Source organism: Hyla sarda, chromosome 4 (assembly GCF_029499605.1).
Source record: "Hyla sarda isolate aHylSar1 chromosome 4, aHylSar1.hap1, whole genome shotgun sequence".
In the NCBI taxonomy this organism is placed as follows: domain Eukaryota; kingdom Metazoa; phylum Chordata; class Amphibia; order Anura; family Hylidae; genus Hyla; species Hyla sarda.
Genome location: NC_079192.1, coordinates 311606330 through 311750508, shown reverse-complemented (window position 1 = coordinate 311750508; position 144179 = coordinate 311606330). Strand labels below are relative to the sequence as shown.

General features: G+C 42.2%; 1 protein-coding gene across 1 annotated transcript; it reads right to left on the bottom strand.

Annotated features, from left to right (window-relative positions):
* Positions 1-35415: 35415 nt before the first annotated feature.
* Positions 35416-125130, bottom strand: NSG2 (neuronal vesicle trafficking associated 2). Its single transcript, XM_056574857.1, has 5 exons — positions 124974-125130; positions 124540-124691; positions 115887-116003; positions 44481-44591; positions 35416-37755 (listed from the first exon to the last, which is right to left on the bottom strand). Exons 2-5 carry the CDS (start codon positions 124666-124668, stop codon positions 37564-37566), a joined length of 549 nt encoding a protein of 182 aa, XP_056430832.1. The 5' UTR covers positions 124669-124691; positions 124974-125130; the 3' UTR covers positions 35416-37563.
* Between the last annotated feature and the right edge of the window lie 19049 nt (positions 125131-144179).

Sequence of the window (144179 nt, the reverse complement as noted above, 5' to 3'; positions counted from 1 at the left end):
TTGCATAATCATTTGGAACAGGATGTATACGCAGAAACCGATCCAACATAAAAAGTAATATACCTCTAGGTCTTCTATCTATATCTCACTGACTGTATAATGAAGCAATAATAAGCCACAGTCCTGGGTAGATCAACAGGTGCATAAACTATGCAAGGACATTTACATGTACAAAAACAGTACTCGGTATCCTACAATCTATCTATCCCAGGAGCAAGTAATACACTAAAAGAACTTCTTACCCTTATAAAATGCTGTTGTAGTGCCCCATACAAGTGGGGATCAAAAGTTTGGGCACCCCAGGTAAAAAATTTTATTAATGTGCATAAAGAAGCCAAGGAAACATGGAAAAATCTCCAAAAGGCATCAAATTACAGATTAGACATTCTTACAATATATCAACAAACGTTAGATTTTATTTCCATCATTTACACTTTCAAAATAAAAGAAAACAAAAAAATGGCAACTGCAAAAGTTTGGACACCCTGCAGAATTTATAGCATGCACTGCCCCCTTTGAAAAGCTGAGACCTTCCAGTGTCATGGATTGTTCTCAATCATCATCTGGGAAGACCATGTGATGTCAATCTCAAAGGTTTTAAATGCCCAGACTCATCTGACCTTGCCCCAACAATCAGCACCATGGGTTCTTCTAAGCAGTTGTCTAGAAATCTGAAACTGAAAATAGTTGACGCTCACAAAGCTGAAGAAGGCTATAAGAAGATAGCAAAACATTTTAAGATGTCAATATCCTCTGTTTGGAATGTAATTAAGAAATGTCAGTCATCAGGAACAGTGGAAGTGAAAGCAAGATCTGGAAGACCAAGAAAAATATCAGACAGACCAGCTCACAGGATTGTGAGAAAAACAATTCAAAACCCACTTTTGACTGCACAATCAATCCAGAAAGATCTGGCAGACACTGGAGTTGTAGTACACTATTCCACTATAAATAGATACTTGTACAAATATGGTCTTCATGGAAGAGTCATCAGAAGAAAACCTCTATGTCCTCACCACAAAAATCAGCGTTTGAACTTTGCAAATGAACATATAGACAAGCCTGATGCATTTTGGAAACAAGTTCTGTGGAACGATGAGGTTAAAATTTAACTTTTTGGCCGGAATGAGCAAAGGTACGTTTGGAGAAGGGGGACAGAATTTAATGAAAAGAACCTCTGTCCAACTGTTAAGCATGGGCCTGCATCAATCATGCTTTGGGGTTGTATTGCAGCCAGTGGCACAGGGAACATCTCACGAGTAGAAGGAAAAATCGATTCAATAAAATGTCAGCAAATTTTGGATGCTAACTTGATGCCATCTGTGAAAAATCTGAAGTTAAAGAGAGGATGGCTTCTACAATGGATAATGATCCTAAACACCCCTCGAAATTCACAGGGGATTACATCAAGATGCGTAAACTGAAGGTTTTGCCATGGCCTTCACAATCTCCTGACCTCAACATAATTGAAAATCTATGGATAGACCTTAAAAGAGCAGTGCGTGACAGACAGCCTAGAAATCTCAAAGAACTGGAAGACTTTTGTTAGGAAGAATGGGCAAAGATACCTCAAACAAGAATTGAAAGGCTCTTGGCTGGCTACAAAAAGCAATTACAAGCTGTGATACTTGCCAAAGGGGGCAGTACAAGATATTAACTCTGCAGGGTGCCCAAACTTTTGCAGATGCTATTTTTTTTTTCTGTTATTTTGAAAGTGTAAATGATGGAAATAAAATCTAACTTTTGTTGACATATTATAAGAATGTCTAATCTGTAATCTGATGCCTTTTGGAGATTTTTCCATCTTTCCTTGGCTTCTTTATGCACATTAATACAATTTTTTACCTGGGGTGCCCAAACTGTTGATCCCCACTGTACCCCTACATACATTTCATCAGTGCCTTTGTCAAGGGGCCGCTCTTGACAAAGGCACTAACAAAATCCTGGCTGGGATCATGCTGATGTCCACCATTAACTTTTAGATTTCGCAATCAATATTGATGACAGCATCTGCTGTAATGTGGCAGTTCCATTGGCTGATCTGATTGCCTGCTGCGCGGTCGCAGGGATCAGATCAGCTAAAACAGTAGCCAGAGGTCTCCTTACCTGCCTCCTGCCATCATCATAGGGTCATCTTTTCTGGTCTGTCTTCGAGCAGACCAGAGAAGTAGAACTCAGATAACACTGATTAGTGCTATGTCTATGCATAGCACTGATCAGTATTAGCAATCTGATTATTGCAATAAATAGTCGCCTGTAGGGACTCTAACAAGTGTAAAAAAAAAAGTAAGCAATAGTTTTAATAAAAGTGAATAAGCCCCTACCCCAATAAAAAATAAAATTCCCCTCTTTTCCCATTTTACAAAAAAACAAACAAAGATAAAGATAAAAATAAATCAACATACTTGATATTGTCACGTGCGGAAATTTCTAGTCTATTAAAATATTATGTTAATGTTCCCCAAATAGCAAAGTCCAAAAATACAGATTTTTAATCACAAAAAAACAATCAAAAAGAGCCACCAAAGTAAAATAGTATAGATAAAAATTTCAGATCACATCGCAAAAAACGAGCCCTAAACATACATGTAGATGGAAAATTAAAAAAGTTATAGGGGTCAGAAGAAGACAATTTTAAATATACTAATTTTATCCTATCAAGTTTGACTTCTTATAAAAGTAGTACAATAATAAAAAAAAAAATATTATATATATTTATAGTAAATTGTGTATTGTTTTGCAAAGATCTATGGAATAAAGAGAACATATAATTTTTTACCATAAAGAACTTTTTATATAAAGTAGATAATAACATTATTTGTATGTTTGTTACATACATTTGTTAAAAAATTTGTATGTTTTAAGGTGGAAAAATCATGTCTTTGCAGTTTGTCTGTGAGGGAACCACCCTGGTTGTCCTCAGTGTACAGAGCCCTGCTTGTCCTCAGTGTACAGGGCCCTGCTTGTCCTCAGTGAACAGAGCCCTGCTTGTCCTCACTACACAGAGCCCTGCTTGTCCTCAGTGCACAGAGCCCTGTTTGTCCTCAGTACACAGAGCCCTGCTTGTCCTCAGTGCACAGAGCCCTGCTTGTCCTCAGTGCACAGAGCCCTGCTTGTCCTCAGTGTACAGAGCCCTGCTTGTCCTCAGTGCGCAGAGCCCTGCTTGTCCTCAAAGTACAGAGCCCTGCTTGTCCTCACTGTACAGAGCCCTGCTTGTCCTCAGTGTACAGAACCCTGCTTGTCCTCAGTGTATAGAGCCCTGCTTGTCTTCAGTGTACAGAGACCTGCTTGTCCTCAGTGTTCAGGGCCCTGCTTGTCCTCAATGTACAGATCCCTGGTTGTCCTCAGTGCACAGAGCCCTGCTTGTCTTCAGTGTACAGAGCCCTGCTTGTCCTCAGTGTTCAGGGCCCTGCTTGTCCTCAATGTACAGATCCCTGGTTGTCCTCACTGCACAGAGCCCTGCTTATCCTCAGTGTACAGAACCCTGCTTGTCCTCACTGCACAGAACCCTGCTTGTCCTCACTACACAGAGCCCTGCTTGTCCTCACTGCACAGATCCCTGCTTGTCCTCAGTGCACAGAGCCCTGCTTGTCCTCAGTGTACAGAACCCTGCTTGTCCTCAGTGCACAGAACCCTGCTTGTCCTCACTACACAGAGCCCTGCTTGTCCTCACTGCACAGATCCCTGCTTGTCCTCAGTGCACAGAGCCCTGCTTGTCCTCAATGTTCAGGGACCTGCTTGTCCTCAATGTACAGATCCCTGGTTGTCCTCAGTGCACAGAGCCCTGCTTGTCTTCAGTGTACAGAGCCCTGCTTGTCCTCAGTGTTCAGAGCCCTGCTTATCCTTAATGTACAGATCCATGGTTGTCCTCACTGCACAGAGCCCTGCTTATCCTCAGTGTACAGAACCCTGCTTGTCTTCACTGCACAGAACCCTGCTTGTTCTCACTACACAGAGCCCTGCTTGTCCTCACTGCACAGATCCCTGCTTGTCCTCAGTGCACAGAGCCCTGCTTGTCCTCAATGTACAGAGCCCTTCTTGTCCTCAGTGCACAGAGCCCTGCTTGTCCTCAAAGTACAGAGCCCTGCTTGTCCTCACTGCACAGAGCCCTGCTTGTTCTCAGTGTACAGAACCCTGCTTGTCCTCAGTGTATAGAGCCCTGCTTGTCTTCAGTGTACAGAGACCTGCTTGTCCTCAGTGTTCAGGGCCCTGCTTGTCCTCAATGTACAGATCCCTGGTTGTCCTCAGTGCACAGAGCCCTGCTTGTCTTCAGTGTACAGAGCCCTGCTTGTCCTCAGTGTTCAGGGCCCTGCTTGTCCTCAATGTACAAATCCCTGGTTGTCCTCACTGCACAGAGCCCTGCTTGTCCTCAGTGTACAGAACCCTGCTTGTCCTCACTGCACAGAACCCAGCTTGTCCTCACTACACAGAGCCCTGCTTGTCCTCACTGCACAAATCCCTGCTTGTCCTCAGTGCACAGAGCCCTGCTTGTCCTCAGTGTACAGAGCCCTGCTTGTCCTCAGTGCACAGAGCCCTGCTTGTCCTCAGTGTACAGAGCCCTGCTTGTCCTCAGTGTACAGAACCCTGCTTGTCCTCAGTGTACAGAGCCCTGCTTGTCCTCAGTGCACAGAGCCCTGCTTGTCCTCAGTGTACAGAGCCCTGCTTGTCCTCAGTGTTCAGGGCCCTGCTTGTCCTCAATGTACAAATCCCTGGTTGTCCTCACTGCACAGAGCCCTGCTTGTCCTCAGTGTACAGAGCCCTGCTTGTCCTCAGTGTACAGAACCCTGCTTGTCCTCAGTGTATAGAGCCCTGCTTGTCTTCAGTGTACAGAGACCTGCTTGTCCTCAGTGTTCAGGGCCCTGCTTGTCCTCAATGTACAGATCCCTGGTTGTCCTCAGTGCACAGAGCCCTGCTTGTCTTCAGTGTACAGAGCCCTGCTTGTCCTCAGTGTTCAGGGCCCTGCTTGTCCTCAATGTACAGATCCCTGGTTGTCCTCACTGCACAGAGCCCTGCTTATCCTCAGTGTACAGAACCCTGCTTGTCCTCACTGCACAGAACCCTGCTTGTCCTCACTACACAGAGCCCTGCTTGTCCTCACTGCACAGATCCCTGCTTGTCCTCAGTGCACAGAGCCCTGCTTGTCCTCAGTGTACAGAGCCCTGCTTGTCCTCAGTGCACAGAGCCCTGCTTGTCCTCAGTGCACAGAGCCCTGCTTGTCCTCACTGCACAGAGCCCTGCTTGTCCTCAAAGTACAGAGCCCTGCTTGTCCTCACTGCACAGAGCCCTGCTTGTCCTCAAAGTACAGAGCCCTGCTTGTCCTCACTGCACAGAGCCCTGCTTGTCCTCAGTGTACAGAACCCTGCTTGTCCTCAGTGTATAGAGCCCTGCTTGTCTTCAGTGTACAGAGACCTGCTTGTCCTCAGTGTTCAGGGCCCTGCTTGTCCTCAATGTACAGATCCCCGGTTGTCCTCAGTGCACAGAGCCCTGCTTGTCTTCAGTGTACAGAGCCCTGCTTGTCCTCAGTGTTCAGGGCCCTGCTTGTCCTCAATGTACAGATCCCTGGTTGTCCTCACTGCACAGAGCCCTGCTTATCCTCAGTGTACAGAACCCTGCTTGTCCTCACTGCACAGAACCCTGCTTGTCCTCACTACACAGAGTCCTGCTTGTCCTCACTGCACAGATCCCTGCTTGTCCTCAGTGCACAGAGCCCTGCTTGTCCTCAGTGTACAGAGCCCTGCTTGTCCTCAGTGCACAGAGCCCTGCTTGTCCTCAGTGTACAGAGCCCTGCTTGTCCTCACTGCGCAGAGCCCTGCTTGTCCTCAAAGTACAGAGTCCTGCTTGTCCTCACTGCACAGAGCCCTGCTTGTCCTCAGTGTACAGAACCCTGCTTGTCCTCAGTGTATAGAGCCCTGCTTGTCTTCAGTGTACAGAGACCTGCTTGTCCTCAGTGTTCAGGGCCCTGCTTGTCCTCAATGTACAGATCCCTGGTTGTCCTCAGTGCACAGAGCCCTGCTTGTCTTAAGTGTACAGAGCCCTGCTTGTCCTCAGTGTTCAGGGCCCTGCTTGTCCTCAATGTACAGATCCCTGGTTGTCCTCACTGCACAGAGCCCTGCTTATCCTCAGTGTACAGAACCCTGCTTGTCCTCACTGCACAGAACCCTGTTGTCCTCACTACACAGAGCCCTGCTTGTCCTCACTGCACAGAGCCCTGCTTGTCCTCAGTGTACAGAGCCCTGCTTGTCCTCAGTGCACAGAGCCCTGCTTGTCCTCAAAGTACAGAGCCCTGCTTGTCCTCACTGCACAGAGCCCTGCTTGCCCTCAGTGTACAGAACCCTGCTTGTCCTCAATGTATAGAGCCCTGCTTGTCTTCAGTGTACAGAGACCTGCTTGTCCTCAGTGTTGAGGGCCCTGCTTGTCCTCAATGTACAGATCCCTGGTTGTCCTCAGTGCACAGAGCCCTGCTTGTCTTCAGTGTACAGAGCCCGGCTTGTCCTCAGTGTTCAGGGCCCTGCTTGTCCTCAATGTACAGATCCCTGGTTGTCCTCACTGCACAGAGCCCTGCTTGTCCTCAGTGTACAGAACCCTGCTTGTCCTCACTGCACAGAACCCTGCTTGTCCTCACTACACAGAGCCCTGCTTGTCTTCACTGCAAAGAGCCCTGCCTGTCCTCAGTGTACAGAGCCCTGCTTGTCCTCAGTGCACAGAGCCCTGCTTGTCCTCAGTGTACAGAGCCCTGCTTGTCCTCACTGCACAGAGCCCTGCTTGTCCTCAAAGTACAAAGCCCTGCTTGTTCTCACTGCACAGAGCCCTGCTTGTCCTCAGTGTACAGAACCCTGCTTGTCCTCAGTGTATAGAGCCCTGCTTGTCTTCAGTGTACAGAGACCTGCTTGTCCTGAGTGTTCAGGGCCCTGCTTGTCCTCAATGTACAGATCCCTGGTTGTCCTCAGTGCACAGAGCCCTGCTTGTCTTCAGTGTACAGAGCCCTGCTTGTCCTCAGTGTTCAGGGCCCTGCTTGTCCTCAATGTACAGATTCCTGGTGTCCTCACTGCACAGAGCCCTGCTTGTCCTCAGTGTACAGAACCCTGCTTGTCCTCACTGCACAGAGCCCTGCTTGTCCTCAGTGTACAGAACCCTGCTTGTCCTCACTGCACAGAACCCTGCTTGTCCTCACTACACAGAGCCCTGCTTGTCCTCACTGCACAGATCCCTGCTTGTCCTCAGTGCACAGAGCCCTGCTTGTCTTCACTACACAGAGCCCTGCTTGTCCTAAGTGCACAGAGCCATGCTGGTCCTCAGTGCACAGAGCCCTGCTTGTCCTCAGTGTACAGAGCCCTGCTTGTCCTCACTGCACAGAGCCCTGCTTGTCCTCACTGCACAGAGCCCTGCTTGTCCTCAGTATACAGAACCCTGCTTGTCCTCAGTGTATAGAGCCCTGCTTGTCTTCAGTGTACAGAGACCTGCTGGTCCTCAGTGTTCAGGGCCCTGCTTGTCCTCAATGTACAGATCCCTGGTTGTCCTCAGTGTACAGAGCCCTGCTTGTCTTCAGTGTACAGAGCCCTGCTTGTCCTCAGTGTTCAGGGCCCTGCTTGTTCTCAATGTACAGATCCCTGGTTGTCCTCACTGCACAGAGCCCTGCTTATCCTCAGTGTACAGAACCCTGCTTGTCCTCACTGCACAAAACCCTGCTTGTCCTCACTACACAGAGCCCTGCTTGTCCTCACTGCACAGATCACTGCTTGTCCTCAGTGCACAGCGCCCTGCTTGTCCTCAGTGTACAGAACCCTGCTTGTCCTCACTGCACAGAAGCCTGCTTGTCCTCACTACACAGAGCCCTGCTTGTCCTCACTGCACAGATCCCTGCTTGTCCTCAGTGCAAAGAGCCCTGCTTGTCCTCAGTGTACAGAGCACTGCTTGTCCTCACTGCACAGAGCCCTGCTTGTCCTCAGTGCACAGAGCCCTGCTTGTCCTCAGTGTACAGAGACCTGCTTGTCCTGAGTGCACAGAGCCCTGCTTGTCCTCAGTGCACAGAGCCCTGCTTGTCCTCAGTGCACAGAGCCCTGCTTGTCCTCACTGCACAGAGCCCTGCTTGTCCTCACTGCACAGAACCCTGCTTGTCCTCACTGCACAGAGCCCAGCTTGTCCTCAGTGCAAAGAGCCCTGCTTGTCCTCAAAGTACAGAGCCCTGCTTGTCCTCACTGCACAGAGTCCTGCTTGTCCTCAGTGTACAGAACCTTGCTTGTCCTCAGTGTATAGAGCCCTGCTTGTCTTCAGTGTACAGAGACCTGCTTGTCCTCAGTGTTCAGGGCCCTGCTTGTCCTCAATGTACAGAGCCCTGCTTGTCTTCAGTGTACAGAGCCCTGCTTGTCCTCAGTGTTCAGGACCCTGCTTGTCCTCAATGTACAGATCCCTGGTTGTCCTCACTGCACAGAGCCCTGCTTGTCCTCAGTGTACAGAACTCTGCTTGTCCTCACTACACAGAGCCCTGCTTGTCCTCACTGCACAGATCCCTGCTTGTCCTCAGTGCAAAGAGCCCTGCTTGTCCTCAGTGTACAGAGCACTGCTTGTCCTCAGTGCACAGAGCCCTGCTTGTCCTCAGTGCACAGAGCCCTGCTTGTCCTCAGTGTACAGAGACCTGCTTGTCCTGAGTGCACAGAGCCCTGCTTGTCCTCAGTGCACAGAGCCCTGCTTGTCCTCACTGCACAGAGCCCTGCTTGTCCTCACTGCACAGAGCCCTGCTTGTCCTCACTGCACAGAGCCCTGCTTGTCCTCACTGCAGAGAGCCCTGCTTGTCCTCACTGCACAGAGCCCTGCTTGTCCTCAGTGTACAGATCCTTGCTTGTCCTCACTGCACAGATCCCTGCTTGTTCACCCACACTTCCTGTATTTGAACAGACACAATGGCAATAGCTGCAGGGACAAGACAGTATTTTTTAACCAAAAATACACATTGCCTGTACACAACGTTTAACCATATCTACATTATATAAAAGGTTTTTGCAAATAACAGTGTCCAGAGTCCAGTGTCCAGTTATAGCATACCTCCAGTGTTTTTATAAAAAAAAATGACTATTATGCAGCACTGAGCCTGATAATTAGAGTTGAGCAAGCCGCAGAATGTTCGAACATTGCCAGGTTCAGCTCGGACGAATGTTGGATCTGGGCTGTGCCCACAGCTAAACAGCAGCGAGCACAGCTCATGCTTTAACCCCTTGCTGGGCTGAGTGCTGCGCGCTTAGCCCAGCAAGAAGTTAGGACTACTGAAATGAAAACAACTTTTGACATGTCAATCAGACATGTCAAAAGTTGTTTTGATCACTGCGATCCTGAATGACAGGCTGTGGAAGTAATATGATCCAGTCAAGTGATGAAAGGGTTAATTAGTGCTAATGAACCCTTGAGGAGGTTTCGATACAGTCTTAACTGTATACAGTAGAAGATCACTTACCAGCCTTGTTCTTGGTTAAACAATCTTTTATTGTAGCCCCACCTCTAATGATGTCATCATTAGAGGTGGAGCTACCGAAGATCATCGACGGTCTAAGAACAAGGCTGGTAAGTGTTAGCATTAGCCCAAAAATCAGTTGCCAGGGTTTGGTTGGTATTTTGCTGAGAATGGAAATTAGTGATGAGCTGGTAATTACTGGTAATTAGTGATGAGCCATATTCGAATTTGTGAAATTTAGTGAATATATGGACAAATATTTGTCCTATGTTCATGAAATTTGCATATTAGCTATGTTCATTCCCTTTTTTTCCCTGCAAAAACTTGTAATGAAATTTGCATAGTGCGCATGCGCGATTATATTTTTCACCTTAAAGAAGGGAGGGATCAGTGTCCTCTGGAAGTGCCGATATTCGTGAATATTTGCATATTCATATATAAGAAATATTCGCGCTCCACACCGACTCACACAGTAAATAATATTGGAGCTTTCTTTGGACCACAAGCTGGAAGCAGAGAGGGATGATCACTTTTTGTTTTTACACTACACAGTACACATCATTGTTGTTGTGATGTGTACTGTGAAGAAAAAAAACTATTCTCCATTAAGATTATATTTTGCTATATTTTAAATATTTGAGAAATCGCAAAATGCCAATATTCGCGAAAAAAATTTGCATTTTGAATATTCACGCTCAACACTAATGGAAATACAGAGAACCACACACTTTTTTAATATAATTATTTATTTATTAAAAAAATGTGTTGTTCACCGTATTTCTATTCTCAGCAAGATATCAACTAAATAGCAACATTCTGACATTACTAGAGTGGGCAAGGACAGTTGTTGCTGGCCCTTCCCAGCCTAAATAAATTCATCCTGTTACCGACTAGGCCAAGGAGCTCCATTTTTTATGCTCTAGGTCTGTTGGTGTGGGCTCATCCTGGCATTCCTGTGGCGGTGGGTACCAGGGTAATAATTGGGGGTTGGCGCTAGCTGTTATTGGTTCTAAGCCAGAGCTTAGTAATGGATTCCATCTATGAGATGGCTTCCACTACTAAGCCTGTAAAATCAATTTAAAAAAACATGATACATATTTTAAAAAATGTTATTACAAAAAAAAAATCACTCCATCACCCCAAGTCCTGGTTAACCATTTTATAAAAACAAGCAAAAGAAAAAAAACAAAAAAAAAACAATACAGTTCATTGACCTAGTCCACCGAATCCAAAATAGTCCACTGCATACATGCATCTGAAATGAGAAGAAAAGAAAAACACGAAAAATGGGTTATACCATTTAGGGCACTCTTCCTGGGGAAAGCACCAAAAAACCAGTGCGTTCTCAAACAGGGAGCCTCCAGCTGTTGTTAACTACAACTGCCATTATTCCCAGACAGCCTTTTGCTGTCTGCGAATGATGGGAGTTGTAGATAAGCAACAGTGAGCCTCGAGGAATGTAAAGAGCCTAGGCCCACCATCTCCCTGCTGCCCGGGCTCTGTACATGACATGCATTCAGCCTATCACCGGCCGAGGCGATAGGCTGAGCACATTATGACTCACCATCCCCAGAAGCAGGAAGAAGACCAGCACCGGAGGACCAGGACTCCAATACCTGGACAATGAAGGAACGGTGGAAGGTGAGTTAAAGTTAGTTTTTATTAGTTTTTGCAGCCCGGGCACAGAGATAGTGAAAGAATTCTCACTACAGTTCTCCTTTAAGCTTTATAATATTTCCTCAACTTACCTCAGCTAGTGCATGTTTCATCTGATCTAACTGTGTACATTGTGACTTTAAAATAAAGCAAAGCCAATAATATATTAAGTACACTGCAATGACTAGATTTTAAGAGTTATTATGGTTGTTTCCTGCATGCATGTAACAGTCACCTAAATGTTCTCTAACTCTGTTATAATGCTATTTTGCTTCTCTATGTTCAATTACACAATGTGGCTACATAGGATGTAAGTCATTATGTTGCTATTACTTCCTTCCAATGTTAGTGATTATGACAACTGTCTAAGGAAAACTGCATTAACCGTGACATATACTGTAAATCACGGCTAAAAGCACACCACTGTCGTCACAGTTCACATATAATAGGATACACTGCCATTGGGGTTGACATAGATGATGGGTGTATTTTTAACTTTAGGAAAAAATATCATTCTATACTCCTGACAGGAGGTTTACTTATGATTTATTACATGTTATAATGAGAAAAGCACAATTATATAGCACTCGTCCATGCCCAAAGCAGTAGTTAAGCTTTCTTCAACTTGGAGCAAAGGGGAAGTTTGTTTAACCCTGGCTGATAGTACCCCAACCACATGCCCTTCTTTCCTAAAAAAAAAAAAAAAAAAAAAGAAAAAGAAAGAAAGAAAAAAAAAAAAGTAAGGGCTCATGAACATGTTCATTCTTTCAGACAAATTCCAGGCAAAATCTACTGCAAAGTTGCTTAATTTTTGCATTTTAGATGACAAAAATTAGTTGCTGAGATATAAACAGCCTAGGGGACATGCAAACAAGTGCTTTTTGGTGACATATGTGAGTTCTGCTGCTCACTGACATATACTTCTCAGAAAAGGGCTTGTCCCAGGCAAGCACTAAGCCCACCCTCACTTACCATGCCTTTACTTCCTCCCTGAGAGTGCTGTGCTGGATCTCTTTATTCATTCACTTTAGGCTGCTCTGTAACCCCTTCCTCTCTGTTTTCATAACCAGACCATCAGGTTGTCTGTGAAGCAACTTAAGTCAAGGCAATTATAAGTGTAAAAGTATATTTTACTTACTCAAAACTTAACATTTAATAATCTTCAAAAAATATTGCCAACATAAATTTATAAGAAACATGCCACAATCAGCAGCCATAAGCAAAATGGTGCCACAATCAGCATCCACATAAACCCTGCATAGAGAGTAAACCTCGTACTGCCATATCTACAGTCTGGTTGAGGAACACATATAATTAGGGCAAAACATACACAAGTTCTTATTTGTGGCTCACTACAATGCCTCTAGAACCACCAAACGTGTTTCTGTCGCCAAGTCACTGGCGGCTTCCTCAGGAGAGAAACTGTTTAGGGATTGTGAGCAAATATGATAGGGTCAGAGTGTAAAGACACCGCCAAAAATATATAATCATTTAGAGATGCTGCAGTATTTTACAGAGAGCAGCCACGGCCATTCCCCGCTCTGCACTGGCAAATACCAGCCAATGCATGGCCGGTAGTTGTCAGAGAACTGGCGTACCCCCGCACAAACCGTGGCCTACCCCTAGGGGTACACGTACTACCGGTTGAGAGCCCCTGGTATAGGGGACCCCTAGTGGTCTTTTTTTATATATCATGATTTCTGTTAATAGGAGATATTTTTTTAAGAAGTGTATTAGAAAGCTAAATGTTCAGCCAAGATCATCTTATAAAAAGTTTTTGATTCTGACAGTGCATATTTAAAATCAACAAACATCTTTGAAATAAAATAAAAATATTGTGCTTAACTTGACTCTGGTACTGAACTTTTTATCCCCCACTTATCAATCACCACACAAAGCAGTGGTTGGCATGTCCCCTCCATGCATCTTTATGGTAGAGCCAGAGATACACGAGTGCTGTATCTCCAGCTATCCCATAGAGATGCATGGAGGGGGCTTGTCGACCACTGCTTTGTTACAGTCAGCAGTGGTCACTCTGTGCTTGAGGATAACCAGGACACCTCGGTCAGAAGATTGGTGATAAGAAGTTCAGTACTGGAGTTCCCCTTTAAATTGGAGTCTGCACTCTTTATCACTTCATTGATTTTCAGAGCCCCTAAAATGCAGTTTGCAGCCTACATCTAGGTTTTTCTCATACAGGTAGGTCCTCCCTTTAATACAGTTTGTGTTCTCTTCTTTACACTTGTAGAAAGACTGTGTGATTCTCCTCTGCAAACATTTGTGTGCTTTCCTTACTATCTACAGCCTGAGTGAGCTGCCTTCCATCTTCTCCCCTCTGTCCATTTCCTGCTGCTTTTTCTTATACTAAAAGCACAAAACCTGACAGAGTTATCTTATCTTTGAATAGCATTGAAATAAGAGAACATTTTAACCCCTTCCCTCCCCAGGACAAATGACTACGTCCTGGGAGGAGGGGTGAGCAGCTACGAAGCGGGATTGTGACATCTTCCCGCTCTGTACCGCACGGCCCTCAGCTGGAATCAACAACCAGGGGCCGCAGCTAATAGCCTGCAGCGGCAATCATCGCTGCAAGGCTATTAACCCCTTTAGATGCAGTGATCAAATCTATGGGGGATCGGGACCACTGCGGGGCAATCGTGCAATACCGATCACCTTAAATGATGGCCGGAGGGTCCATACTTTTCTCTGTGCCATCCAATCTTTTTTGTATTGCTCAAGCCTGCTTTGGCAGGTTAGAGCAACAGTGTGCAGATAACACTGATCAATGCTGTGTAATAGCCCTATGGGGACAAAAAAAAAAAAGTGTGTATAACCCCTACCCATAATATGTTTGAATCACCCTCCTTTTCCCATTTTATAATATATTGTAAAAATAACCATATGTGGTTTTGTCATGTGCGTAAATGTCTGAATTATTAAAATATAATGATAGTTAACTGCATGGTCAATGGCGTAAACAGGAAATCCAGAATTGCACATTTCTGTTTGCTTCATTTAACAGAAAGAAAATCATAAAAAGTGATCAAAAGTCTCTTAAAAACTAAAATGGTACCGTTAAAAACTACAGACTGCGGCGCAAAAAAATAACCCTCACACAGCCCCATATACAGAAAAATAAAAAAGTTAGAGGTCAGAAGAGGACAATTTTGAGCCAACTAATTTTCCTACAAAAAGTTATATATTTTTTTTACTAGCAAAATAAAACAAAACCTATATAAATTGTTGTATTGCTGTAATTATGTGGACCTAAAGAAAAAAGATAATATCATGTTTACTGAAAAGTGCACTGTGTAGAAATGCAATCCCCTAAAAGTTACAAAATGGCGTATTTTTTTTTTCTTTTCCAATTTTGTTCCATATATTTTGTATGGTAAAATGAGTGATGTCATTACAAAGTACAATAACTCCTGCAAAAACAAGCTTTATAGATGGAAAATTGATGAAAAATGATGGCGTTATGGATTTTAAAAGGTGAGGAAGAAAAAAATGAAACGGCAAAAAACTAAAAATTGCTGCGTCATTAACGGGTTAAATGAGGACTTTTTAGAAAGTTTTTGCATTCAGGAAACAAATAATTGAACTAATAATTTTACAATCTAACTGAGCCAGTACAGTAAGTTTTTGTGTATTCATATACACATAATATCATACTGTTAGAAGTAGCCGATAAATGTGTACCCTTACAAAGCAAAAATACAGCTAGACGTTGTGTTGAGCAGAGTGCAGATGGTATTACACGGACAGTATGGTGCAGAGTGAGAGGATGGGAGCCCTGTTGCCTTGCTGGGACTTGTGATGCTTTCACCCAATAGATTGATACTGACTTGAGAGAATTCAAGATTAATCCTGGCAGCTAGGGTTCTGTCAAGGTCTTGTAGCTTCCTCTGCCAGGGCATCAACTTGCACTGTGCAGGCGATCCATACAGAGTGACTGGATAAAGAAGATTTGATCTGGGCCTTCCCTTAGAGCTTTCCACACACAACACTCCTTTACCACACTTGAGCTCAGATTACACTGAACTTAACTGGGGAAACTCTTCCCCCACTACACTATATGGGCAAAAATTTATGGGTTCCCATTGGCAGGCAGGGTCACATGGGGTTTACACTGCTCTCTGCTTAACGGTACAGTAATACATTAATAACATACATAGGAATAAAAGCAACAAAATAATTATAAAAATATATTCATTCTTGGTAAAGTGCAAAACACATTTAATATGACAAGAAGTCTTTCAGTGGGCCCAACACCTGTGCCGCAGGTTTGCCCGAAGCAGTCTGAAGCCACAGGACAGCCTTTGGTGCTGGGACACCACAATATCATATCTCCAATCTTTCACAAAAAAAGAGGATACCTTGGCACCGCTATCACTATGCTAGCTGGGCGTTCACTACAGCTCCTACAGCAACATGTGACTGCAAGACCTCTTTGGTGCTCACATTAAATTCATATAACAATACTCCAGCACTTGTTAAGTAGAAGAAAAGGAGCACTCACCCAGTCAATTGCTTCAGTGAAATATCTTCTTTATTTCATATATAAAACTTACATGCAGGGAAGCGGACAGGAGCGGTGGTGTGGGGAAGTGGATGGGTGATGGTTCATATCGCACACTCAGCGTTTTGTCAGGCCCCTCTCATATCAGCATGCAGTGCATACTGTTTATACATTGCACTCAATAAGCTCACTTGCTCCATTTAGCGGCTGCTGCACAAAGCCAGCATGTTTTCTTTTAAAGTGTCAGTCATAGAGATGTTGCGATGTCGCGAATTTAGCATGTTCGCGTTCGCATCGCCGGGCTAGCATAAGTGAAGTTTGATCCGCCCCCTATACTTTAACATTGCAGTAAACTTTGACCCTGTGACTCCTAGTCAGCAGACACATTACAGCCAATCAGCAGCAGTCTCTCCCTTCCAGACCCTCATATCTCTTGCATGGATGCCATTTTAGCCTCATTCAGCATGCTGCAGGCTTCGGAAGTGGAGGGTCAGAGAAGCTGCTCCTGCTGTATAGGGAAAGCGATAGCTAGGTTGCTGCTAGGTGGTGTATTCAGGGTCCAGTTTACTTCTAAAGCACTAGTGTAACATCTGCTTTAAGGACAGCACCCAAAAAAGCCCTTTTTAGGGCTGAAAGATATCAGTCCTGGTTGGGAGGGAACCGCTGGTTAAAAGGGGTACTCCAGAATCAAACTTAAAGGGGTTGTTCGCTGCCCTGCAGTTCGGAGCTCCGCTCACAGCGTCCGGAAATTCATTACTCCGAACGTTGTGTGCGGGCTTCCGTGTTCGCAGCTGCCAGCGTCGTCACGCCTGGCCCCTTCGTGACGTCTCGCCCGCCCCATCATGACGTCACGCCCGCCCCCTCTCCCAAAGTCGCGCCCCCTTCCCATAGACTTTCGTTGAGGGGGCGGGCGTGACGTCACAAAGGGGCCAGGCGTGACGTCACGCCCAGCGGCTGCGAACACGAAAGCGTTCGGAGTAATGAACTTCTGGACGCTGTGAGCGGAGCTCCGAACTGCAGGGCAGCGCACAACCCCTTTAAGTTCCTTCAAGTAACTAACTACTACAGTATTCAAAGGGCTGAAAGATATCAGTCCGTGTGTCTTGCAACAGCTGGAGGCACCCTGGTTGGGAGGTTAAAAGGGGTACTCCAGTATAAAACTTAAGTTTCTTCAAGCAACTAACTACTACAGTATTCAAAGGGCTGAAATATATCAGTCCGTGTGTTTTGCAACAGCTGGAGGCACCCTGGTTGGGGACCACTGCTTAAAAAGGGATCTCCGCTGGCAAGCTTTATTGCTCATTGTCACACTAGTGCAAATCACATTAGGTGTGACAGTTGTGCAAATAAAAAAAATACCTTTTTTGGCTGTTAAATAAAATCACTTGTCACTGTCAGTTCACGTCACAGTTGCCATTTTTTTTGCCTGCAGGGCAAATTGTGTCACCCTAATGCAAATCACATTAGGTGTGACAGTTGTGCAAAAAAAAAATATATATATATATATTTTGGCTGTTAAATAAAATCAGTCGTCACTGTCAGTTCACGTCACAGTTGCCAGTTTTTTTTGCCTGCAGGGCAAATTGTGTCACCCTTGTGCAAATCCCATTAGGTGTGACAGTTGTGCAAATTAAAAAAAAAAAAACTTTTTTGGCTGTTAAATAAAATCAGTTGTCACTGTCAGTTCACGTCACAGTTGCCTTTTTTTTTTTTACCTGCAGGGCAAATTGTGTCACCCTAGTGCAAATCACCTTAGGTGTGACAGTTGTGCAAATTAAAAAAAATACCTTTTTGGCTATTAAATAAAATCAGTCGTCACTGTCAGTTCATATCACAGTTGCCAGTTTTTTTGCCTACAGGGCAAATTGTGTCACCCTAGTGCAAATCACATTAGGTGTGACAGTTGTGCAAGAAAAAAAAATACCTTTTTTGGCTGTTAAATAAAATCAGTCGTCACTGTCAGTTCACGTCACAGTGACCAGTTTTTTTTTTGCCTGCAGGGCAAATTGTGTCACCCTTGTGCAAATCACATTAGGTGTGACAGTTGTGCAAATTAAAAAAAAATACCTTTTTTGGCTGTTAAATAAAATCAGTTGTCACTGTCAGTTCACGTCACAGTTGCCATTTTTTTTTTGCCTGCAGGGCAAATTGTGTCACCCTAGTGCAAATCACATTAGGTGTGACAGTTGTGCAAATTAAAAAAAAAAACTTTTTGGGCTGTTAAATAAAATCAGTTGTCACTGTCATTTTACGTCACAGTTGCCAGTTTTTTTGCCTGCAGGGCAAATTGTGTCACCCTAGTGCTAATTACATTAGGTGTGACAGTTGTGCAAAAAAAAAAAAAAAAAAAAACTTTTTTGGCTGTTAAATAAAATCAGTCATCACTGTCAGTTCACGTCACAGTTGCTAGTTTTTTTGCCTGCAGGGAAAATTGTGTCACCCTAGTGCAAATCACATTAGGTGTGACAGTTGTGCAAATAAAAAACAAAAACCTTTTTTGGCTGTTAAATAAAATCAGTTGTCACTGTCAGTTCACGTCACAGTTGCCATTTTTTTTTTGCCTGCAGGGCAAATTGTGTCACCCTAGTGCAAATCACATTAGGTGTGACAGTTGTGCAAATAAAAAACAAAAACCTTTTTTGGCTGTTAAATAAAATCAGTTGTCATTGTCAGTTCACGTCACAGTTGCCAGTTTTTTTGCCTGCAGGGCAAATTGTGTCACCCTAGTGCAAATCACATTAGGTGTGACAGTTGTGCAAAAAAAAAAAAAAAACTTTTTTGGCTGTTAAATAAAATCAGTCATCACTGTCAGTTCACGTCACAGTTGCCAGTTTCTTTTGCCTGCAGGGCAAATTGTGTCACCCTAGTGCAAATCACATTAGGTGTGACAGTTGTGCAAATAAAAAACAAAAAACCTTTTATGGCTGCTAAATAAAATCAGTCGTCACTGTCAGTTCACGTCACAGTTGCCCTTTTTTTTTGCCTGCAGGGCAAATTGTGTCACCCTAGTGCAAATCACATTAGGTGTGACAATTGTGCAAATGAAAAAAAAAAAACTTTTTGGGCTGTTAAATAAAATCAGTCGTCACTGTCAGTTCACGTCACAGTTGCCAGTTTTTTTTTGCCTGCAGGGCAAATTGTATCACCCTAGTGCAAATCACATTAGGTGTGACAGTTGTGCAAATTAAAAAACAAAAAAATACCTTTTTTGGCTGTTAAATAAAATCAGTCGTCACTGTCAGTTCATGTCACAGTTGCCATTTTTTTTGCCTGCAGGGCAAATTGTGTCACCCTAGTGCAAATCACATTAGGTGTGACAGTTGTTCAAATAAAAAAAAAAAACTTTTTTGGCTGTTAAATAAAATCCGTTGTCACTGTCAGTTCACGTCACAGTTGCCATTTATTTTATTTGCCTGCAGGGCAAATTGTGTCACCCTAGTGCAAATCACATTAGGTGTGACAATTGTGAAAAAAAATATATATATTTTTTGGCTGTTAAATAAAATCAGTCGTCACTGTCAGTTCACGTCACAGTTGCCAGTTTTTTTGCCTGCAGGGCAAATTGTGTCACCCTAGTGCAAATCACATTAGGTGTGACAGTTGTGCAAATAAAGATAAAAAAAAATACCTTTTTTGGCTGTTAAATAAAATCAGTCGTCACTGTCAGTTCACGTCATGTTGCCAGTTTTTTTGCCTGCAGTGCAAATTGTGTCACCCTAGTGCAAATCACATTAGGTGTGACAGTTGTGCAAATTTAAAAAAAAAACTTTTTGGGCTGTTAAATAAAATCCGTTGTCACTGTCAGTTCACGTCACAGTTGCCATTTTTTTTGCCTGCAGGGCAAATTGTGTCACCCTAGTGCAAATCACATTAGGTGTGACAATTGTGCAAATGAAAAAAAAAAAATTTTTGGGCTGTTAAATATAATCAGTCGTCACTGTCAGTTCACGTCACAGTTGCCAGTTTTTTTTGCCTGCAGGGCAAATTGTATCACCCTAGTGCAAATCACATTAGGTGTGACAGTTGTGCAAATTAAAAAACAAAAAAATACCTTTTTTGGCTGTTAAATAAAATCAGTCGTCACTGTCAGTTCACGTCACAGTTGCCATTTTTTTTGCCTGCAGGGCAAATTGTGTCACCCTAGTGCAAATCACATTAGGTGTGACAGTTGTTCAAATAAAAAAAAAAAACTTTTTTGGCTGTTAAATAAAATCCGTTGTCACTGTCAGTTCACGTCACAGTTGCCATTTATTTTATTTGCCTGCAGGGCAAATTGTGTCACCCTAGTGCAAATCACATTAGGTGTGACAATTGTGAAAAAAAATATATATATTTTTTGGCTGTTAAATAAAATCAGTCGTCACTGTCAGTTCACGTCACAGTTGCCAGTTTTTTTGCCTGCAGGGCAAATTGTGTCACCCTAGTGCAAATCACATTAGGTGTGACAGTTGTGCAAATAAAGATAAAAAAAAATACCTTTTTTGGCTGTTAAATAAAATCAGTCGTCACTGTCAGTTCACGTCATGTTGCCAGTTTTTTTGCCTGCAGTGCAAATTGTGTCACCCTAGTGCAAATCACATTAGGTGTGACAGTTGTGCAAATTAAAAAAAAAAAACTTTTTGGGCTGTTAAAGAAAATCCGTTGTCACTGTCAGTTCACGTCACAGTTGCCATTTTTTTTGCCTGCAGGGCAAATTGTGTCACCCTAGTGCAAATCACATTAGGTGTGACAATTGTGAAAAAATATATATATATTTTTTGGCTGTTAAATAAAATCAGTCGTCACTGTCAGTTCACGTCACAGTTGCCAGTTTTTTTGCCTGCAGGGCAAATTGTGTCACCCTAGTGCAAATCACATTAGGTGTGACAGTTGTGCAAATAAAGATAAAAAAAATACCTTTTTTGGCTGTTAAATAAAATCAGTCGTCACTGTCAGTTCACGTCATGTTGCCAGTTTTTTTGCCTGCAGTGCAAATTGTGTCACCCTAGTGCAAATCACATTAGGTGTGACAGTTGTGCAAATTTAAAAAAAAAACTTTTTGGGCTGTTAAATAAAATCCGTTGTCACTGTCAATTCACGTCACAGTTGCCATTTTTTTTTGCCTGCAGGGCAAATTGTGTCACCCTAGTGCAAATCACATTAGGTGTGACAATTGTGAAAAAAAATATATATATTTTTTGGCTGTTAAATAAAATCAGTCGTCACTGTCAGTTCACGTCACAGTTGCCAGTTTTTTTGCCTGCAGGGCAAATTGTGTCACCCTAGTGCAAATCACATTAGGTGTGACAGTTGTGCAAATAAAGATAAAAAAAATACCTTTTTTGGCTGTTAAATAAAATCAGTCGTCACTGTCAGTTCACGTCATGTTGCCAGTTTTTTTGCCTGCAGTGCAAATTGTGTCACCCTAGTGCAAATCACATTAGGTGTGACAGTTGTGCAAATTTAAAAAAAAAACTTTTTGGGCTGTTAAATAAAATCCGTTGTCACTGTCAATTCACGTCACAGTTGCCATTTTTTTTTGCCTGCAGGGCAAATTGTGTCACCCTAGTGCAAATCACATTAGGTGTGACAATTGTGAAAAAAAATATATATTTTTTTTGGCTGTTAAATAAAATCAGTCGTCACTGTCAGTTCACGTCACAGTTGCCAGTTTTTTTGCCTGCAGGGCAAATTGTGTCACCCTAGTGCAAATCACATTAGGTGTGACAGTTGTGCAAATTTAAAAAAAAAAAACTTTTTTGGCTGTTAAATAAAATCAGTCGTCACTGTCAGTTCACGTCACAGTTGCCATTTTTTTTGCCTGCAGGGCAAATTGTGTCACCCTAGTGCAAATCACGTTAGGTGTGATAATTGTGCAAATAAAAATAAAAAACTTTTTTGGCTGTTAAATAAAATCAGTCGTCACTGTCAGTTCACGTCACAGTTGACAGTTTTTTTGCCTGCAGGGCAAATTGTGTCACCCTAGTGCAAATCACATTTGGTGTGACAGTTGTGCAACCTTGACGCACCGTCCTTCTCCTCTAGCTTAGCTTCGGGGCACCTCTCATTTTACCACTTGCCCGCCTGCCGCCACCACCAACACTAGCACCGCAGCACCTTTACTTGATCCGTCAGAGGAGTTATTTACACATCAGTTTGCAGACATGAGTGATGCGCAACCATTATTGCCAGAGGATGTAGTTAACAGGGATATGTGATGATGATGTTGTACCCGCTGCTGCTTCCTTTCTAGAGGTGTCAGATAGTGGTGAAGGTGTTGATGATGACGATGTGTCCGTGGATGCCACGTGGGTGCCCGCTAGAAGAGAAGAAGAGGGGGAAAGTTCAGATCGGGAGACAGAGAGGAAGAAGAGACGAGTTGGAAGCAGGGGGAGGTCGTCGCAAGGAGCTAGTGGCACAGTCAGACAGCATACATCGGCACCCGGGGTCAGCCAGACGGGACACCAATCAATGCATGCTGTTGCCACCACCAGAATGCAGTCATTGCAGAGCTCAGCAGTGTGGCATTTTTTTTTGTGTGTCTGTCTCTGACAGCCTCTAACAGCGAGGCCATTTGCAACCTGTGCCAGAAGAAACTGAGTTTTGGGAAGTCCAAAACCCACCTAGGCACAACTTCTTTGCGAAGGCACATGATGTCACATCACAAACGCCTATGGGATCAACACGTCAGTACAAGCAGCACACAAAGTCAAAGCCGCCATTATCCTCCTGGTCCAGCATCTTCAGCCAGATCAACCATTACTGCCCTCCTTGCCCCCTCTCAACCATCCGCTTCTCCGTCTCTCGCATTGAGCAGTTTCTGCTCATCTGCCCACAGTCAGGTGTCTGTCAAGGATATGTTTGAGTGCAAGAAGACAATGTCTCAAAGTCACCCCCTAGCCCGGCGTCTGACAGCTGGCTTGTCGGAACTGCTAGCCTGCCAGCTTTTACCATACAAGCTGGTGGAGTCTGAGGCCTTTAAAAAAATTTGTAGCCATTGGGACACCGCAGTGGAAGGTACCCGGCCGAAATTATGGCATGTCTGGCACACAGTGTAGGGGCAAGGGTCCATCTGACCACTGATACCTGGTCTGCAAAGCATAGTCAGGGCATGTATATCACCTACACTGCGCATTGGGTAAACCTGGTGACGGCTGCCAAGCATGGAATGCATGGCTCTGCAGAGGAGTTGGTGACACCGCCACGACTTGCAGCCAGGCCTGCTGCCACCTCCTCTACTCCTCCTACTCCATCCTCTTCCATAACCTCCTTGGCCGAGTCCTCTTCCACTGCAGCGTCTTGCTCCACATCACTGGCACCCCCCCCCCCCCCCCCGCCCAGCTCCCCAGGTGCTATTCCACATCCCGGATACGGCAGTGTCACGCCATCTTGGGGTTGACTTGCCTCAAAGTGGAGAGTCACACCGCACCAGCTTTATGATAATTTAAACTTGAATTTTCAAGAGTACTAACCATTACACAAAGGAACGTTTGTTGCGTGTTATTTTTTAACTTAAATTTTCAAAAGTAAAATACAGAGAGGGAAGAACTCTGTTTCTTTATTTGATGAAAAATTTTATTTAGAAAATAATTTCTTTGTCTGTTTCTCCGTCCTGCATTATAGAGTCTTCTAGACTCGCTTGTTCTTATATTTCAGCCACGTGTACATGTCTAATTATTCTGACCTCTGGTGCTGAACTTTTTCTGCTGCTGCAATTTTTCTGGCCACTGCTTTCATCTTGATTTGATGAAAATTTTTATTTTGAAAGGGATCTCTCTGTGATTTTCATCGTCCTGCATCATAGAGTCTTCTGGACTTTTGGATATGCGCTTGTTCTTATATTTCAGCCATGTGTACATGCCTAATTTTTCTGGCCTCTGGTGCCGCAATTTTTCTGGGCGCTGCTACAGCTGCGGCTGCAACAATACCAAATTTTTGAGCCATGTGTACATGCCTAATTTTTCTGGTACTCTCTGCTGACATCTCTGTCCATTTTAGCAACCGTGCATATTAGATGTGTGGTAAGGGTAGCATGGTGGCTCAGAGGTTAGCACTGCTGATTTGCAGCCATGGGTTCAAATCCCACTATGTGCTATAAGTCTTGAGGCTACAGCCAGTTTGACATAAAGTGAGGAGACAAGTCTTATACGTTCTTTGATTTTCACCAGTGGCCACCGAAAGGAAGATTGGATTGGACTGAAAATCCAGACTGTGGTCCTCAGAGTAGTCACCAGTTGCTAGTGGGAAGTTAGGACTTCATTGGCTGTATTTACAGATTGCTGTTCTCAGAATAGTCACAAGTTGTTAGTGGGATGCAACAGCAATGACAGGGTTGGAGGGTATTCAGACAGAGCAAACCAGAAGATCAATCAGGTGTGTTTATCCAGGAGGAGCAAGCAACAGCAGAATTAAAGGGGGTTGTGATGCCACAGCCATGCCCCTCTTGACATCACACCCCCTCAATGCAGCTGCCAAGCCCCCTCTTATAGACTTGCATTGAGGGGGGCATGGTGTGATGTCACAAGGGACATGGCAATGATGTCATGACCCCTGCCGCCGCACCCAGTGGTCTAAGCGGGATGGGGATAATTTGGATAGGGGATAAGATGTCTAGGGGTTGAGTGCCCCTTTAAAATTCAAGCCAGAAGTAAAAACCAGGAAAAACTCGGAAGAGCAAATTTCAAATGGGAAACCAATAGCCAAAACCCAGGGTCAAACACAAGTAGTCACTATAGATATAAACAGGCTACGGGCATTGGGGGAGAGTTATCAAAACCTGTGCAGAGGAAAAGTTGACCAGTTGCCCATAGCAACCAATTAGCTTCTTTTATTTTCCAGAGGCCTTGTTAAAAATGAAATGATAAGAAATGAATGAAAATAAATGATCTGATTCGTTGCTATGGGCAACTCATCAACTTTTCTTTCCACAGATTTGAATAGATGTCCCCCATTGTCTGTATAGAAACTAATACTCAGGCAATGAGTGAGAGACATGACTGTTTTTAAATAGTATGCCTGGATTACATTGTCAGAAGCAACCCAGGAGTAAGTATTAACTAGCATAGCAACAGAGCACAATAACCGGAAAAGAAGTAAAAATAAGGTATGTAGCATGGAGATATTTAACACACCTGTATGCCAAATGGTTCTAAATATTCTCTATTCTTTGTTAGCGCTCAGTTTGGTCAATGGGAGATGTTGTCAATGTGCTTATTAGTTCCTGTGGACTGTTCATGTTGTTCTCTTTGCCATGATTTATTTTAAGTTCTATTCTTGTTCTTAGTGCCAGGTCATGTTCATGCTCTGAATTCTAGTTCTGGCATTGTTTCAGAGTCCTGAGGCTTGGCATTGTGTCCTGGCTCTCTTATCTGTTTCTGTTTTGTGGTCCTGTCTCATCTAGCTTAGCTCTAGGATTCCAGTGGAGATGCTCATAGCCTGTTTTGTACTCATTTTAAGCACACACATAGATATAGAATGGATCTAGTAATCCTTAATACACATGCACACAGGGACAAACAATGCAACAAAAAGAATTAAAATATCACATAGTGGGAAGAAATAACACAAACAGGCCATGAGCCAAGAGCACTGCACTAAATACTGAAAGGTTTCACAGATTAAAATAATTTTTTAAAATATATATCTATACTACCAATCTCCACAAAAAGTGGATTTTAAGTTTTTATTCCTTTGGTCTAGATATATGTAGTGAACGTACAGTACGTGAGGAGGTTTAACCCCTTACGGACTGAGCAATTTCACGTTTTTGCATTTTCCTCCTTGCCTTTAAAAAATCATAACCCTTTAAATTTTGCAACTAAAAATCTGTATTATGGCTTATTTTTTGCTCCACCAATTCTACTTTACAGTCACATTAGTTATTTTACCGAAAAGATCCACGGCGAAACAAAAAAATATATAATTGTGTGACAAACTTGAAGAAAAACTGCCATTTTGTAAATTTTGGGGGCTTCTGTTTCTACGCAGTACATGTTTCGGTAAAAATGACACCTTATCTTTATTCTGTAGGTACAAACGGTTAAAATGATACCCTACTTGTATAGGTTTGATTTTGTATTACTTCAGAAAAAAATCCTAAATACATGCTGGAAAATTTATACGTTTAAAATTGTCATTTTCTGAGCTCTATAACTTTTTTATTTTTCTGTGTTCAGGGCGCTATGAGGGCTCATTTTTTGCACCGTGATCTGAAGTTTTTAGCGGTACCATTTTTGTTCTGATCAGACTTTTTGATCACTTTTCATTCCCTTTTTGTGGTATAAAAAGTGACCAAAAATGAGCTATTTTGGACTTTGGAATTTGTTTGCGCATACGCCATTGAACGTGTGGTTTTAAAAGTGGTATATTTTTATCATTCGGACATTTCCGCACACGGTGATACCACATATGTTTATTTTTACTTACACTGTTTTATTTTGTTACTAGGAAATGCCAGGTGATTTAAACTTTTAATTCAGAAGGGAATACCTGAAAGGGTTAACTTTTTTTTGACACTTTTTTTTTGCGAGCTCATAGCTCCTATAGGGACCTATGAGCTTGCAATGGCTGATTGCATACACAGATTGTTGCCTTGTCGTTGCATGGCAACAAGCTGTGTAATCGGCGGTTGATTGCTCCAGCCTGTAATTCAGGCATGGAGCAATCAATCAGAGCCGGGACGCCGACGAAAGAAGGTAGGGACTTTCTCCTCTCTGGGTAGCTGACCCCGATCAGCCCGACTGAGCAGCCGGGAAGCATTTACTTTCACTTTCAATACGGCGATCAGCTTTGAGCGCCGCATCGGAAGGGTTAATAGCGCGTGGCCGAACGATCGCGGCCGCGCGCTATTAGCCACAGGTCCCGGCTGTGAATAGGCGCCATGACCATCCCGCTGTGACGCCGGGACCCCGCGTTATAGACAGGGACCAGACTTAGGACGTACTCATACGTCCTAAGTCCTTAACCCCTTAAGGACCGGGTTTTTTCCGTTTTTGCATTTTCGTTTTTTGCTCCTTGCCTTTAAAAAATCCTAACTCTTTTAATTTTGCACCAAAAAATCCATATGATTGCTTATTCTTTGCGCCACCAATTCTACTTTGTAATGACTTCAGTCATTTTGCCCAAAAATCTACGGTGAAACGGAAAAAAAAAATCATTGTGCGACAAAATTGAAAAAAAAAACAGTTTTGTAACTTTTGGGGGCTTCCGTTTCTATGTAGTACATTTTTCGTTAAAAATGACACCTTATCTTTATTCTGTAGGTCCATACGATTAAAATGATACCCTACTTATATAGGTTTGATTTTGTCGTACTTCTGGAAAAAATCCTAACTACATGCAGGAAAATTAATACGTTTAAAATTGTCATCTTCTGACCCCTATAACTTTTTATTTTTCCGTGTATGGGGCGGTATGAGGGCTCATTTTTTGCGCTGTGATCTGAAGTTTTTAACGGTACCATTTTTGCATTGAAAGGACTTATTGATCGCTTTTTATTCATTTTTAAATTATATAAAAAGTGACCAAAAATGCACTATTTTGGACTTTGGAATTTTTTTGCGCGCACGCCATTGACCGAGCGGTTTAATTAATTATATATTTTTATAATTCGGACATTTCCGCACGCGGTGATACCATATATTTTTATTTACACTGTGTTTTTTTTTAATGGGAAAAGGGGGGTGATTCAAACTTTTAATAGGGGAGGAGTTAAATGATCTTTATTCACTTTTTTTTCCCACTTTTTTTTTGCAGTGTTATAGGTCCCATAGGGACCTATAACACTGCACACACTGATCTTCATCATTGATCACTGGTTTCTCATAGGAAACCAGTGATCGATGATTCTGCCACATGACTGCTCATGCCTGGATCTCAGGCACTGAGCAGTCATTCGGCGATCGGACAGCGAGGAGGCAGGTAGGGGCCCTCCCGCTGTCCTGTAAGCTGTTTGGGATGCCGGGATTTCGCCGCGGCTATCCCTAACAGCCCACTGAGTTAACCGGCAGCTTTCACTTTTTTTTAATAGAAGTAATTTACAAATATGTTTAACTTTCTTCCACCAGTTGATTTAAAAGAAAAAAGGTTTTCATCGGAGTACCCCTTTAACCCCTTAAGAACCAAGGACGTACTGGTACGTCCTTGGTCCTGCTCCCCTGATATAACGCAGGGTTACACGGTAACCCCGCATCATATCACGGCGGGCCTGGCGTCATAGTGATGCCGGGACCTGCCGCTAATAGCGCGCAGCGCCGATCACGGCGCCGCGCGCCATTAACCCTTTAGCCGCGCGTTCAGAGCTGAGCCGCGCGGCTAAAGGGTTAATGGCGCGCGGCGCCGTGATCGGCGCTGCGCGCTATTAGCGGCAGGTCCCGGCATCAATATGACGCCAGGCCCGCCGTGATATGATGCGGGGTTACCGTGTAACCCTGCGTTATATCAGGGGAGCAGGACCAAGGACGTACCAGTACGTCCTTGGTTCTTAAGGGGTTAAAGGGGTACTCCGATGAAAACCTTTTTTCTTTTAAATCAACTGGTGGAAGAAAGTTAAACATATTTGTAAATTACTTCTATTAAAAAAATCTTAATCCTTCCTGTACTTATTATCTGCTAAATACTACAGAGGAAATTCTTTTCTTTTTGGAATGCTGACTGATGACATCATGAGCACAGTTCTCTCTGCTGACGTTATTATAATAATAATAATGCTTTATTTATTGTTGTCCTCAGTGGGATTTGAACCCAAGTCCCCAGCACTGCAAGGCAGCAGTGCTAACCACTGAGCCACCATGCTGCCCTTAGCATACATCTACTATGCATGGTTGCTAAAATGGTCAGAGAAGTCAGCAGAGAGCACTGTGCCCGTGATGTCATCAGTGTTCCAAAAAGAAAGGATTTTCCTCTGTAACATTCAGCAGCTAATAAGTACTGTAAGGATTAAGATTTTTTTAATAGAAGTTATTTACAAATATGTTTAACTTTCTGCCACCAGTTGATTTAAAAGAAAAAAGGTTTTCACCGGAGTACCCCTTTAAGGAGTTAAAGGTTTTATTTTTATGTATGGCAACCTATTATGTCACACTTGTCTGAAATGGCAACAATTTAAGGAGACATATTGAAACTGCACGTTTTCACTTCTTTTTCAGTATTAGTAAGTGCAGTGTCACAGACACAAACCCTGCTGTCCCCTTTGGCATGTACAGTTTAATTAGGACAGATAACATCACTGTGTTTTATGCAAGTTGTAGTGCCTATGAAAATATCATCCTTACCATGCGCAGGTATTCCAAACAGCATCTTTAACCCCTTAAGGACCCAGCCATTTTACACCTCAGGACCCGGCCATTTTTTGCAATTCTGACCACTGTCACTTTAAACATTAATAACTCTGGAATGCTTTTAGTTATCATTCTGATTCCGAGATTGTTTTTTCGTGACATATTCTACTTTAACATAGTGGTAAAATTTTGTGGTATCTTGCATCCTTTCTTGGTGAAAAATCCCAAAATTTTATGAAAAATTTGAAAATTTGCATTTTTTTTACTTTGAAGCTCTCTGCTTGTAAGGAAAATGGATATTCCAAATAATTTTTTTTTATTCACATATACAATATGTCTATTTTATGTTTGCATCATAAAATTTACGTGTTTTTACTTTTGGAAGTCACCAGAGGGCTTCAAAGTTCAGCAGCAATTTTCCAATTTTTCACAACATTTCCAAACTCACAATTTTTCATGGACCAGTTCAGGTTTGAAGTGGATTTGAAGGGTCTTCATATTAGAAATACCCCACAAATGACCCCATTATAAAAACTGCACCCCCCAAAGTATTCAAAATGACATTCAGTCCGCGTTTTAACCCTTTAGGTGTTTCACAGGAATAACAGCAAAGTGAAGGAGAAAATTCACAATCTCCATTTTTTACACTCGCATGTTCTTGTAGACCCAATTTTTGAATTTTTAAAAGGGGAAAAAGGAGAAAATGTATACTTATATTTGTAGCCCAATTTCTCTTGAGTAAGCACATACCTCATATGTCTATGTAAAGTGTTCGGCGGGCGCAGTAGAGGGCTCAGAAGCGAAGGAGCGACAAGGGGATTTTGGAGAGTACGTTTTTTTTAAATGGTTTTTGGGAGGCATGTTGCATTTAGGAAGCCCCTATGGTGCCAGAACAGCAAAAATCCCCCACATGGCATACCATTTTGGAAACTAGACCCCTTGAGGTACGTAACAAGGAATAAAGTGAGCCTTAATACCCCACAGGGGTTTCACGACTTTTGCATATGTAAAAAAATAAAAATAAAATGTCACTAAAATGTGTGTTTCCCCCCAAATTTCACATTTTTGCAAGGGTTAATAGCAGAAAATACCCCCCAAACATTGTAACCCCATCTCTTCTGAGTATGAAGGTACCCCATAAGTTGACCTGAGGTGTACTATGGGTGAACTACAATGCTCAGAAGAGAAGGAGTCATATTTGGCTTTTTGAGAGCAAATTTTGCTCAGGGGCATGTCGCATTTAGGAAGCCCCTATGGTGCCAGGACAGCAAAAAAAAAAATACATGGCATACCATTTTGGAAACTAGACCCCTTGTGGAACGTAACAAGAAATAAAGTGAGCCTTAATACCCCACAGGGGTTTCACGACTTTTGTATACGTAAAAAAAAAAAAAAATCACTAAAATGTGTGTTTCCCCCGAAATTTCACATTTTTGCAAGGGTTAATAGCAGAAAATACCCCCCAAAATTTGTAACCACATCTCTTCTGAGTATGGAGGTACCCCATAAGTTCACCTGAAGTGCACTACGGGCGAACTACAATGCTCAGAAGAGAAGGAGTCATATTTGGCTTTTTGAGAGCAAATTTTGCTCGGGGGCATGTCGCATTTAGGAAGCCCATATGGTGCCAGGACAGCAAAATAACCCCCACATGGCATACCATTTTGGAAACTAGACCCCTTGAGGAACGTAACAAGGCATAAAATGAGCATTTACCCCCCACTGGTGTCTGTCATATCTTTGGAACAGTGGGCTGTACAACATTGTTAATTTCACAGCCAACTCTTCCAAAGATCTATCAGACACCTGTGGGGTGTAAATTCTCACTGCACCCCTCATTACATTCCGTGAGGGGTGTAGTTTCCGAAATGGGGTCACATGTGGGTTTTTTTTTTTTTTTGCGTTTGTCAAAACCGCTTTAACAATCAGCCACCCCTGTGCAAATCACCTCAAATGTACATGGCGCACTCTCCCTTCTGGGCCTTGTTGTGCGCCCCCAGAACACTTTACGCCTACATATGGGGTATCTCCGTACTCGGGAGAAATTGCGTTACAAATTTTGTGGGGCTTTTTCCCCCTTTACCTCTTGTCAAAATGAAAAGTATAGGGCAACACCAGCATGTTAGTGTAAAAAGTTTATTTTTTTACACTAACATGCTGGTGTAGACCCCATCTTCACCTTTTCATAAGGGGTGAAAGGAGAAAAAGACCCCCAAGATTTGTTAGTCAATTTCTCCCGAGTACGGTGATACCCCATATGTGGCCCTAAACTGTTGCCTTGAAATACGACAGGGCTCTGAAGTGAGAGCGCCATGCGCATTTGAGGCCTGAATTAGGGATTTGCATAGGGGTGGACATAGGGGTATTCTACGCCTGTGATTCCCAAACAGGGTGCCTCCAGCTGTTGCAAAACTCCCAGCATGCCTGGACAGTCAACGGCTGTCTGGCAATACTGGGAGTTGTTGTTTTGCAACAGCTGGAGGCTCCATTTTGGAAAGAGTGGCGTACCAGGCGTTTTTCATTTTTATTGGGGAGGGAGGGGGGCTGTGTAGGGGTATGTGTATATGTAGTGTTTTTTTACTTTTTATTTTATTTTGTGGTAGTGTAGTGTAGTGTAGTGTTTTTAGGGTACAGTCACATGGGCGGGGGGTTACAGCGAGTTTGAGCTGCTGCGCAAAATTTGCTGCATCTCAAACTTGCAGCCCGATACTCACTGTAAGCCCCCTGCCCATGTACATTCACAGGGGGGGGGACCTCCAGCTGTTGCAAAACTACTACTCCCAGCATGCCTGAGAATGTTTGGGAGTTGTGGTTTTGCAACAGCTGGAGGCACACAGGTTGGGAAACACTGAGTTAGGAAACAATGTTTCCCAACCAGTGTGCCTCCAGCTGTTGCAAAACCACAACTCCCAAACATTCTCAGGCATGCTGGGAGTAGTAGTTCGGCAACATCTTTAGAGCCAGATGTTGCCGAACTACAACTCCCAGCATGCTTGGAGTTGTAGTTTTGCAACATCTGGAGGACTACAGTTTGCAGACCACTAATACAGTGGTTCCCAATCTGTGCCCTTCCAGATGTTGCAAAACTACAACTCCCAGTATGCCAAAACTGTCCAGGCATGCTGGGAGTTGTAGTTTTGCAACATCTGAAGGGCCAGTAAGGGCATGCTGAGGATGTGTAGTTTTGCAACATCTGGAAGGGCACAGTGGTCTCCAAACTGTGGACCTCCAGATGTTGCAAAACTGCAATTCCCAGCATGCCCAGACGCCAAGGGCTGTCTGGGCATGCTGGGAGTTGTAGTTTACAGGGTCCTATTACAGCAATGCTTTACGGCGACGTGCATTGCTGTAAAGGGCCCGACCGCGGCTGAAGATCTACTCACCTGTCACCGCCGCCGCCATCTTCATCGTCTGGATCCGGGTCTTCAGGGACGAGGTAAGTACCGGGGCCGGTCCCCAGCACTCCCCCGTCCCCCGCCGCGTCCTCCGGTCTTCCTCCCGTCCTCTCCGGACTTTCAGGGGCAGGGCAGGACGGGAGGAAGTAACCGCCCTCCCCCCTGCGATTGGTCGGTTAACTAACCGACAGATCGCAGGGAATAGGAGGAGGGGGCAGGCTTGCCACCTCGCTCCTATTCGTTAGCATGGTCCTGGCTGTCTGTGACAGCCGGGATCATGCGAAATTACCGGGTGGTCGGGTCCCAGAGACCCGATCAGCCCGGTATCGCCGCAGATCGCAAGGGCGATTTCCCTACATGGCCCCCCTCGGCGTTTGCCCTGGATGCCTGCTGAAGGATTTCAGCAGGCATCCGGTTCCGATCTCTGCCCGGCGAGCGGCAGAGACTGGAAAACGCCATAACGTATGCATACGTCATGGGTCCTTAAGACCCAGGGTGTGATGACGTATGCATACGTCATGGGTCCTGAAGAGGTTAACAAAAATATTGAATCAGTATTTTAAACGGCATGTGATTGTTAGGGGCCCTGGTATAAATCTTGCTTTAGGCCTCCGGTATATGAACTTAGGCTGGGTTCACATATGTCTGGCATGAACTCAGCCTAAAACTCAACGCAACTGGTGCTACAACTGATGACAACATGCATCAATTGTCATCAGTTGTTTAGCATCCAGCGTCAATTATTTCTGAATGCCGGATAGGGGAACGCAGCAAGATGCATTCATCCAGTCCGGCATTTCTAACAATCCAGCGTCCAACTTGAGACGCCGGATAAATGGGAATTGTCCTATTCAAATGAATGGGATGAGTTCTAGCATCAGTTTCCCTCTGGTGCTTTTTAGCGAAGATGACTGATGCCGGACATATGTGGATGAGCCTTTACATCTCTGTATATAACTCTGAATATATACACAATACATATGAAATGAGAGAATACATTCATAATTTTCAATAGAAAAAGAATGTATTATCCACATATGTGAAGGAAAAAGACACTGGTCTGGAGCCAAAATGGCAAAATGTGGGTGAATAATTGGATCCATTTTCTAGTAAAAATTTAGAGTGATGTCCTTCTTTGCATTTGGATCGTGATCGTGAATCAGATCCAAGAGTAGAACACCAGCGCTAGTTTCCACTTTTTAGCATATATGTTTAGCAACCTATTCGTACCGACACTGAATCAGTTGGTGCCCATCCTTTATTTGGTTATTTAATGCAATGAATATATGAAAACTTATAATCTAAGAATTTCACTGCATCCTAATCCATATTTTGTTGCATTTATTGACTAGAATTTCTTATTGACATCGAGTCCCTCTAACAGCCTAATTGTAGTTCTGTCACCCTTGTCTATTTCCTTGTTGTGCTCCACTTTTGGTTGACCTTCTACTTCTGTCTTTGCCTTACAATAATGCTATCTCCTTGTCGTACTATGTGATGATGACAAGTGTGGTGTCCTTTGGCTTTCATGTCAGCATTTTTCATGAGTCTTTATTCTAGTTTTATTTCGCCAGAATGTAGTGAAGCCCATTCCATAAACATTAACCATAAAATAGAAAAGCTTATTTTCTGGTATACTGCTTCTGGTTCTGATTCATTCTGGTCCTGAAGTTCCCTCCTCGTTCTGGCCCTTGTTCTGGCATCTGATTGTTGTATTGTTACTGACTTTGTCGCTGACGTTCCCTCCTGGCTCTGACCTTCTCTCTTGTTACTGACTACAGTTCAGGTTTTAATTTATTTAATATATTTAAGACATGCCTATTTGGTTCTGAATCAGATAACTATCCTACCTTTTTCACTGCACTTAGGAAGGGACCATCGCTCAATTAGGGGCTCACACCTAGAAGGAATACTCCAAGTAGGTAGGGACAGGGGAGAGTGTAAAATTAAGGCTGCACTTTTCCTGCGGCACTGGCTTCCTGCTATGTGCATGATTCTGTGTGAGATCCCAGATTAAATCTTAGTATAAGCGCTTTAAGTTAATAAAGAAATTTTGTAAATTGATATGAATATTAGCTTTGCTAGCATCTAGTTACAGCAATTTTTCTATTATGGAGCTTTATTTTCTGTATACAAGTCAAAGGAGATTGCACTGCTGTATGTCAGTCTTTGTTATCAAATATGTGAACTATAACTAATAAGAAAATTGTCCCATAATAAGAATTTTCATTTAAAAAAATTATAATAATAATAATAGTAGAGCTGCAACTAAGAATAAATTGTAAACTCAATTAGTCGATTATTGGTACGATTAATCGGATAAAGAAACAAAAACGGGATTAGGGGACCAAGGAAAGGTTAACGGGAGGACGGGAGGAAGTGGGGAACGCATTGTGAGGAGTTAAAGGCAGAAAAGAGAGGGAACAGCACCAGAAGGGTTAACAGTGGGTAAGAGCAAAGGGAAATTACCTGAAAGGATAACAGGGGGTAAGAGCAAAGGGACAGCTGAAGGATTAACAGGAGAGAAAAGAGAGGGGACAGCACCTGAAGGATTAACCTTTGAGCCTCGCTGCAGGGAAGAAGGAGCAGTTCACAGTCCTTAGGAAGATCTGTCACTCCCTGGAGGATGGAGAACTGAGCTTCTGGCAGGACAGGGGAGCTCCCATGATGTCAGAACCATAGGCTTCTTGTCACTTGAGGTGCCATGGACAAGGAGTGGGCTCCGACTTCTGGACTGCACTCCAGGCCGTGGACTCATTGCTGGAGATCGGCTGCAGATGTTGCAAGCCTGCAGCATCTTCAAACAGGCAGTGGAGGGTATAGTGAGGCATGGGGGGTAAAGGGAGACAGAGGGCAAAATGGGGCAGATTGAGGCAGGGAAAATAGTAAACATTTTTAGAAATACTATGTTACTATGCCCACCCCCTAACGACTAAGGCCACACCATTGATTTTAGTCAATAATTTCGATACATTTTTGCAGCCCTAACTAACAGTAAATGATAATATTGCTAACTATCAAGATGGAAAAGCCAATGTCAAAATATATGTAAGAATGGAATTAATCTCTATTCGGTTACCTTTAGGTGGATTCTTGGCATTATTTTAAATTTACTGTTATTTATAAAGTATGAAACGTTAGTCACAATTCAGACACATCCAGCTTTATTTTCCTGTCAGAAAAGAGTGCAAGGATTACATCAAAATACTCCAGTCTCTGCTAGCTACTAACAAGAAACACACCACAAAATTAGAAACTATCGAGAGGGCAGATGATATAATACATAGTGATCATGGATATACAGGTGAGAAAAAGTAGTGTTGAGAATACCTTTAGAGAATTTGGCACTATAGTATGGGTACAGCACATACTACACCTTCAGCTCAGGTTTATGGGGTACATATGGCAGCATATCACAGTTCTGAAAAGCTCTACACAGTTCACGCTACAAAAGAAATGATTTGAATCCGAGAGATATATGAAATATCTCTGAACTAGACCCTTAAAAAGAGCAGGAATCCAGGTTAACAAACAACAATGTATGCAATGTAGTAAATTTCTAGAAATGGAATGCATGTAGTGCTAACCTATTGGTGATAACATGTTTGACTGTGTTAAATCTGAGTGTGGGGGTGAGGCTGCAATCCATTTACAAAAATACAATTATGGCTTATGAAAACGCAATGTACAAAGTCTATCAAGGCAGGTTGATGTTAACTCTGGTCTACGTCACAGTCAGTTGTAACCATTAAAGTGACTTTTAATAGAATACCGTAAGCTTAAGCAGGTTTAGCAAGAACAAAAACAATAGCGTTGCCTGGATAGACCCCCTGCAAAAATCACTGTCATTTCTATTCTACGCAAAAATGCTTGTAGGGAATGACATGGGAAAGCTTCCCCACCGAGCCAGGCCTACACCATGGTTTATGTACATTGTACTATGATGTAAGAGCGGAATAACGTAAGGACAACTTCAAGCTATATCATTATAATATCCTCATACTCAGCAATGTGTCGTAAAACAGAATCAGAAATTCTCATAGGAGGAAATTCTGCAAATCTGGTGCAAAAACAGAGAAAGCAGTGGCTCAAAATATCTGAGTAGATCCTGGCTCTTATTCCCTAGAGCAATGTTTCTCAACCTGGGTGCCACCAGCTGTTGGAACCCTGGTTGGGTAACACTGCCTTAAAGGTTCTCTGCCAAAGGAATTCAGCAACCCAATTGGTTATTATTAGCTTTTGCACTACTTTCTGCTTGCATTTCTGCACTTCCTTCCAGGTGGGCGTATTGTATCCAGCCCTATGGTGCTGGTTCATCCCTTAAACACGAACACAATACACTTGTCTGAATGCAGCCTTAGTGTTGGCAAATCTCCCACCTTGTGTTCTGATTACTCAGTTAGCTCTATAATATATTTTCCCATTCACTGATTTATATGCATCATTATCCTTTTTTATATATATAGCTTCGCTAAACGCTAGAGGAACCCCACATATATTACTCTAGGAAATGCTTTTCCAATAAAGCGTGACATACGGTATTCCTTTGGCAACAAGTGTACTGTTAAAAAGGCCCATTAAAGTGAATAATTATCCTATTGATAATTGAATCAATTGATAGATATGTCCATTTAGGTTTGCCTTCAGCTGTGCATATTATATTTATGTATTATATTTATTTTTTTTATTTTTTAAATTACCCAATACCAAAGTGGTAGCGGGAATCAACAGTAGATGTCATCCTATAACAATGTACTCAATTAGTGCTTCTGTATATTTCTAATAGCCTGTATCTGGTTCCTTCCATTACATAGCAGCTTTTTTTTATCTATTACTGTCTCAGACACATTGTATTTCGACACCACTGGTGACGGTAACTCATTTTACTCCTGTCCGAACTATAATGGGTCTAGCTTTCCCCATACACAGTAACACTGTGCCAGCTCACACAAAACAAGGACTATTATAAATGAGCAATAAGCAAGCCATTCAGTTGCATATGTCTGCATTTTCTATCAACGGATTATTGATTTGGCAATGTTTGGAAAACAAAAACTCTCTTTGCACTTTTTCCCCCTATTTTTACATTGCAGATTGACAAGAAACATTGAACATGCCTTTGTACAAAGTTGTGACTTGGTTACAAATTAACAATAACAATGCACAAAAAAGAAACATCTTGTTGTTCATTAAAGACTCCTGCAAGTTTTTAGCTTTGCATCTTTAATGCGGCACCTCTTCTAAGCCATCGCCCAGGGCTCTGGGAACGCTGATGTCCCTTGTCTACTTGATCTTCTAGTGTCCTTCAGTTTTACTAGCCTTGGTATCGTGATTAATGGATCCCGAAGAAAGCCATGGAGAGACAGATCTCGAGCTGGTCTGCTTAGCCATGCTGTAGTGGCTGATGACAGTGTAAAATCTTCCTCGTGAGTTGGAATCCTGTGCAGAGTAGTATGCATCCAGTGAGGAGGGTATGCATCTCTTATGCTGCAAATAAACAGGAGAAATATATATTTATAGTACCATGAATAGCTGGCTTAAATAGTAATTTCTATGCCAGTGGGTTAAAGGGGTACTCTGGTGAAAACCTTTTTTCTTTTAAATTAACTGGTGGCAGAAAGTTAAACATATTTGTAAATTACTTCTATTAAAAAATCTTAATCCTTCCTGTACTTATTAGCTGCTGAATACTACAGAGGAAATTCTTTTCTTTTCGGAATGCTCTCTGATGACATCACGAGCACAGTTCTCTCTGCTGACGTTATTATAATAATAATAATGCTTTATTTATTGTTGTCCTTAGTGGGATTTGAACCCAAGTCCCCAGCTCTGCAAGGCAGCAGTGCTAACCACTGAGCCACCATGCTGCCCTTAGCATATATTTGCTATGCATGGTTGCTAAAATGGACTGAGATGTCAGCAGAGAGCACTGTGTTCGTGATGTCATCAGTGTTCCAAAAAGAAAGGAATTTCTTCTGTAGCATTCAGCAGCTAATAAGTACTGGAAGGATTAAGATTTTTTAATAGAAGTAGTTTACAAATATGTTTAACTTTCTGTCGCCAGTTGATTTAAAAGAAAAAAGGTTTTCACCAGAGTACCCCTTTAATGTGTAGGTTATACAGGAATGTCTGTAGAATTGTAACATTTCAGTATTTAATCACTCGGTTCTTAGGGCTCTGGTTCTCAGCCACTGAATATTATGGGCCATCAATTCTGTTCAGCACCAGTACATCTCTGTAGGTGGGGGCTGCAGTGCACTGGTGAAAAGAGGCAAGAGCCAGGCCTCTTTTAGGAGATCCCAAAGGTCGGACTCCCTGCAATCGGACACCAATCCCCTATCCTTTGGACAGAGGATATGTTATTGTGAAGCGGAGTACCATTTAAAGAGAACCTGTCATTGGATTTTACCATATATAACATGTGCCAATATCTTATTCCTCCCCATGCTTGGGAGATGTTCCTGCCTGCAAGGATTGTGAGAATATGATTTCTCCTCCGTTGGCACCATAACTAGTCCCCTGGGCGGGGAGGTATACTTGCCTAGTCCCATCTGCTGTGCTGTAATCATGCCCCCACAGCATGATTGACAGCCCGGGCATGGCCCACATCACTGCTCTGCTCCATCTGCTTAGGGAGTAGAGTGGTGATGCAAGCTGTCAATCATGCTGAGGGAGCATTATTACAGTCGCAGCAGACGGGACTAGGTGAGTATAGCTCCCCGCCCAGGGGCCTGCAGGGGGCACTTTTACACTATATATCCCTACCATTCCTGTGGGCAGGAATGTTTCCCGGTGATGGTGAGGAAGATGATTTTACCATATATAAGGCATTGCCACATGTTATATGTGGTTACATCTGATGACAGGTTCTCTTTAAAGTTGTTTTTAGGAACAACTGATTGATGGCCTATCCACAGTATAAGCCATCAATAGTAGATTGTGAAGTTGGCAGCATCCGGTACCCCAGCTCAACAGCTATTTGGGTGAGCCATGGCTCCTGGATAAAAACAGTGGATGTAACAGTTTATAAAGCCAGAAGCCTATGCTCTGTACACTGTATAGTAACTGTGCTTGGTTACTGCAGCTTAGCTCCCATTAACTTCAATAGCAACTGAGCTGCAGTAACCAAGCACAGTCACTACACAGTGAATGGAGTCATCTGCTTTTGGCCCCATTCACAGCCCTTCAGAACAGCTGATCATGGGGGTGCCAGGTATCGGCATCCCACCAATGAGCTATTAATGGTCTATGCTGAGTATAAGCCATCGATCAATTGTCCCTAAAAAATGTTTAAAGGAGTACTCCGCTGCTCAGCGTTTGGAACAAAGGGAGCTCATGATGTCATAGCCTCACCCCTTCATTACATCACACCCTGCCCCCTCCCATAGACTTGCATTGAGGGGGTGGAGCGTGACGTCATGAAGGGGCTGGGTTATGACGTCACAAGCTCCCGGCGCCGGCTTCAGCGTTTGGAACAGCTTGTTCCAAACGCTGAGCAGCAGAGTACCCCTTTAACATTAGCCCTTTACGGACGTACATACTTTTTGTTTTTGCATTTTTATTTTGTCTTCCTCACTATAACTCTTATTTTGTCATCAAAGAAGTTTCTGGGGACCCATTGTACTTTGCATTACATTTTGTGGTAAAATGAAAGATGCCATTGCAAAGTCAAAATAAATATTTGTGGGATAAAACTTAATAAAAATATTTTTTAGTTTTGCATGTTAAAACTGACAAGATATATATATATATATATATATATATATATATATATATATATATATATATATACACACACACAAGATATCTTTCTTTTGTAGGCCAGTTTGATTACAGGGATACCTATATTTTATACAGTTTGTGTTATGTTTCACTGCTTTGCCTTGCCATATTACCACTGTTATTCTTTCTATTTTTATATATTTTTTATTTTCCTGTCAACGGAGCTGTAGATTTTATTGATAACATTTTGGGGTATATGGGACTTTTGGATAACTTTCTATCCCATATATACTTGTAAGCAAAGTGATCAAAAATTTCAGTTCTGGCATTTATTTTTTTTATTTACAGCATTCACTGTGCAGGATTTATAATAATATAGATTAATAGTTTGAATATTTCTGCACTCATACTAATTATAATTTTTTTTAAATGGATTTTGAAAAATGTATTTTTTCTTTTTCCAGTCTGCCTAAGACTATTGACTACACTTGACTTGAATGCTTTCAAAATGCGTTTCTCCTTTTAAAGAATGCTCCTGGCTGCCATGACAACTCATTGTTTTCAAGTGATTTTGTTGCAGGGGGGTTGATCGGATGCGGCTTTTAATCACTTAGATGTTGTGGTCACCTCTGACAGCAGCATCTAACTGGTTAAATGACCAGCAGATGCTGACCTATCTCCAATACCAATCACTAACTGCAGCTATAGGTGGCTGGTAGCAGCTGGCAGCTGGTGGGTATGGAGCAGCCATAGATCCAGAGCCTGTTCTATACAATCTTAATGCTCCCATTATGGATATATATGTCATTGTACAATAAGTGGTTATTTTACACATTAGGATTGACATTTTCAAAATCTAAATATGTTTTACATTTTACAATAATTCCTTATATATTACAGGGGCTTACAGGTCTGAGTGATTTTTTCCTATAGATGGCTGTAAAAAAAACTTTAAACTATAAACTTTTTTTTTTTTTTTGTGAACCCTTCAGAATTTTCTATATTTCTGAATAATTTGAATAAAACTCAAACAGAGGAGTCAAAATATTTGACTAGGTCATTTAGTTATTGATTTAGTAATGAGTGGTAAAAGTATGTAAACCTTTGCTTTAAGTATCTAATATGCCCCCCCTTGTGCATCTAAATGTACACTGTAATAATTGATTAGTTCTGCATATCGGCTTGGAGGAATTAACCCAAAGCAGCTTAATCTCTGTTATGAAATCCAGTAGAGAAACTTCACATCTGCACTCACCTGTTAAAAAACTGTACTTTATTTCATCATCTTCAATAAAAAGAAAGCCGGCCTGGTGGGATCAGGAATGGATCCCACCAGGCCAGCTTTCTTTTTATTGAAGATGATGGAATAAAGTACAGTTTTTTAACAGATGTGAAGTTTCTCTACTGGATTTCTACACAGATGTCTTCCTTTCTTAAAACATCTTGCACCCCTGTCCCCCGGATGTCATCTCTCCCTGCACGGGATGCTCCCAATTTATTTTGCATGAAAGGACTTTCAGTAGTGCCGTCTCATCCTTTTTTCTACTGTCTCAGTTAATCTCTGTAATTTTGGTGGTTCCTCTCATAAAGTGCTCTCTTCAGGTCCTTTCAAAACATTTCTATTGGATTACTGTCAGGATTCTGACCAGGGTGCATTCACACCACGTTTTTTTGTTACGGTCACCGGCTGGGAGATATAAAACCGGGCACTCCTGTACCCCAGCCGGACCTTATCTCATTCTTTTGAATGGGCCGACAGGAGTCAAATAGTGACTCTGGTTGGCTCATTTTTGCCCCGTATTTGTTTTTTGTCCAGACTGAAAACCGTTGCATATCATGGTTTTCACTTTCAATTCACCTGGATCAGAACTTCTGAAAATTTTACTTGCATATTTGCACCCCCAGCCGCTCATTACGTTGCGGATTTGTGATAGATTTCACCACGTTATGTGTATAGGTGTGAGATCCACAGTGAACCTGGATCAAAATTTGTGACAGTTCTATATGACAAAAAAATAATCCAACGCTTGTGAAAATGTGGTGTATTCATTCTCAGTGCAGGAGCTGTAAATATGGCCTTCCTGTGAGTTCATCTTTCTCCCACCCACACAGTGTTTTACAGCTCTCTCTGTATATACACTTGTGTCAGGGAAACAAGACTCATAGGTTTATTCTATCATTCCTAGCAGTATATAAAATGTTTTTACATGAAAATGCTGAATCAAATCCTCAAACTCTACATTTGCCACCTATCCTATGTTCCTGGGACATTGAGACATTAAGGCTTTGTTCCCAACATTTTAAAGCTCAAAAAACTACTAATTTTACTACCAATAAAAAGAACAAAAAAAAAAAAAAAAAAAACAGTTTAAATGCAAGAAAATAGGACTTAACATGTGTGACTTAACACATGTTATGTCCTATTTCCTTGCATTTAAACTGATTTGGTTATTTATTTATTTGTTTTTGGTTCTTTGCTCATTTTCTCAATTTAACTCCCCTAGGGAGGGGTTCCAGCAAAACCAGCCTTTTTTTTCCCTTTTTTTAAACTATTTTTTAAAGACCACAATGAGACCAAGAAAACAAGCCCTATGGTCTTAATTTTACAGCTATTAAAATTATGCACATAAAATTTAACTACACATTAACTGTTAGCAATTTTATAAATGTTTATGGAAACATTAAAAAAAAGTCCAAAAACTATATGTGAACATAGCTTTATACAGTAGTCTGCTGGAAGTGGCCAACAAGCTATGCTTGAATACTTCAGCCTAATGGAGTCTATTTAATATCATAGTAGTGTACTGAGTGAACTTGAGTTCTGCTGTTTGGTGCTTAGGACCAATTCTAAGGCCATGTTCACATGGCATAAAATGTGCAGAATGTCCACATGGAAAATATGTGCAAATATTCTGCACATTGGAATAATTACGGCGTGCGCAAGGACCGCTCGGAAATGCACCGTTTCATAGACGGTAATGCATCTCCAAGCGAAGTCCACAAAAAGAATAGACAAGTTTATTCTTTTTTTGGATGCCAGAAAAAGAATAAACTTGTCTATTCTTTTTGTGGACTTTGCTTGGAGATGCATTACCGTCTATGAAACGGTGCATTTCCGAGCGGTCCTTGCGCACGCCGGATTATTCCAATGTGCAGAATATTTGCACATATTTTCCGTGTGGACATTCTGCACATTTTATGCCATGTGAACATGGCCTTAGAATTGGATCCTAAGCCCCAAACAGCAGAACTCAAGTTCACTCACTCATTACGTACGGACATTCCCCTGCAGTCCCATTGATTCTGATGAGATTCTGCTACAATGTTAACATGGCGGAATTTCCACCGCAGATATTTCCATGGCAGAAATATCTGCGGTGGAAATTCCGCCCTGTTAACAGTGTAGCAGAATCTCATCAGAATCAATGGGACTGCAGGGGAATGTCCGTGCGTAATATTCCTGCAGAATTCCACATGAACACCGCTGTGTGAACATACCCTTACACTACTAAAGAGGAAAACAGGAAAAGCTCAGACAAGAATTAGGAAGTGAATGAAGATTATTAACCATCAATTCCATGGCAGTCAGTCTATCCTATGGATATTTACTTAAATAAATATTAAAGGGGTATTCGGGGCAAAAACATTTTATCCCCTATCCAAAGGATGCAGGAGCTGCATCTCCAGTTTTGGAAACTTCCGGGTTTCCGGGACTGGGGGCGTGACATCATGCCATGCACCCTCCATTCAGGTCTATGGGAGGGGGCATGGCGGCCATCATGCCCCCTCCCATAGACATAAATGGAGGGGGTGTGGCATGATGGCATGTCCCCAGTCCCGGAAACCCGGAGGCTTCCAAAACTGGAGACACAGCTCCTGCATAGAATGCGGGTGCTGCAGGGAGATTGCGGGGGGTCCCAGCGGTGGGCCCTCCGCGATCAGACATCTTATCCCCTATCCTTTGGATAGGGGATAAAATGTTTTTGCCCGGAATACCCCTTTAAACTCAGACTGACTGTTCTTATTGAAATTTTATAGAACTTTTCATGTCTACCGATGTCTTCAGTGTCACCTTGGGCAGCAGGCTAGGACTGCTTAGAAATGTGCCATCTACATAGATGGCAATGCATTTCCGAGTGGATTCTGAGAGTCTGGAACTTCCGCTGCTGAAAGTCTGTCAATGGTGCAGTAAAATCCTATAGGAGGCTGCTGCACCGGATTTTCTGCAGCGGAATTCCATTTAAAAAATATGTAGTGTGAATGTACCCTAATAGAACACTCAAAAGAGCTTTATTTATATAACAATCACTGGATATCCACACATAGACAAACACTGCATAGGCATCTCCTGACAGTGTCGCCAAATTATGTTGTTGTAAGAAGCAGCTAATCTCACACCATACATATATATTATATCAATTTATATGAGATGAATTCAAAAAAAGATCAGCACAATGTGGCATTGTCATTTTTACTATTTTTACGCATACCTTGTATACGAATCCATCTGGGCAGCTGTGATCATATGTGAAGGCTTTGTAGACCACGAGGAACACTATGCAAGCGAGAAAAGCCAGTGCCAGGCTTATAAGGATGGTGACCTGGAGGAAAAAGAATTTGCTTCATAAATAAAATTGTTCACTTTCAACCGAGTAAAAACCTTATCACTGCAATAAAGCCATCTGCGCTGTCACTATCTAAATGTAATTATTGGGGTCTCATTGATGTATTCATTAAAAAAAAAAAAGAAAGGAAAAGAAAAGATGTTGTTTTCAAGTGCATGTTTTACCTCTGGGGTACAAAAGGACACTACAGTACTGAAAGGATTACAGTCAATAGGAGGAAATTGACAGCTTCCCTTTTGCAATGCCTAGGAATGAAGACAAGTAGGCATCATTAGGACCTGAGAGCTCTTTCTCATCTTCCTGGAACCTGACATCGCATCTTTCTTTGCATGGCCTTTTGATAATACATCATGAATTAAATTACACAGTGCATCTCAAGGTTTTCAAAGAAATAAAAAAAGCTTTCCAAGGGGTTTGTACTTTCAGCACATCTGCTCAGCCATAGAAGATACTCTTTGAATCCCCTTTCCAAGAGATCACACATAACCTGGCAAGCACCCAAATGGCTGAATTCTACACAATATAATGCATTTCTTGAAATAGGTCGCCAGTAATAATGTTATGATATGTTGTAGGATGTCCAGAGAAATTGCCTAGTAGACAATCCATGATGTCCAGTTACATTATGGTGGCCTGATGGGCTATTTAGGTTTCAGATCGCTTCTTTCATTTTTCACAGACCTTTTCAAAAAGGAAAGAAGCAACCTGGTTGGTTGCTATGGGAAACTCAGCAACTTTTTCTCTAGACAGGTTTTGATAAATATCCCCCATTATGACTGTGCAGCAGTATCTAGCTGATTGGGGCAGTTACTGCAGCATCATCATGGATGGGCAGAGCCCAGGAGCATCAGTGCAGCAGCTGCCCCTTAACCTGTTAAGGACGGCGGGCGTATCCATACGCCCCCGTTTTAAAGTCCTTAAGGACTGAGGGCGTATGGATATGCCCATGGGAATTCCGGTCCCCGCCGCTAGCCGGTTGGGGACCGGATCAGGATGCCTGCTGAAATCATTCAGCAGGCATCCCGGCACATTGCCGAGGGGGGTCCTGAGACCCCCCATGTCGGCGATTGGAGAAAATTGCATGTCAATTCAGACAAATGCGATTTTCTCCAATTCCGGGCTGATCGGGTTTCTGGTGACCCAATCACCCGGAAAATAGGGATGATCGGAGTTGTCAGTGACAGCCCCGATCATCCTAAGGGATAGGAGTTAGGTCACAGTGCTGCGATCTCCTCCTATCCCCTGCCATTAATCAGAACTGAGTTCTGACCAATGGCAGCGCAGGACAGGGGGTTGCCATGGAAACTCCCCGTTCTGCCCACCCCTGGATGTCGGGCAGAACGGGGGGGGAGAAGATGGAGGCCTGTACCTGAGGAGAAGATGCGTAGGGCCCGGCGATCATCGCAGACATCCAGCGGAGATCACGGCTCAGGTAGGGAATCAACGGTGGGGAGGAGAAATGAAAGTGAAAGTAATGTGATCTTTACTGTGGCAACCACTAGGAAGGCCGGATTGCAACTCCCAGCATGCCCAGACAGCCAAAGGCTGTCTGGGCATGCTGGGAGTTGTAGTTTTGCAACATCTGGAGGGTCACAGTTTGGTGACCACTGTTACAGTGGTGCCCAAACAGTAGCCCTCCAGATGTTGCTGTGGTGTCCCGGTACCGCATCATACACAGTACCTATTTATGTATGGGTCCCCATAGCCAGAGTCCCTAGGGTGTAGGGATCCCTGTCATCCAGTCTACCCCTAGTCGCCTCTATTCTAGTGTATAAATCACTAAGTTATTCAAAGGTTAATGTAAATAGAATAACATATGTAAATGAATGGTTAATTACTTGTTTCCATAGCGTTGCAGGACCTGCGGGTCATGTGACTAGGTGAACTCTATGGTATTAAGCTTAAGGACCTTTGGAGGCCCTGTGACGTAAGCAATCCCATTACACCATGTAATGGTGAATAGCAGATGTGTGGACCAATCAGATTCGCCCTGCCCCCTGCGAATATAAGGGAGCGGCGGCCATCTTCTCGCTCTCTTGTTCCTGGGTTGCTAAGCTAGCAACAGCTTTCTTGTTCATGGGCAAGCAAGCAAGCAAGACCTGCGCAGCAACTAACGCAGTGAGTTAGGCCTGAGCCTTGCAGCGACGGCTGAACAATCTAATTATAGAGTGTATCAATTCCCAGACACTCTGCAGCATCACCGGACCTAATAATTTCCCTAAATCTGGACAGATCTGCAAATCTCTCCCTAAATTCAGAGACTGTATATCTAGCTCAAGGTCCACTACAACTGCCAGTCACTAAGCAACCTAAGGACTGTTTGTATGAGACTGTTACTGTGCCGTGGATATTGCAAGCACTTCAGTAAAAAGTTATTCAAGTTCAATCTCTTTGTGGACCTTCAGTTATTTTATGCACCTATCGTTACTGGGAAGGGCGAAGATAGGCCGGAACATTGATTCAGCATACCAGCCCTCAGCCTGGCGTCACGAACTCTAGGGTTAACATTAACCCCTTCTATACCTATACCATACCACTACTACCATACACCCCCCAAGGGCTACCACATTGCCAAACTACAACTCTCATCATGCCTAGACCACCCATGCATGCTGGGAGTTGTAGTTCTATATAGCCAAAAACAAAGAGACCCACAATACTAATATTATTTCAAAAAGTATAACAATCTTTATTAGACAATAAAAAACAGTTTTAAAAAATTAGAAAAAGGCAGAGGATGACCTTACACAGGAGACAACAGGTGCCAGTGGACCTGGTATGGGTAATGTAGGTATTCAGTCAAGAGTATACATAATATAAGGCTGGCGTAGCTGCATGTTTATAATATCGTAACAATAGATATAATATCTAACATACATTGAAGTAACATAGGAAGCAGCAATGCAATACAACAGACATAAATAGGAAATACCTAAAAAAGACTACCTGTCATATACCCAAAGGCCAGGAGCACCAAGCACCAACACCCCAACGCACGTTTCGCGTATGGGCTTCGTCAGGGGGCCCTTATATATGCCCTTTGTTGGCAATGACAGAGGTCAAACATTTTCTGTAAGTATTTTGTCCCATTCCTCCATGCAGATCTCCTCTAGAGTAGTGATGTTTTGGGGCTGTCATAGGCAACACTGACTTTCAACTCCCTCCAAAGGTTTTTCATGGGGTTGAGATCTGGAGACTGGCTAGGCCACTTTAGGACATGGAAATGCTTCTTACGAAGCCATTCCTTCATCTCCCAGGTGGTATGTTTGGGATCCTTGTCATGCTGAAAGACCCAACCACGTTTCATATTCAATGTCCTTGCTGACAGAAGGAGGTTTTCACTCAAAATCTCATGATGCATGTTCCCATTCATTCTTTCCTTTACACAGATCAGTCGTCCTGGTCCGTTAGCCTAAAAACAGCCTCAAAGCATGATGTTTCCACCCCCATGCTTCATTGTAGGTATGGTGTTCTTTAGATGCAACTCAGCATTCATTCTACTTTGGTTTCATATGACCATATGACATTCTCCCAGTACTCTTCTGGATCATCCAAATGCTTTCTAGCAAACTTCAGACTGGCCCAAACATGTACTGGCTTAAGCAGGGGGACATGTCTGGCCTGGCATGACTTGAGTCCCTGGCGGCGTAGTGTGTTACTGATGATAGCGTTTATTACTCTGGTCCCAGCTCTCTGCTGGTCAGTCAATAGGTTACCCCCCCCCCACCCCGTGTGGTTCTGGGATTTTTGCTCACTGTTCTTGTGATCATTTTGACACCACGGGGTGAGATCTTGCGTGGAAACCCAGATCAAGGGAGATTATCAGTGGTCTTGTTTGTTTTCCATTTTCTAATAATTGCTCCCACAGTTGATGTCTTCATACCAAGCTACTTGCCTATTGCAGATTCAGTCTTCCCAGCCTGGTACAAAACTACAATTTTGTTTCTGGTGTCCTTCAACAGCTCTTTGGTCTAGGCCATAGTGGAGTTTTGGAGTGTGACTGTTTGAGGTTGTGAACAGGTGACTTTTATAATGATAACAAGTTCAAACAGGTGCCATTAATACAGGTAACGAGTGGAGGAAAGACTAGGCTCTTAAAGAAGAGGTTACAGGTCTGTGAGATCCAGAAATCTTACTTGTTTATAGGTGACCAAATACTTATTTTCCGCCATGATTTGCAAATAAATTCTTTAAAAATCTGACAATATGATTTTATGGATTTTTTTTCTCTCATTATGTCTCTCATAGTTGAGGTATACCTATGATGAAAATTACAGGGCTCTCTCATCTTTTTAAGTGGGAGAACTTGCACAATTGGTGGCTGACTAAATACTTATTTGCCCCACTCTATCTGTTTAAAAAAATGCTTGCAGCTATTCTTAGAACATCCCTTTGAAAACATCTGAATAAACTGAAAATTAGGCATTAGTATTGACTTGTCAGTAAGGTGTGTTCCTAAACAGTAATGTTCAGCCATCTAGGTGAAACACACATTGGGATGAAGTAAGGGCCCTAATACACAGAGGGGGAAATTTATCAAAACCTGTCTAGAAGCTGAGTTACACATAGCAACCAATCAGATAGCTTCTTACATTTTTCAGAGGCATTTTCAAAAATAATAGAAGCGATCTGATTGGTTGCTATGGGCTACTCAGCAACTTTTCTTTGGGCAGGTTTTGATAAATCTCCCCCAGAGTGATTATGGATGAAATAGGCCTAAGTGGTTAATTCAGCATAGTGTGAGTTATGTCTTCGACATACTGTAGGGACATACCCTATTGATGGTTTGGCATTATTATTGATGTATTTGTGTTTTCGGAAGTGATAACATCCTAATGCAGAAAAGATGCACTAGAATTGTTGTCTCATGTATAATACAAGTTTTTCCCAAATATAAGAATACTTTTCATTTTAAATTTGGAACGAAAAAATTCACCCACACTATGGGGTCATTTATCAATGAGCAAAACAGTCTAAATTTTCCCATTGTTCGTTGCATTTACCATGCTTTAGCTTGCATAAATAGGATTTTTTGCCGTGCCGACACACAGTTTAAAGGGGTACTCCGCTGCAAGACGTCCTATTCCCTATCCAAAGGATAGGGGATAAAATATCCAACCGCAGGAGTCCTGCTGCTGCCCCCCCCCCCCCCCCCCCCCACAATCTCCTGCAGCACCCGACGTCCTAAACAAATGCCGGGTTCCTGCAGCAGTCTTGACGTCATGATCACGCCCCCCCTCGTGACGTTTCACCACACCCCCTCCATTCATGTCTATGGGAAGAGGAGATTGGTCGACAGGAGATTGGTTGTGAGGGCATCACTGTGATCCCAAAGCGGAGTTGCCCAGGCCATAGCCCTTCCAGTTAAAAGACTGAGGATGAAGGCCGCCTTTGCTCGTTCCGTAGGGAACTTATCCGCCTTGAGTTCAATGTGCATGAAACACTGAGTAACGAAATCTGACTCAAAGGGACTCCCTGCCACCATCTCCACTGTATACTGCCACGGTGTGTCTGGGTGTGTCTCTTCTTTCTCATAACCCTCTAGCTCCTCTGGCAGCTCCTGCTCCTCCTCTTCTGTCAGATGACTATACAAACTGCCCATTTCGTGAAACCTAAACTGTGCTCCACTGTGCCCCTCCCCCTCCTCCTACTTCTCCAGTTCAGCCCCCACAGGGCTCATGTGGGTGTGAGATGTAGGTGCCACGTCTCCAGTGCGCTGACCAGCCATCGTTTCCAACACGTGTTGTAAGAAATGAAGCAGTGGAATGAAGTTGTTCATCACATAATCCTGGCGACTGACTGATAATGTGGCTTCCTCAAAGGGCCTGAGCAAACGGCAGGTGTCACGTATGAGCTGCCAGTGGTTGACATTGAAGTTACACAGGGGAGTCCTCAGATCCGCTTGGATCATCAAGAAATTGGTGATGGCTTTTCTCTGTTCGTATAGTCGGTCCAACATATTGAGGGTGGAATTCCAACATGTGGAAACGTTGCAAATCAGACTATTTTGGGGGATCTGATGCTGCAGCTCAAGGAGGGTGTGCTTTGCGGTGTACGAGTGGCTGAAGTGCATGTACAGTTTCCTTCCCATTGTAAGGCTGTCTTGCAGATGGGGGAAACACTTCAGAAACCACTTGACATCCAGATTGAACACGTGTGCTATGCAGGGAGCATGGCTCAGGCTTCCTTGTTGCAGCGCAGACAAGATGTTCTTCCTGTTGTCTGTCACCATGGTTCCCATTTCCAGTTTTCATGGAGTAAGCCATGATTCGATTTCTTGATTAATGAATTTTAGCAGTTCCTCCCCTGTGTGACTCTGTTTGCCAAGGTAAACCATGTGAAAAACAGTGTGACACCGCCGTGCCCTGCATACATGGTATGCTGGAGGGGCACTGAGACTTGTCCATGCAGTGGAAGCTGAGGACACGGTGGAGGATGAGGAGGCAGAATCGCACACTGTTACAGGACCAACGGCCTGAGAGCATGGAGATGGAAGCGGCGTGACCTGTCCAAGTTGCTGTTGTGGCTGAGCAGGAACCACAATCACCCAGTGTGCTGTGAAGGACATGTATTGTTCCTGACTAGTGTTGAGCGGCATATTCGAAATATTCGCATTTTATTTTCGCATACGTGAAAATTTGCGTATGCGAAAACTAATATATGCGAAAATTAGCATATACAAAAATTAACATAAGTGAAAATTCGCATATGCGAAAATTAGCATATGCATATTTTCGCATATGCGAAAATTCGCGCACCAGTCTCACACAGTAGTATTAGAGCCTTCTTTACACCACACAAGCTGGAAGCAGAGAGGGATGATCACTGTGATGTGTACTGTGAAAAAAATAAAATAAAATAAAAAATATTCGTAATTACGAATATATAGTGCTATATTCGCGAATATTCGCGAATATGCGATATTCGCGAATAAAATTCGCATAGCCAATATTCGCGAGCAACACTATTCCTGACCGTAGTTACAGCTCCACACGTCAGCGCTGCTGTGCACACCGACAGGCTCAAGGACTCGTCCACCTTCTGTTCCACAAAATTGTGCAGGCTTGTACTGCCTCCACTTCTCCGCTGGGCAGTAGCTGCTGACTGTCCTCTAGTAGATCATCCTCACTAAATAGTGGAGCTGAACCCAGAGCATACGATACTTCTGTGAGGGAGGGAACAGCATAGGACAGAGGCAATGAGACGACAGAGACTGCTTCCGAGCCATGCCAACTGAGGGTTGTGTCTGAGAAACCCACCGACTGTTGACTGAGGGTGTCATATGTTACTTGTGATGAAGTGGATGACCGAGTTTACCAGTCGATGATGGCAGATGGGTTGCTAGACGAGACACGACTGCTAGCTGATACCAGGAGTGCAGACCTCTTGCTGCGACTCCTGCTGCCACTCACCCCTAGTCTGCTGTGACCTCTGCCTGATGAAACAAGTGTGTAGCTTTGGCTGGCCTTTCACAGTAACTAGGTCCAAAATAGTTTAACAGGAAAATATATAAAGGACACCACGTAGGTGTACATACAGTTTACACTTATGAGAGCTGGACAATATGCTCCACTACAAACTGTATAAGGCTACAAAAGCAAGTGTGTAGCTTTGGCTGGCCTTTCACAGCAACTAGGCCCAAATTAGTTTAACCCCTTGGGCAGGGCCGGATTAACGTAGGGGCGGATGGAGCTGCAGCTCCAGGCCCCAGCGTTAAAATAGGCCCGGCGGCCCGCACAAACGGCCGCACAGACCTAGGGCTGCAACATGCTGGGACCGGTGCTGGCACGGTCCCTGCATGCGCATAACCAAACCCTTCACCTGCGGGCCCCATCGTTCCCCCTGCGACTGGGCCAGCAGGTGAAGGAATCCGGGATGCCAGCGGATTCGGGACACCTGTCCCGAATCTCCGAGTGACCGCAGATTTTAACACTGAGTGCGCCTTTAAGACGCACACAGCGCTGAGCGTGCGCTTGGTGCGGCAGCTGACGTAACAGGAAGGAGCCGGCGGCTCCATCCTGTCACTCCAGCCCGGGCTTCCTATGCGGTAGCGGCTCTGCGGAGGCTGTCAGCACAGGAGAGAAGAGGAGAGAACAAGAGCTGCAGGGGAACGAGGCAAAGGTGAGTGGTGTTATTGTTTTTTTCTGGGGACATTATTATGTGAGGGGGCATTACTTATATGGGGGCAAAGTGACGGGGGCATTACTTATATGGGGGCAAAGTGACGGGGGCATTACTTATATGCGCACAAAGTGAGGGGGCATTACTTATATGGGGGCAAAGTAATAATAAGTAATGCCCCCCTCACTTTGCCCCCAATAAGCAATGCCCCCTCACATGCCTCCCATACATAATAATGCATTAATAATGCATTAATATGTTAGTGGGCATTAATATGTGAGGGGGCATTAATATGTGAGGGGGCCATGTGAGGGGGCATTAATATGTGAGGGGACCATGTGAGGGGGCATTAATATGTGTGAGGGCCATGTGAGGGGGCATTTATATGTGTGGGGGCCATGTGAGGGGGCATTAATATGTGTGGGGGCCATGTGAGGGGGCATTAACGTGTGGGGTCCATGTGAGGGGGCATTAATATGTGAGGGGGCATTAATATGTGAGGAGGCCATGTGAGGGGGCATTAATATGTGAAGGGGTGATGTGAGGGGGCATTAATATGTGAGGGGCCATGTGAGGGGGGCATTAATGTGTGTGGGGAGCATGTGAGGGGGCATTAATATGTGTGGGGGCCATGTGAGGGGGCATTATTATATGTGGGGGCCATGTGAGGGGGCATTAATATATGTGGGGGCCATGTGAAGGGGCATTAATATATGTGAGGGAAATGTGAGGGGGCATTATTATATGTGGGCTCCATGTGAGGGGGCATTATTATATATGAGGGACATGTGAGGGGGCATTATTATATGTGGGGGACATGTGAGGGGGGCATTATTATGTGTGGGGGCATGTGAGAGGGCATTATTATATGTGGGGGGCATTATTATGTGTGGGGGGCGTATGAGTGGGCATTACCATATATGGGTCAATGTGAGGGGGCATTATTATATATGGGGCAATGTGAGAGGGCATTACTATATATGGGGCTATGTGAGGGGGCATTATTATATATGGGGGCAATGTGAGTGGGCATTACTATATATGGGGCAATGTGAGGGGGCATATTATATATGGCGCAATGTGAGAGGGCATTACTATACGTGGGGCAATGTGAGGGGGCATTATTATATATGGGGGCAATGTGAGAGGGCATTACTATATATGGGTCAATGTGAGAGGGCATTACTCTATATGGGGGTCATTACTCTATATGGGGGCAATGTGAGGGGGCATTACTATATATGGGGACCATATGAGGGGACATTATAATATATGGGGGTAATGTAAGGAGGCATTAATATATATGGGGTCAATGTGAGGGGGCATTATGTATGGGGGATGTGTACGGGGACGTTACTATATATGGGGGCAATGTGAGAGGTCATGACTATATATGAGGGCAATGTACAGGGGCATTATATTATATGGGGGCAATGAGAGGGGGCATTATAATGTATGAGGACAATGTTGGGGCCTAATACTATACAGGGGCACAGAAGGGACTACTATATGGGCAGTGTAATACATATAGGGGGTTTGTATAGAGGTGAGGACTTTGCTGTGGCGAGGAGCCTAAAATGTTTGTCCGGCAGATTCGGTGAAGACGAGTTGTGATCAGGAGAAATCTTCATGATGACCCAGGACAGATGGAGAAGAAAGAGAAAAGTGAACGACTCCGAACAGAGTAGACGCCCCTGTGAGTATATAACTATAATAACCTATATGGTCTGCAGCCCCTGTGTACAGCTCAAATCTATTCCTGTGTAGGGTTATTGATCTTTTGTATACTGTTCTGGTTTTTATTCAATAACAATATAGCAGTGTTAGTCAGTGGTAAAGGTAGTGGTCATGGTGTGGCAGATTTATATGTCCCTTGTATTGTGGTGCTATTAGTGAAACTGGTCTGTGTATAGTGGCTTTTATTTCCTTACAGTATGGTGGTATTATTTAGTCATTGCAGAAATAATATGGAGTGGCAATATTATTTTATGTTTCTAAGCCCGATACTAAGATAAAATCTAGCGTGTGCCACAGTGTGTAAGGGGCCCCAAAATTTCTGATGGCAGCCCTGGTGATGTGGCTGTGTAACCTGCTGACCTGCATGCCCCACATGACATCAGGGTAAAGTATGAGACTCCTCCCACCGTTCGGCCAGCCCCCGCCAAGTTAAAAAAATTACTGTGTGTGCTGTAGCTGCCACCTGCATGAGGTCCCGCCGCCAGCACACATTACTCTCTGCCCCAGGAGTTCCCCCAAAGGTATCACTAGTCCACCAGATATGAACTGACTTGCCATTCAGGTGCACAGAAAAGCTAGGTGACAATGTCTCACCTAGCTTTTCCATGCTCCTTAATGGCAGGTCTGCTTATAGGAGCTGAGCTATTATAAGACGATATGCCACTCAGGAATATGAAAAAGCTAGGTGAAACTTTGTCACCTAGCTTTTCTGGGTTCGTGAATGGCATATCTGCTTATAATAGCTTAGCTATTATAGACAGATTTGCTTATAACATATAGTCAAAGCTGTCTATAATAGCTCAACTATGATAAGCAAATATGCCATTCAGGAGCCCAGAAAAGTTAGATGACAATTTCTCACTTAGCTTTTTAATACTCCTGAATGCCATATTTGCTTATCATAGTTCAGCTATTATAGACAGCTTTAACTGGTACAGGTAAAGAGTAGTACAGAACTTGTAGTACATTCCTGTACTGTAGGGGGCGCTACCAGACAGCAAGTCAGTGCATGCACTTCAGTAATACAGGGGTTTTACCAGTGAATGCCCATTCCGATTGGTCGGTTCTTCCAGCTATAGACACGTTTCACAGAGCTGGACTGTCCATAGCATTGTATGTTGAGTCTGGTTTCAAGTTACAATGGTCCAGAAAAGACCAGAAAAGACCATTGTACCATTTTACCCAAAAATCTACCGCGAAACGGAAAGTAAAATCATTGTGCGACAAAATTGAAGAAAACCTGCCGTTTTGTATCTTTTGGGAGCTTCCATTTCTACAAAGTACATTTTTCAGTAAAAATAACACCTTATCTTTATTTTGTAGGTCCATACGGTTAAAATGGTATCCTACTTACCGTATATACTCGAGTATAAGCCGACCCGAGTATAAGCCGAGACCCCTAATTTCAACCCAAAATCCCAGGAAAAGTTATTGACTCGAGTATAAGCCTAGGGTGGGAAATACCTCATCCCCCCCTGTCATCATCCAGACCCGTCATTAACATCCTCATCATCATCCCCTTGTCATCATCCCACACATCCCCCCTTCATCATCCCCTTGTCATCATCCCACACATCCCCCCTTCATCATCCCCTTGTCATCATCCCACACATCCCCCCTTCATCATCCCCTTATCATCCCGCACATCCCCCCTTCATCATTCCCTTATCATCCCGCACATCCCCCCTTCATCATCCCCTTATCATCCCGCACATCCCCCCTTCATCATCCCCTTATCATCATCCCACACATCCCCCCTTCATCATCCCCTTATCATCATCCCACACATCCCCCCTTCATCATCCCCTTATCATCCCGCACATCCCCCCTTCATCATCCCCTTATCATCCCGCACATCCCCCCTTCATCATCCCCTTATCATCCCCTTATCATCCCACACATCCCCCCTTCATCATCCCCTTGTAATCATCCCACACCCCCCCCCTTCATCATCCCCACCCCCCTTCATCATCCCCACACCCCCCCCCTTCATCATCCTCTTCTCATCATTCGCCCTCAGTGGTCTTCAACCTGCGGACCTCCAGAGGTTTCAAAACTACAACTCCCAGCAAGCCCGGGCAGCCATCGGCTGTCCGAGCTTGCTGGGAGTTGTAGTTTTGAAACCTCCGGAGGTCCGCAGGTTGAAGACCACTGCGGCCTTCAACTTCATCCAGCCCCCCTCTCACCCCCTTTAGTTCTGAGTACTCACCTCCGCTCGGCGCTGGTCCGGTCCTGCAGGACTGTCCGGTGAGTAGGTCGTCCGGTGAGGAGGTGGTCCGGGCTGCTATCTTCACCAGGGGCGCCTCTTCTCCGCGCTTCCGGCCCGGAATAGAGGCGTTGCCTTGACAATGACGCAGAAGTACGTTGACAATGAACGCACCTCTGCGTCGTTGTCACGGCAACGTGACTATTCTGAGGCCGGGCCCGAAGCGCTTAGAAGAGGCCTCCCCGGTGAAGATAGCAGCCCGGAACCACTATCCCACCGGACCACCTCCTCACCGGACAGCCCTGCAGGACCGGACCAGCGCCGAGCGGAGGTGAGTACTGTACAGAAGTAAAGGGGGTGAGAGGGGGCTGGATGATGTCGAAGGCCGCAGTGGTCTTCAACCTGCGGACCTCCGGAGGTTTCAAAACTACAACTCCCAGCAAGCCCGGACAGCCGATGGCTGCCCGGGCTTGCTGGGAGTTGTAGTTTTGAAACCTCTGGAGGTCCGCAGGTTGAAGACCACTGCGAGTGGGGGAGTTCACTCGAGTATAAGCCGAGGGGGGTGTTTTCAGCACGAAAAATCGTGCTGAAAAACTCGGCTTATACTCGAGTATATACGGTATATAGGTTTGATTTTGTCATACTTCTGGAAAAAATCATAACTACATGCAGGAAAATTTTAGCGTTTAAAATTGTCATTTTCTGACCCCTATAACTTTTTTACTTTTCTGCGTACGGGGCAGTATGAGGGCTCATTTTTTTGCCCCGTGATCTGAAGTTTTTAGCAGTACCATTTATGTATTGATCGGACTTTTTGATCACTTTTTATAAATTTTTTTATGATAGAAAAAGTGACCAAAAATACGCTATTTTGCACTTTGGAATTTTTTTTGCGCGTTTTTGCACGTACGCCATTTACCATGCAGTTTAATTAACAATATATTTTTACAATTCGGACATTTGCACACATGGCAATACCACATATGTTTATTTTTATATTTATTTACACAATTTATTTTTTAATTGGGAAAAGGGGGGTGATTCAAACTTTAATTAGGGAAGGGGTAAAATGATCTTTATTCACTTTTTTTTTGCAATGCAATGTTATAGCTCCCATAGGGAGTTAAATATTTTTCAATGGTTTCTCATAGGAAACCATTGATCAATGATTCTGCCACTTGACTGCTCATGCCTGGATCTCAGGCACTGAGCAGTCATTTGGCGATCGTACAGCGAGGAGGCAAGTAGGGACCCTCCAGCTGTCCTGTAAAGCTGTCCGGGATGCCGCGATTTCACCGGCACTGCTTTACTTTCACTTTAGACGTGGCGTTAAACAGTATGGCCCCGTGGTATAGACAGGGAGCTGGCTGAGGGCATATAGGTATGCCCTACGTCACCAAGGAGTTAACAAGGAAATATACACTGCTCAAAAAAATTTATGGAACTCTAAGATAACACATCCTAGATCTGAATGAATGAACTAATCATATGAAATACTTTAGCCTTTACATAGTTGAATGGGCTGACAACAAAATCACACAAAAATGGTCAATGGAAATCAAATTTATCAACCCATGGAGGTCTGGATATGGAGTCACACTCAAAATCAAAGTAGAAAACCACACTACAGGCTGATCCAACTTTGATGTAATGTCCATAAAACAAGTCAAAATGAGGCTCAGTAATGTGTGTGGCCTCCACGTGCTCGTATGACCTCCCTACAATGCCTGGGAATGCTCCTGATGAGGTGGCGGATGGTCTCCTGAGGGATGTCCTTCCAGACCTGGACTAAAGCATCCACCAACTCCTGGATAGTCTGTGTTGCAACATGGCATTGGTGGATGGAGCAAAACATGATGTCCCAGATATGCTCAGTCGGATTCAGGTCTGGGGAACTAGCCTTTCACAGTAACTAGGCCCAAATCAGTTTTTCAGGAGAAAAACGTACACCACGTAGGTGTACCTACAGTTTAAACTGTATAAGGCAAACAAGGGTGTAGCTTTGGCTGGCCTTTCACAGTAATTAGGCCAAAATTTATTTTTCAGGAAAAAAAAACGTACACCAAGTAGAGGTACCTACAGTTTACACTTATGAGAGCTGGACAATACGCTCAGCTTAAAACTGTATAAGGCTACAGAAACAAGGGTGTAGCTTTGGCTGGACTTTCACAGTAACTAGGCCCAAATTAGTTTTTCAGGAAAAAAAAAAACATACACCACGTAGGTGTACCTACAGTTTACACTTATGAGAGCTGGACCATACGCTCAGCTTAAAACTGTATATGGCTACAAAAACAAGGGTGTAGCTTTGGCTGGCCTTTCACAGTAACTAGGCCAAAATTAGTTTTTCAGGAAAAAAAAATGTACACCACCTATGTACCCACAGGTTACACTTATGAGAGGACAATAAGCTCCGCTATGCAACCTGTATTAGGCACTGTAATCAGGTGACTATGGCTTTTCTTGCTCACCCTAACTGGCAGGTGTACCTACATTTTACACTTATGATTGCTGGACAATACTCTCAGCTTAAAACTGTATAAGGCTTCAGAAACAAGGGTGTAGCTTTGGCTGACCTTTCACAGTAACTAGGCCCAAATTAGTTTTTCAGGAAAAAAAACACACACCACGTAGGTGTACCTACAGTTTAAACTGTATAAGGCAACAAAAACAGGGGTGTAGCTTTGGCTGGCCTTTCACAGTAATTAGGCCCAAAAAAAAAATTTCATGAAAAAAAAACGTACACCACATGAGTGTGTGAGTGTGTATGTAGCAGAGCTGAGTGTGTGAATGTGTGTATGTAGCAGAGCTGAGTGTGTGAATGTGTGTATGTAGCAGAGCTGAGTGTGTGTGTGAGTGTGTGAATGTAGCAGAGCTGAGTGTGTGAATGTGTGTGTATGTAGGAGAGCTGAGTGTGTGAATGTGTGTGTATGTAGCAGAGTTGTGTGTGAATGTGTATATGTAGCAGAGCTGAGTGTTTGAGTATGTTAATGTAGCAGAGCTGAGTGTGTGAGTGTGTGTGTAGCAGAGCTGAGTGTGTGATTATGTGTATGTAACAGAGCTGAGTGTGTGATCATGTGTATTTAGCAGAGTTGAGTGTGTGCATGGTCATGCTTACACATAATCACACATTCAGCACTGCTGAATACCCATGTTGCATACTAATTTCTGCTACCAGGGTGCCTCCAGCTTTTGCAAAACTGCAACTCCCAGCATGCCAAGTTTTGCAACACTTGGAAGCATTCTGGTTGGTAAACACTAATATAGAGGTAAGGGGACAGATTGTTCAGCAAAATTACATATTTTTTAAACCCAGACATTCTGGGGGAGATTCTCAATATTCACACCATTTTTTTTTTTCTGCTCACATTTTCAAAGGTCTCTTTGACAAAACTGACAAAACGCTCACTTTTACAAAACTGACATGAACAGTTTGTGGTCAATACTTTTTGGTGCCAAAATTATTATTATTTTTTTGGGTGCAAAATTCTTTTAGAATCTCCCCCTCTGTGTACTTTATAAAGATTTATGATATTACTATTGTGCAAAGTGTTGTTTGGCACACACTGCTGCTCCACCACTTCTAGCTATGTAAGCAGTGTACCGCGGAAAAATTCCACAGCTCTGTGAAGTGTGCGGAGAGAAGGAGTGCACAGTAGAGAGAGGGGGGGGGAGTTTCATTATTTGCACAAAATGTATCTAAGGAGTGCACAACTTTTGTAAATCTTGAGCAAGAGTGTAAATTAGACAAGCAGTGTAAAGGGGTAGATCTGTGTCTACAATACAAACCTAATGATACAATAGAAACCTAATGCCACTGTGTATTACACTTAAAAGTGTACTTTCTCTCTCTCTCTCTGTCAGTGCTTTTATGCAGTGATTTGGGCTGGTATGAATCGCTGCTGTAAAGCAGTTTTTCTGTGCAAAGTACACAATGCTCTATCTCTCCCTGCAATGAAACGCTCTCTCTGAAATAAAACACTGATGTGACTGGTCACAATATGGCTGCCGATTATATAGGGCTGTGACATCACAGGGGTGCCTGGCCTGATAGGCTGCATGCTGTATGTGATTCAGGGTCATCACGCCTACCCACCTTGCCGCGATCAGGCATCTTATGGCCTATTCTTTGGATAGGGGATAAGATGTCTAAGCGCCGGAGTATCCCTTTAAACCCTGTACTTTTTAGGTTAATAGTTTATGACGCACAGTTGGATATATCAAGGCTATACGTTCAGAGTATATACTGGGAAGTTTTCCTAATGTGAATACATACATGTAGTTTTAATACTCTAATGTATGTTAAAAAAAAAAAAAAGAGAAGCGATTTTATAAATGTCAAGAACACATAGAGGAAAGGTAAAATGAGAGCACTCACTGTTCTGTAGTCCTTGTTTCTTTATTGTGCAATTCTTCACTGTGGGGGATGTGGAGAGCTGTGAGGGTATAGCAGCAGCGGGTGACGGTCCGTATTGGATTTGCGCGGCATGCGCTTCGTCAGGCCCCTGAATACTGCCACATGAGACCGGATATATCTAGCAGCCCAACCTCCCTAACCATGTTTATTAATAAATAAAACTAATTGTTGGTTTTATTTATTAATAAACATAGTGCTACACAGCACCTTAACCAACCATTAGCATCTGGCTTGAATTTCGGAACTAGGAACAGCGCCTGCAAGAAGGTTTTTTTCCTGCTACTTTTTCGATGTTTATATGGGACAAGGTTATCCTTTTTCCCATTCACCTTTGGGCTTGGCAGTTCACTTCCACAAGAATACTGGTGCCCCTATTGGGGTTATGTGCACACTATCATTTTGACAAGGTGAGCGGCCACCTTTAGAGCCAACGAATCATGGTCCTCATTGGGACTTTGGTGTCTTGTGTAACGCACAAGGTGCTGTCCTCCATTTTTCTCTCTTTTTTCTACAGTTTCTCCCACCTCGTCCACCTGCTCCAGGTAAATCCCTTGATCATTATTTATCCTTTTAATTCTAACCATTTGGAATACTTTTTTTTAACTGTGTCAGGATGGGACGATTTATAATGGAGTATTGCATTTTTAGAGATTGCTTTTCTAAATGCTGAAGTGATTAATGTATCTTGTATCACTTGAATCTCAACATCTAAAAATTCAATCTCTGGTCACCAAAGACAGAAGTAAACTTCTTATTTGCGTCATTTATATCATTTAGGTATGTGACGACCTCCTAAAACTGAGATTTGGTTCTGTCTAACACCAGAAAAATATCATCCATAAATCTTAGATACAGCTTGATGTTCCGTGTCCGGATTGAGTGAGGTGAAGACATAGTTTCTCTCGAAAATCACCAGAAATATATTAGCGTATGAGCACGAGATAGGCGTGCTAATCGCGGTTCTGAATAATTGTCGTCGGAACCACTGTTCATCATACTGGAAACAATTATTCAAGAGGATGAACTCCACTGACTCACCCACAAATTCAATAAAATCTCGACTTTTATTGGAACACTCCAAGAATTCTTTTAGAGCCTCCACACCTGTATCTTGTGGGATGCGAGTGTAGAGGCTCTCTACATCAATGGACGCTAACTTGTACTCTTTTTTCCAAGAAAAATCTTCTAATGAGGTAATAATATCTTGGAGATATGATTGAATATTTTTAAGCTGGGGAGAACCAAGCCATTCTATGTAGCTGGATATATATTGTGTTGGATAACCTATTCCAGCTACAATGGGCCTATCAGGGGCTTGCATTGAGGGGGTGGAGCCGTGACGTCACAATACTCCGTACCTTGATCGGCAGTCATCAGACCCGGAGCGAACATGCTTCGGGAGCTGATGGTAACGGGGTGCTGAATGAAAGATCCGGGGGGTCCCCAGCGGCGGGACCTCCACGACAGGCATCTTAGGGGATAAGATGTCTTAGCGCCGGAGTACCCCTTTAATGTAATGTACACTTCACTGTTGCTGTTTTTCTGCTTCCTGTTTGAAATCCTGTACATACCACACTACCACTGACCCTCCTTTGTCTGCTTTTGATATGACAATGTCATCCCTTTTTGCTAGCCATTCAAGTGCCCCTCGCTCCTTCTCAGATATATTAGATTGGCACGTAGGATACACTAAAGCCTTAACCTCTCTGTATACTGCTTTCTGAAACAGATCAATGGAAATGCCTGGGCAATGAGCGGATTAAACTTGGAGTGGTTACCTCCTGCAAAAAATAACGGTTAATCTTCTCCAACTCCAAATGCTCCACTACTATCCACAACCAGCTCCATTAGATCTCTAACAACACTTTCTTCATCTGAATTGAACTCTTTTACCACTTTAAAGCCCATAGGGAAGATTTCACATGGAATCTCTCCCTCTTTAGTAGTCGGTGTGTCCAATTTTTTCTTTTTTTCAATATGCATAGTGGAAAATCATTTTTTTAAGGAGTGATATTTAAAAGTCTCAGTCAGTCCAAAATTAAGCCCCTTTTAAATATCACTACTTTGAAGAGGACTTGGTTAAAATGATTAGAAAAATCAATGAAAATGTTTTGTTTCCATATAAATGATATATGATATAAATGACGCAAAAATGAAGTTTACTTCTGTCTTTGGGGACAAAAGATCTGAATTTTAGGTGTTGAGATTCAAGTGATACAAGATACATTAATCACTTCAGCATTTAGAAAACCAATCTCTTAAAACGCAATACTCATTTATAAATCATCCCATCCTGACACAGTGAAAAAAAGTATTCCATACAGCCAAATGGTTAGATTTAAAAGGATAAATAATGATCAAGAGATTTACCGTGAGCAGGTGGACGAGTTGGGAGAAAGGCTGTCAAAATGTGGTTACCTCCCTAAAATTATAAGAGAAGCATGTGAAAAAATTGAAAACATCCGTAGAAAAGATGTATTAAAAACTAACCTAAAAAAACGCAGTAACCAGATAATTTTTTTTCATTTGAAAATATGAATATGAATGGAACCCTAAATAGAGTCATAAGGAACAACTGGTCTTTGCTCCAACAAGGCCCCACGTTAAAAGACGTAACCAGTGGACCCCCTATTGTCACCTTTAAGAGATATCTAACAGTAAGTTTTTTTTTAAAAAGACAACAATCTAAAAAGAAAAAGAAAAATTAATGGCTGTTGGACACGAGACCAATAGGACATTTTTGTTGCAATTGTTCCTTTTGTAAACATAATTTGAAAAAGTAACAATTTACATTGTGGATATAGGGTAAATGTAAAATAGTGTATCACTTGCATATTGTGCTATTGTTACGCCGAGCGCTCCGGGTCCCCGCTCCTCCCCGGAGCGCTCGCTTCTCTCTCGCTACCGCAGCGCTCCGGGCAGCTCCACTGACCCGGTGCGCTGCGATACCGTCTCCAGCCGGGATGCGATTCGCGATGCGGGTGGCGCCCGCTCGCGATGCGCATCCCGGCTCCCGTACCTGACTCGCTCTCCGTCTGTCCTGTCCCGGCGCGCGCGGCCCCGCTCCCTAGGGCGCGCGCGCGCCGGGTCTCTGCGATTTAAAGGGCCACTGCGCCGCTGATTGGCGCAGTGGTTCCAATTAGTGTGTTCACCTGTGCACTCCCTATTTATACCTCACTTCCCCTTCACTCCCTCGCCGGATCTTGTTGCCATTGTGCCAGTGAAAGCGTTTCCTTGTGTGTTCCTAGCCTGTGTTCCAGACCTCCTGCCGTTGCCCCCGACTACGATCCTTGCTGCCTGCCCCGACCTTCTGCTACGTCCGACCTTGCTTCTGTCTACTCCCTTGTACCGCGCCTATCTTCAGCAGTCAGAGAGGTTGAGCCGTTGCTAGTGGATACGACCTGGTCACTACCGCCGCAGCAAGACCATCCCGCTTTGCGGCGGGCTCTGGTGAAAACCAGTAGTGACTTAGAACCGATCCACTAGCACGGTCCACGCCAATCCCTCTCTGGCACAGAGGATCCACTACCTGCCAGCCGGCATCGTGACAGCTATATAGTCTATTGTATCATATGTAAATGTGGCATGTTCTATATAGGAAAGACCAAAAGATCCCTGTTTACAGAATCTGGGAGCACTTTTGGTCTTTCAACACAAAAATCGGATGTAATGAGCTGATAACCCATGTGAATGAGATCCACGGTTTCAAAATTTGCTGCGATTGAAAGAGTTGACCAGCCCTACAGAGGTAAAGACAAGCATCAAGTTCTATTAGTCAAGGAAGCAAGATGGATACTCAGATTGGATGCCACTGGCCCCTTGGGTCTCAATGATAAGTTAGAACTGAATGCTTTACTTTGATTAGCCAGTATCTATTTAGCGCTATTTTTCTCCCATGCATAGGCTATTGTTATTAGCTTACCTTCTTCTATGTTGTTTTGGCACACGAGGTGTTAACCACTTCGTTGTTTGTAATCACTATGGTTAAGGAGGTTGGGCTGCTAGATATATCCGGTCTCATGTGGCAGTATTCAGGGGCCTGATGAAGTGCACGCCATGCGATACGGTCCATCGCCCACTGCTGCTATACCCCCACAGCGAAGAATTGCACAATAAAGAAACAAGGACTACAGAACAGTGTGCGCTCTCATTTTTCCTTTCCTCTATGTGTTCTTTATATTGCCTGTAGCACTAGGAGAAGCACCCTGAAATCCAGTGCAGTTTCACCTGTGAGCTACCTGTTCCCATAACAGAGACAATGAAGTTAAGCAAGTGCTGAGTGCTCAGATGTGTTTGAATTTTATAAATGGTCTATTGTTATGGGTATACAGCTACTGTGCTAACCAGTATGTCATCATAGAATATAAAACTGTTTTTAGTTTGATCCACTTTATAGTATCTGTAGCCTTACTTTTTGAAATGTGGTTCTCTGTAATTCAATACCCAGTACAGACTTATTCTTAACACCCACAGTTTTAGGTGTGCCCTAAAGACACATCTATTTAGGCAGGCTGATAACATGCTAACATGCTAACATCTTTTACACACTACCCTATTTATAAAACATGGGTGGACCATTATACCAATAAAGCACTTTCTGTGTTTTGTCCCAGCCCTCATTCCTCAAAGGCTGTACGCTCTTCTGAGCAGGGCCCTCACTTCTCCTCTTGGAATTATTACGGTGTAATTCTGTAATGCCTAATTGTCTGTTTATCTACCACCAAAATTGTAAATCGCTGCAAAATATGTAGGTGCTATATAAATGAATGTTATTATTATTTTACTTTTATTATTATTCTTAACTAATCTTCAAAAAGAAGTAGAGGGGTCAAATGGGGTAACATCACGGTAGGATCTGACTACACTTGGTTTGTTTGTAGTCTGTAACTATGGAGGCACTTAAATCTTAAAAAAAGCGGCATTTCTGTCAACAGTTCCAGAAAACAACAGTAAAGGGTATGTTTTGGGGGTATTTTGGGGCATCCCAGGGGAGGGTTTAAATGTCCCTGGATTATGTTGTCAACTATGCAAGATAGTAAATTATTTTTAATCAGTAATTTGCAGTTACCTCATGTTTTTGGATCCAGTGAAGCAGAGGTAGATATCGACTTGAAACATGCAAACAAAATAATATAATAAAAACAGACTGTCTATCGTAAATACCTTAAACATGTTGAAATTTATTATTCTGTTAATGTTATAATCCTTGATATCTTTTGAAACCCAGGCACCAAATGTCAGTATGTGAATTTACCTTACCGGGTAAATGAACTCACCATGAACTTGAATCTAACATAAGAGACATGACAGATCAGCCTTTTGTATATCCCTGGAAGATATAGTATTTCTGTGTCATAGAAGAACACATTTCAAAATATAGAGTTTATTTATTTTTACAAGGTCTTGATAGGTTCTTGTTTATCCACATTGAGCTATCTTTATTTACTCGGAAAATACTTAAAATTCCCAATTGTTTCTGGCCTTGTCTCTAGAACAGACCTTTTCCAGTCAATTCAGCCTACTGTCCCATGAGCATAAGTTAATATTGATATTTGATTTAAAGATAGACATCAAATTACTGTACAATGAATTACATGTTACAAATTGTCATTGGAAGGAAGAGGCCATATTTATTCATACATTGACCAGACATAATAACAGTTCCCATTGAAATGCTGTAATACTAAGGCTATGTTCACCCCATGTCTCGTCTATATGGACCTTTGTCAGGACTACTTAAAATGGTCTGTTCAAAGTATGACCCTTACAGTATTTAACCATATGCCCATACAGATACATAAGTCTGCCAATTCACTCCTATTTAAAAAAAAAAAAAAAAAGTGTGTACTACACAGCCAAACATGTGGTAGAGTACAAGCCAAACATGTGGTAGAATACATACATTAAGCTACTGAAGTATTTCAGAACATAAGACACACACTGGGAACTCTTCGAAATGATACGCTAAAAGGTCATAAAGGAATCTGTATAGGGTGTCTATGAACCTAATATACGCAGCCACCCCTTCTTAAATGGTAGGCATCTGTGTGGCTGTTTTAGGGGTATAAGTAAAATGGGTAATTTTAAGGTTGAAACTGCCTCTTTGCTCCCCTTTCAACTGTATGTGCATCTTCAGAACAACATTGAGTTGAATACTATGAAAAAGCACAGAGAAACCAGCTCTCTGCTGTGCCATACTCTATTGTAGAAAGAAGGCACTTCAAGACTCTAATACATCTGTCCATACATCTGTTTGCCACCTTACCTGGGCTAAGCTTTCTGCCAATGATTTAGGTTTACCATATTCTATAATCCGAATCACTCACTCTTGTCTCAAAGATTCATGCTTTACTTACTCTGAAATGTGATACCGCAGACAATCGGAATAGTTCCTGATACTCTTTTTAAGTGTGCCCAAAAAGCACATCGCTTTAGGCAGGCCTGTGACATTCTCAAACTAGAATCCCCTTCCTTCCCATTCCCTTTAACTTCCATTTAGCCTCATGCTCCATGCACTTTGTACTGGTAGCTACAAAGACTGGCTGGTAACAGTCTCATCCGCTCTACCCTATATACATATGATGGCTGGACCATTAAACAAATAAAGCACTTTATGCTTTTAGGCTCAATCACATTCTTTATAGATTGTAAGCTCTTAAACAAGGCCCCCACTTCTCTTTTAAATAGATAATAAGTCTGTAAATCTCAAATTAAAAATATAAAAGAGAGCGCTCCATAGCGTAAAACCGACTGGGTAGGTATTGGTAGAAGGATTCTTTTTAAAACCTCTTACCCCAGGTGGTTGTGTGAGCTCACACACAACAATGGACAGCGTGTAAGGATTGTTAGAGCCCGCTCTGCAGCCTCCCAACCAATTAGATAGCGACAAATGGACTTCAAAGGTGCGGTGGGTCTTTTGCGGCGCTGACTTGGAACAGGCACATCAGGTGAGTATAAAAGGTTCATTAAAATGCAACGCGTTTCACCGCACATGGGCGGCTTCATCAGGCATGATGAAGCCGCCCATGTGCAGTGAAACACGTTGCATTTTAATAAACCTTTTATACTCACCTGATGTGCCTGTTCCGAGTCGGCGCCACAAAAGACCCACCGCACCTTTGAAGTCCATTTGTAAATCTCAAATGTCTGATTTGTATCTGTGTATGTGTCTTTAGAATTGTAAAGCGCTGCAAAATATGTTGGAACTATATAAATGCATTTGTGTGTATGTGAGCAACTTTAGCTGTGGGTGGGAAATTTGATGGCATTGGGGGAAGCAACATCAGAACATGGTTCTGTCACAGTGGCAGCAGAATGTAACATTTGTGCAAATAGTAGAGAATAGGTAGGGAAGGTACAGGAAAAGTGAGTAGCCAAATATTTATGTACATTAACCTCTGCAAGACAAGTTGTGGCTGCAAGAAGCCATCATGGCAGTTTGGGCCAGATATAGAAGAAAATGAAAGTTAATGACTCCAAACTGAGTGTAGTTCTGGTGTGAAGGTATTCATTTTGTTATTTTTTTAAACAACCTGTGGAAATCCATGGGCTGTTTTATTTTATTTTTAGCCTTTTTACATATTCATATATGCTTGAATAGGCCACATGGGTGGCTGAAACCTTGCCTGGAATAAAATTACTTGATTCACCACATTTGTGTGCTGCTGCAGCATTCATTTTTTGAATACCTGGGAGCTCCTGTATATTGCCGCCTGCACCAACTATTTTTATCTAGTGATGTGCTGCTCTACCTGGACTTTTGTTTACATATATATATATATATATATATATATATATATATATATATATATATATATAAATACAGGAAAGGCATAGCAGCACTCCCAAAAGGAAAAGTCCATGTATATGGGTGCAGGCGGTCTATTGGACCCTGGTCCTGGGTCCAATGATGCAGAAAAAGTATGAACAACTGCAGCACACCAGAAGTAGCAAAAAAAAAGTGAAGCTTTTGATCCAGCTAGAAAATGGACAACATTTCTGTGGTCTCACACCACCTTTTTCAAGTAAAAGTGCACGTGATCCATGGTAGTTTAAATAAACATAGTCATGTGTTGAAGTAATTAACATACATAATTCATAATTAAAGTGACAAGTGCATGATTATAATACAGTGTATCATAAGAGATACTGTATAATTATCAACCAGTGCCATTGAGATAAAACATAAGTGCAGAGTGACAGTAGTGATAAAAGCACCAAAACCAATGAGATAATTATAGCAGCTGACAGTAATCACACATTGCTGCAGAGGGTGGGAAGGAATCGTGGCATATTGTTCTTACCAGCCTGTGTTTATAAATAAAGATGCGTGCACTGTGTCTTCCACCTGGTGCCATGATCGGCACTTCTGTGTGGAACCGGCGAGCCAATCGTGAATCGTCATCTCCTGCATGTCACCAGTCACGGGACCCGCGGCCACATGATCGAGGCGGCAACGTCATCAACCATGTGACCAGTGGTCATGTGACCGGAGCAACACACAATGTATTGCAAGGAGCGTTAGTAACCCCAAGTGTGCGCATGCGCAGCGCACTTGGGAAACAGTGGCAACCATAGTATGTATGGTAAAAACAGGAACAAGAAAAGAGAAAAGAAGGGGATGAAAACAAGAGAATAAGGGGAAATTTATAAAAAGGAAATGCATAAAGGAAAATAAAAAATAATAAAAAGAAAAAAATTATATTTAATAAAAGAAAATAATAGTAATAAAAGTAATCAATAGGTGAAGAGCTATAATAAGTATGATGAAGCAACCTCTGGGGGAATTAAGAACATCATGAGATGAATCCACTAATATTAAGGTAAAGTATTGTTTACGAAACCCACCAGCAAACAGCATAAAACATGCCCGGCACTATATGTCCTGACCTTCCCAAGGTATCCACCCCCCTAAAAACCTAAACATAGGATATGGGTGAGGACCTGTCCACAGACCCCACCGGGTTCCCAATGGGATCTGTCCCAGGAGGATCTGAGGGTGTAAGGGTCAACTCCACCAGGGGATTACAGAGTACCACCCATACTTGCACACATCCAAACTGTGGGAAACGTATCAGAATTATATGATATATAATATAGAATTATATCATAGAATTCTGATACGTTTCCCACAGTATGGATGTGTGCATGTATGGGCGGTACTCCGTAATCCCCTGGTGGGGTTGACCCTCAGATCCTCCTGTGACAGATCCCACTGGGAGCCCGGTGGGGTCTGTGGAAAAGTCCTCGCCCATATCCTATGTTTAGGTTTTTGGGGCGGTGGATAGCTTGGGAGGATCAGGACATATAGTGTCGGGCATGTTTCATCCTTTTTGCTGGTGGGTTCCGTGCAAAATACTATACCTTAATATTTGTGGATTCATCTAATGACATACTTAATTCCCCTAGAGGTTGCTTCAACATACTTATTATAGCTCTTCACCTATTGGTTACCTTTATTACTATTTTTTCTTTTATTAAATATTATTACTTTTTCTTTTTATTATTTTTTTGTTTCCTTTCTGCATTTCTTTTTTATTAATTTATCCTTATTCTCTTGCTTTCATCCCCTTCTTTTCCCTTTTCTTGTTCCTGTTTTCCATTCATACTATGGTTGCGCAACTGTTTCCCAAGTGCACTGCGCATGCTCACACTTGGGGTTACATACGCTCCTTGCAATACATTGTGTGGTGCTCCGGTCACGTGACCACTGGTCCCATGGTTGATGACATTGCCGCCTCGATCATGTGGCCGCGGGTCCCGTGACTGGTGACGCGCAGGAGATGACAATTCACGATTGGCTCGCCAGTTACACACAGAAGCGCCGATCATGGCGCCAGGTTGAAGACACAGTGCAAGCGTCAGCTGCTATAATTATCTATATTCTCAATGGTTTTAGTGTTTCTATCACTACTGTCTCTCTGCACTTATGTTTTTTCTCAATGGCACTGGTTGATACTTGTACAGTATCTTTTATGATACACTTATGTATTATAATCATGCACTTGTCACTTTAATTATGTATTATGCATGTTAATTACTTTATCACATGACTATGTTTATTTAAAACTACCATGGATCACTTGCACTTTGACTTGAAAAAGGTGGTGTGAGACCACAGAAACGTCCTTTTTCTAGCTGGATAAAAAGCTTCACTTTTTTACTTTTTTTGCTACTTCTGGTGTCCTGCAGTTGTTCATACTTTATATACATATATATATATATATATATATATATATATGAGCACAAATGATTAAGGTTTCATGCATACAGCTGTTTTAAAGCTCTGGCAATGTTTCATACTCTATGGTACTGTACACAGCACCTATAAAACTCTGCAGCCCCATACTGTAATAAAGTAGAGTTATGTGAACATTTCTACAAATGGGTCTACAGTATATGAAGCAGTAAAGGAAAAAAATTTGCTATATTTCATCAGATGATTGCTTTAAGGAGAGTGATTTGGCGCAATATCCCACAAAGCAACAGCATATGGATAGCCTTTGGCTTCACAGTATAAAGCCATAGGTATTCTGAACACAATCACACAGTCACAACTTATATTAATAGCACAGATTCCATCTACATCTGACAACTTTTTCTGTAGTCAAAGTGAATCAGAAATGTCAGCACATATTAGGCAGACTAGGCAATGATCCATGTTATTAAATACATTTTAGTGAATATTTGCATAATAATATCATTTTACTAATTTCTTTTGTGCTAAATCAGACAGCTGAAGAAGGAAATGCTAATCCAGGCTTCTTTTTGTTCAGATTTCACTTGACAACTGGTGACAGCAAAATACAATATGTCAAGGAAAGGTGAGGAAAAACCTGTGAATAAAGCTTCCGCTTACTCTAATAAGTGTAAATTGACTTGTAGGGTGAAATTAACATTTTCATACAAGGCACTTGTTGTGAAGAGCTCTCCAACAATATCAATCATCAGAAAAATATTTGTATTTTTTTTTAACAATTTTGTTTCGAAGACACTACAATAAGCTACGTATTTGTGTACAAAACCAGCACAATAGGATAAATACATACAAAGGCAAAAATGTCAAGTTCAGCTAATCTCCACTCCTCAACTCTACATATGAATGGATTAAAATATAGTCTCCAGATACAGTACAGTCTGCAATAAATGTTATTTAAGATTGTTGATTTTCTAATATACAGCAGGGGGTAGCCTTGGGATAAACAAACTTTGAAAAACTAGGACTTACATCGCTAACCCCTGGATGGAGTTGAAGAGTAATTCTCATTAAATATCACAATACACATAACGCATTTCTAGGTAACCAAACTGCTTCCTCTGATGTATAGATGATTGTTTCCAGTCAACAAACAATCCAAAGCATGCCAACCGCGTGGAATCAAAGAGTAACAAATCAATTTATTGGAAATGCATAGTACAGCATGTTAGAGCTGTATAAAGCATATTCAGTATTCACTTCTGACATATAAGAAACCTTAGCTTTATAGTAACATATAGTTGTATAGTTGTCAATATTGACAAAAAATATGACCAGATTGTAGATACCATTTACAGCAGCCTGTAACCAGTAAATTCAATACCAATAAAGCAAGACCAGCATTTATAAATTATAGACTGTACTAAATTGCTACATGCAATACCAGTTATGTAGTGCTGTAGACTCTACCTATGCATCAAGCCATACCTTAAAGTAGTGTTCGCCTGTATATCATGCCATTGTGATACACCACTCATAACATGCAGCACCCTTTGCACTCTTCCCATTTGTACCTATAATTTAAATATGAATACACACTTTTGTTTGTGAATTTTGCCTTTAAAACTGTTTTTCCCCAGGACCACTCATAAACACATACCTACTGTGTCTAAAGTTAAATCTGACCCTAGCTACAAGGTATTCTGTAGTTCCCTGCAGCCAAATAAAATAATTTGAAATAGTTCCATGTTATAAAGGGAGCACATTTTTCTCTTATAGGGCTTGTGTCACATAGGCAATTCTTTTTCTAAGTAAAAGCTGATCTGTTGGTCACCTAAGTCATAAGGCCAGGTTCCAAAACTGCAAAGGTACAGCTGATATACATATTAGAACACATATCCCTTACAATACATACACACAGCTTTGGTGGGTTTTAATATCTGAACATAAATTAGCAATAAAAAGCTCAAATTGCTACAGGTTACAGCTCAAGAGTTCACGGAGGTTTAGTTAATACTTCTAACAATGGTTGGCTTCTAGATAGGATTAATCTATTTAGCAGATGATACATATTTTCTTAAATTTGTCTAAAAAGAGAGAATAATAAAAAAAAATAAACATATGTCCCTTTTTGTATTGGTTTGAAAGTATTGATTTTGATTGGAAATACATAAAAACACAAAAAAAGATGATGTTTGGTAATTATAGAAATATAAATCAAAACTCTTTTAGGATTTAGCATCTGATCATTCAATATATTGCTCTTTAGTAGTTTGATATTTCATTTAGAACATATTCATACTTATATTCATTCATAGTCACGTCATAGGTTTCATAAAGGAGAATGTCAGATAAGCAAAGAACAATAGAGAAGAATATACTGGTTTCACAATACTAAAGTCTTGTTGGGTCAAATGCCTTTTCCAAAAATGCAAAGCCTTAAAGGGGTTATCCAGGAAAAAACTTTTTTTTTTATATCAACTGGCTCCAGAAAGTTAAAGGACAACTGTAGTGGTACACGTTTATATATACCCGTGCCTCAAAAATAAACAAAATAAACTCATACATACCTTCCTACGAGCCCCCGTTGGTCCGGCACAGGCCTCACGGTCCGGCAGTGCTGACGTCATTCCACTTCCTGGGGACGGGGACGCCGCAGAGCCGTCGGCGTATCACCAGCCGTAGCGATGTCCCGCCACGGCCTGTGATAGGCTAAGCCCACTGTCATGTAAGAAGCCAGCCAGAGTTTTTTGATGCATAAAGTTGCAACATTTTACAATATGCCTCATTTTGTGCAAAAATGTGTTTCTTTTTGCACAACTCTCATAAAAAGTGACTGAGATTAGCCAGAGTGGTACAGCTTGCATATTATATAAATACTAGCAGAGTACCCAGCGTTGTCCTGTCTTCCTGCCTAAGCCTTGTGGGAGGGGAAAAGTTAGTGAAGCCTGTCCCCTTCGCTAACTTTTCTCTGCACCTGCCTGTCGGACAGTTGGCAGGATGTTTAAAAGTCCCGGCCAATCTCTGTAAGCTGAGAGTAACATGATCAGATGTACTAGAAGTCCTATAGACTTGCAATGGACTTCAGAAAAAAACTGCAACCTCAGAAGGGGTTGGGATAGGGTTAATTTACCTGTACTCTATTTTATGTTATGCAGGAACATAAGCACACACACACGTAGAGTTTAGTGGTCCCCCACCCGCCACCTTCAGTGGTTCCCCCCACTCAACTGGCCACGATTGATAGATCTTTCTCTATTTCCAAACAAGGTCGGAAGGGAACATATATGTGTTTATGTATTTGATGGAGAATGTTAGCATAGATGGACCAATTACTCATCTGCCAAATACTATAGATACAATTGTTTCCATTTAAAGTATAATGTCTAATCCAAAGAACCTCTTGTTTTTTAGGACCTCAGATTTATTCAGGACTGATATGGTTATTAACTATATTTGGAGTATTTGATGGAATTTGGATCAGTGTGATGATACTTGAAACAACAGTCCTTGTTTAGGATATTTCTTTTTTGTTATTTCCGATCTCTGTTCATTTAAACTGCAGTGAAGGGGTTACATTGTTCCCCCCTCATACTGCAGGAAACATGTACACTAACAAACAACATAGCATGACTGGCAATTTAGGTATTGGTTCAATGTAAACTCTTTGTTTTGTTAATTTAAAAGCGGCAACATTGCGTTTGATCATCTTCCAGCAGAGGCGATGATTTTGATGGCTTCCCATGAATGTATTCTCTATCTTTTAGACTGGAACGGCAGTGTGCCAATAAAACCCTCGCTGCACCCAGTGACAAGTGACAGCATTGAAGGGACAATCAGGCATCAGCCGCTAATTGCCCAGAATCAATTCATCCGTCTCTATTGCTTTTATCTGCCAACTTGAAACAAAATGAAGATGAAAGCCCAGTTTTCCACTGGCATCCCTGCACCTAGAGGAAGTCGAGTTCACATTGACTTTCTACATTACTGGCTCAGAGGACAGTGTTGTTATCTTCATAACATTGCTAGAGAGTCAAGGACGAGGCAAATGCAGTTGAGTCCAAGCATTCCTCCAACGGCCCGCTGTCCAAATACAGTGTGTAATACCACAAACAAGAAAGTCCTCAAATCTAATCTTTAAAAAATATGTATCCTTTACAAGTCTATGTATTAGGTACTATATTTTAAACACAGAAAACCTTTGTGAACATATTTATATAAGGCAATGAAGAAAATGCGTAAAGATAAAGTTGGCTGTTTTTACTGGCATATGAGGAACTGGGGTACTCCGGTGGAAAACTGTTTTTTTTTTTTTTTTTTAAATGAACTGGTGCTAGAAAGTTAAACAAATTTGTAAATGACTTCTAGTAAAAAAAATCTTAATCCTTTCAGTACTTTTTAGCAGCTGTTTGCTACAGAGGAAAATCTTTATTTTTTGAATTTCTTTTTTGTGTTGTCCACAGTGCTCTCTGCTGACACCTAATGCCCGTATCAAGAACTGTTTAGAGCAGGAGAAAATCCCCATAGCAAACCTGTGCTACTCTGGACAGTTCCTGACACGGACAGAGGTGTCAGCAGAGAGCACTGTGGACAAGACAAAATAGAAATTCAAAAAGTAAAGAATTTCCTTTGTAGCATACAGCTGCTAAAAAGTACTAAAAGGATTAAGATTTTTTAATAGAAGTCATTTACAAATCTGTTTAACTTTCTGGAACCAGTTCATTTAAAAAAAAAAAAAAAAAAAAGTTTTCCACCGGAGTACCCTAAGTTATCTACAGTAAACTCACCTATGTAAACTTTAACTACAAACACATAGGGGGACATTTAGGTATTTAGAGCCTTTTTTCTGCTTAGTGTGTCTTTCGTGGGTAAGCATAAAGTTACAAACAGCCTTATATAAGCAATTTTCAGTTTTTACTTTGCAGTGGTCACGCATTTATGATGTGCGAATGTCGCACGTAGGCAAAAAAAAAGTCTTTAATAGAGTCACTAGTCTACTCCAGGTCTGACCTGGAGTACAAAACTCCCGTAAGTGAGCAAATTTTAAAAGTCGCAAAAAAGTCTCACCTGAGACTTTTGTGTTTTGCTTATGTGCTCCAAATTTATCAACCCCCTGTGTTAGTATGATAAATATGCAGCACATGAGCAAAACTAAAGCAAAAAAATATATAAAAATGCCTTCAGAACTCGCTTACTTGTTTTCTGGCACACTGCACACGTAGGGTGTGTGACATTCAAAAAAAGAAGTGGTGTTGTGGACAGAGGTGTATTGGCTGAGCGCAGCTTCGGACCCTTTGCCCCCGCCTCCAGGACGCTCACATTGGATTTACAAAGTGTTTTTTTTTATTTTTTGCTTGTTTCAACTTAACTAAAGGTATGTAAGGAAATTCCACACTAACAAATGTGTTTATGGGGATAGTTTATATGAATGCGTTTAGAGGACAGATGCTCTTTAATGGTCTATTCACACATACAGTATTCTGCGCAGATTTGCACACAGGATTTTCTGCTGCAGATTTCAATGTAAACTGAATGACTGAACACACCTTGGAATCCTGCGCATCAAATCTGCCCAGAATACTGTACGTGTGAATAGACTCTAAAGAGGTACTTAACTGGCCAGTGTTCGGAACATTTAGTTCCCAACGCTGTGTGTGCGCTGCAGGGGTTAGCCACGCCCCATTGTGCCATCAGGCCATGCCCCTTCAATGCAAGTCTATAGAAGGGGGCATGGCATCTGCCACGCCCCCTCCCATAGACTTGCATTGAGGGGAGTGGCCTGACAGCACAAAGGGGTGCGGCAAGGCCCCCGCAGCGTGCACACAGCCTTCGGAACCAAATGTTCGGAACCAGTGGAACCACCTCTTTAAAATTAGATGTATTGCCACCTACAGGATTTTCTACAGATTTGACACTGTGGATTTGATGCTGTGTTCAATCATTTAGTTACACTGATGAGGAAAAGAACTAAAACAGGACAGAGAGTAAATTATAGACATAGGGAATTTAGACTCAGCCCAGTCATAGTTATGCTAGGTTCATACTGAGGAATTTCCATCTGGAATTCCGCTTTGGAATTCCAGGCAGAAATTCTACTGCATGAAGATAAAATGAGAATGAATGGATTTTCTGTTCACCCATTTACACTGTGGAATTTTAAAGATGGAATTTCTGCCTGGAAAATCCACTCGTTTTACATGATCTGGAGGATTTCCACTGCGGAATCCCATTGAAGTCAATGGGACTCTGATTTTGAGACATAATTTACTCTTGAGCAGAATGAAGGCGAATTTGCAGCGGCTTTTTCATCCGGATTCCGTGCTGAATTTAAACATTGTAAAGCCCACTGGTTTTGGTCAGGTGACCATTTGATCCAAAAGGAGCAGAACTTGTTCCCTCTGTGAACCCTCTGTGCAATTTTTGAGTGTAAAATCTGCACCAAATTCCATCTCAAAATTCCATGCGGACCAAACAAATTATTGTGCAGGCGGAAAATATGCCTTTCTGGCAGCATTTCAACATGGAAATTTTGCGAGGATGTGCCTAAGGTTACTTGTTTTCCATGGTTTTTACATTGAAAAGTAGAGGAAATTCAGTGAGGAAATTATGCCATGTGAACGCAGTCTTAGGGCCCATGCATGCTTAATAAATTCAGCTCAGGATTTTCAAACCACTTGCAGCAGATTCCCATTGACCTAAATGGAATTCTGTTGATTAGAGCCAACTATGGAGGCTTCATAGCTGTACTCCCCATGTGGCTCCGGATTCCACCGAAAGAATGAACATGGCTGTTGTTTCGGTGGAAAAGCCAATTAGTCAATGGGCTTTATGTTTCCAAGGCTTAGTACTGCAGTGAAATTTAGTCTGCATTTTTTTGTCATTATTGGGAAATAGGAACTTTCATAATTTTTGTTTTGCATGCAATTGTATTGAAAAGAAACATCAACTCTGCTTCTTAATAAAATCTAGACAAAGGTATACTTTTTGGATACTGCTTTGGCACAAGTCTCACTAATGCTTAATGTTTATGGGCACATTTAAAAGTGTACTCCACCCCTAGACATAGTAACATAGTTCATAAGGTTGAAAAAAGACCAGAGTCCTCAAGGTCAACCTATAACCTATAGTCCCTACTGAGTTGATCCAAGGCAAAAGGCAAAAAAAACCTAATACTAGGGGTAAAAATTCCTTCCCAACTCAAAATATGGCAGTCAGAATAAATCCCTGGATCAAGGTCCTGTCCCTATAAATCTAATATACATAACCAGCAATGTTCTTATTTTCCAAAAATGCATCCAGACCCCTTTTAAATTCTTTTACACAGTTCACCATGACCACCTCCTCCGTGAAAGAATTCTACAGTCTCACTGCTCTTATAGTAAAGAACCCCCGTCTGTGCTGGTGTAGAAACCTTCTTTCCTCTAGACGTAGAGGATGCCCCCTTGTTATAGATACAGTTCTGGGTATGAAAAAATCATGGGAAAGATCTCTGTACTGTCCCCTGATATATTTATACATAGTTATTAAGTCTCCCCTAAGCCTTCTTTTTTCTAAACTAAGAAAGCCCTAATTCTGATAATCTTTCTGGGTACTGTAGTCCTCCCATTCCCTGTATTACTCTGGTTGCCCATCTTTGAACCCTCTCCAGCTCCACTATATCTTTCTTGTACACTGGTGCCCAGTACTGTACACAGTATTCCATGTGTAGTCTGACTAGTGATTTGTACAGCTGTAGAATTATTTCCTTGTCGTGGGCATCTATGCCCCAATTGATGCACCCCATGATTTTATTTGCCTTGGCAGCAGCTGCCCGACACTGGTCACTACAGCTAAATTTACTGTTAACTAAGACTCCTAAGTCCTTTTCCATGTCAGTCATCCCAAGTGTGCTCCCATTTAATACATAATCCTAGCCCGGATTTTTCCTCCCCATGTGCATTACCTTACATTTATCAGTGTTGAGCCTCATCTGCCACGTCCCAGCCCAAACCTCCAACATATCCAGATCCATTTGTAACAGTGCCCTGTTCTCTATTGTGTTTACCGCTTTACAGAGTTTAGTATCATCTGCAAAGATTGCTACTTTACTATTCAAAGCCTCTACAAGGTCATTAATGAATATATTAAATAGGACAGGACCCAAGACGGACCCCTGTGGTACCCCACTAGTAACAGTCACCCAATCAGAATAAGTACCATTAGAACCACCCTCTGTTTCCTATCACTGAGCCAGTTACACACATTCTCCCCAGCTCAATCCTTCAAATTTTATGCACCAACCATTTATGTGGCACTGTATGAAATGTTTTGGAAAAATCCAGATATATGACATCCAGTGATTCCCCCTGGTCCAGTCTGGAGCTCACCTCCTCATAAAAGCTGATCAGGTTAGTTTGACAGGACCGATCCCTCATAAAGCCATGCTGATATGGAGTCATACATTTATTTTTATCAAGATATTCCAAAATAGCATCTCTTAGAAAACCCTCAAACAATTTACATACAACAGAGGTTAAACCAACAGGTAACCTTTTGTCCCCTTTTTAAATATTGGCACCACATTTGCCATGCGCTAGTCCTGGGGAACAGTCCCCTGTTACTATAGAGTCCCTGAATATTAAAAATAGGGGTCTGTCTCTTACATTACTTAATTCCTTTAGAACATGGGGTGAATGCCATCTGGACCTGGCGATTTGTCTATTTAGATTTTTTGCAGGCGGCACTGTACTTCTTCCGGGGTTAGACAGGTGACCTGTACTAGGGAGTTTACTTTATCTCGCTGTATTTCACCTGGCATTTCATTTTCCTCGGTGAATACAGTGGAGAAGAATTTGTTTAATATATTTGCTTTTTCCTGATCCCTGTTTATAATTTCTTTATTATCGTTTTTTAAAGGGCCCACACTTTCATTTTTGACCTTTTTGCTAATCATATAGTTAAAGAACATTTTGGGGTTAGTTTTACTCTCTTTAGCAATGAGTCTTTCTGTCTCTATTTTTGCTGCTTTTATCTGTTTTTTACATATTTTACATTTTTCTCTATAGCTTTTTGATGCTTCCTCAGTGCCGTCCTCTTTTAGTAGATGAAATGCTTTATTTTTGTCATTTATTGTCCCCTTAACGTTTTTATTCATCCATATTGGTTTTCTTTTATTTCTGACCCTTTTATCCCCATAAGGCATATACATCTTACAGTGAGAGTAAGATATTTTTAAAAGTCTCCCATTTAGTGTCAGTATTCTTGTTTTTGAGGATATTATCCCATTTTATGTTGCTAAGGGCTTCTCTGAGTTGATCAAACTTTGCCTTCCTAAAGTTCATTGTTTTTGTGGCCCCTCAAGAGATTCCCTTATTGAAGAAGAAGTTATAATATATTATATTATGATCACTATTTCCTAGGTGTCCTTCTACTTGGTAATTAATCTGTCAGGTACATTAATATTAATTCTAGTAGGGCGTCGCCTCTGGTTGGGCCCTGCACCATTTGGGACAGATAATTGTCTTTAGCTATAGTCAGAAACCTGTTTCCTTTATGAGATTCACAGGACGCAGTCTCCCAGTTTATATCAGGATAGATAAAGTCCCCCATTATTATCACCTTCTTCTGATTTGCTGCCATGTTTATTTGCCTCATTAATTGATCTTCTGCCTCTTCCATTATGTTTGGTGGCTTATAGCAAACCCCTATCAGAATTTTTTTTATTTTTATCTCCATATATTTCTACCCATAATGACTCCACATTATCATTTCCCTCCCGTATATCCTCCCACAGTACGGCCTTCAGACTGGACTTTACATAAAGAAAGACTCCTCCCCCTTTCTGTTTTGTCCGATCCTTCCTGAATAGACTATAACCTTGTATGTTGACTGCCCAGTCACAGCTATCGTCAAACCAAGTCTCTGTTATACCCACTATGTCATAATTCTCCTCAGACATCAACCCCACCAGTTCATCTGTTTTATTGATCAGACTTCTGGCATTAGTCAACCTATCCAAAGTATAGGGGATAAGATGTCTGATAAGATTTCTGACCCCCGCGATCTCGGCTGCAGCATTCCAGTCCTCCGGTGCATGGAGTGAACTTTACTCCATGCCAGATGACTGGTGATGCGGGGTGGAGGACCGTGACATCATGACCATGCCCCTCGTGATGTCACGGCCAAGCCCCTTCAATGTAAGCCCCCTCACATAGACTTGCATTAAAGGGGCCGGATGCAGAAGAGAGATCGCGGGGGGCCCCAGCAGCCTTTGGATAGGGGATAAGATGTCTAGGGGCGGAGTGCCCCTTTAATGTATTGGTCAGGAAAATTCCCAGATGTATCTGCCAAACATTGACCCCAATCATGGTGGAAACTTTACCAATATGTTTTATGCACATGTAATGCTCAATAGATTATAACAAGCTGTTATCAGTGAGTGCTGAGACCAATATATGACAAGTTTCCATTTTATCTGACCTTATGGCCTACTATTTAACTTTAGCTTGTTTCAGGGAACGTGACAAAAGCTATCAGATGTCTGTCTGTATCAGTTCCCTGCAATCGAATAGCCACATTAATGATACTTCAAATTACTGATACTGTGACTGATCATGCTGGGCATACACTAGGATAGGAACAGTAATACATGTGGCACTTCGACCGAACACTGCGTATTGTGAAGTTCTTAAAGTAATGACTTTGCAAGTCCCAGTTAACTATCTCTCACTTCACAAGGAACAATTTGAGTAATAGAGAATAGCCCCATTGGGAGATCGAAATCCACACACCTTCAGAAGAACAGAGGCCTTGTTACAGCATCCATGTAGAAGAGATGACCATCTATCAACAGCAGTCAATAACTGCATTACCCTTGCACTGGGACATGTGTTCATTAAACCTGCAGTGACATCATTAATCTTTAATTATTATTAGTGTAGGCTAAAAAAAAAAAAAGGAGAAAAGGGGGATTGGGCTATGGACTTTATCTATTTATGGGGCACCTCAAAGGGCTAATCAGGTGAGTGTTTAGGTGGGTTGCCCATATTAGGGTGACTGCCCCAGCTACATACCAATGGTCAGGGCATACAGGTGATAAGGGATCATTTTCTTGGGATTCATTTCCTATCTCCTTAGGGATATCTTCTTATAATCAGGGACAGATTTTCTGTGTCACTGCTTTTAATGTTTCAAAGAGAAAACCCATGCTCTAAGTTATGCTGTGTGACTGTTTCCCTTGTCCTAGTAATGCAAAATTAACAGTGATATTTATTATTGACTCTATTTTCTGTCTGTGTTCAGATAAAGGTTAAAGAGGACCTATGGCCAACCCCCCAAAATTTTATTAAATAACTTAGGGTGCCCTGATCAAACAACTTTTTACAGTTTTCGTATACACTCTTCTGTTCCTGAGATATGAAGGTTTATAGGATGGCTGACAATACACACCACCTAGCTGTATATTCCTGCCCATCACATTATATTTAATCCCATTATTCAAATAAAGTCCCCGTCCATCTGACTGATTCCCTGAATTGTCAGACAAACTATAAACCCTCATATCTCTGGAACAGAAGGGAGTATCAAGAAGTTGTAAGAAGTGTTTGATCAGGGCAGCCTAAGCTATTTAAATGGGCACTGTCAGATATAAAAACTTTTGATATGTTGTAAAGCATGCAATACCAATAGGTTTTGCAATTGGTTTCATAAAAAAATTTCAGTATTTCATACTAAAAAAGCCAGTCAAACAACTGCCTCTCTGCCTCCTGGGATACATACCAGCCTGGCTGTGTCCACTCGTCATCACCTAAGTCATGGACACACTTCATGATTGACAGGTCTACAGATCTTAAGCTGCTGTGATCGACTCCCTCACTTCAGTCTCCTGTGTGAGGAGAAAGGGGGAGGGGCGGGAGTACACTGCTGCCTGTGAGCAGATGATTAAATAAGCTGGTGACTGAAGATGGGGACTGAATAGAGGATTTTTTGTTTAAAAGGTAAGTGTCCCTGCATGTATATGTGTGTGTGGATATATATGTATGTGTGTAAATCTGTGTTGTCTAGGTAATGTGCATGTGTATGAATAAATGAAGTCTATGTGTGTGTGTGTGTGTGTGTGTGTGTATCTAATACAGGGGAACTACAATCATATGCCTCCAGCTGTTGCAAAACTACAACTCCAAGCATACCAGCACAGTCATGTAGTTTTCAACAGTAGTAGGAACACAGCCTGCAGCAACACTGCCGTAAATCTGAGTTTTACCAATTATATGCCTCCAGCTGTTGCAAAATTACAACTCAAAGGATGTGTGGGCATGCTGGGAGCTGTAGTTTTGCAAAAGCTGTAAGCACACAATGTGTGTATAGCATAAAACCAGAGAGGAAAGGGTTACAGATGCTCACTACCAAGTCCAGTGACTGAGGAGAGTGAGGGGGGGGGGGGGGGAGGAGGGGGAATAGCTATCACCTGAGGAGAAGAAAAGGACCCGCCCCCCTGCTTCTAGTCGACAACATTAATGTAATTCAGAAATCAATTCAGAGAGAAATATAGGTCATAGACAAATCAAAATGATATGTACATGATCAGGATGAGATACTGAGCAACATATAACAGTTTTTTTTTGGGGGGACAAGGGGACAAGTATGCTTTAATGATAATGCAATCTTGTTTTTTGGGGGGTTGACCACAGGTCCTCTATAAATGCATTTTGAGCCATTTTAAGTTTTGTGAATATTGGCATTGATATTTAAAAATGTTAAGGAGATTATTATGTTTTAAATAACACTAATAAAAGTTATGTTTTAACTATATCTTCTCATTGTAGTGAGCTGATAGTTTACTTGATAAGAAACTAAATACCTTATTACTTCTTCTTCATATGGAGCAAGAAAGGTAACACATTTTTTGGAACCCAAGTCAATTTCTTTTATATTAAATCTCTAAAACGGTATTGATGAAAATAATGAAAGCTATACCTCCAGAACTAACTATATTACTTTCCTGGTACATTCAGTTGGCACTGTTATATAATATTTGTGGACCTGATGAAAATGTATCATAGCCTACCATGAAGCCGATAATAGAAGTATTTTCAGTGGCATTTCTTTTCTTCATCGCGCAGCACAAAGAAGCCCCACAGACTAATAAATAAGTAAACCTTGGCTACATCATTTGCATGCAATGCTCACACTACCTTCAAATAGAGTACGCGCAGTTGCTTGGTAATATGCATGAAGGCGACGGAGGAGGAGGACAGACGGAAACTCGTGCCTGGAAGAATCTGCCTTTTAATTTTCTAATAAACTCGAGGGAAATCTGGACAGATGCAGACGGTATTTATAAGGGGCAAAAACACTTCAGATTCCTTATAGTCACAGAGCAATAAATAAAGTAAACAATTGCTGGGACATTAATTCTGTCACCATCATGAAGTGTTTAACTGCTTGTCACCCAGATTTGATCTTTATGCTGGGGGAACTTCTTTGGCATTTTTTCATTTAAAGGAGTAGTCCGGCACGCACTTTTCTTATTTTATCCGGTCCAGGCTGCAAAAAAAATAGAAAACAAACTTTCTCTTACCTGCCAACGCGCCCCCGGAGCTCCGGTGCAGGTGTTCGGTCGCCAGGCTGTTTGCTTCTTACTTCCTGTTAGCCCAGCACGTTACACGGAGCTTCAGCCTATCACCGGCCGAGGCGGGACATCGCTGCGGCCGGTGATAGGCTGAAGCTCCGTGTGACGTGCCGGGCTAAAAGGAAGTAAGAAGCAAACAGTTTTCTTATTTTATTTTTTTGCAGCCCGGACCGGATAAAATAAGAAAAGTGCGCACCGGACTACTCCTTTAAGGCTAGGCTAGTATGTTGAATATTGACCCCAATCATGGTGTGATCCTTGCCTACCCTGCCAGCATTTCATTACACAGCAGATTATTGCTCTGCTGTTAGTAATTCTGCAGCACATGCTGCTTCATTCTTTGTCTGCTATATATATATATGTGCATGTGACAGGAAGATGGTGATGTAGCCTATAGGGGCTGGTCAGAGATGGTGACATCACTCAGGGGGTGGGGCTAGAGCTCAGAGACAAGATCCAGCCAAACCTTCTGAGGCAGCAAAGGATGATGTGTCATTTTGGCAGAAAGGGGGAGTCGGGGAGCTGCAGAGACAACACCACACTAAAAATAAAAAGATTACACAACTTCATGTCAGGGGTATTTCCAGCTCTATTTCATGTTGACACCAGTACAATTAAAGATAACACGATATTAGTAACGTATACATCTTGAGGTGATTTTATTTTAATACAATTTTCTGACGCCAGAATGTCTATTTTAACTTCTACTTTAGTGGTTTCAGAGAAAGTGACAAAATGTACTGAATGTCTTTATTGGTTCCCTGCCGTAGAACAGTTACATGATGCTTCAAATGACTTCTGTGAATGGGCATGCTGGGCATATACCAGGATAATGGCAGCAATGCCACTTGGCAAGCAGACCTAACCTTACACATTGTAAATTCTTTAAGACAGAGGTTTAGCAAGTCTCTGTTTTACACCTATTTAAAAAATCTATCACTTCACTAGTGGAAGAAATTTGAGTTATAGAAAAAAGCATCTATAGGGAAATAAAATTCTCTGCACTGCCTGTACCTAGCACCTTCAGCAGAATAGAGGAGCACCTATTAATGAAAAAAGCAGAAGAGCTGACGTGATGACCATCTGTCAACTAACAGATTTCCTAAATTGGATTTCCTTTCGACTGCTCATCCCTATTACCTTAGTAGCTCTAGCTTGCAATATTTTGTGCAAAAAGGTGTGTATTAGGGAATAGCTGACAAGTCTAAGGCTGGGATTTACAGTTTTGCAACAGTAAGAGGCACACTGGTTGGAAACACGGACGCAGACTAATGCTATGTTCACACGATGGAATGTCCGCAAAGAGAATCTCTGTGCGGACATTCTGCAAACTGCCTGCGCTAGGGCCACACAGGAATGCGCTGTCTCATAAACGGCTATGCATTCCGTGCGGAGTCCGCACAAAGAATGAACATGTTCATTCTTTCTGTGGACATGGAAAACGGAGTTTCCATGATTGAAAAATCTGGCACGGAAATTCTGACGTGTACATAGCGCAGCAGAATCCCATTAAATTTAGTGCAGAATTCTAATGCAGAATCCAGAACAGAAATTCCAACGTGTGAACATGGTCTCTGGGTATGTCTGTGTAGAATTTCCAGAATATTCCGCATAGCCATTGCGCTGCATCAGAGTGCCATTGATTTCAACGAGATTCTGCTGCACTGTGCACACAGTGGAATTTCCTCTGCAGATGACTTGCCTATTCTTTTTGCAGATTTTGCTAGGAAATGCATTGCCGTTAATAGACGTCGCATTTCTGATCAGTCCTAGAACCTGCCGGATTATTCAAATGTGAAAAATGTCTGCCTAGGGGGGAGACTAAGGGGGCTTGCCCCTGAAACGTTGGACCATGACTGAAGGAAGCACGGAGCGTGTTTTCACCTATGCTGCTTTGATGTATTGCTGCTAACCTGATGTCCTGCGAGACAACTAATTACTTGAAAATACTTGAATAAACCGAAAAGAAATGTTCTACTAAACAGTGAGTCGCCAATGATAAGTGTACACTCACCTAAGTCGTAGTTGCCGGCGTGTCAGCTGGAATTGTGCCCTATACACGTGTGTCTTATCACAAATTGTTGAGCAGAGAGGCTGGAGCTCTGTTGTATGGGCAGTGTTCATACACCCAACGAATTGATATAACTCGGTTATATTGTATATATTGGATTTGCCTAGGGGGGACATTCTGCACTTTTTATGCCATGTGAACATGGCTTTAGGGTGGACTAACACACGACTTTGCCCCTCTGTATCATCAATACTTATCAATTCGACTAAAAGCACTTTCTGCAGTGGTAGTTCCTAAATAGGCTACAAAACCCCTCACACTTTGCAGTAATTCAAGTAATTATCTTCCAAAAATAAGAGAACGTAACATTTAAAGCAGCACTCCAGCCTTATTTTTTGTGCAGGTAATTCCCTTACAGATAGCTTTCTTTTCAATATACAATCTTGTTCCAGTCCTCCTCTGCCTCCACCTGACCACTAATCGGTTTTAACTTACCCCACAGGGTTCGCTCTGGGTGGACTGGAAATCTCTATTCATTTCAAGCCTCTCCCCGAAATAGAATGCAGAAAGGGACTTCCGGTTCACAAGTCAGATTGGCGATTATGTGGTGTCAGAGCAGGATTGTATATTGAAAAGGAAGCTGCCGGTAAGGTGCAGATATTTCCCAATATGCACAATACTAGCAGGCAGGAGGAACAAAAATCACCCGAGTGCTGTTCAATGCTATTTTCACATATTTGTAATGTGATGATGAATGTTGATGATAATAGTAAAGGAACAACAGAGTTGTACCATCAGGGACGGCTGTATACAAAAAAAAGCATTGACAATCACTTTTCAGCACAATGAGGTACACACAATGTAATAAAAGTACTACGAACTGCCTGCTGAGCTAAAGCTAGATGCCACAAAGCGGTTTTGCTGTAGTTTTGTTGTATTGTATCGGCTTAGATACAGTGGTCCCTCAAGTTACAATATTAACCCCTTAAGGACCAGGCCATTTTACACCTTAAGGATCAGAGCATTTTTTGCAATTCTGACCACTGTCACTGTAAACATTAATAACTCTGGAATGCTTTTAGTTATCATTCTGATTCCGAGATTGTTTTTTCGTGACATATTCTACTTTAACATAGTGGTAAAATTTTATGGTAACTTGCATCCTTTCTTGGTGAAAAATCCCAAAATTTGATGAAAAAAATTAAAATTTTGCATTTTTCTAACTTTGAAGCTCTCTGCTTGTAAGGAAAATGGATATTCAAAATAAAACATTTTTGGGTTCACATAAACAATATGTCTACTTTATGTTTGCATCATAAAATTTATGAGTTTTTACTTTTGGAAGACACCAGAGGGCTTCAAAGTTCAGCAGCAATTTGGAAATTTTTCACAAAATTTTCAAACTCGCTATTTTTCATGGACCAGTTCAGGTTGGAAGTGAATTTGAAGGGTCTTCATATTAGAAATACCCCATAAATGACCCCATTATAAAAACTACACCCCCAAAGTATTCAAAATGACATTCAATAAGTGTATTAACCCTTTAGGTGTTTCACAGGAATAGCAGAAAAGTGAAGGAGAAAATTCACAATCTTCATTTTTTACACTCGCATGTTCTTGTAGACCCAATTTTTGAATTTTTGCAAGGGGTAAAAAGGAGAAAATTTCTACTTGTATTTGAAACCCAATTTCTCTCGAGTAAGCACATACCTCATATGTCTATGTTAATTAATCGGCGGGCGCAGTAGAGGGCTCAGAAGGGAAGGAGCGTCAAATGGTTTTTGGGGGGCATGTCACCTTTAGGAAGCCCCTATGGTGCCAGGACAGCAAAAAAAAAAACACATGGCATACCATTTTGGAAACTAGACCCCTCAGGGAACGTAACAAGGGGTAAAGTGAACCTTAATACCCCACAGGTGATTCACGACTTTTGCATATGTAAAAAAAAAAAAAAAAATGTTTTACCTAAAATGCTTGGTTTCCCAAAAATGTTACATTTTTAAAAAGGGTAATAGCAGAAAATACCCCCCAAAATTTGAAGCCCAATTTCTCCTGATTCAGAAAACACCCCATATGGGGGTGAAAAGTGCTGGCGCACTACAGGTCTCAGAAGAGAAGGAGTCACATTTGGCTTTTTGAAAGCAAATTTTGCTCTGGGGGCATGCCACATTTAGGAAGCCCCTATGGTGCCAGAACCGCAAAAAAAAAAACACATGGCATACCATTTTGGAAACCAGACCCCTCGGGGAACGTAAAAAGGGGTAAAGTGAACCTTAATACCCTACAGGTGTTTCACGACTTTTGCATATGTTAAAAAAAAATTTTTTTTTACCTAAAATGCTTGGTTTCCCAAAATTTTTACATTTTTAAAAAGGGTAATAGCAGAAAATACCCCCCAAAATTTGAAGCCCAATTTCTCCCGATTCAGAAAACACCCCATATGGGGGTGAGAAGTGCTCTGCTGGCGCACTACAGGTCTCAGAAGAGAAGGAGTCACATTTGGCTTTTTGAAAGCAAATTTTGCTTTGGGGGCATGCCGCATTTAGGAAGCCCCTATGGTGCCAGAACAGCAAAAAAAAAAACACATGGCATACCATTTTGGAAACTAGACCCCTCGTGGAACGTAACAAGGGGTAATGTGAACCTTAATACCCCACAGGTGTTTCACGACTTTTGCATATGTAAAAAAAAACATTTTTTTTTACCTAAAATGGTGGGTTTCCCAAAATTTTTACATTTTTTAAAAGGGTAATAGCAGAAAATACCCCCCAAAATTTGAAGCTCAATTTCTCCCGATTCAGAAAACACCCCATATGGGGGTGAGAAGTGCTCTGCTGACGCACTACAGGTCTCAGAAGAGGAGGAGTCACATTTGGCTTTTTGAAAGCAAATTTTGCTCTGGGGGCATGCCGCATTTAGGAAGCCCCTATGGTGCCAGGACAGCAAAAAAAAAACACATGGCATACCATTTTGGAAACTAGACCCCTCGGGGAACGTAACAAGGGGTAATGTGAACCTTAATACCCTACAGGTGATTCACAACTTTTGCATATGTAAAAAAAAAAAAAAATTTTTACCTAAAATGTTGGTTTCCCAAAAATTTTTGATTTTTAAAAAGGGTAATAGCAGAAAATACCCCCCATAATTTGTAACACAATTTCTCCCGAGTACGGCGATACCCCATATGTGACCCTAAACTGTTGCCTTGAAATACGACAGGGCTCCAAAGTGAGAGCGCCATGCGCATTTGAGGCCTGAATTAGGGACTTGCATAGGGGTGGATATAGGGGTTTTCTACGCCAGTGATTCCCAAATAGGGTGCCTCCAGCTGTTGTAAAAGTCCCAGCATGCCTGGACAGTCAGTGGCTGTCTGGTAATACTGGGAGTAGTTGTTTTGCAACAGCTGGAGGCTCCGTTTTGGAAACAGTGGCGTACCAGACGTTTTTCATTTTTATTGGGGAGGGGAGGAGGGCTGTGTAGGGGTATGTGTATATGTAGTGTTTTTTACTTTTTATTTTATTTTGTGTTAGTGTAGTGTTTTTAGGGTACAGTCACACGGGCGGGGGGTTCACAGTAGTTTCTCGCTGGCAGTTTGAGCAGCGGCAGAAAATTTGCCTCAGCTCAAACTTGCAGCCGGATACTTACTGTAATCCTCCGCCCATGTGAGTGTACCCTGTACGTTCACATTGGGGGGGGGGGGGGAACATCCAGCTGTTGCAAAACTACAACTCCCAGCATGTAGGGTCTATAAGTACATGCTGGGAGTTGTAGTTTTGCAACAGCTGGAGGCTCCGTTTTGGAAACGGTGGCGTACCAGACGTTTTTCATTTTTATTGTAGGGGTATGTGTATATGTAGTGTTTTTTACTTTTTATTTTATTTTGTGTTAGTGTAGTGTAGTGTTTTTAGGGTACAGTCGCACGGGCGGGGGGTTCACAGTAGTTTCTCGCTGGCAGCTTGAGCTGCAGCAGAAAATTTGCTGCAGCTCAAACTTGCAGCCGGATACTTACTGTAATCCTCCGCCCATGTGAGTGTACCCTGTATATTCACATTGGGGGGGGGGAACATCCAGCTGTTGCAAAACTACAACTCCCAGCATGTACGGTCTATCTGTGCATGCTGGGAGTTGTAGTTTTGCAACAGCTGGAGACACACAGGTTGTGAAACACCGAGTTTGGCAACAAACTCAGTGTTTTGCAACCAGTGTGCCTTCAGCTGTTGCAAAAGCTACAACCCCCAGCATGTACGGACAGCGGAAGGGCATGCTGGGTGTTGTAGTTATGCAACAGCGGGAGGCATACTACTTTGGCTGGGGATGCTGGGGATTGTAGTTATGCAACAGCTGGAGACACACTGGTTTGCTACTTAACTCAGTGTGCCTTGAGTTGTTCTTTTCTGTCTAAGTCCTCTCTGATGACACGTGTCTCGGGAACCGCCCAGTTTAGCTCTGGGTAGACTGGAAATCTCTATTCATTTCAAGCCTCTCCCCGAAATAGAATGCAGAAAGGGACTTCCGGTTCACAAGTCAGATTGGCGATTATGTGGTGTCAGAGCAGGATTGTATATTGAAAAGGAAGCTGCCGGTAAGGTGCAGATATTTCCCAATATGCACAATACTAGCAGGCAGGAGGAACAAAAATCACCCGAGTGCTGTTCAATGCTATTTTCACATATTTGTAATGTGATGATGAATGTTGATGATAATAGTAAAGGAACAACAGAGTTGCACCATCAGGGACGGCTGTATACAAAAAAAAGCATTGACAATCACTTTTCAGCACAATGAGGTACACACAATGTAATAAAAGTACTACGAACTGCCTGCTGAGCTAAAGCTAGATGCCACAAAGCGGTTTTGCTGTAGTTTTGTTGTATTGTATCGGCTTAGATACAGTGGTCCCTCAAGTTACAATATTAACCCCTTAAGGACCAGGCCATTTTACACCTTAAGGATCAGAGCATTTTTTGCAATTCTGACCACTGTCACTGTAAACATTAATAACTCTGAAATGCTTTTAGTTATCATTCTGATTCCGAGATTGTTTTTTCGTGACATGTTCTACTTTAACATAGTGGTAAAATTTTATGGTAACTTGCATCCTTTCTTGGTGAAAAATCCCAAAATTTGATGAAAAAAATGAAAATTGACAATCACAGAAAATTTGCCTCAGCTCAAACTTGCAGCCGGATACTTACTGTAATCCTCCGCCCATGTGAGTGTACCCTGTACGTTCACATTGGGGGGGGGGGGGGGAACATCCAGCTGTTGCAAAACTACAACTCCCAGCATGTAGGGTCTATAAGTGCATGCTGGGAGTTGTAGTTTTGCAACAGCTGGAGGCTCCGTTTTGGAAACGGTGGCGTACCAGACGTTTTTCATTTTTATTGTAGGGGTATGTGTATATGTAGTGTTTTTTACTTTTTATTTTATTTTGTGTTAGTGTAGTGTAGTGTTTTTAGGGTACAGTCGCACGGGCGGGGGGTTCACAGTAGTTTCTCGCTGGCAGCTTGAGCTGCAGCAGAAAATTTGCTGCAGCTCAAACTTGCAGCCGGATACTTACTGTAATCCTCCGCCCATGTGAGTGTACCCTGTACATTCACATTGGGGGGGGGACATCCAGCTGTTGCAAAACTACAACTCCCAGCATGTACGGTCTATCAGTGCATGCTGGGAGTTGTAGTTTTGCAACAGCTGGAGACACACAGGTTGTGAAACACCGAGTTTGGCAACAAACTCAGTGTTTTGCAACCAGTGTGCCTTCAGCTGTTGCAAAAGCTACAACCCCCAGCATGTACGGACAGCGGAAGGGCATGCTGGGTGTTGTAGTTATGCAACAGCGGGAGGCATACTACTTTGGCTGGGGATGCTGGGGATTGTAGTTATGCAACAGCTGGAGACACACTGGTTTGCTACTTAACTCAGTGTGCCTTGAGTTGTTCTTTTCTGTCTAAGTCCTCTCTGATGACACGTGTCTCGGGAACCGCCCAGTTTAAAAGAGGTTTGCTATGGGGATTTGCTTCTAAACTGGGCGGTTCCTGAGACACGTGTCATCAGAGAGCACTTAGACAGAAAAGAACAACCTTAACTTCAGAAGCTCATAAGTACTGAAAGTATTAAGATTTTTTAATAGAAGTAATTTACAAATCTGTTTAACTTTCTGGAGCCAGTTGATATATATATATATATATATATATATATATATATATATATATATAAAAAAGTTTTTTCCTGGATAACCCCTTTAATTGGTTCCAGGACGACCATTGTATGTTGAGACCATAACTCTATGGAAACCTGGTAATTGGTTCTGAAGCCCCAAAATGTCATCCAAAAATAGGAAAAAGTGAGGATTAAAGAAAAATAAGTAGATAACTAAAATAGATAAAGCAAATCCTTCCATATAAAAGAAAGATCTGCTGGGAGCTGTAAATCACTGTCTATGCCAGTGTTTCCCAACCAGGGTGCCTCCAGTTGTTGCAAAACTACAACTCCCAGCATGCCCGGACAGCCAACAGCTGTCCGGGCATGCTGGGAGTTGTAGCTTTGCAACAGCTTGAAGCACCCTGGTGGGAAACAATGGTATATGTAGAGGACAGGAGCTTCTTCAGGGTCCTATACAGTACACACAATGTCCCAAATGGACCCACCCTTACTTGGTGTCCAAAGGAGTAGCTAACCCTGGCACAGGTAAGGAGTAGTACAGAACTTGTAGTTCCTTCCTGTACTGTAGTGGGCGCTACCAGACAGCCAGTCAGTGCATACACTTTAGTAATAGAGGTGATTTACCAGTAAATGCCCATTCTGATTGGTCAGTTCCTCCACTTGTGACGCGTTTCACAGATCTGGACTGTCTGTAGCATTGTATGTTGAGTCTGGTTTCAAGTTACAATGATCCAGAAAAGACCATTGTATGTTAAAACTATTGTATGTTGAGGCCATTGTAAGTTGAGGGATCACTGTATTCTGCTCATACCATAACACTATTATGTGACAACATTCTACTCTATCACAGCATTCTGCCCTCTGCCATAAAATGACCGAGGGGTAAGGCTAAGCCAAAGGGGCATGTTCTACTGCACACAGGGCCTATGGGGAAACTCCTCATGAAGCCAGATGTCCAGACAGAGGACAATAAGGAAGAGGAGGAGTGACATGCCTAATAAATAAATAATAACATGCCCAAATAAAATGAATAAGGTTATAATGCAATGGCATATCCTGAACATGGCATCCAGCCACCAAGATTATCAGCTAAATATCAGATTAAAAAGGCATAAAACTATTCTTGTTACTTGGAGAAATAAAACATTGCTAGGTGCTATATTAGTGTAATCTTACTATAGTATTAACAAACACCTAGAAATATAATTTAATATATAAACTAGATGTTGTTGCATTCTTTATTTATATTTTGGCTGGATAATATAGAATAGCTTGAAGTATAATATATAAAAAGGTATTTATCACCATGGGCAAGTGAATAGACAAAAAGCGATTGTTAGATCAGCACATACAGTAGGATGTATTTTATATAGGCAAACACGATATGATTTATAGATAACAATTATCTCCCAGCACGCTAGGAGTTTTAGTTTGCAATTGCTGGGACGCACAAGTTGGGAAAGACATTGGTTAAGATACATGGGGGGGTATAGTTACTAATTAGCCCTTTTATGTAGACGGTGTTGATTATAGTGAAAATGTATAGCAGCTCCCAGCTAGTGTACATTTCTAAGATTATATATAGAGATGAGCGAACTTACAGTAAATTCGATTTGTCACGAACTTCTCGGCTCGGCAGTTGATGCCTTATCCTGCATGAATTAGTTCAGCTTTCAGGTGCTCCGGTGGGCTGGAAAAGGTGGATACAGTCCTAGGAAAGAGTCTCCTAGGACTGTATCCACCTTTTCCAGCCCACCGGAGCACCTGAAAGCTGAACTAATTTATGCAGGATAAGTCATCAACTGCGGAGCCGAGAAGTTCGTGACGAATCGAATTTACTGTAAATTCGCTCATCTCTAGTTATATAGCATGTGTATGTTTTTTTTCAGAAATCAGGTTTCTGCTCTGGCTTCAGCTATAATTTACAGTTCTCCCCGTGCTGGTGGGTGGAGCTCCCTCCTTCCCCCTGCATAGACTTCTATTGCTTGTTCTGCAGACACAGAACAAAGCTGAGCTGTATTCAGAAAATATTTGAGATGGAGAAGAGGAGGGAGAAGCTTGATAACAAGGGAAAGAAACAATTTTGTCTAATAAGATATGTTACAAAGTTTCTTATACAGTGGTCCCTCGAGTTACAATATTAATTGGTTCCAGGACGACCATTGTATGTTAAAACCATTGTAATAACAAGCAACAAGAGGTGTAGTGCACTCACCGCTCAGTCTGTAGTCAGCTGCTAACAAAGCCGGTCCAGGGTAACGGGATCTCGCGATGTTGTACGGAGTGCTCGGAGGGGATGCCGACATTTCGCGCCAGAGGCCGGATGAAGCGCGTTTGCATGCGCGAAATGTTGGCATCGCCTCCGAGCACTCCGTACAACATTGCGTGATCCCGTTACCCTGGACCGGCTTTGTTAGCAGCTCACTACGGACCGAGCGGTGAGTGCACTACACCTCTTGTTGCTTGTTAGTTATATGATACTTCACCCTCGCATGTGCACCCCGCAGGTCCTGCCCGCACTCGTCCTAGGAGTCCTCCTTGGTGTATCCCGGCGGATAGTCAGATCAGGACAGTGCATTATAGGTGTGCCTTCCCACTTTTCTGTACTTTGCTTTTTAAAACCATTGTATGTTAAGACTATAACTCTATGGAAACCTTGTAATTAGTTCTGAAGCCACCAAAATGTCATCCAAAAATAGGAAAAAGTGAGAATTAAACAAAAAGTAGATAACTAACACAGATAAAGCAAGTCCTTACATATAAAAGTAACAAAGAGCTGCAGGGAGCTGTAAATCACTGTCTATGTCAGTGTTTTCCAACCAGGTTGCCTCCAGCTGTTGCAGAACTACCACTCCCAGGATGCCCGGACAGCCGAAGGCTGTCCGGGCATGCTGGGAGTTGTAGTTTTGCAACAGCAGGAGGCACCCTTGTTAGGAAACGCTGGTCTATGTAGAGGACAGGAGCTTCTACAGGGTCCTGTACAGTACATGCAATGTCGTAACAAAGTAACATGGAGCCGCCCTCACCTGGTGTCCAAAGAAGCAGCTAACTATGGCACAGGTAAAGAGTACAGAACATGTAATACCTCCCTGTACTGTAGGGAGGCGCTACCAGACACCAGTCAGTGCATACACTTCAGTAATACAGGTAAAGAGTAGTAGGACTGCACAATGAATAGATCACAGTGCTCCTGAGATGAAAAGGAGTGAGGTGGCTTTTGAGAAACTACATCGTGTGACACTGAAGTTGCTATAGCAACATTTTCCCAGCAGAAAAAGCAAGTGGAATAATTGAAGAAAGTGCATATAAACTACTCTTGCATAAGTTATGAGCACCCCGGAGAAGGAAAGTAATTAGGAATTACTTAGGAATTCACAATATATGTCACTACCTAATCAGAGGCTATTCAAATAAATATATCAATGTGTAAGAAACTGGACATAAATCTACTTTCCACCAGAATCACTGGCAAACACAGGACACTGCGTCAAGCGTTTGACTGATTGGGCAGGTCTTACTGCTTCATCTCGGGATCAGAGAGAAGACTAAAGCAGAATATAAGTATACATCGCTGCAATGAGAGCTAAAGGGGAGCCAAGGTGGGTAAGTATAATTTGTTTTCTATTTTTACCCTTCCCCCAGCAGAATACATAAAACAATCCCAGAATGCTCCTTTAATTAGTGGGGGCCTGCCATTTAGGACTAAACAATTAATAGGTCACAGTGCTCCTGTGACGAAAAGGAGTGAGGTGGCTTTTGAGAAACTACAGCTCACCCCAGGAGAAACCCAAAGAGAATCAACCAAAAGCCATAGGCTTTTCTTTTACCAGTTGTGCATATTAAAAGGGGAAGGGAAAGCAGGGTCACACACACTAGTCTGAATATGTAGGTACATAGTGTAGGTGACCCTGTTTCTAGCACCTCTTACTGGTTAGAAGTCCATGCAGCTGTTCTGGAGATATTTATCTTGTTGCTAGTATGGTATTCGCTTCTTAACTGCACTGAAGGCAGGCCATTGTTGTATGGGCAAAGTTTTCTCCTGCCCCTTCCAGTGATAACCCCAACCCTTATGACAATAAGCCCACCCCCTGAAGAAATATGAATCCCTTTCCACAGCAATTCAGTGAAAGGGGGTAGTTATCAGCAAGAGGGGCGATTTTATCCCTCGGAGCAGGCAGGAGAAGCTTTGCACATGCAACAGCAGCAGCCGCCTCCAGTGCAGTTAAGAAGAAATTACTATATAAGCAACAAAAGGAATATCTCCTGAACAGGTGCCCTGATTTTTACCCGGTAAGAAGCGCTAGAAAAAGGGTTACCTACACTATCTACCTGTACCTGTACTTTCAGGTTAGTGTTGGTGACCCTTTCCCTTTAACTGTCTCTTTCCAGCCTCCATCAATGCACATACAACCAGCTGGAGCTTAGGAAAAGACCAACTGACGTTATTGCTGGAGAATTTGTGGTCAGAAATTATCTAGTTTTATTATTAACCCCTTAAGGACCCAGGACGTACTAGAACGTCCTGGCACCCTGGGCTTTAAGGATCCAGGACGCACTAGTACATCGTGGTGTTTCTCCGGTCTCTGCCGTGCCCCGGGCAGAGATCGGAATGGCTGGCCGGCTGAAATCTTTCATATGCTGAGGGGGTCCCGGGACCCCCGCATGTCGGCGATCGCCGGAGATCGCTTGCGAATTCACGCAAGCGATCTTCGGCGATTCGGGTCATTCGGGTCACTTGTGACCTGATGACCGCAAAATACAGGGTGATCAGCAGTGAACGATACACCGCCAATCACCTGCCATTGCTGGGGAGTGGGACAATACTGTCACCGCCCCAGCAACGCTACTATTGGCCGGCAATCGTCCGGCCAATAGTAGCGCGGCAGAGGTTGGGGTTAACGGTCCTTCCCGCCACTGTACCCGCTCGCTGCATTGAGTCAGCGGGTACAGCAGCGCAGAGAGGACCGTGGATCCCCCTCAGAGCTCCGGAGCCCCCTCAGGAGCCGTTAGAATAGGGACAGACTCTTGCAGGGACAGGTAGGTGAATAAGTGTCAATAAAGTTAATAAAAGTAAAAAAAAAGAAAAAAGTAACCCCCCCCTCCCCCCTGACCCCCTAATAGGTCCCCAAGGGTCCTATTAGGGTCTGATCCCTGACCCCGGGCCCTATTAGGTGTTCAGGGAGCTGCGTGCGCCATCCATTTTTTTTTTTTTGGCGGCAGCTTTTTTTATTTTTTTTTTATAAAAAAAAATCCCCCCTGACCCCCAAATAGGTCCCCCAGGGTCCTATTAGGGTCTGATCTCTTACCCTGGGTCCTATTAGGGGTTCAGGGAGCTGCATTTGCCACCCCTTTTTTTTGGCTGCAGCTTTTTTTATGTGTGTGGTTGTAAATTACACACCGTTATTATATAAAGTTTACACCAAGCACCACATACACACTTCCCCGCCCACCCCCCACCTTTTTTACATATGCAAAAGTCGTGAAACCCCTGTGGGGTATTAAGGCTCACTTAATTCCTTGTTACGTTCCTCAAGGGGTCTAGTTTCCAAAATGGTATGCCATGTGGTTTTTTTTTTGCTGTCCTGACACCATAGGGGCTTCCTAAATGCAACATGCCCCCCGACCAAAATTTGCTCTCAAAAAGCCAAATATTACTCCTTCTCTTCTGAGCATTGTAGTTTGCCCGTAGTGCACTTCAGGTCCACTTATGGGCTACCGCCATACTCAGAAGAGAAGGGGTTACAAATCTTGTGGGGTCTTTTCTGCTATTAACCCTTGCAAATATGTGAAATTTGGGGGGAAACACACATTTTAGGGAAATTTTTTTTTTTTTTTTTACATATGCAAAAGTCATGAAACACCTGTGGGGTATTAAGGCTCACTTAATTCCTTTTTACGTTCCCTGAGTGGTCTAGTTTCCAAAATGGTAAGGCATGTGTTTTTTTTTGCCGTTCTGGCACCATAGGGGCTTCCTAAATGCAACATGCCCCCCGAGCAAAATTTGCTCTCAAAAAGCCAAATATTGCTCCTTCTCTTCTGAGCATTGTAGTTCGTCTGTAGTGCACTTCAGGTCAATTTATGGGGTACCACCATACTCAGAAGAGATGGGGTTACAAATTATGGGGGGTATTTTCTGCTATTAACCCTTGCAAAAATTTGAAATTTGGGGGGAAACACACATTTTAGTGAAATTTTTTTTTTTTACATATGCAAAAGTCGTGAAACACCTGTGGGGTATTAAGGCTCACTTAATTCCTTGTTACGTTCCCCGAGGGATCTAGTTTCCAAAATGGTATGGCATGTGTTTTTTTTTTTTTTTGCTGTTCTGGCACCATAGGGGCTTCCTAAATGCAACATGCCCCCCAAAAACCATTTCAAAAAAACGTACTCTCCAAAATCCTCTTGTTGCTCCTTCGCTTCTGAGCCCTCTACTGCACCCGCCGAACAATTTACATAGACATTTGAGGTGTGTGCTTACTCGAGAGAAATTGGGCTACAAATATAAGTATAAATTTTCTCCTTTTACCCCTTGTAAAAATAAAAAAATTGGATCTACAAGAACATGCGAGTGTAAAAAATGAAGATTGTGAATTTTCTCCTTCACTTTGCTGCTATTCCTGTGAAACACCTAAAGAGTTAAATGCTGACTGAATGCCATTTTAAATACTTTGGGGGATGCAGTTTTTATAATGGGGTCATTTGTGGGGTATTTCTAATATGAAGACCCTTCAAATCTACTTCAAACCTGAACTGGTCCCTGAAAAATAGTGAGTTTGAAAATTTTGTGAAAAATTGGAAAATTGCTGCTGAACTTTGAAGCCCTCTGGTGTCTTCCAAAAGTAAAAACACGTCAATTTTATGATGCAAACATAAAGTAGACATATTGTACATGTGAATAAAAAAAATGTATTTGGTGTATCCATTTTCCTTACAAGCAGAGAGCTTCAAAGTTAGAAAAATTCAAAATTTTCTAATTTTTCATCATGGATGCAAGTTACCACAAAATTTTACCACTATGTTAAAGTAGAATATGTCATGAAAAAACTATCTCGGAATCAGAATGATAAGTAAAAGCATCCCAGAGTTATTAATGTTTAAAGTGACAGTGGTCAGATGCTCAAAAAATGGCCGAGTCCTAAGGTGTAAAATAGCTGGGTCCTTAAGGGGTTAAGCAATAAACAATAAAATTTACTTATTCCAAGCTCACTTCTTCCCTCTTCCGGTGACCAATGCAAAAGTCACAGAGCATGCCCACAATTCAATTAGCCATCTCTAGACTACAGTTGCTATACGTAAAGCATATCACTAATGTTATGCTTGATTGAATTAGTAAAAACATATAGGTGATACCTTAAATTCAAAAGTGCAGGTAAAGCTATAACATTTATACTAAAGGGGATATGTATTTGGGTGGAGGAGACCTTTGAAAGAAATCTTTCAGCTGTATTTGCAGACACTGTGGAATTGATATTAGGGTATGAAGTATGAAGGCAAACTTACCTTTTTTGGAGTCAATGGTGTTTGCCAAACCTAAAAAATCTCCTTTTTTCTCAGCCAAGTGTTAAGGAGGTGGAACTAAGCTTCTTAAGTACCACACACCGGCTATTTTTTGCATATTAGGTGAGTTTTTTTTCCATTGGCCTCTTGTTCAAGTGATCAGCTAACAGTAATTTTTTGCTTTAGATATGCTAAATAATGTGTGCAAAAATAGATATCTTGTGATGGTGCACTGCCCAAACTGGTTTTAGAGGACTGCATCTTTATTCCAAAAAAAGGTCAAAATTTGAGATATGTCAAAACAGAAATGAAAAGGATGAAATTTATGAATACAGAAATACTACATTTACTTACATCTGTATGTCAATCTAAGTGTGACTGGGAGAAGAAGGCAAATGAGGCATACATTTGAGCAGCTAAGCTCCGCCTTCTTGGCACTTAGCTGAGAAATAAAAAGATGATGTTATCTGTTAAGCAGCCGCCATCAGCTCCAGGTAAGGTGTCAGTTACTTTTAGTCTTTAAACAATGATGTTTGCAGATCATAGCAGCAAATAGAGAGGATTGATTCCCTTTATTGCTTACTTTAGTTAGTATATTTTGTAACTGTAGAAATTTTAGGTTGTGAATGTTTCCTGCTAGTGTAAAAAATTGTACTTTGCTGACAAAACACTCTTGTTTCATTGTTCTCCTCCTCTTCCTCTGACCCAAAAAACATGTCAAAAACATTTACACTTGCATTGCATAATTCTCTTCCTGTGTGTTTTAAGTTATTATTATATTTTTATCAAATTTTTCACTGTAATTATGTTTTGGAAAAAATCCTACTGGGACTATACTAGTCATCACAGCTTTGGCCTCCTAAATCCAAAGAAAACAATGCCATTAATCCCCAGTGTTATATTCCTTTAGAGTTTTTTTTTTCTCCTGAAGGATGACTTTTCGCGAGTTGATGACTTGCCAAGCCCAGTGCTCTATTTATATAACAATTTTTAGTTTAAAGTCATACATTCAAGGTAACTGATCAATTTTCTCCAATGTCAGGTCATGGCCGCAGGATCTATTTTTATGTAATTTTAGTAATTTATCTTAAGAGTGAAGGCCTAATTCAAGTCTCATAATATAATAGTGGGGAATAAAGAAATAAATCAACATTCAATAGACAAGTAAGAACACTCTATTAGCAATATGAATTCGAGGTAAGGTTCTCAGGGGCCTAAAAGAGGGAATATTGAGAGTGAACGTTTATCTTCCTGGCTGATATTTTTTCATTGAGCCAAATGGACTTGAGTTTGCAGATTAACTACTGGAAGTTGATAGCATTTGTCAACCTATTCTTAAAGGGGGTATTCCGGCTTTATACATCTTATTTCCTATCCAAAGGATAGGGGATAAGATGTAGGATCTCAGGGGTACCACCACTGGGGACCCCCGCGATTTCGGTGGCATTACTAGGTGTATGGCCGTGATGTCACATCCCCATCTTGGAGGCAGGACCCAGCACAGAATGCACCGAGGGCTGCACCGAGATCGGGGGGGTCCCCAGCGGTGGGACCCCTGCGATCATATATCTTATGCCCCAACCTTTGGATAAATGTATAAAGCCAGAATACCCCTTTAATACACCATGTGACCACATTGTACGCTTAAATTAATGGATAGACCTGTGCCATATAGAAACATTAATCTAGGATATCATGCTCACTTTTATATGACTTAATAAATAGAGATTAGCAAATTTTGGAAAAATATTTGTTTCGGTCTGAATTTATTTGCGGCGAATCGCTATTAAAAATGGCTATTTCTGGCCTACAGAGAGCCTCAATAGTGGTGTAGAACACTTTGCCTTGCTATAACATGCATAGGGTGTGTGCTGGGTTAGTGAAATAATACTGTTATTCAGTATGACATGCAGATCAGAGGCGCCACTATTAGGATCGCTGTCGCAGAGCGGCACAATGACAGAGCCTGGAGGTGGCATCGGTATGAGGAGACCATATAGTGGCTGAAAGACCCAGCGTGAAGGTGGCGGCGGCATGAGGAGATCCTATAGTGGCTGAATGACACAGTGTGGAGGTGGTGGCAGCATGGGAGACCATATAGTGGCTGAATGACACAGCATGGAGGTGGCGGCAGCATAAGGAGACCATATAGTGGCTGAATAATACAGCGTGGAGTGGTGGCAGCATGAGGAGACCATATAGTGGCTGAATGACACAGTGTGGAGGTGGCAACCGCATGAGGAGAACATATAGTGGCTGAATGACACAGCCTGGAGTTGGCGGCAGCTTGAGGAGACCATATAGTGGCTGAATGACACAGCCTGGAGTTGGCGGCAGCATGAGGGGACCATATAGTAGCTGAATGACACAGCGTGGAGGTGGCGGCAGCATGGGGAGACCATATAGTGCCTGAATGATAGAGCATGGAGGTGGCGACAGCATGAGAAGACCATATAGTGGCTGAATGACACAGCATGGAGGCAGTGGCAGCATGAGGAGAACATGTAGTGGCTGAAGCACACAGCCTGGAGTTGGTGGCAGCATGAGGAGAATATATAGTGACTGAATGACATGGCCTGGAGGTGGCGGAAGCATGAGGAGACCATATAGCGCCTGAATAACACATTCAGCTTCTGCCTCGTTTGATGAGTGGGCGCATACTGTTGTCTTTGGACATGGCTTCGCAGGTGGATTGTTGGCGGAATGACTGACTCGAAGTAGGAGGAGCAGGAGCATCTGGAGCGACAGAAGGAGGGTATGACACACAGCTCCCTTCGGGTGAGGTGGTGGAGCCTTGGCTGGCTGAAACAGGGTGCGGCGTGCCACTGGGTGATGCAGCAGGCTGGACCACCACATCGGAGCCACGGTTCTCCCAGGCCACTTTATGGTGATGTTACATATGTTGTCACAAGGCCGTGGTGCCAACATTGGGACCCTGGCCACGCTTCACCTTCTGCCAACACATCTTGCATGTGGCCAGGTTAACATCCTCCGGATGCTGATTTTCCCAACAACAGTCTGCATTGATTGACTGCTACTGCCACCGACTCCAGGAACCCCTGTTCCACTACCTCCCGGGAAGGAAGGCTGCCGCGAAGCAGGTAGTCTACCCCAGGCACATTTGGCTCCAGATCTACCACCATGCTGACTGCCAACCATGCTACCACCTTGCTGGCTCAGCTGCTGCCTCACGGCAACCTGCAACCCTCTTCTCCTGATGATGATGAAGCCCCTTCTGCACCCGGCTGATGATGAAGCCCCTTCTGCACCCGGCTCCCTATGAAAAAGGGGTTGAAAGTTTGTATGGAGGTCCATCATTTTTGAAGCTAGAAGCATTAAACTTTGTTTTTAGGCTAACAATTAGAGATAAAGAAACACGTGTTTTAACATTTTCTAAAATTCCACCCCTGATGGGGTGAAAAGGAGGTTCAAAGTTTGTATGAATTAAGATTAGGTTGATTTTTGAATTAAGAAATTTGCACTATTACTCTTAAATAAAAACAATGTCTGTCTGTATCTGTATTTACATAATAATCCTCCAAAAAATTAATCAAAACCCCCAAAAAATATGCAGCGCGAGAAGGCGGGCCACCTCCTTATAAACGCTGCACCCGGACAGTATATAAGCAACGCTAGAAGGGCCTCATTACTATAGGATCATAAAAAGTAGATCTATATTACTCCAAATTTTACACGAGCGAAGCCGCTGGCAAAAGCTAGTCTCAATATAAGTGAGAAAGCGACCTATTATTCTTTTAAGCTGCTTATTATATTCTTATCGTTCTATCCTTACTAGTGAGATAATAGTTGGACTTGCCCTTATAAACAGCAACTAGTCTGAACAATAACAACTGCGGTGTCAAGAATGGGGAGCGGACCGATCAATAGCCCATATTTCTGATCAGACAGGAAATTGGTTTCAAATGATCTGCAACTCCATTTAGCTAATGCAGATACTTTGTAGTCAATAATCACAGCTAGATCCTAATGGGGCAGAACTAAACAGCCAAGGAGCAGACACTGGAGAAAATAAGCAGCTCATGAGCATTATGCCAAATTACTGACTACAACAAACAAGACTAGATGTCTGTAAGACTTGCTGGGATTTAGTCTTTGATTACAGACGTAGACAATTGTTAAACTGTCTAGCACAAATAACATTGCTCTACATGTAGGAGTCATGAAGGGCAGAGTTGTCATAGCATCTATACCTGTTTATCAATGAAAAGATGCAGCATTTTTATCTCTACTGGCAATGTCTTAGCGTAACTTGCATCTCCTGGGCCCCAATGCAAAATATGCAACAGGACCCCTTGTGTCATTTATAATATGGGGTAGATCTGCCTTGGGGCTTCTTGGGCACCAGGGCCCTGGTGCGACTGCTACCGCTGCCCCTATAGTTATGCCCCTGCTTGGACTACTACTCCATCATCACGCTGTCAGAGGTGCAATGGCAAAACACTAGGAGGGTAGTTACTATTAATTGTGAACAATATTTACACAAGCTGTAGATGTTGTGCCATTACTTATCTTTTTTGCCAGCACACACACTAGGGGTATAGCCTAGTGTAAAGAAGGGGTGATTACAGTCATGGGGGGGGGTGCCCATGTCCGCTTGCCAGATTTACTGCAGTTTACACTGGCAAAACAAGGTTAACTGCTGTTGAAATCTGTGCTTCTGCATATATCCAGCGAACCTGTGCACTGGTGGGGGAGCATGTGTGTCGGGAGAGCTAGGATAACTACATTCCTATGTGAATGATGTAGGAAAATTGTCCACAGTAAATTTGCAGCTTCATATTTTATCTTTATGTCAGTCCCTGCCTTTGGCACTGAAAGTGCCATTTGCTTGGTTAATATTACATTAAAGGAAATCTGTCACCAGGGTCACCTTCACTAACCTGTCGTTACAGGCAGGTAGTGCAGGTGACAATGATGACAACGGTACTCACCTTGTCCCAGTCCATGGCGGGAATCTCCTATAATCTCCTCCGTTTGCTCCAGCTCCATGCACCCGGCTTGGGGCACGAGTGGAGCTTAATGATGTCACCGCTGCTGTTCCCAGGATCCGAGACCCAGAAGAGAGCAGCAGCAGTGATGTCACTAAGCTCCACCCATGCCCCAAGCCACTGCCGCTTTCTGCTGGGTCCTGGGGCCTGGGAACAGCAGTGGGGACGTCATTAAGCTCTGTCCATGCCCAAGCTGGTGCCCAGAGCTGGAGCTAATGGAGGAGATTACAGGAGATCCCCGCCATGAACCAGGACAAGGTAAGTGCCGTTGTCATCAGTGTCACCTGCACTACCTGTCGCTACCGACAGGTTAGTGCAGGTGACACTGGTGACAGATTTTGTTTAAGCTTAAAAGAATGAAGCTTTAACTAATGTTAACGGGTTTCCTTTAATGTAGAGCCATAAAACACTTCTAACTGCTCCACAAGTCACCATACATTTTGATTGAGTACAGTAGCTGATATGGTCCATTTAAAGATATGATTGAGTATGTATACATTTTAGAGAACATTTCATGAAGAAATGGGCAATAAAATGTACTAAAACAGATTGAGTAGTACAGAACTAAATGAGCGATGCAGAACCGTATTGTCTTTCTTCTATGATTGCAAAATTCCTATTGCTGGAAAAAAACAAGAATGTTTCAAAGAAATGATTTTATATATTTTATGCTTTTGAGAACTGTAATTGCTCCAATTAGACTAAACTGGCTCTGTCATACAATGCTTCCCACTGCATTATTGATATCACTTCTTGTTACCTGCTCATACCAGCCCAGCATTGTGGACCTGTAGCCAACTTAAAAGTACTCCCTAAACTTGTGCCTATATTTGCACAGCTGCATATGAAAGCACCAGTTGCCATAGGTATAAACACATAAAATGTTGCAGAAGCATATAGCATTGCTTACCTGTCTGCTAAAAATCTATTTGTTTGGGGTGTCTTAATCCTGTACTTATAGGTTGTACTACAATCCCCAGAAAGCATTGCTTTCCCTCTAATTTTCATCACAGTCCTCCCTACACTGCATACTCCCCTCCCATATCACTCCTGCCAGTTTCCTTACCCAAAACTACAGCAGAACATATAATTTCACAACAGACTATTGCACAGTGAGGTTGCAAAACCTGCCATGCATTCCCTGTCTGCTCCTCTGTTTGTGCCATTATTTAGCACATGGAAGCATGCTATAAGCATGCATCATTCTTCCTAAACACCCCAATAAAGATCTTGAGCTTAGAGATAAGATCCAGCTACACCTACTCAGACAGTAGAAGATGAGATATTGTGTCGAGAGTTAGGGAGGAGCCAAGGAGCAGCTGAGACAAAATAACACAAAAAAATGATTTCATTACATAACTTTCTATCAAGGTAAAACTATGCAAAAGCATGCTAAAGCCGGTAAAATTATAGTTGTGGTGACACAGTACAAAATATAGCATACTGCCTATCCTGTGCGGCAGATGTTGCCTTCAGTGTCCCACCCTATTCAGGACTCTATATCTACTAATATTATGCTATGGTTAATGTATTGTCATTTATTGTATACCTGTTGCTTTAATCCCTGTTCTTAGAGACCTTGTTGTTAGGGGAGTGTGTATGAGGTGAACCATGTGACATATCTGCCCAATGGGAATGCTCCAAATCTGCCCCTTATATAGTGTGGTAGAAGTTCAGAGTTCAGTTCAGGAGAGGAGAGAGATGTAGCTGAGCTACAGTTTGGGGAATGTCTGAAGTGAGTCTGTGAGGTAATTCTGAGGAGGCTTCAAGTCTAATCCTGCAACCACACATCTGCTAAGTCATAACCCCAGCACCCAGGTAAATGTCAAGTCTAGCGGTAAGCACTTAAGTCTCAGGGATTCAATTCAAGTCAGTCAAATTAGTCATACAGTCAGTAAAGTCAAATGTGGGTTGCCATACAACAAGTCAGTCATACACAGCACAATCAACTATAAGTCCCAGCAAGCCGATAAGCTCCCAAGGTTCACCCTGTACCTCTCTTTATACCAATTCGAGTTGTAATGGATTTTATCATCTATCCTGCCTCAGTAAAGTCAGCTTTTCCGTAACCTTGCGTCGGAGTACTTATTGCCCCGTGCCTGGCCCAGGAGAAGCTGGCTTAACCTAGGGTAGTGTATAGGCTAACCACGCCCTGGCGTCACAAAAATGTTAATTTGCACATTACCTTCACCCGACACCACATAGTGACAACACTTTACTTGTATAATAAGTATACATATGTTATACAGTATAATATATATATATATATTTATATATATATATATATATATGTTTGTCTTGGGGAGATAGTCTTATTTAAATACAAATTTCTGATACCGGAATTGCCACTATAACTGGTGCTGTACCAAACAGACAGAGAATACTTCGAGCGAAAGAGCTAGAGCGTAAGTTGTTGTGGCATGGACATCAAAAATGAATACTGTACAGAAAGAAATTACTGTAAAAGCTTAGCACATTACAATTTTTCATCTTAGTCACTACAAGTGATGGCAACAATTGACCCAAAATCCAGAGAAGTTTATTATCCATCATCATCATCTTCTTCTTCAAAAGGAGAGAGCGCACACTCCGAGCTCCATCAATTCCACAAGGATGATAGCATTCTCTGCTACTCCATTGCCTCCTTCACGGGTACATCACTACAATCAGAATGCTTCTTCCTCTGCAGGTATACTGCAGCTACTACTTTACCCCCTCTCGTGTATGCGGGCGGCCTGTCATTCTGCAGCGGCCGAGCACAATTGCTTGAGACTAGAAGGCATTTTCACAGCATCTTAAGGGATTGGCATACTACAACAGCGACATGCATCTCCAGAACACTGAGTGGTGCAAAGTACCAATAACTTCTCTCCTCGAAGGATTTTTTTTTTGCAGGATTTTCTACATATGGACTGTATTGTTATGGGAAATATAGAAGTTTTTAAAGACTTTTACCATTACCATTTCTACTTTTACAGACTAAAAAGGGGACAATTGTATATATCTGATATACTATTGTATGCACTGTATTCCGTCTCTTTTTTGTTGTAATAAATACATCAAAATACCCTATTAACCACCAGAGGACAATGGATGTACACGTACATTCTGGCTGCTTGGTACTTACTGCACAAGGATGAACATGTACATCCTGAGAGACATCCGGACTGCACTCGATTCATAGACTGCAGCTGGGGACCTGCCGCTTATGGCTAAAAATATAGAAGTTGAGAAAATTTGCATAAGCAGCAGCCAACTAAAGTCCCTTCTTATAGATCCTCAATAATAAACTGTGAGTGGTTTATCGAAAACGTGGAAGCATATGGGAACCACAGCATAACATTACTGAGCAGGGATACTGAATGCTGAGAGGCATGGTGCATTAAAAGTCACCAACGCTCTGGAACTGAAATCAGCACAAAACTATGCCTGGCCAGGAGCTTTATGGCAAGGGTTTCCTTGGCCAAGCAGCGGCATGCAAACCTTACATCACCAAACATAATGCCAAGAGTCGTACTGCGCAGTGGAAAGCGTGCCACCATCAGACTCTGTGCAGTGCAATGTGTTCTGTAGGTTGATGAATTTACTTCTCTATGGCAGTCTCAGAATGTTATGCATTAGTCGAGTGTAAAGTTTGGTGGAGGAGTAATGATGCTATTGGGTCCTTTGGTTCCAGTCAAAGGGATTCTTAAAGGGGTACTCCGCCCCTAGACATCTTATCCCCTATCCAAAGGGGATCTCGGCTGCAGAACCCCAGACCTCTGGTGCAGGGAGCAAACTTTGCTCCATGCCAGATAACTGGCGATGCGGCATGGAGGCACATGACGTCATGGTCACGCCCAGCTCATAATGACACGGCCATGCCCCCTCATTTCAAGTCTATGGGAAAGGACATCACGCCCCCTCCCATAGACTTGCCTTGAGGGGGCATGGATGTGATGTCACAAGCCTCCAACGCTGCACCCGGCGCTCTAAATGAATGCCTGGTGCAGCAGGGAGATCGCGGGGTCCCGCCATTTTGGATAGGGGATAAGATGTCTAGGGGCGGAGTACCCCTTTAAAGTTTCAGCATACCAAGACATCTTGGACTATTGTATTCTTCCAGTTTAGTGTGAATCATTTTGGGAAGGCTCTTTTCTGTTCCAGCTCATCTGTGCCCCACAGCACAAGGCAAGTCCATAAAGGCAGGGTGAGTTGAGTGTAAAAGAACTCGTGGGGCCACACAGAGCCCTAACCTCTACTCCATTAAACACCTTTAGAATGCACTAAAATGGAGACTGTGAGCCAGGCCTTCTTGTCCAACATTACTGTCTGACCTCACCCACGCTCTTCTGAATGAATGAGTAAAAATTCAAAAGATCAGAAACTGTTATAACTTTAGAGGGGCATCAACTCCATATTAAAAGGGTACTCCCCTGCCCCAGCATTCGAAACATTTTGTTCCGAATGCTGGGTGCGGGCTGCGGGGGTCGTGATGTCACGGCCAAGCCCCTCATGACGTCACGCTATGCCCCCTCAATGTAAGTCTATGGGAGGAGGTGTGGCAGCCTCCCATAGACTTGCATTGAGTTGGTGTGACATCACGAGGGGCGTGAAAAGGACATCACGACCCTCGCAGCCCAAACCCAGCGTTCGGAACAAAATGTTCCGTACGCTGTGGCAGCGGAGCACCCCTTTAAAAGGAATCTGTCAGCTCTATATTATGTTCAGAACTTAAGTGTCAAGAAGACATTGCAGAACGGTTAATGTACAGGGCTCAGTACTAGAAGACAAGCCCTGTTTATCAATCATGGAAGACAAGGGGGTGGGGGAATTATTTGGCATATATGCTAAGGCTTAGCAAAGCCTCTTTGACACTTTTTGAAACTTTTAGCATGATATAGAACTAAATGATTCCCTTAAATGCCTCTAGATAAAATAGGATGCCCTGGATATTTGTTAATGTAATGTGTCCTATATTAGGCAACCATTCTGACATTAATAAATAGATTGAATTACTGTATACCTATTTTATTGAGCAGCAAAAAGGAATTCGAATTTTAAAGTTGAATCATCCAGAAATGCTAAACTTTTAAGGAAATGACTTGTAAAGTGCAGCATTGGCCGACTTCGGTAATGACTCAGTTACATTAAGCATTTCCCTGTATAATTGCCAGACTGATTACACTATTACACTAATAAATGTGCAGCAGAAGGTGAATATAAGAGTGTGGTCTGAATATTACTGCACAGTAGCGGTTCTATAATACTTGATGGAAAAGAAAATAGAGCATTGAGCAACCTTGCACTTTGTATCCTGGGAAAAAAATGAAACCATTACTAATGTAGGGTTTGCTGAAGTCCTTAAAATTGTGGATAATGGTAGATAATAGGAGAAGATTGGCAACGTTCTTCTGAAGAATGAAATGTACAATGTTGTGACAGTCAGTACAAAGAGAGATGAAAAAAGATATAACAAAACATAAAAAGTATAGAGAAGAAGACAAAGCAAGCACTGATAATGGCCAATAATGAGTCACTTTTCATCTATCTTTGCCATCACTGGATTAGCTTGGCAATAGGAGAACAATTTGTAGGCCAGTCATAGCCTGACAATATACAGTTTGCAATCTCTTATGATATTTCTATTCTGGGGCATACACAAATCACCCTGAGCAGCACCATCCTGATATACTATAATTCAGAGAAATCATAGTCGAAAAATGGTGTCGGGACCCGTGTAACTAATCACAGCGGCTGCTCTCTGCCCTGCATGTACTGAATGATGCGTCTGTTTTAGGGAGTCACTTGAGAGGCTTGCAGCAGCGGAGAACCCGCCCAAATGACTACTAGGGGTCTTAGTGGCATTTTTAAACTATGATTTCTCTGAATTAGTTGTAGTTTAAGCTGGTGACATGTTTCCTTTAAAGGGTACTCCGGTGGAAGACAATTTTTTTCAACTGCCTCCAGAAAGTTAAACAGATTTGTAAATTACAGTGGTCCCTCAACATATGATATTAATTGGTTCCAGTAGAACCCTCATATGTTGAAACCATCATATGTCGAGTACATATGTCTATGTAAAAATGGTAATTGGTTCTGGGGCCTTGGAACCATTGTATGTTGAATACATATCTCTATGGGAAACTGCTAATTGGTTCTGGGATGACCATTGTATGTGGAGTGTATGGGGAGTGTTTAACAAACCAGGGTGCCTCCAGCTGTTGCACAACTACAACTCTAAGCATGCATGTACAGCCATTGACTGTCTGGGCATTCTGGGAGTTATAGTTTTGCAACAGCTGGAGGCACACTGATAGGGAAACATTGATGTAAGGGGTGTATAGTGTGTATATGTATTGTATCTGATGTGTGACATCGCATACAGTACTGTACAGTTCTTTAAATACCTTCAGGGGGGACAGAATGTCCTCCATTGCCATCCTGCCGACTACAGCTCTATAGGAAAGGAAGGGGAGGGCAGCCAGCAGCTCATTGGATGCCTGCAGCAAGATGCTACAGGCTATTGGCTATGGCTGCACTGGGGGGCGGGGCTTACACAGAGCTCACAGTGAAAGCCTGTATGAGTTAGCAGGACAGCATGTGAGTAACAGGAGGCAGAACGGGGCACACGGGGCACATTAAACAACTATCTGTCAGTTGCTGAAGTTGTCAGCGCTGTCACATAGCTGTTTGTACGATGGCCCCGACACACAGCAGCATCATATGTCGATGCTGCCTTCAACATATGATGGGCTTTGAGAGGCCATCATATGTTGAAATGATCATATGTCAAGGCCATCATAAGTCGGGGGGGTCACTGTACTTCTATTTAAAAATCTTAATCCTTCCAGTACTTATCAGCTGCTGTATACTCCGTTGAGTTGTTATTTTCTGTCTGACCACGGTGTTCTCTGCTGACACCTCTGTCCATGTCAGGAACTGTCTGGAGCAGGAGAAGTTTGCAGTGGGAATTTATTCCTACGCTGGACATTTCATGACACAAACAGAGGTGTCAGCAAAGAGCACTGTGGTCAGACAGAAAAGAACAACTCAACTTCCTCTGTAGTATAGAGCAACTGATAAGTACTGGAAGGATTAAGATTTTTTAATAGAAGTCATTTACAAATCTGTATAACTTTCTGGAGCCAGTTGACATGAAAAAAAAAATAGTTTTCCACCGGAGTACCCCTTTAACTACACCAGGAAAAGGGAGCAGAGAATGTAGGGTAATGCAGGGCTGCAGAGTTACATGCAGGTTTGCAGTCTGTGACCATAAATATACATAGGTCTACATGGAGCACAAAACATAAAATGTTACTACTTTTCATGACTATTTGCAAACTTAAAAAAACTAAAGGTTATGTCAGGCTTCATATTTAATTTTGTCCCCAAAGCAACTAAAATGAAAAATGAAGCAATTTGCAAATAGTTTTAATATAAAATGTTTTAATGCCTTTCATCTATAGCTTCTGTATGTGCATCCATGGTAACAGACTACAAACCCACCCTGTGTAGTCTGCTTCTGCAGCTATACTTTCTTCTCCTAACTTCATTATATGGCACAGGAGCTTTTAACATTCCGTACTATCTTTCAAATGTGTTCAATATTTAACTGTATGAATACTTTAAATCTATTTAAGGAGATGGACTTGGAGCTCTGTATCAGGAAAAAATAGCACCACCTAATATAAATATATATTGTGAAATTATTTAGCGCCTTAAAAACATGGTAATAAAAAGTGAAGATTTTCTTTACACTAAGACATTTGAACACATTTATAATGTATTGTTGCATAGACAGGGTTCTGGTACAAATAAATAGTCTTCCAAATCTAACATGCAATTTTACAAGATTGAACAAGAACAGTTCACTCATTGGCCCTCATTTACTATTCTAAACCCGACCTCTTTTGTCGGGTTTTTTTGTCGCATCTTTGTCTGCGCCATGTCGCAGACATCGTGCGCCAGTCTGCGACACTATGCGACATTTCTTCCCGACAGACCCGATGTGGATTCTCCCAAACCCGAAAAAGGGGCGTTACCCGACATTTCTGAGCTTTCCCACGTATTTATTAAGGTTTCCAACCCGAATTTGTTGAATTGTTGTGGATTTTTTCCCGACAGCTCAGAGGAGTTGGAAACCAAAACCTACAAAACCCACGTGCGACAAACAGGAGGCGACATAATAATAAATACCAGGGGAAAAAAGCAGTCGGGTAAGAAAGCAACATAGACTTACAACCCGATTTTCTTAGTAAATGAGGGCCATTGTGTCTTTAGATGTACAATAAAAGTGCTACATCATTTGCCATTCTTTTGTTCTGTTTTAACCCTCTGGCTATAGTGACCTCTAGTGAACCCACATATGAAAAGTAGCTCTTCTGGCTGATACAGGATAGGAAGCTGGAGCTACGAAAAAAATGGTGTTTTGGGAGGCGCTGCTCGTGTGTGTGTGTGAAAGGATGGAGAGACTCAGGCCAGCACAGGTTAAACTTGTTTATTTAGCAAAAAGGGTGGACAACACGTTTCAGAACACACAAAGGGCCTTCCTCAGGTCCAAAGAGTACAATGCATACTAACAGAAGTTTGCATTGTACTCTTTGGACCTGAGGAAGGCACTTTGTGTGTGCCGAAACGAGTTGTCCACCCTTTTTGCAAAATAAACAAGTTTAACCTGTGCTGGCCTGAGTCTCTCTGTCCTTTCACACACACGAGCAGCGCCTCCCAAAAGACCATTTTTTTTCGTAGCTCCAGCTACCTATCCTGTTTCTCCACTGGCTCTGGCACAAGAGCCCAGAACCAGTCGGAGTGCAGCAGCTTCTATCCAACAACTCACAACCACAATTTGCGAGCTACAAGCAAAATCTGGCATTAGATTCTGCATTGTGTCTTTCCCTGGGAGCGCCCCCTATTTTTGTCCTTCTCTACACATTTTCTGGCTGATGCCACCTTTGAACTCTACTTCCACTTCTTTATGTTTTCAAATTTTAACACACAAAAAAACTAAAGGCTATAAACTAGGGTCAAATATAAGACTCATCCCTTCTGAACAAATATGGATTTTGTAACTGATACCATTTGGCTATGTGACAATGACTAAGGACATGGCGTCCAAAACGCGTTAGTCTTGCTTTTATATGGCTTTGTATGCTGGAAAATTAATAAAGTAATAGTGGGATCATCACCTCGTGAGCAGCATCTTCTGTGAATTTGGATCTTTTGTTGCTGTTCCCCCGGCTTTCCGTGCACCGAGGAGGGGCTTTACAAGTTGCAGGTGTGGTGAGCTGAGCTATTGGACTTCTTTGTACGTGATACCATACTATGTTTTACATTAAAGGAAAACGGTCATCTGTCGGCCGGCTCAATATAAATATTCATTGTCACAGGTCATGTGAGCACTGCACAGACTGAGCGCTCATGTGACCCGCGACAACAAATATTTTAATTGAGTCAGCAGGCCCGCCTCCAGCGCGCAATTCAATAAAGATGGATGCCAATCCTGCGGAGGGACAGATCGCTGGAGTGCAGGTATGTATTTAACCCATTAACCCTTCATCGGTCTCCTGTTCACCCACACTATAACCCAGTGTATTGGGTCCAGTGTGGGTGAACAGATGACTGTTTTCCTTTAAAACATCATAAGAAACTAAATATATTTATGCTTTTATAGTGATTGATACCAATTAAAGCTAAGACATGGAGGGGAAAGAAATTAAAGGTGCTTTAAAAATATAAAAATTGCCAAAATAATAAATAAAAGTATTCCAGTTCTTCCTCTAATTTCCTCTCTAACCTTTCTCCTATTTAAATAAAATAATAATTAAAACTGAAAAATATAGGAAGAAACTGATTGTTACAAGACTGTCTGAAAATGTCCAGAAAATGCCGTAAAATCACCAACAGGGAGTAAATTTGGTAGTTTTTTTCATGCGATGCAACTTTTTTGACTTTTTGCTTTGGTAAGCAAGTTTTTTTTTTTTTCAAAAAGTCGGACAAAAAAATAGAGTAGTCGAACATGCAACTTTTTTAGCGTCAATTTTAAGCAAAGAAAAAAAACTACTAAATGCTTTGATAAATGTGCTCCTAGATGTATTACTCCTGAAACTAGATGTATAGCAGTTATGGTAAAAAAATAGGATAAATATTCATATGTATTCCTCATATTCAACCAATTAATTTGTTTAATTAATATAATTAAAATGCAATAAAATAAAAGTAATTAGCAAAAATACAAAATGATACAATCTTGATGCACAAAAAAAATCATCTACACCTGGCAAGCAATTGAAACTGAAGTTATCACAAACAAAATACAGATACAATACCTTTATCCTCTCAGTCACCCCATCCGTGAAGCTGACAGTGAACTCTGCTATCTTTGGCACTCTAATTTTCTTGTTCTTTTGTTCTGACTGATATTCTGTCCTTGTCTTGACAACCACCTAGAACACAACAGCTTATTAGAATTTTACATATGATGATGTACAGAAATAGAAATCTTTCCACTTTGGATTCTAGGGTGCTCTGCTTAGGACAACTCCTGTTTCATAGAAGAGCCCCACTAACAATCAGCTTCTTTGACTAATAGAGATGTCCCATTTATTATAGATTTTTTTTTCTTTTTTAGACATTTAGGGTATTTTCATAGGATATGTCATAGATGTATGATAGTTGGGGTAAGACTCTTAGTATATCAACCTGTTAGTAGAATGGAGTTTCCTATATAGTTATGTATAAAGGACGTAAAAAATGGTTCTTAAAGGGGTACTCCACTGTAAACATCTCATCCCCTATGCAAAGGATAGAGGATAAGATGTTAGATTGCGGGGGTCCCCAGTGGCGGGGCCAGAACACGGAAGCTTGCAGCTTCCACATTCGTGACATCATGCAGCGCCCCCTCTATTCATGTCTATGGGAGGGGACGTGACAGCTAGTACCTAGACTTGAATGGACATAGAACTCCCATAAACATAAATGGAGGGGGCGTGGCCAGCATCACTAGTCATAGGGCACTAAGCGGTGTTTGCTCCGTGCACCAAATGACAGGGGTGCCGCAGCGGAGACGGAGGGTGTCCCTAGCGGTGGCACTCCCGCAATCTAACACCTTATCCCCTATCCTTTGTATAGGGAATAAGATGTTTACAGCAGACTACCCCTTTAAGGCCTCGTTGGCTGTTTTCCAGACAGGAAGGTTTTTTTTTTTTTTGTTTTTTTTTTAATATGTTTCTGGCGTTTCAGAGAAAATAACAACGAAACATACTTACCCAACCTGATCCTCTGCAGCTGCCTTTTTCCTAAATGTCTTATGTCCACTACGGTCCTCTTCTTTATGGCTCTTATGAAATGCCCTGTGGACAGGAACTGGAGTCGGCAGTTCCTGTCTGCACGGCATGTCACAGAAACCATCAAAAAGAGGACTACAGTGGGGACCAGATGCTCAGGAAAACAGAAGCGGTGTGAGATCATCTCAGGTACGTGTGCTTCTTTGTTATTTTTCCTGAAGCTCCGAAAACATATCAAAGAATCGAAAATGATTAACTTCAAAGGGGAAATCCAGTCAAAATTTTTTTTGCCATACTAGATACTGTATATACATGAAGACATATGGGAGGGAATTTATCATTGCTTGTGTAGTTGCTTTCTCTTCTTTCTCAGTTCACTAAAGAAGGCTGTGAGATAAAAAAAAAAAAAAAAAAAGTATAAGAAAGCCTTTTTCTAGACCTCTTCTTGGGGTGGTGCAGATTTGCAAATTTTTGGACCATTTGCATTGTATCTTTGCAAAAACAATTCACAGTTGATAAATTCATGACCACCACAAGCACATCTGAAGAATAACATCTAGCAAATCCGTTTTGCAGAAATATGCACAAAGCAACACATGTGAAAAATGATGCGAAAAAACACACACCAAAATGAAGACCTAAACCTTTTTGGCATAACTCAGATATTTGTCTGACATGACATTCTAAGCAAATGCCTACTGAAAACAATCAACCTTTGCTTTGAAATTGATTTTTTTTTCACACACATAGAATCTGTCACAAAATACTAAAAGGTTGCACTAAATGCGTAAAAAGGGTAAAATGAGAATAATAAAACGAGGTTACGTACAGGCCAACAATGTGATCATACCGTATTCCTAACAAGGACAATAAATAAACTATGTGAGATTGTGGATATATCCAATAAAAAGAGAGGACTTCCCGAGTGGCGCTTCTCCTCCTCCGGATATAAGAAATAAACCATAACAATATCAAAGTACCAAAGTACCATGCTGAGGTTTCACTGCTCTTTTAGTAACAAAAAAAAATCTTTCATACTCATGGAAACCCTATTTTCTCTTTAGTCTTATCAGTGATGCCCAACTGACACCAGGGTACCATGCCTTACCCAGATCACTGTTCAGCAGGCATGCCCCTCAGTGGTCATCACATGCAGACTTAGGACCCTTTCACACGATAAAAATTCATCCGTAATGAACATCCATCATAAAAATCTTGAAAATCGGCTGTTAAACGGCCATTAGAAAATCCCTAACGGCCGTTAGAAAGTCCCATTATAGTCTATGGGAGTTTTCTAATAGCCGTTTTAACCCATTATTGCCCGTTATTAACAACGGGCGTTATTTTGTGATGGGCAAATGAAGGGAAGAAATAGTGCATGCACTATTTCTCCGGTTACTATCGCCCATCACAAAATAACGGCCGATTTTCAAGATTTTTATGACGGACGTTCATTACGGATGAATTTTTATAGTGTGAAAGGGGCCTTACTTTCTGCACACTGAACTCTGAACCCTCCTCCCCTGCACAGGTTGCAGAGCATGCCTAGGAAACTCTCCCACAGAAGTCAATGAGTCTTCTCCAGACTACAATTTACTTTGGTCCATGTAGCTGCTGTAAGGAAAGTTCTCAACAGAAGCTCAGGTAAGATAAAAAAAATATAATAGAGATTTCCTAAAGATAAGAACATATTAGCAAGAAAAAAGTGGACCAACCCCCAACTCTGAAGATTAATACTTCTCTTACGATATCTACATAATCAAAAATCATAATAACAATTCTATTTAAAGGCAATTGTATTGTTACTTTACTCCACAAATGATGAAGGAAATATGCCCAAAAATGTTTTAAGATGACTACTGTATAATATTTATTACTATTTATACATTTTTAAACAAAATATAATCAGAGAGAATCCTATAGTCCAGAACAGTGCAAATGGTGAAAACTGCTCCATGGGTACAAGCCAAAATAATCTAAAAATGAAATCCAAGTGTATAGGGTGTAAAAGAGGGTGTAAAAGCATAAAAAACTACCTCCCGGTAACTACCTACCAAAATACTTCACTGTAAGGCATAGACCTAGTAGCTGACAGAGTGCAGACAACAAAACTAAAGCCCAATATAGTCTCAAGCACAATGTAAATGCTCGTTCATTGGCTGATTGGTTCCTTTTAAATTATTGTTATTGGACGCACATCGCCCTTTGTAAAACAATGGATGTGCGGTTGGCAGTGATGAATTTAATGGGCCGCATGAATAATCAAGCAATCAAACTGATGGAGTCTTGTGTCCTTAAAGGGGTATTCCAGGCAAAACCTTTTTTTATATATATATCAAGAGAAAGGAAAAAAGGTGACTGGTTCTCTAGGTCTATAGGGATTACTATAGTGATGTTCTGGTTTGATTGGGTGGTGGAGTGGTAGGGTGTTGTCAGTGTGTCTGTGTATATGGGATGATGGTTATGGTAGAGTGTTATATATTGTGAATGTGATATGTATGGTAATGAATGTACTAGAGTGTATGGCGGTGTATGAGATGCGTTGAAAATGTATGACAGTGTGTGTGAGTGTGTGTGTATGATGTGTGTATGGCTGAGGCGTGTATGTTAGTGTAGCTGTGATAGAGGTTAGGTGTGATGGGTGAATGTGAAGAGGACAAAGAGAAAAAAGGAGAGAGAAAGAAGGAAAAGGTGAATGGTTTGTACTTGGATGCTTAAACAATTTATTTGTTATAAAATGACATACAATATATGGAAAAAAGTGCTGGGTCCTAGCACTTATGTTTTCCAATGCACAATAAAAAATAATAATAATCAATAAAAAAAAATTAATATATATAGTACTACACTGATAATACCAAGTCAAATAATTATACCATAGAGTCAGTATTCAATAGCCATAAAGTCAATAGTTCAAAGCACTGGACAGAAGCTCTGCTTCTCAAGTAACTGATGGTAATGTTCACGTATATTGGCCAGTATGTCCCACTGGACCATGTACCCAATTGGCCAATGCACAGTATCGGTGCTGCGACCGAAAAGAAGTTAGTAAGTTATGCACGGTACTACGACCATACTTATGCAGTGTCTCCAATGCAAAGGTGAAAGAAACAATCAATTGTAAAGTGAAAGAAAGTTATGGATATAGCTGTACTGCGACTGTGGGGACAATCTCGTCCCGTAGAAACAATGTATCCGATATAGCAATATTGCGGCTGTGATATAAGAAGGATACAAGCCTGTAGTAGTATAGCTGTTGGCGGTGCTGCGACCGCGCTGGATACAGCAGAGCGGGAAAGCCGCAGGATGTACTGCGGTCCCGTGGTGGGACAGACAGAGGAGGCTCCAGCAGTTGCAAATATAGGTAAGCAGATAAGGGGGAGAAGATGTCAGGTACTATGTACCACTCACCCGGTGCTTCCTGTAGCTTCTGCGGTGTCCGTCCTCTCTGCAGGTGAAGAAATTATGCTGTACCAGCCAGCGGTGACCGGAGCTGGTGGTGATGGGCGCGTGTGTGGTCCCGGGTGCGCTAGGATGATTTCCTTGGTCTGTGCTTAGCCTCAGGGTTAGATCAGTTGTTGCAGTGCTTGAGAGTAGTAGCGCTTGACTTGGTATGCTAGGACTAGACGCGTTTTGGACCTGCTAGGTCCATCCTCAGTAGTCTACTGAGGATGGACCTAGCAGGTCCGAAACGCGTCTATTTAGCATTATTTAGCAGCTATTTACGCGTTTATTTAGCATTATTTAGCAGTTATTTAGCAACTAAGCATTTATGTCTACCAGACCTCCAAGGTGGCCATGCACATTGCTATACACTTTCAAGCCAGGTGGCACCGTACTAGGTGTAAGTTAATGTCATAACTCTTCACTGGAGGATTTTTTTCACAGCTTGTAAATGGTAAACATAGTTTTTTTTTTTTTTTATAAGGTGCACAATAGCAGAATAACTGAATTAATAGTCAGGAAAAGAAAATTATTGGTGTGCACCAGTGCTTTACTATGAGGACCTTATCAAATATATATCTCAGATTCCTGAATGACCGTGAGTATAAACTGCTGGGTACTTCAGCTAATGGAAGTGAATTGTAATGGAAATTTTCATGCCGGGTGATTTCTAGGTCCAACATTCTGTCCTATTTTTATACACAATCTTTAATACTGCTGAAGCTCACCCCGCTTTTGTTAGCCACCTGCACAGCCATACAATTAATATGAGTTTCTTCTCATAAAGTTATAGCATATTACAAGTATATGCCATTAATTTATGGTTGGTTGGGGTCTGACAATCCTAAGGATTAACCGGACAAAGCGTTGGCACAGAGTTACTCTAGTCTCCCACTGTGCAGTTTGTTGCACAGCCGTATGGTTAGAGAAACACCACATATATATACAGGGTGGGCCATTTATATGGATACACCTTAATAAAATGGGAATGTTTGGTGATATTAACTTCCTGTTTGTGGCACATTAGTATATGTGAGGGGGGAAACTTTTCAAGATGGGTGGTGACCATGGCAGCCATTTTAAAGTCGGCCATTTTGAATCCAACTTTTGTTTTTTCAATAGGAAGAGGGTCATGTGACACATCAAACTTATTGGGAATTTCACGAGAAAAACAATGATGTGCTTGGTTTTAATGTAACATTATTCTTTCATGAGTTATTTACAAGTTTCTGACCACTTATAAAATGTGTTCAATGTGCTGCCCATTGTGTTGGATTGTCAATACAACCCTCTTCTCCCACTCTTCACACACTGATAGCAACATCGCAGGAGAAATGCTAGCACAGGCTTCCAGTATCTGTAGTTTCAAGTGCTGCACATCTCGTATCTTCACAGCATAGACAATTGCCTTCAGATGACCCCAAAGATCAGATCGGGAGACCTTGGGGGCTATTCAACTGGCCCACGACGACCAATCCACTTTCCAGGAAACTGTTCATCTAGGAATGCTCGGACCTGACACACATAATAAGGTGGTGCACCATCTTGCTGGAAAAACTCAGGGAACGTGCCAGCTTCAGTGCATAAAGAGGGAAACACATCATCATGAGCCGGGAGCTGCCTCCCGGCTCATGAATATTCATGAACTTAGACCGGGAAAGAAGAATTAGACCAGGAGGATAAGTTCATGAATATTCATGAGCCGGGCGGCAGCTCCGCCCAGCTAGAATGACGTGTGGCCGAGTCCCAGATGATAACACCTCCCACTGAGTCCCAAGCCAGGGAATAACAGAAAACTAAAAATATAGATATCTTAAGAAGCGCTCAACCATTTTTAACCAGGTAAGGAGCGTTTTAATCAGGATCACCCGCACTACAAGCCTGTGTAACAGGTTTAGTGCGGGTGATTCTGATGACAGATTTCCTTTAAGGCCGGGTTCACACTGAGAATGTCCAGCTGGCAAAAGATTCCATGTGCAGTCAGCAGCAACTAAAATTAGTCAGTGCTAGGACCGTGCGAACATTACCGTCTCAATAGACAGCAATGTCTGCAGAGCAGATTCCGGTAGAAGAATAGTTCATTCTTTTGGCTGCGGAAATTTGAGAGGTGGAACATCCGCCACTGAAATTCTGTAGTGTGCACTGTGTAGCAGAATTTCATTGGCAGCAAATTCCGTAGTTTGAACCATAAAGCATAAAGGTTCGCATATAATTAGGCTTCATGAAAATTCAGGTGACTCTAAATGACAAAACACAGAAGGGGAATTTATCATTTGCATATTTTTGGAACTTGCACTTTCTTCTTTATGCCACTTTTAAAGGAGATATGTAGTGTTCTGAACTTTATCCCCTATCCGAAGGATAGAGGAAGAGTTATAGATTGCTGGAGGTCCGAGCATTGGGGCTCCCCGCGATCTCCTGTACGGGGCCGCGGCAATGTACAGGAAAGGGGGCGTTCCCTCCCCGCATGACGCGGCAACCGGCACACCCCTCCATGAATCCCATAGAGATGCATGGAGGGGTGTGCCGGCTGCCAAATCATGCGGGGACGGAATGCCCCTTTTAATGGACATTGCCGCGGCCCCGTATAGGAGATCTCGGGGGGCCCCAGCGCTCAGACTCCCTGCGATCTAAAACGTATCCCCTATCCTTTCGGATAGGGGATAAAGTTCAGAGCACTACAGATCGCCTTTAATTGCATAAAAAATTTCTGTCACACTACATATGATGAATCTGCACATTTTTTTCAATGCCCTTTTTTTTTGTGTGCTTTGTACGCCACCTATTGCATGGAATGGAGTTGTGCATAAATGCAACAAATCTTTTTTAAAAAGTCACAAATAATAAATGTGTCTAAAAAGCTACAACACTTAAATAGGCACTGTCAGAATAAAAAACTTTTTACATGTTGTACATCTTGGCAAAACATTAATCTTTTATAATATAGTTCATTAAAAAAATGCAATCATCTTTTTAAAGAAATCATGCCTTATAAAAAAAGACCACTAGGGGCCTTCATACGTCTTGAACATAATACTGTCTGGCTGCTGCATCATATTTGTCCCCACAAGCAGAGGCTGGGACAAAAAACAGTAAGTGAGAGGGGGATTAGCACTCCCCTGTGCTCACTCCTGTCCTATCAAACTGCAGCATAAAAACAGAAAGGAGGGGGTTACAGAGCAGCCTACAGTGATTGGTTGAAAAGACCCAGCAGAGCACAACAGTCTCAGAAGGAAGTAAATGCATGGTGAGTAGGGGCAGGCTCAGTGCTTGCCTTGGACAGGCCCCTTCCTGAGCAGAGGATGTCAGAATAAGTGAGCAGCAGAACAAAAGGGATTTGTGAGCCAAATACAGAATCTAAACCCACAAAAAACCAACACAAAACGAATCTGTATGACCTAGTAAGTAACATATATACTGTATAAGCATAATTTCTTTTTTTTTTCTGTGATATGACAGGTACGCTTTAAACCACACTCCTTTTTTTTAGGCCAAAAATGATGAGTATGGTAAAAAAAAAGTCACAAAGAAAATGGCACAAATGCATAATCAAAGTGTCTAAAAAGTCAAAGACAGAAAAAGAGTGCAACAAAAGCTCTCTTTTAAAATACTAGTTGTGCTTTTGGTTACCAGGAATTATGAGCAATGGGCTCCTTGGTCGCTTTATGTTATCAGTTTTTACATGCAGAGTATTGTTATGTGCATACACAGGGGGCGATGATCTTTTATTCTCTTTGTTTCCTTTTTTTGTGGTAGTGAAATAGGCTTTGCCAACTGCGGCAATGACTCTGGAGCTTGTTTGCCGAGCCTTCTCAGCTTTCTCTGAATAATGTCAATTAGCAATAGGAGAGCATTGGATATGATCGAATACTGGAACATGTCCTATGTCAGTGGTCTCCAAACGGCGGACCTCCAGCTGTCGCAAAACTACAACTCCCAGCATGCTGGGAGTTGTAGTTTTGCGACAGCTGGAGGTCCGCCGTTTGGAGCCCACTGCCTTATGTTAATAAATGATACATCTTATGCAATGTAAGCTATAAAATGATCACTGAGATATGTATATATATATATATATATATATATATATATATATATATATATGAAATCTGGCATACCCCATGTCCCCTTGCCTGACATGTACGCACTGCTGGTTTAATGGTACATACGGGGAAGAGCCAATGCGGTTGATAGATTGACGGGGGTTTACAGCTATCTAGACCTCGGCTATCAGACCATCCATTCACGACTTTACCTTCTCAGGGGCAGAGAACTGCAGATGATTTACATCCAAGGGTGTGATCAGAGGCACCGTCTGAAATCCATCTTCTCCAGAAGGCTCCTTACTGGTTTTGTCACTCAGATTACTCCCCAGCTTCACCATCCTTTATTCCTCTACTTACAGACCTGGTGTATGAAGAGAAGAGCCCGGATGAATAGAGAATAAAGAAGATACTTGCATGATCAATGGAGACGGAACAGAAGACACTGCCAATAAAGGAAACCAAGGCAATCCTATGCAATGCACCTCAGCCCACCTTATATTACGGCAAGCCCAGAGCCTATATGTTGTATTATCATTCAGCAGAGTATACACATATACATGGATCTCTGTGCAGCTAGGGAGTGTCTCTGACACCAAGCTGACTGCACAGACCATACTGGAACATAACAGGTAACAATACTCACAGTAAGAAGTCTTTCTCCTATGTCTATGGCCAGGCTGGAGAAGGCAGGAGCAGCGAGCCCTGTCTGTGGTGCTGATGCAGACAATGCTCTTAGAACAGCGGCTTCTATAAGCTACTAGAGGGGAATAAGGCGCCTATTGCAGTACATGCTTCCTGCGGCACTCAGACTGGAGCAGCTGCACTATTCACCTGTACTCTAGCGCCATCTGGTGTTGACATAACAATTTGCTACAGTTAATCCAAACCAATCCATACTTTTGAACCAGCATTGCCCCCTAGAGAAAAAGCAGCAGAATACCGGATTATTATTTCTTTTTTTTTTTTATTTCCCTCATCTTAACAGTAAATGTTATTGTGGGCTACAACACACGACTAAGGACAATAGAGGGTAATATGCACGCGCTCCCAGCTACTTGTGGAGGAGAACGTGTCTGGTCCTGTCGACTGAGAGCAGGATGAGAAATGTGCGTCATGTTTCCTTGGAGACGCGATAAAGACGTGTGCGGAGGCATAGAGTACTTCAGGGAAGAAATGTAACCTAGACAGCTGGAGACTGGAGAGGATGGGAAGAACATTTAATAATAGGGGAGAATTGTTATTCTAAGCAAGCAGGGCTGGTCTGCTACAGAAGCTATAGGGATGGATGGATAGATAGATAGATAGATAGATAGATAGATAGATAGATGGATATAGTTATATGATCCTAGAAAAATAGACAGACAGAGAGACAGTTATGTAGACAGACACAGATAGATAGAAAGATAGATAGATAGATAAATGATAGATAAATAAATACATATATAGAAAGATAGATAGATATAGTTATATGATCCTAGAAAACAGACAAACAGACAGATAGATAGATATGAGATAGATAGATAGATATGAGATAGATAGATAGATAGATAGATAGATAGATATGAGATAGATAGATAGATATCCAGAGTAGTAATCCGCAGAACTCCAGGGGTAGGTGCAAAAATAAAGTGCTTTATTCCATACTAATACAGAGCTCTGTATTAGTATGGAATAAAGCACTTTATTTTTGCACCTACCCCTGGAGTGCTGCGGATTACTACTCTGGATGTGTGACTGCCTGGACCGGGCTATGTTGCTGCTGGCACCGCTCTTATTTATCTACCCCTTTGGATGTGCTGCTCTGTTGGTATTCTTAGATAGATAGATAGATATGAGATAGATGGATATGAGATAGATAGATAGATATGATATAGATATATATGAGATAGATAGATAGATAGATAGATAGATAGATATGAGATAGATAGATAGATAGATATGAGATAGATAGATATGAGATAGATAGATAGATAGATAGATATGATATAGATAGATATGAGATAGATAGATAGATATGAGATAGATAGATAGATAGGAGATAGATAGATAGATAGATAGATAGATAGATATGATATAGATAGATAGATATGAGATGGATAGATAGATAGATATGAGATAGATAGATATGAGATAGATAGATATATGGATAGATAGATAGATAGATAGATATAGTTGTATGATCCTAGAAGAATAGACAAACAGACAAACAGACAGATAGATAGATATGAGATAGATAGATAGATATGAGATATATAGATAGATAGATAGATAGATAGATAGATAGATAGATAGATAGATATGAGATAGATAGATAGATATCCAGAGTAGTAATCCGCAGCACTCCAGGGGTAGGTGCAAAAATAAAGTGCTTTATTCCATACTAATACAGAGCTCTGTATTAGTATGGAATAAAGCACTTTATTTTTGCACCTACCCCTGGAGTGCTGCGGATTACTACTCTGGATGTGTGACTGCCTGGACCGGGCTATGTTGCTGCTGGCACCGCTCTTATTTATCTACCCCTTTGGATGTGCTGCTCTGTTGGTATTTTTAGATAGATAGATAGATATGAGATAGATGGATATGAGATAGATAGATAGATATGATATAGATATATATGAGATAGATAGATAGATAGATAGATAGATAGATAGATAGATAGATAGATAGATATGAGATAGATAGATAGATAGATATGAGATAGATAGATATGAGATAGATAGATAGATAGATATGATATAGATAGATATGAGATAGATAGATAGATATGAGATAGATAGATAGATAGGAGATAGATAGATAGATAGATAGATAGATATGATATAGATAGATAGATATGAGATGGATAGATAGATAGATATGAGATAGATAGATATGAGATAGATAGATATATGGATAGATAGATAGATAGATAGATATAGTTGTATGATCCTAGAAGAATAGACAAACAGACAGATAGATAGATATGAGATAGATAGATAGATATGAGATAGATAGATAGATAGATAGATATGAGATAGATAGATAGATATCCAGAGTAGTAATCCGCAGCACTCCAGGGGTAGGTGCAAAAATAAAGTGCTTTATTCCATACTAATACAGAGCTCTGTATTAGTATGGAATAAAGCACTTTATTTTTGCACCTACCCCTGGAGTGCTGCGGATTACTACTCTGGATGTGTGACTGCCTGGACCGGGCTATGTTGCTGCTGGCACCGCTCTTATTTATCTACCCCTTTGGATGTGCTGCTCTGTTGGTATTTTTAGATAGATAGATAGATATGAGATAGATGGATATGAGATAGATAGATAGATAGATATGATATAGATATATATGAGATAGATAGATAGATAGATAGATAGATATGAGATAGATAGATAGATAGATAGATAGATAGATATGAGATAGATAGATATGAGATAGATAGATAGATATGATATAGATAGATATGAGATAGATAGATAGATATGAGATAGATAGATAGATAGATAGATAGGAGATAGATAGATAGATAGATAGATAGATAGATATGATATAGATAGATAGATATGAGATGGATAGATAGAAAGATATGAGATAGATAGATATGAGATAGATAGATATATAGATAGATAGATAGATAGATAGATATAGTTGTATGATCCTAGAAGAATAGACAAACAGACAGATAGATAGATATGAGATAGATAGATAGATAGATAGATAGATAGATAGATATGAGATAGATAGATAGATAGATAGATATGAGATAGATAGATAGATAGATAGATATCCAGAGTAGTAATCCGCAGCACTCCAGGGGTAGGTGCAAAAATAAAGTGCTTTATTCCATACTAATACAGAGCTCTGTATTAGTATGGAATAAAGCACTTTATTTTTGCACCTACCCCTGGAGTGCTGCGGATTACTACTCTGGATGTGTGACTGCCTGGACCGGGCTATGTTGCTGCTGGCACCGCTCTTATTTATCTACCCCTTTGGATGTGCTGCTCTGTTGGTATTTTTAGATAGATAGATATGAGATAGATAGATATGAGATAGATAGATAGATAGATAGATAGATAGATATGATATAGATATATATGAGATAGATAGATAGATATGAGATAGATAGATATGAGATAGATAGATAGATAGATAGATAGATAGATATGAGATAGATAGATAGGAGATAGATAGATAGATAGATAGATATGATATAGATAGATAGATATGAGATGGATAGATAGATAGATAGATAGATAGATAGATAGATAGATATGAGATAGATAGATATGAGATAGATAGATATATAGATAGATAGATAGATAGATATAGTTGTATGATCCTAGAAGAATAGACAAATAGACAGACAGACAGGTAGATAGATAGATAGATAGATAGATAGACAGATAAATAGATAGATAGATAGACAGACAGACAGACAAATAAATAAATAGATAGATAGATTGATAGAAAAGAGGGAGAGCGAGAGATGTAATTAGAAAGAAAAATGTGGGAGAAAAAGACTTGGTGAAGATCATGAGGCAACAATATCATGGGGCAACAATATGTGTATAGATAAAGAGGAAAGGTTGGCACCTTACTAAATGGTGCTCTGCTTAGGGGACAACATCTATAAGCGTATGTAAGCTATGGACCACAGCCTCCAAGTCCCTCCGGCATAAGAGCTGTCTTCACTGGAAACAAATCCTCAGATCAGGTTGGCACGATCGGCCAAGTAACTGGGAGAGAAATCATAGAAGAGGATCCAAAACTGAATTGGTTTATTGATAAAGAAAAAAAAACTGAGTGTTATATCGCATCAATACACATAGTATGGATAATGTGGATATGAGGCAAAAAAGTGTGTTTTGCCTCAGAAACCATGCTGATTTTGTCTCTGTGAACGAACCCTATGGGGTTTTCCAAGGTCTGGATGAATTCTGAAAAATCCTTTAATGTTTCCCCTAGTTTAACTACAACCAGTTCTCTAGATAGTGACATCCCGTTCATTAAGGACCCAAATCACATGACTGAGACCAATTTATGCCACAACTGGCTGTTATGGTCAAGTGACATCTTAATGGATGCCATGTCACTGCCCAGAAGACCAACAGTAATGTTCAGACCAGTGAAAGGTATTTTCTAGTAATTTGTTTTAATGTTATATAGTGGCCAAGCTGGGCTGAAGAAGTTAACTTGCCACATAGTGATACATGTGCAAAGTGCCCTAAACACAGCTTTATTTCGCAAACTGTCAGTTTGGGACATGGAAGTGCCTGACAAGGGGGGGCATTTCACAGGGATTAGCCCTGTTAATATGTTCTTCGTGGATATTATATCAGTTTCAGCAAACACCTTTTACATCTGTCTGTTTGAGACATAGTAGCGCCTTAAAAGGGGAAACATTTCACAAGGATCAGCCCTGTTAATATGTTATTCGGAAATATTATATTGGTTTCAGCAAACACTGTTTGCATCTATCTGTTTGGGACATAGACACACACTAAAAAGCATTTGGACCCCACGAGCATTAGCCTTCTCCAGCGACTGTACATACAATTTTTTGGGGGTAAATCAAACTTGTATTATACTAACCTTCAAATCCAAACTATCCTCCAAAACTATGTTTGGTAAAGGAAATGTTGGATAGGTAGAGGTCGGAAGACCCCTGCCATGTTCTTTGGCAGTAAGTATTTTGGTGCCAGTTCCCTCACCAGTACAGGAAGCGGCAACAGCAGCCAGGTCAGCCGTCCCAAGTTCTCCCTGCCTGCCAGAGGCTATTCTGTTTGGCTGATAATCAGGCTTTTCTGGACTACATGTGTATTAAGGAGGGGGCAAAGGATTCTGACAATGTTATGGTGACAGACCTGTCAGGGGATTCCTCTATTGTCTACAGTCACATTGTGCGGTGGAACTATCTGTCTGATATGCTGTGTTTCCTTATCTCCGTCTTTGCCTCCCACCCCTACTGCCACGCAGAAGGATAGCACTAGCCATGGGGAGTAGTTTTGTGAGGAGGAGAGTCAACTTTGAACTGTGTTGCCAAGGTGGTGGAGGGGGAATCAGAGGCCTAGCACAAGCATAGCACAAGCGGGACTGGTGGTGGTAGGCATGTTGGTGATACTGTAAGGCGTCATGGTGGTTATGCTGGGGAAAAGCAAGAAGTTTGTGCAGAGGGGAGTGGCATGAAGGACAATGAGGAGTTTGATGATGATGATGTTGATGTCATGTTAGACAGGAAGTGGGAACCAGTTGAAGAGGAACTGAACTGTTCAGAGCAGGAGGGTAGTGTCAGCGAAGAAGAGCATAGCTGAGGTAGGGGAAAAAAACCTTCAAAACGTAACAGACATAGGGCTATTGGCCTGATTAGCTTGGGTGGCAGCAACACTGCTGCATGTTTAGGTTCTGTAAAAAAACTTTCAGAGGAGGGTAACAGTCAGGTGGTGCAGTCTCTGTCCGTATTCTGCTGTGTGAAAGTTATTTTCTACCTTACCTGATGCAGAGAACATGGCACTATGTTGTCTGTGAAAAGAGAAAGTAAGCAGTGGCCAGGGTGGGACAAGTGGCCAAGCGGGACAGTCGGGACACAACACAACGTGATGAAAACGCTGCTGTTGCTGCCTCTACTGTTAATAGTACAGATCTCTCCAAACTGTCTAAGAGTCAGGCCTCCTCCACAGGCAGCACATTTTCTGGATTTGCCTCATCAGTGTTGTAGCCTTCTCCCTGAACCCTTCAGTTTTCCATTGTGGAATCCTACTCCTTCAGATAACAGTATTGTCCCAGTCACCCTGTTGTCAACCACTATGCCACCACCATCACCCTTGATGGTGCATCCTCCAGCCAGGCCTGCACCGCCTGACTTGGGCAAAAACCAAATAAAACTCATTTTGTCCCTGTTTGGCACATGTGCTAGATCTTGCTGTTATACTTTCCTGGTCTGTACTTGTACTTGTTGTAAGAAACTCATTAAATGGGTATTCCGGCCCTAAGACATCTTATCCCCTAGCCAAAGGTAGCATAAGCGTAAATTCGCATATGCGAAAATTAGCATATGCACATTTTCGCATATGCGAAAATTCGCACGCCAGTCTCACACAGTAGTATTAGAGCCTTCTTTACACCACACAAGCTGGAAGCAGAGGGGGATGATCACTGTGATGTTTACTGTGGGAAAAAAAAAAGAATATTCGTAATTACGAATATATAGTGCTATATTCGCGAATATTCGCGAATTCGCGAATATGCGATATTCGCAAATAAAATTCGCATTGCGAATATTCGCGAGCAAAACTATTAGTAACATCAGTCTGTCACCTCCTGCGGTCCGCTGACTGATGCCAGTAACAACAGTCTACCAACTCCTGCTGTACGCTGGCTAATGACAAATTCTTCTCCACTGTATTCACCGAGGAAAATTAAATGCCAGGTGAAATACAGCGAGATAAGGTAAACTCCCCAGTACAGGTCACCTGTCTAACCCAGAAAGAAGCACAGTGCCGCCTACAAAAAATCTAAATCATCAGGTCCAGATGGCCTTCACTCCCGTGTTCTAAAGAAATTAAGTAATGTAATAGACAGACCCCTATTTTTAATATTCAGGGACTCTATAGTAACAGGGACTGTTCCCCAGGACAGGTGCATGGCAAATGTGGTGCCAATATTTAAAAAGGAATCAAAAAGTGACCCCGGGAATTATAGACCTGTTAGTTTAACCTCCGTTGTATGTAAATTGTTTGAGGGTTTTCTAAGAGATGCTATTTTGGAATATCTTGATAAAAATAAATGTGTGTCTCCACATCAGCATGGCTTTATGAGGGATTGGTCGTGTCAAACTAACCTGATCAGCTTTTATGAGGAGGTGAGCTCCAGACTTGACCAGGGGCAATCGCTGGATGTCGTATATCTGGATTTTTCCAAAGCATTTCATATGGTTCCACATAAAAGGTTGGTGCATAAGATGAGAAGGATTGGGCTGGGGGAGAATGTGAGCAAGTGGGTAAGTATCTGGCTCAGTAATAGGAAAAAGAGGGTGGTTATTAATGGCACTTATTCTGATTGGGTGACTGTTACTAGTGGGGTACCACAGGGGTCCGCCTTGGGTCATGTTCTATTTTATATATTTATTAATGACCTTGTAGAGGGTATGAATAGTAAAGTAGCAATCTTTGCAGATGATACTAAACTCTGTAAAGTGGTGAACACAATAGAGGACAGTGAACTGTTACAAATTGATCTGGATAGGTTGGAGGTTTGGGCTGGGAAGTGGCAGATGAGGTTCAACACTGATTAATGTAAGGTAATGCACATGGGAAGAAAAATCCAGGCTGGGATTATGTATTAAATGGGAGAACACTTGGGACAACTGATGTGGAAAAGGACTTGGGAGTCTTAGTTTAACAGTAAATTTAGCTGTAGTGACCAGTGTCGGGCAGCTGCTGCCAAGGCAAATAAAATCATGGGGTGCATCAATAGGGGCATAGATGCCCATGACAAGGAAATTATTCTACTGCTGTATAAATCACTAGTTCAAAGACGGGCAACCAAGGTAATACGGGGAATGGGAGGACTACAGTACCCAGAAAGATTATCAGAATTGGGGTTATTTAGTTTAGAAAAAAGAAGGCTTAGGGGAGACTTAATAACTATGTATAAATATATTAGGGGACCTTACAGAGATCTCTCCCATGATCTATTTATACCCAGGACTGTATCTAACACAAGGGGGCATCCTCTACATCTTGAGGAAAGAAGGTTTCTACACCAGCACAGATGGGGGTTATTTACTGTAAGAGCAGTGAGACTGTGGAATTCTCTGGCTGAGGAGGTGGTCCTGGTGAACTCTGTAAAAGAGTTCAAAAAGGGTCTGGATGCATTTTTGGAGAATAATAACATCGCTGGTTACCGTATATACTCGAGTATAAGCCGACCCGAATATAAACCGAAACCCCTAATTTCACCCCACAATCCCAGGAAAAAAATAAAAAATTATTGACTCGAGTATAAGCCTAGGGTGTGAAATACATCATCCCCCCTGTCATCATCCAGACCCCCGTCATCATCCCCCCTTCATCATCACCGCCTGTCATCATCCCCCTTCATCATCACCGCCTGTCATCATCCCCTTGCCATCATCCCACACACCCCCCTTCATCATCCCCTTGTCATCAACCCACACCCCCCCTTCATCATCCCCTTGTCATCATCCCACCCCCCCTTCATCATCCCCTTGTCATCATCCCACCCCCCCTTCATCATCCCCTTGTCATCATCCCACACCCCCTCTTCATCATCCCCATGTCATCATCCCACACACCCCTTCATCATTCCCTTGTCATCATCCCCCCCTTCATCATCCCCTTGTCATCATCCCACACCCCCCTTCATCATCCCCCTGTCATCATCCCACCCCCCCTTCATCATCCCCTTGTCATAATCCCACCCCCCCTTCATCATCCCCTTGTCATCATCCCACCCCCCCTTCATCATCCCCTTGTCATCATCACCACATGTCATCAGCCCCCCCCACCTTCATCATCACCGCTTGTCAATGTCTGATACAGTGGTCTTCAACCTGCGGACCTCCAGATGTTTCAAAACTACAACTCCCAGCAACTCCCAGGGTGCGCCGGTCCGATGCTGCAGGACTGTCCGGTGGGGAGGTCGTCCGGTGGGATAGTGGTTCCGGGCTGCCATCTTCACCGGGGGGCCTCTTTTCCGCGCTTCGGGCCCGAAATAGAGGCGTTGCCTTGACGATGACGCAGAGGGACGTTGGTAATGAACGTCCCTCTGCGTCGTCGTCAAGGCAACGTGACCATTCCGGGGCCAGGCCCGAAGCGCGGAGAAGAGGCCCCCCGGTGAAGATGGCAGCCCGGAACCACTATCCCACCGGACGACCTCCCCACCGGACAGTCCCGCAGCACCGGACCAGCGCACCCTAACGTCCCACCGAGCGGAGGTGAGTACAGAACTAAAGGGGGTGAGAGGGGGGGACGGGCTGGATGATGTCGAAGGCCGTAGTGGTCTTCAACCTGCGGACTTCCAGAGGTTTCAAAACTACAACTCCCAGCAAGCCCGGACGGCCGATGGCTGCCCGGGCTTGCTGGGAGTTGTAGTTTTGAAACATCTGGAGGTCCGCAGGTTGAAGACCACTGAAGGCGGAGATTTCACTCGAGTATAAGCCGAGGGGGGTGTTTTCAGCACGAAAAATCATGCTGAAAAACTCGGCTTATACTCGAGTATATACGGTATGTATACTAGATTTATAGGGAAAGAACGTTGATCCAGGGATTTATTCTGACTGCTGTGGTGTCCCGATATCGGATTGCATCCGTTACCTTGTGGTGAGGTCCCCAAAGTCAGAGTCCCTAGGTACCGGTGGGGTCCTCATCTGTAGTTAGCCCCTTGTCAACCCTGTAATAGTTACAAATATTCAAATCCAATGTGTAAATATGTAGATAAAGTGTACTTACCTTGTTGTAGTGTCGCCGGACCTGAGGGTCACGTGATGCGTTCCAAAACTCTATGGTTTATGGTTCAAGGACCTTTGGAGGAAGTCAGGTGATCGCCCACCCTGCATTGTAACGTTGAGTGACAGCTGACAGGGACCAATCCAAAACAGCCCTGCCCCTGCCCATATAAAGGAGCGGCGGCCATTAATCTCTCTCTTGTTCCTGTACTGCCAAGCAAGCAGCATCTCTCTTTCCTCGTGGGCTGCTGATAGAGGAGGATTTGCGCAGCTCTCATCAGCAGTGACTAGGCCCAAGCCTTGCGGCAACGGCCATCTTATAAAACTGTGAGTTATTTCAATCCCTGTTAAGTCTGCAAGATCACCGGACCTAAACAGACCCCTAAATCCGGACGGATCTCTGCATCAATCCTAATTCTACTAGTCCTTTGGATAAGCTAATGGTCTGTAGCATCTGTCAATCACTGCCGTACTACGTAGAGACTGAATTGCTAAGACTGTTGCTGTTAATTAGATGTACCGCAAGTACCTCAGTAAAGTTTATACAAGTTCAAGTTCATCCCTATTGTGGACCTTCGTTCATTTAAGCACGCACCTATTGTTTCTGGGAAGGGTGTCGATAGGCCGAAGATTTACCTCAGCGTATTAACCCTCACCCTGGTGTCACGAGTGACAGGGGTTAAGTTAACCCCTCATATACCGAAGCAACACCCCAACTACACTACACCCCCAAGGCCCTACCACAATGCCACACTGCCATTGACTAAACCACCTCTAGTCTGAGAGGGGTGGGGTGCTGTCAATGGCTGATCCAACATGTCACACAGTCAGAGGCTATATGCACAGCAGAGGTGAGTTATCATGTTAGGGTCCAATCCGATATGAGGCCACCTCCACGTGGTGGATGGGGGACACATTTTGATGAAAAAGTGCGCTGAGAGCCTAAATTTTTTGACGTAAAGTGCTGTTGCAACTTTCTTTTTTGTACATTTTGTATTTGCCACAGCAGCGGGCACCTGTGTATTACGTTGTTGTACTGGCTATTTTTCCTTTTGTAATTACCAAGGGTTACCACATGTCACCATAACTTAGCCTTAAAAATATTTAAAAACTTACTAACATACTTATCAGTGTTAGAGAGGGCTTCACAGCTGTTAGACAGTGTAAGAGACGTTTTGAGGCTTATTTTAGTGCTGGTTCACGTCAAACCTATCCGAATCAAACTGGCGATTTTGAAAAAGTTCAGCAAAACCGGCAAGTTAAACTTTTCAAAAGTTTAATCATCTCTACTGACTACTAATAACAATTTTTTTTGAAAAATAGGCTCTGGACAACTTTTTTTTTTTTTTTTTTTTAAAGGGATTTCCAAATTTAACCTAGATCATGGAGAATCCCGTTTACTGGTATTTTATAGACTAATGTATTTTCTATCATGTTTAGGCTTTGTTCATGTATGTAGAACCAAAAAACCAAGAGCAGTCCAAAAATGTAGCAACTAAGGGTCCCCCACTAGAGGTTTATAGGCTACAGGCATCTTAACAAATATGGTTGTTGCAAACAAATACACGACACTCCTCAATGCATTTCCAGAATCAGAGATTATACTTCCACCGAGTCCACAATGGCTGCTGAACATCGTTAGAGATGAGCGAAGTTACAGTAATTTGATTCGTCACAAACTTCTCGGCTCGGTGGTTGCTGACTTTAGCCTGCATAAATTAGTTCAGCTTTCAGGTGCTCCGGTGGGCTGGAGACTCTCTCCTAGGACTGTATCCACCTTTTCCAGTCCACCGGAGCACCTGAAAGCTGAACTAATTTATGCAGGCTAAAGTCAGCAACCACCAAGCCGAGAAGTTTGTGACGAATTGAATCACTGTAATTTCACTCATCTCTAAACATCGTGCAGATCACATGGATTGGGATCTTAAAACAATATTTAAAATATTGCTAACCATACTCACATTTAGGGATATATTGGTTTAAACAAATATTTTTGAAAAAAAATGACATTCTTTGTGTTTCAAGGTCAATCTGACTTCCTCTTTAGAAAAAGTCAGAAACAACTTGAAATACTTAGCATGTTATAGTTTTATAGTTTTTTTTTTTTTTTTTTACAAATACATGTATGAATTAGAATATGAATATCATGGTCTACCTTTTGATAAATTTTCAATATACTAGTAAATTTTAATAGAGCCAAGCCTTTTAGATTTCTTAGAGTTCTAATTTACTTGTGCCGGTTCCGAGACTGCTTCCAATCCTTGCAGAGTGTGGTCGGCAGTGTTTCTTGTTGTCTTGACGATTGCCCTGCCCTTCTAAGGGCTGGTTATCTATTTATCACATAGTTGGCCCAGCCTATCAGGAGGTGGGAGCACCAGACCAATTAATTGTGGCACATGTGCTCACACCTCCTGGTGGAATAATTTAATGGCCAGATCACTATCTGAATTGCCTGTGATTCTGGCTTTTTCATTCACCAGCGTTCCTATACACTGTTCTATTCTGTTAACTGATCTGTTTTGACATCTACTTGCGCCCTGACTTTGTCTTTGTACTACACTGCTCTCTTGGTTTTTGACTTTCTGGCTTGCCCCTGGTTGACCTCTTGTTCGCTGATTTGGTACATATTCTTCCCATGTGTTGCTGACCTGGCATGTCAAGTGTAGGGACCATCACCCAGTTGGGGGACACAGCTTAGGGTTGATCATCAAAGTAGGTAAGGACAGTGATTTGGGGCATGCTAAGATGTGCATTGCTCCCTACCTGACAGTTCTAGTATTTTTTAAGGGAAAAATGGCCATAAAAGAGCAACAGAGTTTCCTCTACAAATAAAAAAAAAAACACCAGAGGGATTTATTTTTTAACAAGACTAATACAGGTGCATTTTTACTTTATGCCACTTCCCCTGCCATATGTTTTACCAGCAGAAGGATGTGGGCACTCCAGTGTATTACGAATGTGCTTATGCATAATAGAGAACAACATATTATTTGTATAAACTCCCAAGGCTTTCAAATCACTTGTAGAGTCTTCCGTTCAGAATTCCAAGTAAATCCCCAGACTTAGCACAAATCCTCACAGTTCCCATTAAACTTCATGCATTATAAGCTAACAAGTAACTTTCCATGGCTGTACTGCAAGCACATCAGTTTTGGATTATTTGCACAGCATTATGAATAATTTCACGCTATGGAAATGTTTAATGTGGCCCGATGGTAGGTTGTATAAATCCCTGCAAGAGTGAACAGATGTGGAAGAGTTACTGTTCAAAATGCGCCAGTATTCTTAAAAATTAGCAACATATTTATTGTGTTTTAGACACTTGCTGGCCCAGATTTATCACTCTGTGTGAGAGGAAGAACTGAAATGATTTGCCATAATAACCAATCACAGCTCAACTATCACCAGAATTTACTAAGGTGTAAAAGCTGAGCTGTGATTGCTTGTTATGGGCAAATCAATCAAGGTTTCCCTCTAACACAGATTAATAAATGTGGGCCATTGTGCCGTGCGTACTAGAGATGAGCGAATCAAATCTGATGAAGTTGAATTTGTTCCGAATTTAATGAAAAATTCGAATCGGACCAAATCCAAACTTCGACTCGATTCTAAATAATGAATTTCTTCATAAGCGACACCCCTGCAATCGTCCTGTACAATGTATAGATGCGAGAAGCTTTCTCCTGTGCTCACATCTCTGCAATAGATAGGACGATCACATCGGGTGTCAGGAGTGACACTTGCTGTGATCTGTCCTCAACTGCAGGTACTACTGCTCCCAACATGGAGTACACTCTGCTCCATGCTGGGAGCTGTAGTACCTGGATTAATAGACAGATTGCAGCGAGTGTCACTTCTGACACCAGATGCGATCATCCTGTATAATGTATAGATGCGGGTGACCGGACGCTCTTCTCTGGTCCCACTGTAGAATGAGTATATGCCGTATATATACCTATTATTCATATTTCCCACAGCGAGCTGTGAGTGGCTGGAACTATTTGGCCAATTACAGCTCTCTGTGGGAAATATGAATAGGTGTATATATACGGCAGTGCAGGGGACCATAGAAGAGCGGCCGGCCACACGGGTGATCTGTCAATTAGTACACGTACTACTACTCCCATCATGGAACAGTGTGTTCCATGCTGGGAGTAGTAGTACTACCTAAAAAAAAAAGGTGAAAAACACACACACTACATTTTTATTATTGACGGCTACATATTTAGTACTCTGTCTGCCCACATAAATTGATCCCTGTTTAAAACTTAATACAAATTTTGTTAAAAAAAATATACATTTTGTTAAATACAATTTTTTCCATCACTACTGTATCTTTTTTAATATTATTTTTTAATGATACCCTACAGAATTTTATTAAATAAGGTATCTCCATCACTTTTTTGGATCTCTAAAGTTCATATTTTCTCCGTTATTTTCTCCTAAACGGACCATTCTAATAACGGATTAGAATTTAGTGGCATCCATTTGCATCAGTTATTCATCCGTTAGTACCCGCCGTGGGCAGACTCCCGCAGCCGGGACTACTACTACTCCCATCATGGAACAGACTTCTTTCCATGATGGGAGTAATAGTACCCCGGCTGCTGGAGTCTGCCAGCGGCTGGGGAGGCTACATTAGTGTTTGTACTACTACCCCCATCATAGAACAGAGTCTGTTCCATGTTGGGGGTAGTAGTACAGGGTATAGGGATTGATAGCAATCAGCAGTTATAAAGCATGCTCCGCTCCCCTGCGATGTATATACTACTGTGTAAACTTTCCTTTTTAAATCCCCCGCCGGGAGCCCTGAATGGCCAGCACCGAGGAGCTATTCAGGGCTCCTGGCGGGGTTTTTAAACTACTACTTTGTCCCCCAAATGTATGCCCCCATACATGTTTATAATAATTAATTGGCCCCAGTGTGCCCCCTCCCACTGCCTGCTTCTCCTCTCTTGTAGCAGGGCAGGAGTTGGGACATGTCGGGACCCGGTGGCGGTGAATGAATGAATGAATGAAGCCGACATGTCCCGCATGTAGGCTTCGTTCATTAATTCACAGCTGACATGTCCCCGCTGCTGCCCTGCTCCTAGCACAATCAGCGCACCGCCAGGACATGTCTATTCTCTCCTGCTCATTTCTGTACCAGACAGTGATGAGCAGAGAGAATAGACATGTCCCGGTGGTATGCTGATTGCACTAGGAGCAGGGCAGCAGCGGGGACATGTCGGGCAGTGGCGAATGAAGGAATGAATTAAGCCTACATGCGGAACATGTCGGCTTCATTCATTCATTCACCGCCACCAGTTGCCGACATGTCCTGCTGCTGCCCTGCTCCAAGAAGGTGCCGCTTCTGTTTCCTGAAGGGATTTATCATACATAAGCAAATCTATAATATATAAAATTTTTAGTGATGACAGGTATCATTTAAAGCCATAGCACTTTAATATCTGCTGGGTTTTGGGGTGCTTTAATAATTGAATAATTGGAGGGAAGGGGGGGGGTGGAAAAAAATATGCAATTTTAAAATTTGGAGGGGTTACGCAGTGTACTTTATATTTACATGCTTTACTATTACTCTACTACTTTTGACAAACATCAAGCTTTAAAGGGGTAGTCCAGTGGTGAAAAACTTATCCCCTATCCTAAGGATAGGGGATAAGTTTGAGATCGCGGGGGGTCCGACCGCTGGGGCCCCCTGCGATCTCTCTGTACAGGGGCCAGGCTCTCCAGCCAGATAGCGGGTGTCGACCCCCAGCACGAAGCGGCGGCTGACACGCCCCCTCAATACATCTCTATGGCAGAGCCGGAGATTGCCGAAGGCAGCGCTTCGGCTCCGCCATAGAGTTGTATTGAGGGGGCGTGTCGGCCGCCGCCTCGTGCGGTGGTCGACACGCCCCCTTCCCGCGGGCTGTCGGGGCTCCGTACAGGAGATCGCAGGGGGCCCCAGCGGTCGGACCCCCCGCGATCTGCAACTTATCCCCTATCCTTAAGATAGGGGATAAGTTGTTCACCACTGAGTCACCACTGGACTACTCCTTTAACAACAAAATAAATATGCTTGAAATGTCCCAATTGTGATCCCCTATAACTTTCAGATTTTTCTGTATATGGGGCTGTATGAGGGCTCATTTTTGTGCTGTAATTGGTAGTTTTTACTGATACAACAATTTTTGACTTTTGATCATTTTTAATAAAAAAATGTTCTGGGATGTGATGTAGTCAAAAAGCATTACTTTTGGTCAATAACATTATATTTTTACAGTTTTGACATTTTTGACATTCAACTATGTTTATTTTATTACTGTATATCTATATATATACAGTGGTCCCTCAACATACGATGGTAATTCGTTCCAAATGAACCATCGTTAGTTGAAACCATCGTATGTTGAGGGATCCGTGCAATGAAAAGTATAGGAAGTTATACTCACCTGTCCCCGCCGCTCCGGACCATCACCGTTGCCCTGGATGTCGCTGCGTCCCCGGGGTGTCCCCGCCGCTCCAGACCGTCTCTCCGCTGCCTGGGATTGTTGTTCTTCATCGCCGTCATCATTTCGCTGCGCACGCCTCTCCTATTGGATGACGGAACGGCATGCGCAGTGATGTGATGACGACGAAGGAGAGCGAAGGTGATGCAGGGGATCCTGAAGAGAACGGTCCGGAGCGCCGGGGACAGGTGAGTGATCATCACCGGACTACACGGGGCACCTTAAACGGCTATCCAATGGTAGCTGAAGCAGTCTGCACTGCCGGATAGCTGTTTATGCGATGGCCCCGACATACAAAAGCATCGTATGTTGATGCTGCCTTCAACTCTGAGAGGCCATCGTATGTTAAAATTATCGTATGTCGGGGCCATCGTAGGTCGGGGGGTCACTATGTATATATATATATATATATATATATATATATATTTATATATATATCAGAGAGCAAAATGGAGAAGTGGCACAATGAAGATAACCCCCAGTGGGTGCTCAGCAAGCCCAAGCCCAGACCACAGGCATCCAAAAAAAACGCAAAAAGTGGCACTCCAGCGATTTTAAAGTGAAAAAAAAACTGTGATCTTTATTCACCCATCACATCTGTAACATTTCAACCCTCTCAATGGGATTTTTTCAAGCATCCACTGGCCAACGTTCGAAAGTAAATGTTCCGAACGCTGTTTTTGCGCTGCGGGGGTTGGCTACTCCCATTGTTACATCATGGTCACGCCCCCAATGCAAGTCTATGGGAGGGGGCATGACTGCCGTCACGCCCCCTCCCATAGACTTGCATTGAGGGTGCGTGACCATGGCATCACAAGGGGTATGGGCGACCCCCACAGCGCTAAAACAGCATTCGGAACATTCACTTCCAAACGCTGGCCAGTGGAGTACCCCTTTAAGGGCTAAATGGACTAAAGGATATCAAGACAGGAGCTGGTACGTATCTCATGTTTTGTTCCCTCCCAGATGACCTAGATAAACATTCATTGGTCTTAATGAAATTTGCGCACTGTCCAGGAAAAAAGAGAAATGCCAGAATATGGGCCAAGAATCATCCAGCATAGATTTCAGGTATGTGCTACTGTGTGTCCTTTATTCATTTCATAACACGTGCCTTGATACTGCATGGGTCCAAATAAGATTCATGCACTGGCCAGGATGAACAAAAAAATGCATGGAAATAGGTCAGTTATCATCCATCATAGGTACCAGGTATATACCAAGTGCCCTTTAACCATTTCCTAACATGTGCCCATATACAGCACAAAAATGGACTCTGGATGGTAGCAGTCCAGGTAGATTGCCCTTCCTGTAATAGGTACCGCAAGTCGGCAGTAAGCATACCAGGTCATGATGATGCAAGGTTCCTAGTGACCCGGGTTCAGGACCATGTTTTTCTACTCATTGAAGTCATTAGGTAGCAAAATCAACTGCAGAAAATATGCAGCAAAATACACAGAAAAAGATGTCAAGTGTGACCCTACCCTAAGGATGTACAGTAATGTGTGCTTAACAAAAAAAAAACAAATACCTATATATAATGACCTACATTCCAAATTTGGTTCCCCATATTAACCCCTTAACGACCACGAACGTAAATGTACGTCCTGGTTTGGCGGGACTTCCCGCACCAGGATGTACATTTACGTCCTGTGTATGAACGCGAGCATCGGAGTCGTGCTCGCGTTATACACAGGCAGGTTCCAGCTGCTATTCGCAGCCGGGGACCCGCCAGTAATGGCCGACATCTGTGATCGCGCGGATGTCCACCATTAACCCCCCAGATGCATCTGCGGCAGTACGATACTTTGAATGGATGATCGGATCGCCCGCAGCGCTGCCTTGGCGCTCCGATCATCCAGCATGGCGGCCGGAGGTCCCCTCACCTGGCTCCGGCGTCTCCCGGCGTCTCCTGCTCTGGTCCGAGATTGAGGAGACCAGAGCAGGACATAGCCGATAATACTGATCAGTGCTATGTCCTATACATAGCACTGAACAGTATTAGCAATCAAAGGATTGCTATAGATAGTCTCCCATGGGGGCATAAAAAGTGTAAAAAAAAAGTTGAAAAATGTAAAAATAAAAAGTGAAAAAAAGTGAAAAATCCCCACCCCCAATAAAAAAAAAAAAAATTCAGTTTTTCCCATTTTACCCCCAAAAAGCGTAATTTTTTTAATAAGCATATTTGGTATCGCCGCATGCATAAATGTCCAAACTATCAAATTTAATGTTAATGATCCCGTACGGTGAACGGCGTAAATGTACAAAATTTTAAAAAGTCCAAAAATGCTGCTTTTTGTTACATTTTATTTAAAAAAATTAATAAAATATGATATAAAAGTTTTATATATGCAAATTTGGTATCGATAAAAAGTTCGTATGATGGCACAAAAAATGAGCCCTCATACAACCCTATATACAGAAAAATGAAAAAGTTATGGGTGGTCAAAATAGGGCGATTTTAGATTTTAGGCTTTAGAAAGTTTAAGATTTTTTTTAAGCCGTACAAAAATATAAAAGTATCTAGCCATGGGTAACATTTTAATCGTATTGACCCACAGAATAAAGAACACATGTCATTTTTACCGTAAAGTGTACAGTGTGAAAACAAAACCCTCCAAAATGTGCAAAATTGTGGTTTGCATTTATATTTCCTCCCTAAAAAAATATTCTTTTGAGTTCGCAGTACATTTTATGGTAAAATCAGAGGTTTCATTTCAAAGTAAAATCAGTTGCACAAAAAACAAGCCCTTACATGAGTCTGTAGATGGAAATATGAAAGAGTTACAGATTTTAGAAGGTGAGGAGGAAAAAAGAAAATGCAAAAATAAAATTGGCCTGGTCCGGGGTATTCCAGGCAAAAACTTTTTTTTATATATCTACTGGCTCCGGAAAGTTAAACAG

Bases quoted from the DNA above. Each gene is read 5' to 3' on its own strand.
- NSG2 (XM_056574857.1), bottom strand. From the start codon at position 124,668: ATGGTGAAGCTGGGGAGTAATCTGAGTGACAAAACCAGTAAGGAGCCT. The intron at 44,592-115,886 runs GTATTGTATCTG...TTTTTCCTCCAG, and splicing joins GGGTGACTGAGAGGATAAAG to GTCACCATCCTTATAAGCCT. The intron at 37,756-44,480 runs GTATGCGTAAAA...GTTTATTTGCAG, and splicing joins CAGATGGATTCGTATACAAG to CATAAGAGATGCATACCCTC.